Source organism: Ambystoma mexicanum, chromosome 8, assembly GCF_040938575.1.
Source record: "Ambystoma mexicanum isolate Mex_15411 chromosome 8, UKY_AmexF1_1, whole genome shotgun sequence".
Lineage (NCBI taxonomy): Eukaryota > Metazoa > Chordata > Amphibia > Caudata > Ambystomatidae > Ambystoma > Ambystoma mexicanum.
The window spans coordinates 789,143,548-789,287,726 of record NC_090929.1 but is presented as its reverse complement, the minus strand read 5'-3'; positions in this window follow the sequence as shown (position 1 = coordinate 789,287,726).

Here is a 144,179-nt window from a genome sequence, read left to right as displayed (position 1 = left end):
ATGGTAGGCTGTAGAGAACTTGTAAGTGACACCACACATTTTCCTCATGGCTTACATGTAGTGGGACCTAAAATTGGATCCCCTGTCGGATATCACTTCCTTAGGAAAACCTACTCTGGTAAAAATATCAAGTAGAACCTTAGCCACAGCCTGAGCCATAACAGTTCTCTTAGGTATGGCTTCAGGGTATCTTGTAGCATGGTCTACTACAACCATAATAAATCTGTTCCCTGAAGATGTGGGAGGGTCAAGGGGACCGACAATGTCAATGCCCAGCCTTTCAAAAGGAACTCCCACCACTGGGAGAGGCACCAGGGGTGCCACATTCTTGGTTCCACTTCATAACCCATTTTAGGCCAGTAGAAGTAGAGAGATAGCCTTTCCTTGGTCTTCTTGAAATTCAAGTGACCAGCCAAAGGTATCTCGTAGGCTAACTGTAGGAACTGGAGTCTGTTAGCAAGGGGCACTACAATTCTTTTGCAGTCCCCAGGGGTCGACTCAGTTGGTTCACTGTAGAAGAGGCCATCGTCCCAGCTCAAACTGTGCTTTCCAACCTCTTGCCCATCAAGTTGGTTAGCAGCCTGCTGTCAAAGACTTTCAAGAGTAGAACACTCTCTCTGTCCTTTGCTAAAGTTTGCCCTGTTGGGTCCACTTTCTGCCAGTAAAAACTGCAGCTCAGGATGTTCCACATTGTCAAGATCTCCGACTAAGGCAGTTTCTTCCTCCAGATCTGACTCTTCAGATGCTGGTTCAACCACACAAGGTTGCACCTCACACTCTGCCTCAGCAGGTGGAGTTGTCACAGGAGTGACTTTGGCCAATCTTGGTGATGTCCTTGTTGGTAGCAAGGGGTGCTGTCTGACTTTTTGCTGGAGGTCTTGGGTTTACCCTTTGCCTCTTTTTTCTAGAAATAGCAGTGAGCAACTCCTGTGGAGTGGCAGTGATATTTTTTTCCATCATCTCCTCTGGAGAGCCTCTTAAGGTTCTCTCCCTTGCACACCTTGTGAGCTCCTGTTTCCTTCTAGTGGGAGGCCTGGGGGTGCTTGACACAAGACCAAGTGTTTTAAGGTCATTACCCAACAGGACTCTCCCAGGCACTTCACTCCGCACACTAACAGGTATCTTGACAGTCATATCATTACACTGGATGAGAGCTGGTAACTGGGGAAGCATTTGCACAGGGCCTCCAACTAACTTGGTGAGGCGTTTGGGAGCCTTAGTAACATCCTCCACCTTGAAAAATGATTCATCCACCACAGCTATGCTGGCTCCAGTGTCTCTGTTGGCAGGGGTTTCCTGACCATTCACAAGAACACTATCTTTATAATACTCTTTAGTATTATCTGGGATAGAATTATAGACATCTAAATTCTGTTGTTCCCACAAGCCCAGGGACAATACAGAAACACTGGCTGAGACTCTCATGGGTTCATCAGCCAGTAGGTGAAAGTTTCCACTTGCCATAGGTACTTCTTCCTCTGGGAGAAGGCTAAGGAGACAGTGTGGAGCCCAGAAGGTTTACCCTTGGATCTGGGATCCCCTTTCACATGGCCAGTTGACCCACATACTTAACATTTCTCAACTGTTTTGATGAATTGGGGTTGGTTCTGACCTCCATCTGGTTTGGGTCCAGATGGTGCACTATCCTGGTTTGGTTTCCCTGGTGGTCTACCCTTATGTTGCTGTTTGTGGCCCTCTTTTGGATTGGAGGTATTAGAATTCTCTGTGTTGTCTTTCTTTGGTTGTTTCCTCTCATCCTTTTCCTGAGTAGCCCCAGAATCCTTGTGAGTAGCCCTGTTGGTCACCCACAAGTCAGCAGCCTTAGCTAGCTTCTTTGGCTCTATCTCCTTAGAATCAGCCAAGTGCTGTCTGAGCTCAGGAGAACAGATATCAAAAATAGACTCCAACATAACAAGATTTCTCATACCTTCATAAGTGTTTACTCTGTTACCCTTAATCCAACCATCTACGTTTTTCAAACATTCACATACCCAGTTAGCCCAAGGGGTACCATCATGCTTTTTGAGGGCCCTAAACCTCTTAAGGTACTGGGAAGGGCTCTTCCCGAATCTAGCAATTAAAGCTGGCTTCACACACTCATAATCCATCCTATCCACCTCCCCCAACTCCATCACAACATCAGGTGCAACAGTGGGTAGCCTAAAGAAGAACCAGGGAAGCAATTGATTCCCCGTGAGACCTTGAATATCATGGTTATATTCAAACATTGCCAACCAATCTAAAATATCAAGCTTAACCTCAAACATACCCAAAATTTCTTTAGGCATATGGGGTCTCTTAGGACTGGAAGACCTAGAAGACTGTTCGAGAGAAGCATTTTCGAGAGACAATCTTTTCATTTCAAGTTCATGATTCAATTCCATTTCTCTGAGCTTAAGTTCTTGGTGGTTTTGTTCAGTTTGCGCATTTAAACATTTGAATTCCAGTTCAAGCCTCATTTTCTCTAGAGCAATGAATTCAGGACTCAGTGTAGGACCTGTGGGGGTATCAGTGGACAAGGGTTGAGGTTGCTGAGCAGGTAAGGAGCCAGGGAGGCCTACATTAATAGACACATCTTCCTCTTCCAGCTCATCATTAATAGACATAGTATCATCCTCAATAGTTCCCACATTTGCTAGAGGGTCCGGTATTTCAGACCCACTCCCTAGACTTTGGTTCTTTAACAACTTTTCAACTAATTCAATCTTTCTGCCTTTGGCAGAGAGTTTCCTTTCTGTACACATGTTTCTTAAATAATCATCAGTGTAACTCAGGAGGGTCTCCTGACTGTGGCTTTCCATAACAGACATGATTATTGTTGCTTTTTAATGATGTTATCTAACATTGAGGAACTTTTTTGAGATATCATAGGCCTGTAACTTCGCGACCAAATCGGGGTTACTTGGTGATTATTAGCCTTTTTAGGGTTTTTGTCTTTTGTGGTTGGTTCTTTGTCGCATGAGTGTAGTTCACTACGGAGACCCTGAGTTCCTCTACTCCGTTTGTAAACTGTAGGAAAAGTTGCAACTGTGCCTGCACTTATTTGCGCCATGATAAATTACTGGTGTATTTCCTTTTGCTATGAATGACAAATCCAAAAGTTATGTTGTATTTGTTGTATTTGATACATTTTTTTATTTTGAATTTTCAGCCCCTCTTACATGTACAAGAACATTATTCTTTGTGTGAACCGTAATGACACATTAAAGGCCCGGATTTGAAAAAGGCGCAGGTTGTACGCCGAAACACGTGTCATCCAAGAGGGGCTGAAAATTCAAAATAAAAAACGTTATCAAATACAACAGAACTTTTGGATTTGTCATTCATAGCAAAAGGAAATACACCAGTAATTTATCTTGGCGCAAATAAGTGCAGGCACAGTTGCAACTTTTAATGATGTTAGTCTTGTGGTTAGTTGATCCAAGGTAATAGCAGCACTCTAAGTGTAATTACTATACTTTTTATCCTCACTGCTGAACACGAGTGTTAGGCAGACTTATATGCAGTACCCTTTGGGACCACTACACACAATTAAAACTACAAGTGACAGTACAATTTCACCTTTGGTCCAAGCCTGTACTGCACAGTTATAGTGGTAGCAGTAGCGGAGCAGCCAGACTTATCTCAAGAGTAAGTGAGCAGTACAAATATTTACACAAATGACAGCAATTACTATGATTCAGGCAAACACTGACTCAAGGTTTCTAAGTAAAAGAATATATATTTATTTACTCAACAGTGTATAACATTCCACTATTCTAGCAAGGTCAAAATCACAATCATAAATACACCACACCACTTCCCTTAAATTCCAGACAAGTTAAGCTCACAGTATGAAGTGGGAGCAAAATGGCACTCCAGCAATTTAAAAGGGAGGGAAAGACAAAGTTGCATGTCAGACACTGACAAATGGCAAAACCCAACTAATGACAACCATTATCACCTCTCCAGGGTACAGTGCCTAGCCTCTGAGCACCGACATGATGACGCCAATACGGAACCCCACCACACCACCCGAGGTAAGATACAACACAGCCCATATTGCAACCCGGGGAATAGTGGAGCGCACATTCAGAGTGCTGAAGTTACGTTTTCGCTCCCTTGACCGCTCTGGTGGCCAGCTGCTATATGCGCCCCCAGTAGTGTGCAGGATCATAGTGGCAGCATGTGTCCTGCACAACGTTTTGTTTTCCTGGAAGTGCTACATTGTGTGCATTCCTAACTACTTAAACAGACCCAATGATGTGTCAGTAAAAGGCACACATTCATGCAGCATGAAGGATTACCCCCTTGCAAAACAGTACACCCAAATAGTGGTATGTCACCCAACCCCTCCCAAACCCCATCTCAGCTGCCCAACACAGCATGGCATGGCATGCAATGTCAAACCAACCAAATGTATGCACAACACATGACACAAGTGTCACAAAGTGCACCGTCCCAAAGGGAAACAGGCCACAGACAATTCCCTCTCACCAATGAAAAAGAAACAGCACACATGAACAAATACTTACCAGCAACACAAAACATTAATACAGGACCCAACAGTGGCAACGTATGACAGTAAGCAATCACAATAGTGCAAGTGTCACAACCTGACAAAGGCAGCACATCGACCCCTTCCATCTCCAGTGTGTTGCTGGTAGGTAAATGTGGCAGTGTACTGCATACAACATGAACTGCATCTGCAATGGAGACAGGTAAGTTAAGACATGAAGAAGCTACATGCAAATGTACATAATGGGCAGTATGGAATACAATATACAAATCAACCATGCAGTGGAGAAATCATCAGCAATCCCCACTAGGGGTGTTTACACAATTTGTACTACAGACTGCCCACACAACTTATGGAAGCCCAATCCCTCTGTGTAAGTTATTGTCACACAGTGAAACCCTTGCGAGCCCATGGAAAGGGGAAGTAGGAGTGGCATATGTGTCAGGAACCCAAGTTTCAAACACAGGACAAGCCTGCATGGGCCCAGCTGGAACACACAGTGGATGCCTACGGATGCCACAAAAAGGAAAAACAATGTACAATGAAAAGATATACACATTTAGATACAAAGCATCCAGACCAAAAAAAACAATTGGACAGAATCTGGAAAAAACTTTATCAACAAAAAATGAAAATAAAAATAACAAATGAAAATGAAAAATGAAAATAAAATGAAAATGAAAAGTAAAACTAAAAAATTCAAATGAAAAATAGTAATTCAAATCAAAAAATGAAAATGAAAAAAGAAAAAATCAAATGAAAAATGAAAATGAAAAATGAAAATTAAATATTAAAAGAAAATGAAAATGAATCAACTCAAAAATGAAAAAGAAAAATCAAAAATGAAAAATAAAATGAAAAAGAAAAATGAAAAAAAAATCAAAAATGCCCATGGGTCGACCGGGGGGGGGGGCACCCAGGAGGGAGGTGGTACAGGGTGTGCCCCAACACCCAAATGCATGGATGTTGAGAAAATAAACCCTCCATGGGCTCATGGCCTCCACGGCTACCCGATAGTGGGAGAACTGCGTCGCTGTTATCACCCTCTGGTGGTACATTAGATATGATATGATATGATATAGATATGATATGAAATGATATGGCATTCATAACGTGCCTATACACAAGTGTTTCAAGGCACGACGAGGCAGGGGGGAACAAGGGGAGACAGACAAACGATCCTACTAGGCCAGGTGTCATTCAGATCGCGCAAGTGCAGGGTGGGGGGAAGGGAAAAGTGCAAGGGGGGAAAGGGAGAGGAGAAGTGCAGTACAGGTTTAGTAGAACAAGATAAATAATAAGGGCCAGCTGGTGGGAAGTGCAAGATAAGTGCAGACAAGTGCTGGGAGGAGGGGCTGTAGGGATACAGAGACAGTCCCACAGTGCAGGGGTTGCCAGGTCGGCAGTGCAGGGGAGAGTGACAGGGCCACGGACCGGGGTAGGTGAGTGGCCCCGTTGCAGATTCAGTGCAGTTTCAGTAATATTAACAAGGGGGAGGGGGAGAGAAAGCAGAGGCAAAGAGGAAGGTTTTGAGGTGCTTCCGGAACCGGAGATGGTTCTCTTCAAGTTTCAGGGAGGCAGGAAGGCTGTTCCAGAGGGAGGCCCCTGCAGCGGAGAGAGATCTACCCCCAACTCGTTGCTTGGAGAAGCGGCAGACCCGGAGGGAGTTGGAGGTGGATGAGCTAAGAGCTCGAGAAGGAAGATATTTAGGAAGAGAGAGTTGAAGGTATTTTGGCCCGAGGCCCCAGAAGGCCTGTGGACAATGCAGAGGGTTTTGAACTTAATCCTCGCAGCCATTGGGAACCAGTGTAGCAATTTCAGTCCTGGAGAGATACGGTCCCTGGGCTTGAGGGACAAGTCTCGCATTCCTGTTCTGGATGAGTTGCAAAGGGCAGAGACATGTGTGTGGTATGGGAGGCAGACCACGCAAAGCCCTGGCATGCTCCTCCATGGCAGCAAGCATGCGTGTCTGAAAGGTTTGGTTCTGCAGGATGGATGATGGTCCGAAGATCCCATGCAGCACCTCACGGGTAGCTCAGACTTCTGCCTGCAAGGCCTCATGTGATGCCCGGATCTCCTCACAGGTTGCCTGGAGCTCAGCAGGTTGTGTGTTAGCTGATCCAGCTGCTGTTCTGACCTTGTACTCTGGGACACCTCAAGTGCACCCAGAGTATCTCTGGGGGACCTGTGTTCTAACCTCAGGGCTTCCCTGTGGGCCTGTGACTCTGCCGATATGGCTGTGCGCAGAGTCTCCAGTTCAGCCCGTCGGTCCCTGTTGGACGCCAACATGTCCTCCCTATGTGAGCAGCATGTGGACTCCGTTGCCTGCTGCTGGAGCTCCACCTGCCTTTAAGGGTGAGAATGAAAGTGGCCACCCTATCCACGGCCTGAGCCATCATCTCACAAGATGCCTCCTGTTGTGCTGCAATAGTATAAATGGAGTTCTCCCACACAGTATTGCCTGGTGGCGCATGGCCACTGCGTTGGCGGACACCACACCTGTTTGGGCCAAGGTGATGTGCACCTTGCTGTGCTGGCACTGCCTGAGGCTGCTGGACTGCATTCCTCCTTTGATCTGCTGGCCCAGGAACAGGAGCAAATATAGTGAAGTGTGACCCTGCATCCATAACCGCCACAGGCGGACATTCCAACACGGAAAGGCCCATTGAGGGGTCTACCCCCAGTGCAGGTGCGTTGGACAGAACAGTATCCCTGCCAGAAACACTCACCTGCTACGGGACATTTGTCTCAATGTCTGATTCAGCACCTGAGCCATAGAGGTCATCGGAGGTGTACCCAGAGACACCCGTGGACTGGATGGTCTGTAGAACTAATGGATTTTCCTGCACCACCATCCCACGTCCTCCACTGGTGCCTGGTTGGTACTCTGAGTACTCCTGCCCCTGCGCCATCTCCTCCTCCTCAACAGCATCTAGTGCCTCATCACCTGCACAAAAATAATACAAAAGTAATGAAGACAGGAATGAACAGCATAGCCGACACACACAGGCATCCATCACAACCTACACATCGAATATATTAATGAGACATGTCACACATGACACTAACTCTGGCATGCATGCACTGGCAATGAAGTGGAATGGGACCCTAAAAGCAGACACTGAGGACTCCAAAATGGAAAAGCAACACATGTGCTGCATGGTGTATAACACCTGCATCACACATTAGCCTGTGAGTGGCATAGACAATCCACAAACATGACACATGCCAGACACAAATGGCAAATAGCATAGCCATGGCAGAATTGACAAGGACACCCAGATGGTAGTAAATCAGTGCTGTCCCCCATCCATGTGAGACGCACATCATGAAATAGAACATGCAAAAGAGTGTACCAAAACACATATGTGTCACACACAGCAACGAAACCAGTGTTTACTAATACAGTGATGGGAGGCACATGGATACATCAATGGTAGGTCACTTGGACATGACACAAGTCAATTGTCATGTTGAACATTCAAACAGGGCTCCGAAGTGATCGTGTGCAGTGCATGCGTAGGTGCACAAAAGTCAATCAGCCTGATAGTGAATTTGGGGCAGAACGGCACAAAAATGTGTGTTTTTCATGCAAATGATTCCATAAATCAGGCAGAATGAAAAGAAAAACAGTATTAAGAATGTTGTGGCATGGTGCCAGTTGAAGGGCAAGTGCAGTCATATGATATGATATGATATGGCATTTGTAACGCGCCTATACACAAGTGTTTCAAGACATGACGAGGCAGGGCGGAACAAGGGAAGAACAGACAACGATCCTACTAGGCCAGTTGTCATTCAGATCGCGCAAGTGCAAGGGTAGGGGGACTGGGAAAAGTGCAAGGGGAAGGAGAGAGGGGAAGTGCAGTACATGGTTAGTAGAATACAAGATAAGTAATAGGGCCAGCTGGTGGCAAGTGCAAGGAGAGTGCAGTACATGGTTAGTAGAATACAAGATAAATAATAGGGCCAGCTGGTGGCAAGTGCAAGGTAGGTTCCGGGAGACTGGGCTGTAGGATACAGAGACAATCCCGTAGTGCAGGTAGGCAGTGCAGGGAAGAGTGGCTGGGGCAAGGACCGAGATCGGTGAGTGGCCAGTTGCAGATTCAGTGCAGGTTCAGTGATTTTAGCAGGGGAGAGAGGGAGAGAAAGCGGAGGCAAAGAGGAAGGTTTTGAGGTGCTTCCGGAACCGGAGATGGTTCTCCTCAAGTTTCAGGGAGGCAGGAAGGCTGTTCCAGAGGGAGGCCCCTGCTGCGGAGAGAGATCTACCCCCAGCTTGTTGCTTGGAGAAGCAGCTGACCCTGAGGTAGTTGGAGGTGGATGAGCGAAGAGCTCGAGAAGGAAGATATTTAGGAAGAGAGAGTTGAAGGTATTTTGGCCCAAGGCCCGAGAAGGCCTTGTGGACAATGCAGAGGGTTTTGAACTTAATCCTCGCAGCCACTGGGAGCCAGTGTAGCGATTTCAGTCCTGGAGAGATACGGTCCCTGGGCTTGAGGCCAAGGACAAGTCTCACAGTCCTGTTCTGGATGAGTCATCAGGTGCCAAATGTTTTCTGCGGTCAGTAGGGATACTGTGAAACCCAATCCCAAGGGCGGGGGTGGTTTGGAGGCACCACATGGGTCACATATAGCAGCCACGACTACACAGCATGACCTGGCACTCAATCAGAACACATCACCCAAGCAACATACACATGGTCTGCACATACACGCATGGCCACTCACCGGACATTGCCTCAAGATCTGGTAGGTCTCCCACGCCTTGGATCTGATCCTCTGCGATGAACCCTCCAGCGATTGCCTCATGTTCTGTGAGTTCATCCTCCTCTGGTGGAGACCCACTGCCAGTCACCAGAGTAGAGGCATACTTGGAAGCAAGCTTGTTTTTTGCTCGGCGTTTGAGGTCATTCCACCGCTTTGAGCAATCCCCAGTTGTGCGCTTCACAAATCCAAGGGAACTAATCTGGTCCGCGATGCACTGCCAGTGGGCCCTATGTTGAGCAATCATAGTCTTGCACCCTGCAGTCACCAGCATGTTGCAGCCATGTGCCGACACGTAGCCCACAAGTGCCTCTAGTTCCACATCATTGAAACTCTGCATCCTTGACGTGCTGGAGGGGCAAGCCGTGCCTGTGGTCCCAGCCTGTTCTACAAGAGCACGCTTCTTCCTCTTGAGAGGTGGTGCGGACCCTGAGTGGCTTACGCCACTCTGGTCGGTAGGGGCTGACGCGCAGGTGGACTGGCCACTGGAAGCAGGCAATGGCACGATGACCAAATGTCTCACTGCAGGCACTGGCTGCTGGTTGCTGTTGCCAGGACCAAGCAGCACAACTGCCTTGGTGTGATGGTCTGGGACCAACACTGCCCCTTTTTTGTGGACTCAGAGCTGGGGTGGATTCAGCTGAAGATGCCCCTGCAGCCTCCTCACCCTGATTACTTTGGGCAGCAGATGGCATTGCTGCCCCTGATCCACGTGGCCTGGTGACAGCAACTTTCACTGCCACACGTGGCTTTGACTTCGTGACACAGAAGTCAGCCTGTGAGTCATCCCTACCAGTTCCGTGACCAATCTGGGCCGGGTTAACAGGGCCCGAGCTGGGATGGTGTTGGCTGCATCTCCCCGACCCATTGGGGGGGGCATAGGTGTCCCTGACTGTTCCTCCACACACTGGCCTCTTGGGCTACCCTGCCCACGTTGGCCACCACTGCCACCTTGGTCACCCTGCTCATCCTGGCCACGTCCCCTACCGCAGAGACCTCTTGGAGGTCAGCCACCTTTGCCTCCCTTAGCACTTGGTTGCCTCCCAACCATGGCACTGATGTTCTTGTGCGAATGGGAGGTGCAGTAAACAATTATCCTGGGCAATTGAGGTGAAGGGGGCAGGGTACTAGATGGAATACGTACCCCTGTGTTCTAGCAAGGCTGTCTGTGACCCCTGGGGGAAGATGACGGGTCACGCAAAGCTCAGGCACCCCGAAAACAAAATTTAACATGCACGCAACACCTCAGTAGCCCACGTGCGTGGAATTAAGGACCAGCAGTACGCTGTGGCACCCAGAAACACAAAAAAGCGTACGCGTGTTAAAAGCTGGCTACAATGACCTCTGAATGGGTATGCGTCACATGGGGGGAAACCAGAGTGGAAAAATATGTGCGCGACTCACCTTCTGCCTTCAAAAAGAACGGGAAAAAGACACACATGGGAGCGTTGGCAACACCCCCGCCAAAAGAAGAATTGAACACTGTCTCAGTAAACAAGGAGTACGCACTGCAACCGTTGTGAAGAACTGACAAGAAGTACAAGAATCACCCGCTCGCTCTACACAAAAAGCACATACAAGAAAATGGCGTCCTACGTGGACCTTTAAACCCTGCCCACAGAAATGTGTGCACACATCACGTCACTTACGCGCTTACGCGCTAAGGGCCTTTCCTCGAATTACACGCTGACGTGCTGTTGTTTCATGTGCCAAATCATTCCGTATCAAGCTGGCCACACGACAACACATGGAAGACCACGCTCCTGCCCAGAAGGCCATTTTCCTGCCCGTCCAGAGCCCTGAGCTGCCTTCAACGAGCCACTTGCTGCTGCCTGCCTGCCTGCTGGCCACGTCCCCTGCTATTTGATGTCTGCACGTCAGCCATCTGCATGGGTCCAGTTGCTGTGACCACCCCTGCTGGAACAGAAGACTCCCAACTGCAGTTCCATCGCTCCACACCTGCCTCGGGGGTTGCCATGTCGGAACAACATCCATCTGGGACCAGTGGCGACCCCCTGGCAGAGAGGCAGAGGGCTGCCAGCTTCACTGCAGGAGAAGTTGGCATCCTGGTGGAGCAAGTCCTGGTGCATTAAGATGCCATCATCGGAAGAACACACGCCGACAAGGATGGACGGAAGAGGATCTGGATGGACATCGTGGTTGCCATCAATGCGGAGGCGGTGGCAACCCGAGACCTACCACACGTTCATAAGCGCTGGGAGGACTTCAGGTCCAGGACCCTCAGGAAGGCCCCGCGCCTCTTGGACGCAGCGGTTGCAGTGAGATGCCGGGTCCGCCTTACCACCGATCAGATGAGGGTCCTGAAATGCATTAGCCCAGTGCTTCACCTCCAGGTCCTCGAGAGGCAGACCCGTCCGAAGTCGAGCGGTAAGTGTCCATGCGTACTTATTGGAAGCAGTGCATGTTGAGGTGTGCCAGGAGTGTGCAGCTTGGACATATGTCTGAAAAGGCCCATATATGGATGTGTATGTGCAGGGACATGACCGTCATGCATCTGAGTCCAGTCATGTGTGATGCACATCTATGGTGTATGTGTTCCAAAGCATGATGCACAACTGCATGTGGAGATGCGCACATGTTTGCATTTCTGTGTATGTACTATGCCATGGTTGGGTGTGACACATAGATGCTGGTTCCACCTTCATATACGTGCATGGCATACATGTGCGTGTGTTTGTTTGACATGTGTGTGTCTGTGATACACCATGGATGCATGTGACACAGACATGTAGGAACCCGATCGGCAGATGTGACATAGTTGCAGATGATTGCACTGTGACAGGTGGAGGAGATGTACAGATGCATGTCTGTCTGGTGGCGTGTGTGCATGTGCTTCCCATGTTGCTTGTGACATCATGCCAAGCTTTGGATGTTTATGCTGTTGTGTGTGTATGGATGCTGCTGCCTGCTGCATGATTCCTGTTAATGTGTGCATGTGTGTGGGTTCAAATGATATGAGTGTTGGGGAGTGTGATGCCATCTGTGAAGTTTGACACTGCCACCCATGTGCAACTGTCATTTGTGTATCCGCCCATTGTACTGTGCCCTGATGCCTGTGTTCTGTCTCTTCCTGTCTGCAGCGTCGACTGAAGAAGAGGGCAGAGATGGTGCTGATGAGCACAGCGGCAGGGATCCCACCGCCAGCTGGAGACACCACGCCCAGCTCCCCTCCCACGTAATATCTTCCGCGAGTGAGAAGACTTGTGCCGCGTCCATGGCCGCAGCTGCCGAGGGAAGGTCCAAGAGGCAGAGTTTGGCACGGAGTCATCTAGTTTGGTGGGGGGTTTGGTTGAGGAGGAGGCCGTGGAAGCCCCACGCACGGGGCCTCGAAAGGAGGATTCCACTGGTGCTAGTGGTGCAGTCCAGGGGCAGGGACAGGAGGCTGCACAGACCACCGCAGATGTTCCTCTGTGTAATCCTGTCCCCGATCCTGTGACTGCATCATCCAGCACCAGCAGGGATGCCTCCGTCCAGACCCGTTTTCAGGGAGAGGATGCGCAAACAACAACTGGCCTTCCTCTCCCTGTGGACGTTACAATCCGTGACCGGATTGAGCCTGTCCTAGCTGGGGTGGCGTTGCGCCAACGTGGTATTCGGGATGACGTGCTGGGTTCTCGTCTGGACAATGCACGTCATTTCGAACACCTCTTTGGCCGCGTCGACCTACTAGGACAGGTCATTGGCACTGGGTTAATCCTTGTGCTGGATCTTCTTGCGACCCCCTCCTCAACTGAACCCCCTATGCGCCAGTCATCCTTTGTGCCATCTTCCCACCCAATTATCACCTGGGACCCCTGTGGAGCTGCCCCCGGGCCAGCGGCCAGGCTGGTAGCGGACACATCCCTGCCACAGTCGGGAGTCGGAGGTCCGGCAGGGGTGGCCACCCCACCAACTGGACCCCAGCAAGAGGAGGACGTGCAAGCATCAACAGGCAGGGCACATGCACTGCAGGAGCAGGCTCAGGGTGGGACATATGGGACTCGGGCCATCAACATCACAGGGGCAGGCATCGGCTTGCGGACAGGAGGACCCAGGATTGGGAGTGTCTTCCGTGTGGCAGCGGTTGGGCCAGCAAATAGATGCGGAGCGGCGGCGGGCAGAGAGGGCATGGCTCTCAATTGTCAGGGCGGAGAACTCCATGCACCGGGCGTTGAGGCAGGCTGAGTGCCTCGAGGCAACTCGCAGAGAGTTGGAGGAGGCCATGGCTGCATCCCTGCGAGACCTCGGGGCCAGGGAAGAGGCCCGCCTCCGGGACATTGAAGTGGAGTTCGATGATGCCCTGGCCCGGGACATCAATGAGTGAGCCGTCAGACTAGCCTGCCGCCTTTGCATATAGTAATTTAGGTTCAGGTTTCATTTGGTTTTTATTATGATTTGGAGTCCACAGACTTTGCTCCACTTTTTGCATATACATGCATTTTAGATAGGGTTTTAGGTAGGTTTCCTTTTGTTTTGGGATCATGGACCCTTCAGACTTTCATTGTAAATAGTTCCGGACATGTAAATACTATCTTTTTTTTGTCATCCCATGTAGTAATGGTTTTTGATGCTTTTCATTTTTGGATTAATTTCTATGGACTTTGGCAATAGACCACTTTTTCAAGTCTTGGATTTTCATTTTTCCTTGGATTTTAATTTCTTTTTCAGATTGCATTCATTATTTCTTCTTTTGCATGTGTGGTTTTCTTTTTGTCATTTTGTTTTATTTTCAATACTTTCCATTATTCTACATTATCGGTGTGGTGTACTATGATTTATTTTGCGCATGTCTCCATGAGCATTGGCTCAGTCATGTGTTGCCACTGTGTGGCTCTGTAGGACATTTGTTGATGGGCATGCTGGTTCTTTTCAGACTATCATGCAATGGGTAATTTAGTAGGTAGTGGATGCAGTGGATCATTGGGTGTTTGCACTGGGGGGTGCGGGGAGTGTTTTGGGTTGGCATTAGGGCCATGGGTCTGTATAGTTATGACGTGGTGTTTCAGAGGACATGAGTCAGGGCCTGCTGCCAGGTTGCCGTCACTGGGGGTGGGGGACATGAGTCGGAGCCTGCTGGCAGGTGCCCATCACTGGGGGTGGGGGCCATGTGTCGGGCCTGCTGGCAGGTTGCCGTCACTGGGCGTGGGGTGGGGGACATGAGTCGGGGCCTGCTGGCAGGTGCCTGTCACTTGGGGTGGGGTGGGGACATGAGTCGGGCCTGCTGGCAGATTGCTGTCAATGGGGGTGGGGTGGGGGGACATGTGTCAGGGCTCCCAAGTGCATAGTGCCACCCCTGGGCCCTGCAGGCAGCCCATCCACCCTGACCATGACCCACAGGCAGCCCATCCACCCTGACCATGCCCCGCAGGAAGCCCACACCACAGGGGACCACCCTACACCCTTGGGCATGCCCCGCAGGCAGCCATCCACCCTGACCATGCCCCGCAGGCAGCCCATCCACTCTGACCATGCCCCGCAGGCTGCCCACAACACAGGGGACCACCCTACACCACTGGGCATGACCCGCAGGCAGCCCATCCACCCTGACCATGCCCCACTGGCAGCCCATCAGCCCCTGACCGTGCCCTGCAGGCAGCCCACACCACAGGGGATCACCCTACACCCCTGGGCATGCCCCGCAGGCAGCCCATCACCCCAGACCATGACCCGCAGGCAGCCCATCATCCCTGACCATGACCTGCAGGCAGCCCACACCACAGTGGGGACATTTATCAGGCAGACAGGCAGAGTACGCGTATTCAAGGGGGTGCGCGAGTTTATTTCCACACGTTTTGGCTGCAACAAGAGGGGTACGCGCATCGAAGGGGGTGCGCAGGGAGATTTTTCCAGCATTTTGGCTGCCGCGAGCAGGGTACCCATATTGAAGGGTTCCAAAAACGGTAGCAGGCGCTCCTCTCCAGAAAGAACATGGCATGATAACCTGTTCTGAGATTAGAGTTTGCAGCACATGCTTTTTGAGCGCATGCTACCTTTTTTGAAATATTTGCATGGAACTTGGGGTTGGTCACCCTGAGTTACCTGTGGGCAACCAGATGTGGACTCCCTGCTCACTGTGCTCAGAGAGGCACATCTTCACTTCACTGATGAGGCCCAACAAGGCTGAAACACGTGTATGGGGTTGTTGTTGGTACTCTTGTTCAAAGAGGAATTGCCAATGCATTTCAGTGTTGGACTGCCCATGTGGGCGGGACAAAGACTGATATGCAAATGGGTATTTTCCATCTGTGAAAGGTACAGTGAGCAAAAAATGTGTGCTGCAAACTCACATCTCAGAACAGGTTATCATGCCATGTTCTTTCTGGAGAGGAGCGCCTGCTACCTTTTTTGAAATTCCCGTATTGAAGGGGGTGCGCAAGTACATTTTCACACGTTTTGGCTGCCACGAGCGGGGTACCCGTATTGAAGGGGGTGTGCGATTACATTTTCACGCGTTTTGACTGCCGTGAGTGGGGTAAGTGTAGTTTCTCACACGGTTACAGTGTAGCGGGCCTGTAAGCTGGTCCAGGGTTAGCGTGGCCCTTTGCGCTGTATTGGGGATATCGATGGCTTTTCCTTGCACAAGTGGTGTTCTTGGGGGCGTAACTGGTGCTGCGGGATGTTCGCTGCGCCACGGCTCAAAATGGCTTTGAAAATCCATGAATACGCAGTGCGCCAGAATGCTGGTTAGCGCACACGGCTGGCGCACGCTCCATCTTTGCGCTGCCCGCGTGCACTGCTTCTGCGCTGAATTCTATGAATTACCCCCTTAAGCGTGATGAGGCTAATGAATGGAACCTATTAAAAACAGTAATACTATTGTAGAGAGATTCCAAAATGTCAGATTCAAAGGCAAAGAGTTTGAGAAGGAAAACATACTCGTTTTACACACCCTCCCTGAGGAGTAATGCTTTTCACATGTACAGTAGTCTTAATGTCTCAATGTTATAACCAGACCTAAGTTTTTTCAACTACAGCATGTACTAGCATCTTCTGGGCAGTCACAGCCAAATAACTGCTTGCATAGTTTTAAATGCCCAGGCAAAGAAAAACACTTTAAACCAATGTGTTGGGCTAAAACATTGTCAGAGGTCGGTGCTTGTTTCCACAGTCTTCATGCTGTGCTAGGGTGCTACAATAGACCAACCAGTGTTACTTAAGCCTACTTGCATCCATATGGTGCAACCAATAAAGAAATATTCACTGGGTTTCCAAGGTACCATCTACAAATGTATCCTAGTTTTGCCCCATGTTTGACAGTGTCTTACTGGCTTGCATACAAAGTGGAAAATAAAAAGAAGTTACCACTTTTGGACTGGTGAAATTTCTACTGTTGGCTGGTCATGCCTCTTGTTCGATATCAATCCTTTCAGTTTAGACATCCAAAATCGTCATACATGAACCTGTGTCCTTACTGATTAGGGGATATAAATATTGTGTACAAATGTTGTATGTGAGAGATAGTAACAACAGGTCATCTTCTGGTACTGCCAATATAGTTGCCTCGAAGGTCCCAGGCTCAAAGTAGACCAAAGTGTGTAATAAATTATGTCCGTATGTTCTGACCACCATTTTCCAGGTTGAGAATCTTTAGATACTTGAGGTTCCATGTTTTTATTTGTGTGGTATTTGAGAGGTCAAATTTCAGTACCAATCGCGGATCGGTGATGCATCAAGTGCCCGTCCTGTACCAAGTGTTGACAACTGGTGTTTCTGTTTTATGGTTCAAGATGTGTCTGTGCAGGTTCATTCTTTGGCGTAGTTCCTTGCAAGTCTCACCAACATACCTTCCTTGTGGAGATTCCCTGCACTGGATGAAGTATACCACATTGGATGATTTTTCAATTGGATGTTTCTTGTATCTGCAATGCTTGGTTCTGTGACGTTTTTACAGCTGATTCGATGCAGATATGCTGTCAGGTTTTGCATCTCCTTAAATTGAATGAGAATATTCCCTGACTTATTTGATCTTGATCTGGTAGAAATGTGCTTCCTGTGAGGACTGTGCTTGATGTTTCCGTTGTTGTATGCAATTAAAGGGGTTTCCTTGAAGCTGTCCCTCAGCTCATTATCTCTGTTAATTATTGTAGCTCCTTAACAATTATGTTCACTTGTGTTAGTGCTGGATGATACATGACGACCAAGGGTATTTTTTCTGTGGTTTTACTGCCTCTGTATTGAAGCAAGCCACTTCTTGGTATTGTCAATGCCTGATCAAATTCCATGTCAGTTTGCCCGACTGAGCAGCACTTTTGCAAGAAGAATGTAAGAAGTGTGGCACAATGGTTGTCCTCTGTCTTCCTGTTGAAGCATATGCATTGGTATCGGATGGCCTGGCTGTAGATCATAGATCATTTTGTGTGGATTGGATGGAAACATGTAATGTGAAGGTATTTGGTCCTTTCTGTTGGGTTCCTTTATACAGCTCTTTCTAGGTGGCTGCTTTTTCAAACAGAAATGGTGGTGTGCAGGAAGTATAATTTCACTTTAGAGTACTCCAATGAGTACTTACGCAGAGGTGGAAGCTATCTAGGGATTCATAGAATTGTTTCAGTGAATTTTCATTTTCTGTCCAAATCAATAAACTGCCATCAATCTAGCACAAGTATGTAAGTGGTTTCTTTGTTGTTGTAAAAACAGCTGCTCAAGGTGTGCCATAGAAAGGTTTGCATATTATTATTGTGCCCACGGCCGTTCCAGTATTTCGAGGCAATATCTTCCATTGAAGCAGAAACTGTTGTGTGTGATTAATCAGATCTGTTTTAGCTCTAATTGGGGTGTCTGTCTTGGTATTTGTGTTTTGCAGGAAACTCTGGCATGCAGCTATTTCCTCCTCATGTGTAATGTTGGAATAATGTGAGGTGACATTCAATGTGGCCAGTAGTGCATTCGGTTGTACACAATCTACCCATTGATCTTCCTGAGGAAATGTGTTGTATCATATAAAAATCGGTGTGTGTCCATCACCAAAGATTTTAGGATGGATTAAATATATTCAGATATGGCTGTGGTCAATGTGTTGACCCCAGAGATGATCGGGTGGCCCAGATTTCCTGGTTTGTGGATCTTGGCGATCAGTGATAACCTGTGTATCACCGATCAGGCGAGGCTTGGCTGACCTCCTTCCTCTCCGATCGACCCTCCAGGGTCCAACTTAGGTCCCTCCTCTCCTCTGTCTTTATGTCTATGTCTACATGTGGTGTTCCCCAGGGATCTAACCTCTCTCCCAGGCTGTTCAACCAATACCTGGCACTTCTTGCCCACCGCATTGCCGCTCTCTGCCCCAACTTTCAGTGCTATGCGGATGACACTCAACTCATTTTCAGGCTCCCTTCTGCCACCTCCTCTCCGTCACTCATCTCTGACTGTCTGTCCCCCATCAGGAGTGGTGTGCCGCAAATGATCTCTGCCTTAATGTCAGTAAGACTGAGATTCTACTCATCGGCACACCTGATCCCTCCTTTCCTATCACTCTCTGGACGACCTCTCTTCACCATCTTCCTGCTCCCACCTGTGAGGCTAAAAACCTCTGGGTCATCTTCGACTCGATTCCATGTCATTTCATCACAGGATGTTTTTTCGCTGGGTTTTATAACGCAATTTTTTTTTACGAAAAAACCCATCTAATTTTTTTTAAATTATTTTTGGGGGGTTACCCCCCAAAACCGCCATTCCATTTAATGTTTATATATTCCCAAACACCCACACCCCATATATATAATTTACTAACCCCACCTAAAAAAATTCGATTGGTTTTTGCATTAAAAAATTGTGGTAAAAAACCCAGCGAAAAAACATCCCGCGATGAAAGGACGTCATACCCTTCGACTCCACTATTTCCTTCTCTCCTTATATCTCTGACGTCTCTAAGAAGTCACACTACCAGCTGCACCTCCTCAGAAGTATTCTTCCTTTCCGCTCCTTCCCCCAGAAGCTCACTTTCTCCAGAGCTCTGGTTCTCTCTAGGCTGGGCTACTGCAATAGCCTCTTTCTAAATCTGCTTGCCTCTACTCTTCACCCTCTGCAAATCATCCAAAACAGGACTGCAAGACTTGTCCTTGGCCTCAAGCCCAGGGATCGTATTCCTCCCGGGCTGAAATCTATTCAGTGGCTCCCAGTGGCGGCGAGGATTAAGTTCAAATCCCTCTGCATTGTACACAAGGCCTTCTGGGGCCTCAATACCTTCAACTCTCTCTTCCTAAATATCTTCCTTCTCAAGCTCTTCGCTCATCCGCCTCCAACTCCCTCAGAGTTAGTCGCTTCTCCAAGCAGCGAGTTGGTGGTAGATCTCTTTATTCTGCTGGGGCCTCCCTCTGGAACAGCCTCCCTGACTCTCTGAAACTTGACGAGAACCATCTCCGGTTCCAGAAGCAACTCAAGACCTTCCTCTTTGCTTCTGCTTTCTATCCTCCTCTCCCCTGCTGATCTCCTGGCTGATTCTGAAACTGCAGTGGTTACCTTGTTACCCTCTGATCTCTGGCCCGGGTCTCCTCCCCGCAAGTTGCACACCTGCACTGCCCCCCTGGCAACGCTTGCACTAAGGGACTGTTTCTGTATCCCTGCAGCACCTTCTAGCACTTGGCATCTGATGTCTGCACTTACCCTTGCACTTGCCACCAGCTGGCCGCACTTTTATTATTTATTATTTATTGTCTTTATTTTACTGTTATCCCATGTACTGCACTGCCAACCTCCCCTGCACTTGCACGATCTGAATGTCACTAGAAGGATTGCTGTCTCTGTCTTCCCTCTGTTTCCCCTCCCTTGCCTTGTCATGCCTTGAAACACTTGTGTACAGGCACGCTATAAATGCTGTATCATATCATTTAGAGTGTCACAAATTTTGGAGTGTTTGGTATCAGATTTTCAGGCATTTCTCCACACTGTTTGGAATACACTTGACTTATTCCAGAGTTGTTGTTATACTCCAGCGGATGGTCATCACTCAGTTGCTTGTAATACTCAAGGTCAAGAAGTTCTCTGTATGCTTCTACTTTATATTTCTAGATATTCATGACCACCACAGCTCAAGCATGTCTACAGGTTACATTATGATTTCCTTATTTGTTTGGAGTGTTCTAATTGCGCTCCTTTCTAGGGAGGTAAGGTTCTGTTTAGTTGTATTTTGTTTTATGAGTATGTTAGTGTTAGGGAGAATTCTCCTTTATGGCTAATTTCCCTCACCTAGTGAGTCCCCCAGCAGCTTTGCTGGACTTCTGGAGTTTATTTTTTTCCACTTGGTAAGAGTGTGAGCTTTTCCCCCACTCTTACCTATGTTTTGCCATGTGTATTTCTCTGTTTTTATAGTTGTGGACTCTGAAGTACATCACTTCAGCAGCCCCCTTCTTTCTGTGTGTCACACAGCACCTTCTGTGCCGCTGCACAGTGTTGTCTTTGAGACTTCCCCTGACTCCATTTCTGAGGCTGACTACAGTCCCCCAGAAAAGGGTAAAGTTGCCATTAACTTTACTTAGTCAATCTACCACAGATCCGGTACACCCCATCTTCCATGGAGTACTGGGAAGGGTTAATTCGTACCCCTTTTTATCTGTACCTTGTAGAGCATTGTTTTGCTCTTTTAACATTTAGACTTGGCTGGTGGCAGTGGTATCTACCCTACCTTTTTTACCGCGATTATATTAGATAAACATGGTATTGTTCTTGGCTATTATATTAGCCTCGAACATAAACCCGCTTTCCAAATCGTCTTTCTTTTGGCTCCGGTTGGGTTTATTCGCCATTTCTTTTTGTAAAAGTCCTTCTTGTGTTTTACTTTGCGCGGCAAACTAGGTTTGCCTTCTTTGTTCACCGTCTTTTGGCGGGCTTCTGCTCAGAAGCCCTCCACCAGGTGCCTGGGTGTCTAGGTGGGCTGAATGTGAGGGAGGGGTGTAGTCACCCCCTTCACAGGGTATCCTAGGAAACCCAAGTCGCACTTTGCCATGATTGGCTGAAGTGGTTGTCCGGGCTGGACAACCCCTCTGCTGCGTGAGGGACAGCCAGGCTGTGTGATTAGGGGTTTTGCGCATAAAAGGCAGGTCTCTTGGGCTAGAAGTCAGAGTCACCACTGGAACTACAAGGAACCGAAGAGAAGCAGAGAGAACGACGGCTGCTGCAACTACCCCATCCCGGTGAAGCCCTGCTGCAGTCCCGAGCTATCGACCCTTCAACGACTAAGAGAAGATCAGTCCGGAGTCTTCTTCCCGTGAGCCTGGTGGGGATAACCATCTCATCTTCCACAGCCAGAGGATCCTCTTCCTTGGTCGAAATTGCTGCACACAGCTGTAGTGGTCCGGATAGCAATTTCAAGAGCCTCTCCTGTTTTTAAGGAGCGCACCTTTTATTTGTGTCGCTGCTGCCGGCTTCATCCCTGTGTGGCACAGACCCCCTTCAGACATCCTCCTTCACAGCGAAGCTCCAGGAATCGTGGGTCTGCGGGAAACCAACAGGAACAACTGCCAGGCCACCAGCTGCAACCTCAGAATAAGGTGCTGTGTTCTGCTTGAGGAAACTGGGTCAATCCCTTTTTTTCATTTCCAAGGCTTGCCCTTGTCTTCCCTCCTTCTTATAACTTTTGCTTCCGAACATTGACAATGTCAAAGTACTCTTGGCTACGTTGAATCGAGAACTATCTGACTGTGTGATCTTCGGCAACAGGCCTCCGGTGATACTTGACCCTGGCTTCGGCCCTTTGACTTTTGAACTCCTGTCTCTGAGTGTTTCTCGATTCTGTCTGCCTAGCCAAAATATTGCCTGTGATTTTTGCCTCCAACTCCCTCTGGGTATCTCAGGTGCTAAATGTGTTTTTGCCCCGGTAGCATTTCATGTCACGGATACGCATTTATTTAGTAGACCGAACTTCAAAAAGTGATCGCAATCGTATTCGCGGTAGCGTGTTTTGTTCATAACACCGGTTCATTCAAACACAGGGTACTTACCTTGAGACATACTGTACAAAGTGAATTGGTTAGTTTAGTATATTTAACGTGTGGTTTTGTTTAAAGTTTAATAGAAGTGTTGTGGTTATAATGAATGGTTTAAAAATAAATGTACTTATATTTTTCTACCTGAAACCTTGAGTCAGTGTTTGCTTAAGTCACAGTAATTGTGGTCCCTTTGTGTAATCTCTGCGATAAGCCTGGCTGCTCCACCACTGCTACCACTCTGACAGAGTAGTACAGGCGTGTACCAAAGGTAAAACTTGTATTGCCACCTGTAGTCTTAATCTTGTGTAGTGGTCTCTAAGGGCACTGCCCAGTATTCTGCCTAACTGGCGTACAGCGGTGAGGATTTGGAAGTAGAGTGATTACACTTAGAGTGCTGCTGTTGCTTGGGTTCAACTAACCACAAGGCTAACACCACTAATTCTATTTAAATGAGAAATCATGTCAAATATGGAAATCTACACTGAAGAGAGTCTTTTCCTCTATACTGCTGAGGTTCTTAGAACCATGTGTAGGGACAAGAGTCTCTCTGGTAAAGGAAAGAAATTTGAACTGGTTGCAAAGTTAATGGGAAAAAGTCTAGAGAGTGGGTCAGAAGGGCCTACCACTCCAGCAAATGTGGATTTTGATGTTTCTGACTCTGAGAGTGTTAATTTAGAAGAAGTATATGAGTCCTTGTTAGGAAACCCTACAACTCCTTTGCCTGCTCAGAATGCACAACCTCTGTCCACAGGGACCCCCACAGATCCTACACTTACTCCTGAATGTATTGCACTTGAGAAAATTAGACTTGAATTAGAAGTGAAACATATTGATGCACAAACTGCCATGAAACATCCAAAGTTAAGGCTCTGAGAAATGGAGCTAAATCATGAACTAGAAATGAAAAAACTGTCTCTAGAAAATGCTTCTCTCCCAGAGTCTTCTAGGTCTTCCAGCCCTAAGAGACCCTGTCTGCAAAAGGGAATGATTGGTATGTATGAGACTAAACTTGATGTTTTGGATTGGTTAGCAATGTTTGAGTACAATCATGGGATTCAAGGTATCTCAGGGAATCCGTTGATTCCTTGGCTTTTCTCTAGGGTTCCCCCTGTTGCAAGTGATGCTGTAATGGAGTTGGAGGAGGAGGATAAGCAGGATTATGAGTGTGTGAAACTAGCATTAATAGCTAGGTTTGGGAAGACCCCTTCCCAGTATCTTAAGAGGTTTAGAACCCTCAAAAAGCATGATGGTACCCCTTGGGCTACCTGGGTTTGTGAATGATTGAAAAACGTAGATGGTTGGCTTAAGGGTTACAAAGTGAACACTTATGAAGGTTTGAGGAATCTTGTAATGTTGGAGTCTATTTTTGATGTCTGCTCTCCTGAGCTTAGACATCACTCGGCTGATTCAAAGGAGATAGATCCTAAAAAGCTAGCTAAGGCTGCTGACTTGTGGGTTGCCAACAGGGCTACTCACAAGGATTCTGGGGCTACTCAGAAGAAGGATGAGGGGAACCAGCCAAAGAAAGACAACAAAGAGAATTCCAATAATTCCAATCCAAAAGAGTGCCCCAAACATAACCAGGGTAAACCACAAGGTAAACCAAATCAGGCTAGTGCACCACCTGGTACCACACCAGATGGAGGTCAGGGCAAGCCCCCATTCCAGTGAGCATTTGGGAAATGCTTTGTTCGTGGGTTGCCTGGCCATGTGAAAGGAGATCCCAAGTGTAAGGGTAAACCTTCAGGGATCAACACTGTCTCATTAGCCTTCTCCCAGGTGGATGAAGTACCTATGACCAGTGGAAACTTTCAGCTACTAGCTGATGAGCCCATGAGAGTCTCAGCTAGTGTTTCTTTAGTGTCCTTGGGTCTTTGGGAACAACAGAATTTAGATGTCTATAACTCAATCCCAGATAATACTAAAGAGTATTACAAAGATAGTGTTCTTGAAATGGTCAGGAGACCCCTGCCATCAGAGACACTGGAGCCAGCATAACTGTGGTTGATGAATGTTTCTTTCAAGGTGGAGGATGTTGCTAAGGCACCCAAACACCTAACCAAGTAAGCTGGAGGCCCTGTTCAAATGGTTCCCCAGTTACCAGCTCTCATCCAGTGTAATGACATGACTGTCAGGATACCTGTAAGTGTGCAAAATAACATACTTGGGAGGGTCCTGCTGGGTAATGACCTTAAAACTCTTGGAGTTGTGTCTAGTACCCCCAGATCCCCCAGTAGAAGGAAGCAGGAGCTCACAAGGTCTGCAAGGGAGAGAACCTTAAGAGGCTCTCCTGGGGACATGATAGAGGAAACTATCACCCCAAGTCCACAGGACGTACTTACTGCCATTGCAGGGCAAGAAAAGACAAAGGGGAAATCTAAGTCTGCCAGCAAGAAACCAGCAAGCACTCATGTGCCCAGAAGGACATCTCTGAGACTGTCCAAAGTCACACCTCTGACTCCCACACCAGCTGAGGCTGAGTGTGAGGTTCAACCCTGTATGGTCAAACTAGACAATGAGGAATCAGATCTAGAAGAGGATCTTACCTTGGTAGGAGATCTTGACCCCGTTGACCATCCTGAGCTGCAGTCTTTACTGGCAGAAGGTGGACCCCACAGAGTGGATTTCAGCAAGGGACAAAGAGAGTGTCCTACCTTGGAAGGCCTTCGCCAACAGGCCACTTCTCGGCTCAATGGGACTGAGCCTGGGAAGTATAGGTTGCATTGGGAAGATGGCCTCTTCTACAGTGAACCAACTGAGTCAACCCCTGGAGACTACAAAAGACCTGTAGTACCTCTAGTGAACCGACTCCAGTTTCTGCAGTTAGCCCATGAGGTACCTTTGGCTGGTCACTTAAGTTTTAAGAAGACCAAAGAAAGGCTATCTCTGCACTTCTACTGGCCTAAGATGGGTGCAGAAGTAGACACATTCTGCAGAAGCTGCCACACTTGCCAAACCTCTGGCAAGAGTGGGACCAAGAATGTGGCACCCTTAGTGCCTCCTCCAGTGGTGGGAATTCCTTTTGAGAGGGTGGGGATTGACATTGTTGGTCCTCTTGACCCTCCCACATCTTCAGGCAACAGGTTCATCCTGGTTGTAGTGGGCCATGCCACTAGATTTCTTGAAGCCATACCTATGAGGACTGTTATGGCTCTGGCTGTGGCTAAGGCCCTACTTGGTATTTTTACCAGAGTAGGTTTTCCTAAGGAGGTGATATCTGACAGGGGATCACATTTTATGTCCCACTACATGCAAACCATGTGGTAAACCTGTGGAGTTACCTACAAGTTCTCAACTGCCTACCACCCCCAAACCAATGGGCTGTTAGAAATGTTTAACTGAACTATGAAGAGCATGATAGGTGCTTTAGAAGAACCCCTTAGAAGAAAGTGGGAACTTCTACTGCCATGCCTTCTCTTTGCTCATAGAGAATTCCCTCAGGAGGGAGTAGGATTCAGTCCCTTCGAAATTCTCTATGGCCATCCAGTTAGAGGTTCATTGGCCCTGATTAAGGAGGGGTTGGAGAGTGTTCCTTCCCCCAAGCCAGTCAGAGTGACTGACTATGTGATAGGTCTCCGGAGGAGAATGTCATACATGATGGCAGAGGCATGTGATAACTTGAGGGCTGGTCAAGCTCTGGTCAAGCATTGGCATGACCAGAAGGCTAACATGGTTGAGTTTAATCAAGACCAACTTGTTCTTGTTATGGTCGCCACAAGGCAGAGGGCCTTGCAGGACAAATGGATAGGACCCTTCAAGGTTGTGGGTAAACATGGAGAGGTGAACTATCTGGTGAACATAGGCAATCCTAAGGAGGCTCCCAGAGTCTTTCACCACCAACCGTTTAAAGGCTTATGTCTCTAGACCTGACATAGGAGCTCTGCTTCTAGCTTCAGCTCAGGAGGAGGAGGAGAGTGAACCTCTGTCTGACCTCCTCAGAGGCTTACCTTTAGATGAGCAAGTGGAAGGAGTCAATCTCTCTTCCAGTCTCACATCTGACCACCAGGACAAGTGCAAGTTACTGTTAAATCAGTTTGCCTCCCTGTTCTCACTTTCACCAGGCTTGACCCCTTGGGGCCAGCATGACATACACACTGGTGACTGTTTGCCTGTCAAAAGCAGGGGGTACAGAATGTCAGACAATATCAGATCCCACATAAGGAATTAGGTCAACAAGATGCTTGAACTCAGGGTTATAGAGCCCTCTACTAGGCCATGGTCTAGCCCAGTTGTGCTTGTACCAAAGGCAGGATCCAAGGAATTGAGATTCTACGTGGACTATAGAGCTCTAAATTCAGTCACCAAGACTGATGCCCATCCTTTGCCTAGGTAGATGAGCTGGTGGACAAACTTGGTTCAGCCAAGTACCTCAGCACATTTGACCTAACGTCAGGCTATTGGCAAATAGCCCTGACAGACCATGCCAAGGAGAAAACTGCATTCTCCACTCCAGCTGGCCTCTACCAATTCAAGGTAATGCCTTTTGGATTAAAGAATGCACCTGCTACATTTCAGAGGATGGTCAATCAAGTTCTGAATGGGATGGAGGTCTTTTGCATGGCATACTTGGATGACATTGCAGTGTTCAGCCCTACATGGAAAGAACATATTGAACACCTAGGTTATGTATTGCAGGCTCTGGAAAAGGCCCATCTGACCGTAAAGGCAAGCAAATGTCAAATTGGTCGGAGTTCAGTGGTCTACCTTGGACATGAGGTAGGAGGAGGTGAAATAAGGCCACTGCCTAGCAAAGTACAGTCTGTACAAAACTGGGCCACCCCTACTACTCAAACCCAAGTAAGAGCCTTCCTAGGTCTTTCTGGGTACTATAGGAACTTCATAGAGAATTATGGGACCATAGATTCTCCCTTGAATGTCATCTCCTCTCCCAAATTTCCTAAAAAGGGCAGGTGGAATGAGGAGTGCAATCTAGCCTTTGAAGGTCTGAAGAAAGCCCTTTGTCAAGCTCCAGTCCTAAGAGCTCCTGACTACCACTAACCCTTCATTGTACAAACTGATGCTTGAAATGTAGGTATAGGTGCAGTCCTTAGTCAACTGGATGAGAAAGATAGGGCACACCCCATTTATTTAATCAGCAGGAAGTTAAAGGATCCTGAAACAAGGTGGGCAACAATAGAAAGAGAATGCTTTGCTATTGAGTGGTCACTGAAGAGGTTTAGACCATACTTGTATGGATCTACCTTCATCATTCAGAGTGACCACCAACGCTTGAGATGGCTGATGCATATGAAAGGGGAAAACCCAAAATTACTCAGATGGTCAATCTGCCTGCAAGGATTCGATTTTTCCATTGGGCACAGAGCAGGAAGTCACCACCAAAATGCTGATGGTCTCTCTAGGATGTTTGTAACCGACTAGAGGTATGAGGTCCATCCAGGAGTGGATGAAATCCTCCTGTCCCTTAGTCTGGGGGGGGGGGGCGAGTGTTAGGAAGAATTCTCCTTTATGGCTTATTTCCATCACCTATTGAGTCCCCCAGCAGCTTTGCTGGACTTCTGGAGTTTATTTTATTCCTCTTGGTAAGAGTGTGAGCTTTTCCCGCACTCTTACCTATGGTTTGCCATGTGTATTTCTCTGCTTTTATAGTTGTGGACTCTGAAGTACACCACTTCAGCAGCCCCCTTCTTTCTGTGTGTCACACAGCGCCTTCCGTGCCGTGGCACAGGGTTGTCTTTGAGACTTCCCCTGACTCCATTTCTGAGGCTGACTACAGTCCCCCAGAAAAGGGTAAAGTTGCCATTAACTTTACTTAGTCAATCTAACACAGATCCAGTACACCCATCGTCCATGGAGTACTGGGAAGGGTTAATTCATACCCCTTTTATCTGTACCTCCTAGAGCACTGTTTCGCTCTTTTAACATTTAGACTTGGCTGGTGGCAGTGGTATCTACCCTAACTTTTCTACCGCGATTATATTAGATAAACAAGGTATTGTTCTTGGCTATTACATTAGCCTCGAACAAAAACCTGCTTGACCAAATCGTCTTTCTTCTGGCTCCGTTTGGGTTTATTCGCCATTTCTTTTTGTTAAAGTCCTTCTTGTGTTTTACTTTGCGCGGCAAACTAGGTTTGCCTTCTTTGTTCACCGTTTTTTAGCGGACTTCTGCTCAGAAGTCCTCCACCAGGCGCCTGGGTGTCTAGGTGGGCTGAATGTGAGGGAGGGGTGTAGTCACCACCTACACAGGGTATCCTAGGAAACCCAAGTCGCACTTTGCCATGATTGGCTGAGGTGGTTGTCCGGGCTGGACAACCCCCCTGCTGCGTGAGTGACAGCCAGGCTGTGTGAATGGGGGTTTTGCACATAAAAGGCAGGTCTCTTGGGCTAGAAGTCAGAGTCACCACTGGAACTACAAGGAACCGAAGAGAAGCGGAGAGAACGACGGCTGCTGCAACTACCCCGTCCCGGTGAAGCCCTGCTGCAGTCCTGAGCTATCTACCCTTCAACGACTAAGAGAAGATCCAGTCGGGAGTCTTCTTACCGTGAGCCTGGTGGGGATAACCAGCTCATCTTCCACAGCCAGAGGATCCTCTTCCTTGGTCGAAATCGCTACACAGAGCTGTAGTGGTCCGGATAGCCATTTGAAGAGCCTCTCCTGTTTTTAAGGAGCGCACCTTTTATTCGTGTCACTGCTGCCGGCTTCATCCCTGTGGGGTGCAGACCCCCTTCAGACGTCCTCCTTCACAGCGAAGCTCCAGGAATCATGGGTCTGCGGGAATCCAACAGGAACAACTGCCAGGGCACCAGCTGCAACCTCAGAATAATGTACTGTGTTCTGCTTGAGGAAACTGGGTGAATCCCTTTTCTTCATTTCCAAGGCTTGCCCTTGTCTTCCCTCCTTCTTATAACTTTTGCTTCCGAACATTGACAATATCAAAGTACTCTTGGCTACGTTGAATCGTGAACTATCTGACTGTGTGATCTTCGGGAACAGGCCTCCGGTGTCACTTGACCCTGGCTCCGGCCCTTTGACTTTTGAACTCCTGTCTCTGAGTGTTTCTCGATTCTGTCTGCCTAATCAAAATATTGCCTGTGATTTTTTCCTCCAACTCCCTCTGGGTATCTCAGGTGCTAAGTTTGGTTTTGCCCCTGTAGCATTTCATGTCACGGATACGTGTTTATTTAGTAGACCAAACTGCCAAAAAGTGATCGCAATCGTATTCGCAGTAACGTGTTTTGTTCATGACACCGGTTCATTCAAACACAGGGTACTTACCTTGAGACATACTGTACAAAGTGAATTGGTTAGTTGTAGTATATTTAACGTGTGGTTTTGTTTAAAGTTTAATAGAAGTGGTGTGGTTATAATGAATGGTTTAAAAATAAATGTACTTATATTTTTGTACCTGAAACCTTGAGTCAGTGTTTGCTTGAGTCACAGTAATTGTGGTCCCTTTGTGTAATCTCTGCTACTGCTCATATACTCTTGAGATAAGCCTGGATGCTCCACCACTGCTACCACTCTGACAGAGTAGTACAGGCTTGTACCAAAGGTAAAACTTGTATTGCCACCTGTAGTCTTAATCTTGTGTAGTGGTCCCTAAGGGCTCTGCCCAGGATTCTGCCTAACAGTTAGCTCTTACACGTTTTCTGAAACGGCAATATATATCTTGAGTTTCAGGCTGCGGCCATATGGAGATATTTAATTTGAGCGTTTTGTTATGCCATCATACTCTAGCCAGCCCTTTGTTCAGTATTCTGCCCATGGAAATATTCCTTGAGACATAAGCGTTGCACGTAGTCTTTGAATTCCTCACATAGGTGAATTTTGTCAAGTTCCTAGCTGGGGCAGAATGTCAGTCCCTTGGAGAGTACAGATTCTTCAGCATGTGTACGTTTGTACTCAGAGAGGTTAACTGATAGTTGATTTGTAGTAGGTACCTCCTAGCAAGAAATCTCCTAGATAGAAGTTCACATTCTGATTCAAAAGACAAGGTATTGGTGCAGTTTCTTTTGGCCCTGACAAATTCACCTTTGGAAATATTCCTGATGACAGGTTTATAGTGGTAGCTGGTAGCGTAAAGAGTTGAATTCACTTCCGTTTATTTCCTGTAGGTCTTAGTCAGTAGTTTGTTTCCGGAAACGAAAATTGTAAGGTCTAGAAAATTGATCTGAGAATCACTGGTGATTCCTGTAAATTGTAAGCCAAAGGTGTTGTTGTTTGCTTGTTCCAAGAAGTCCATAAGAGCAGTTTGAGTTCTGTTCCATATCAAAAACACGTCATATATGTATATCGCGTCCATTTCACAATATTGTTATTTAATTCTGGTAGTTGATAGATGAAGAGATCTTTGAACATCCCCATTACTAAATTAGCAAGGGCAAGGGCAAATTTAACGCCCATTGCAACTCCACATGTTTGTTTGTAAAAGCAGTTGTCAAAAATGAAAATGTTGTTTTCCAAGGTAGTTAGTAGCATTTCCTTGAGCATACAGACATAGCCAAAGTGTGATGAAGTTGTTTGTTTCTTTTGTGTCATGTCTGTCTAGCCTGGATTTGATAAAAGCTATCTTTGCCGAAAGACGTGTCATCCTTAAAGGCATTAAACTCAAAATAAAAAGAACACATTTTTTATATTGAAAATATCTTTTCATCTCTTTATTTTACAGCTCACTGACAGTTGTAAGCTCACCCAAACCAGAATCTGGTATGTAGATGATGTTGCTTTCTTGAATAACTTGTCAGATGATTTCCGCTTGTTAGGATCAGTATTGCTGAACATGTTTACCTTTGGTGATAAAATGCCACCCAGTGGATTCATAATGCCTGTATGGGCTGCATATACACTGTAAGAAGCATGGACCTCTTGACTGCGTCCCAGCTGACTCATCATGTCATTTGTGACTTTCCATATCATGTTGAACAGAGTTTCGCAGAATGCATTGCTGTAAGGCGTTAACAGAATATACTTTGATAGAACGCACAGCACCTGGAAGCGAAGAGAGTCATTTGCAGGAACCTTTCTTTTTGATAGATCGTCTCAAAACTGATAAATTCTTGTAATTTCATCTTGCCTGGTTGGCAAAAGGGTGATAGCCTGATAGTCGAAGAATTCTCAAGAAAGCTGCTCCATATCTTCTTCAGGAGCAACATCAGGAAAACTATTACACAACTACTCATGCACAGGTGTGGTGATAGCAATGTGGCATTCCTTACCACAAGATCATACAGGGGAAACTTGTTTTTGATGTATGTTAGTACCTTAATATAACATTCTCTCATTGGTTTCCTAAATGCTCCAACTGTAGGTGTTCCCTCAATATCAGAATGCCTTTAACTCCTTTTGCACCCCACAGCCAATGAACAAATCAGAATCACTTTTATGATTGCCCAGGTCATTAAAAGGTACTTCTAAAATATCATTCTTATGCTGCTCAACGATCTATGGCTTTACCAGGCATGATAGAATTGACTCATATAGTTTGATCTGTGATTGATGTTAAGATGGAGTTCCAAACTCTGGCCTGAGTTTAGGAGACCACCCTAGTTACAGTGAGCAGGGTCATTCTGGGAGTTTAGCCAAACCAATCGAGGTGGGCATGGAGAGTGGTGAAGGCTAAGTGTCATGGCCACTGGTCATGGGCGAGGTACTTCATATCTTGCAGGGTCCCAATGGACCCAGTCTTGGCGCCTATGGCACCAAGCACATTACAAAGTGTGCTCTGCACACGGATTGGGGAAAGCACATGCATCTAGCCTGGGCGGGGCCTACCAATGCATGGAAGGCACGTGCAGCAGACAGGAGGAGTGGCAAGATGGGGCCACAAGGCGGGGCCTAAGCGGAGTGGCTGGGGCCAGGCTATATAAGCCGGCCCCACCCGCATGCTGGCGCTTCACGTTAGTCTGCTAGAGCAGCGCAACGCTTTCCGCTGTTCAGAAGATTCTTACCTGCTTCAATACGAGCATCTTCAGTCTCCGGAACCCTCAAGCACCTTACCTGAATTCAACCACGCCATTGCTGGAAGCATTTCTATCTGCTTCCTGTCTGCAGTTAGCGCACGCATCTTACCTTGAGGTCAGACACACCATCGTTGGAAGTTCAGCTACCAGCTTCTACCTCTGAAGTCTACGCGCGCATCTCACCTGAGTCAGCCACACCATCGCTTGAAGAACTGCTATTCGCTTCCGACCCTGCAGCAGCCGCACGCACCTTACCTGTTTCCTCGAGTCCTCCGCGGGTGCCGCCTAGCATCCTTACCAGTCCCGAACTCCCATCAACACGGGACCTTCTTCCGTCGCAGCATCCTCACGGATCTTCATCTCCGGCAGCCTGCAGGAGTTCGGAAACCGCTCACCAGCAAACACCGACCAGCTGCAGCTGCAAAGGGAAAGGGAAACACAAGGTTAGCAATTACATAGAGATTAACACGCTAAGCAGCGCAACTCACAAACGGGGGGTGTAACTTCTGGAAAGTCTACTTACCACTAGTAGGTCCTCCAGAATAGACTTTTTTATCATCACGCGCTCCTGGGTCATATTCATACCTGAAAGAGAGAAAGGACAATAATCACTGGGGAAAATTATCGCAAAGAATCCGGACACATCAGATTAAATAACCGTACTATAAAACACTAACTAAAACCAACCCCTGTGGAAAGAACACAAAATATGAAGAATGTAAGTGATGCAAGTACTCTGGGGTGAAAGGACATTTACCACCAACAATGTTAACAAGAGGATATGTCTGGGTTGAAAAAGGTTCCAATAGATGGCTTAGCATTCTCTAGCGTCCCAAATGTGGACAAAGAGGCTGGAGCCATGAAAAAATACCCTTCTCAGTTCAAGACCCTCTGCATTTTCCACAAGGCTGTCTGGGGCTGGAGGGGGGGCACACTACATCCAACTCTCTCTTCCTAAACACCTTCCTTCTCAAACCCTTTGCTCTGCTACCTCTAACTCTCCGACAGTCAGATGCTTCTCCAGGCAGAGAGTTGGAGGTAGATCTCTCTCCTATGGAGGGGCCACCCTCTGGAATAGCCTCCCTGCCCATCTCAAACTCAAGCAGGACCACCTCAGGTTCCCGAAGCAGCTCAAGACCTTCCATTTTGCTCTCTCTTGCTCTCCCTTGCTGATCACTGTCTGCTACGCTAGCTGGTCGTCTGGCTACCCGGTGAATTCAAAGGGCACCAGGCTTCATATACAACCTGCAAGAACCTGCACTACCTCTGCACACTTAGGGGCTGTATCTCTAACCCTACAGGACCCCCCTCCCCGGCATCCCCCCTTTTTGCTCTTCCTAAGCTGGCTACCCTGGCTGCACTTACTCAGAGCAATTGCTGTCCTGACCGTACTTCCCTTGTCCTTCCCCCTGGCACTTCTCCCCACCCCTACACTTGCACAATCTGAATGACACAAGGCCTAGTAAGATTGTTTGTTTTGTCCTCCCTATATCTCTATCTTGTCTTGTTGCGCCTAGAAATACTTGCATACAGGCACGTTATAAATGACTCATCATATCATATCATTCTAGTTTTCCAAGGAACATGATTGGCCCATACAACACCCTTTCCCAACGCAGAAGTCTAAATCACACACAGCTGAGATGCGAGAGAGAAGGAGTCAAGCCAAGCTGTGGCCAGCTGCACGCGAGCTACCTGGATGGAAGCTGAGAGCAGAGGAAGAGGAGAAGGTGTGCAGCATCGCAGAGAAGAAGCAGACATCCGGGAAGTTGCTGCCGGCTGCAACAAAGTCCTGAACGTGACCAGAGTCTCCAGAGAAGCTGTCACCTCTCTGGAAACGCTGGTAACTTCCACTTGAAAGCAAACAGGTATGCAGGTTACTTGAGTGGTGCAGGAGGTCCGGGGAAACAAAGGGGTGAAGGCAGAGGCCACAAAAAGGGGGTGTCGGACCCTGGGAACCAAAGGCAAGTCTGGGACTTAGAATCATTGGAAATACAAAACCAAAAGCCAATACGAACTTTGCGAGTCTGAAATTCACACCAATATGAGAATTTGAAACGAAAGCAAACCGAACATTGCAAGACTGGGATCCACAACCAAAGAGAGAAAGCATATATTGATAGTGTTAATTGGCAGGAGAGTAAACTAAGTAACTGTGAACATTATGAATCTGGGACTCACACCCATAGCAGGACAATCCATGAGAGGAATAAGGCTTGGCAGGACAGTGTACCAAGCCTGGGACCCTCACCCAAAATAAAAAAAGGATAACTACATGGCAGGAGAGTGAACCAATAAGTTGCATTGCAAGTATGGAACCGCACCCAAAACAAGAGAAAAAAGCACAGTACAACAAAAAGGGAACGTGCCAAGTTGACAAGATTAATAGGAAAAGCATAACAGGGATATTCTTGTGAACTGCCTATTGACATTTGTGAAAGTGAGTACAGCCCTGAGGGGCCTTGTAAAGAGAGAAACATTATGAGAAGAATCCTAGGGGAAAGGGCCATGACCCTAATCATTGGAATCTTACAGTTTTTGAACATTGCTGCCTGATCCTGCCGAGGGCAGGAGCCCTCTCCAGTTGCTGATCCACACCGATGCCATCCTCGGCCACGTGCGACCTGCACCTGTGAAACAGCCATCCACTCTCTCCCAGCCTTGCAACACCATCTTAGCATTTGTCCTGAAATTTGCCTGCCTCAACAATGGCCGCTGTGCATTTCTCGGCACGAGAGTGAGGCCGATAGCACGTTGCTAAGCAATGCCCCTCTACATCACCCAGAACACACCGCCGGAAGGCGGAAGCCGGCCCGCTCCTGCAAAGGCCCGCGTTGAAAAGGCCCTGTTTGCGCCTGTTCACGTCGTGGAGCGCGAGGGAGCGATCCTATCTGATCCCCAATATCAGGAAGTAGGTACTACCTACAATCATTGTGAACCCTTGCCAAAACGAACTTTGATGACTTGTATTGCCAATTCTGTTACCTACACCTGGCCCAGACTCACAATATCATGTCTACTACCTTCTGACACACTTACTGCCTACCCATTTGCACGCATTGTTATTGTATCCTCGTTTCCTCTCTAATACAAACCATATATGCCCTATGTATGCCGTAACGGAAGACCTTATTAAGATGTCTGTAGCGCATCAAATCATATACTAATGTTGCATACTCTGCACTGTAAGGGCCTACCATAGGTCGGCCATAGCCCTATGCCACCACCTATTCTCTTAATTAGCCTTGTGTCTTTTAGCTGCCCATTGTTATGTATGAACCAGCCCTATGCTACCTTCAGCTGCTTGCCATAACTTACTATTGACACACTTGTCCACGCCCATATCAAAACTAGTCTAATGCGATACATGATTTCTCTTGATACTAGCCATCTACTGCTGTTTTGGCCTGCTTAGATAAAATCAGACTTGCCTACTGTGATTTTATGACACACTGCCTATTCTGCCCACTGTGTTTCTAGGCCTGATTAGCTAAAATTGAATTTGCCTACTGTGATCCTATGACACACTGCCCATTCTGCCCACTGTGTTTCTAGGCATGCTTAGCTAAAATAGAATTTGCCTACTGTGATTCTATGACACACTGCCTATTCTGCCCACTGTGTTTCTAGGCCTGATTAGCTAAAATTGAATTTGCCTACTGTGATTTTATGACACACTGCCCATTCTGCCCACTGTGCTTCTAGGCCTGCTGTCGTTAACAGACCACTTTGATTGTGTTGCGCCTTATGATCGTTAATAGACCATGCATATGTGCAGAAACCTGACCGCCCTGACCCTCCTAACTACAATCATGGCCTTTGCTACCTACAGCTCTATCCCCCCCACAGACAGAAACTTGAGACTTAGGGCAAGACTACCTTGCATATACGAACCCAAAAGAAACAGCACAAACCATACTGTTAGACCCCCAACTCTACAGATGCACTTGGATAAGCAAACTCAAGCCACTACACCTGTAACCCTGACCCTAAATCCCACTCATTTTCACAAAAAGAATCACCCTAGCCAAAATAAGCACATAGGTAAATTTGCAAGCCATCCTATTCCTAAGAATACCTTATCACTTACTGGATCCCTTATCAATGCCAGATCCATGGTAGCCCATGCAACTGAAATTGCTGACATACTAAACAACAGCAGCATTGACCTCCTTGCCGTAACAGAAACCTGGCTTCACGAGGCAGCAGGACCCTCCTTGATGTTAGCCGTACCTGACAACTACCAGATCCATAGAGTAGACAGACCTAATGCCAAAGGCGGTGGCCTAGCCATCATCGCCAAAACTACTTTACCTATCAGACTCACCACCTCACCTCCCTGTGCTTCCTGCGAAGTACTCTCAGCAAAATTGCAACTCTCCAATAACCGCACGCTAACCATTCACTTGATCTATAGGCCCCCAGGTCCCTTGGGAACCTTCGAAGATGACCTCACCACCCTCATACCGAACAACACCCAAAATCATTCGCAAACGCTGTTGCTGGGCGACTTTAACATCGGCTTTAACGAGCTAGACAACAAAAATGCCCTCTCTATAACAGCCATCTTAAATGATCACGGCCTTACCCAAAACGTCCTCTCCCCCACACATGTTACAGGCAGAACCCTTGACTGGGTATCTGAACTTAACTGCAACATAGCCATTACTGACATCACCCCTCAAACATGGACCGACCACTATCTAATAAACGTTACTGCCACACTTGACCTCCTTAGCCCTAAAATTATCAAAATGATACCACCACTCCCCACCAGAAGTAAAAAAGACATCACTACAGAAAAACTCATCCCCCTCCTCCTGCCTACCATCAATGGCCTGAAGGACAATACCGACCCAGACACCCTAGTAGACACCTTTAATAAAGCTATGTCTCATGCACTAGATACTATTGCACCTCCAAAACTACGCAAAGCCAAACAAGAAGCCCACCTTAATGCTTGGTTCACCCCCCAGCTTAAGGGCCTCAGAAAGCAGAAACGAAAACTCCAAACTATCTGGCGTAATTCGCCTACCAACGACAACAAAGCCAATTTAACCCAATTCACCAAATATTACAAGTCAGAAATTATCAATACAAAAAAAAGATATATTCAATGACAGAATTACAAATGCCAAATCTAATACCAGGGAACTTTTTGCCATCCTCCGGGAAATGGAATCTCCTATCCAACCAACTGACACGGTCCCCAAGGACAAGATATAGTGCACTAATATACAGAATGCCCTATCGAATAAAATGTCCACCCTCCAACTTAACATAACTAATAAAAAGGACGCCCTCTCTCCTACTGATCAACAAGCACCGCTAGTAACTGAACCCAATACTATCCCCCCTTTTAGCTTCAAACCCATCTCCATCATCGACACTGAAAAGGTTATCCTCTCACTGAAGCCGTCCAAATGCAAAGGCGACAGTTGCCCAGCTCAAATAATAAAGGACGCAGCCAGAGATTTAGCCCCATTCATCTCAAAGCTCATTAACTCCCCCTTCAAATCTAACACAGTGCCAGCCAACCTAAAAGAATCCTGGGTCCTCCCCCTCCTTAAAAAATAAACCCTCGATCCATCCATTCCGACCAATTATAGGCCTATCACCACTGTACCTTTCCTACTAAAAATTATCGATAGAGTAACCTATCTCCAAATTCAAGACTACTTAGAAGCTAACCACCTACTATGTTTGCGCCAATCGGGCTTCCGCCCACTCCATGGCACTGAAACAGCCTTGATAGATCTTAAAACTAAAATGGAGGAATTCAAGGATGGTGGGAAAATAGCGCTGCTACTCCTACTGGACTTGTCAGCAGTTTTTGATCTGGTGGATCATGCAGTTTTATGCAACCACCTCAAGCTTGCTGCCAACTTCACAGGAGAAGCTATAGCATGGGTCCAATCCTTTCTAGCCAACCGGACCATGAGAGTGTTTTCCACCTCCACGTGTGCCGATCCCATCCAAATTACATGTGGAGTCCCACAGGGTTCCTGTGTCCCACCCACCATGTACAACATTTTCACAAAGCCATTGTTCGACAAGTTGGACAGACTGGGCGTCACCTACACCAATTACGCAGATGACACCCAGATCCTCATACCCCTTTCGGGCAACTATGGAGTGGACCTGGCTTTGGTGAATAAAATGTACATCCTCATTCAGGCATGGATGGCCACCCATGGCCTCTGCCTGAACGACGATAAAACTGAAATTCTGCTTCTCGGATCAGACCATAACCTATCTAAACTAACTCCGGACTATGCCACATTTAACATCGATAACAACACTATTAAGGTTATGCGAGAGGTTAAAACCCTAGGTTTTTACCTCGACTCAGCTCTCACCCTTAAAAAGCAAGTGAACTCCCTCGCCTCCACAACCACCTACACGTGTAAACTCATCCGTGCTGCCAGACCCTTCCTGTCCAGTGCCAGCTGCCTCACCTTGGCTAATGCCCTTGTCATGTCCAGACTGGACTACTGTAACGCCTTATACTCAGGTGCCAATAAGTCGGTCATTGATAAACTCCAGAGATTACAAAATAACACTCTTAGAGCAGCTTTGAACATCCCACGTAGAGAGCATATCTACAAACACCAGACCGAGGCCCACTGGCTAAAGATAAAGGACAGAATCCTTCTCAAAACCATTTCTCTTACATCCAAATGCCTCAACAATCTAGCACCCCCCTACCTAGCTGAAAGAAGGAACTGGAGACCCTCTAACCGACTGACGAGATCTGCCAACACCTTCTTACTTGAAGTCCCTAGATTCAAATTTACCACGGCGGGTGGATCTAGCTTCCCAGTTAGAGCTGCACAATCTTGGAACTTACTCCCACCTGACCTTAGACGCCCTCTACCCTACACTAGATTTAGATCTAACGCTCTCAAATGGCTGCACAACAACGATATGTAATGACATTCACCCTTATCTGATCACGTTATACATTTGTTAAGACGATATTCTTCTGCGCTCACCCATCTTGCTCCCATAAGTACTGTAACACCTGTACCATTTGTTGTAAATTACCACTGTTTTGTAATAGCCTATGCCAGGCACTGTAACTAAGTTTCGAGTCTACTTGTACTGTTGAGCCCATCTGCCTACGGCTTGGAGCGCATTACCAAATAAACAAACAACCAAACAAACAAACAAACAAACAAACATGTCTTTATTTCTTTCACTTGTTGCCCAATAGATTGGGAACTTTTCTTTTGTTTGGAATCAGAAGGAACATTTTTACTCTAGGAAAAGATCATCTTTGCAGAGTTGGTTTATGTTATTAGTGTTAGGGACAGGAGAAGGCTTTATGAGACGCAACAGGGACAGACCTTATGATTTGGACATTCTGACAGTTTCATTCATTTTCTTAGAGGCAGGGAAACTTCTCTTAGTTTTAGGGACAGAGAGGTATTTTTGCAGTCCTTTTCATGTAATAAAGGTTTCTGATCACAAAGATACCATCACTGTGTATGAGTCTTACTTCTGACCCCTCACAGCCCTCATGCTATTGTTGTACATTGGTTGCTGTTGATGAGGCAGTGCAATACAGGGTGAATGCAATTCCGTGCATGGGCACAGTGTGGGTTGGGCCCGTTTGTGTAGCGAAATAAAACATAGAGTACCTTGAAGTGTTCACCCCTTCTCAACTTTGGAAAGATTTGTGCTCACTGGGAAGGGGTACGGTCACTGCCACAGGCTGATGATGGATGTTTTTAGCACAGAATTGGATTGTTCATGGCCCTATGAAAGTGGCATGTATGAACTGGAGTCTAGTGAAGGCTTTCAGGCATGGAGGGAGGATGGGGGAAAGGGATTGTCGTGGGTGGATGTGTGGGAAAAGAGGGAAAATAGGCTGATGAAGTGCCAAGCTAGGCGGGATGGGACTGTTGGGGCTGTGCATGGGTCAAAGAGGTCAGTGATCACCTGTGCAATATGAGAGAAGGTAGGTCTGGGATTGAAGAAGGCATTGTTGGGATAACATCTATGAGAAGTTTGCAAGGTTTGGAGATTGTAGTGGGTAGAACCAATGCAAAAGGGACTTGGCAGGTCAGGGGGTAGATGCAAGGATCAGAGCCATGGAGTTACTAACAGTCTGGGACCTTGAGTGAAGTGGATTCAGAACCAGGTAACGGGTTATGGGGAGACCGTTTGACAGTGACCGGACAAAGGAGGGGGTACTGTGGAGAGGTTGGAGTGGGATGGCCATTTTATTTGGACCCCATGGTTCCAAACAAATCAAATATCCACTCAAATCAAATGATGGGAGGTTCAGGCTCGTGGATTCTCTTTTCCATAGAGGGAAACGAAGTATGAGACTATGCATTTGGGCTTAGAGATCATGCTGTCGTGTTTTACTGTGGTTTTGGCCGTGTCATCATCAATGCTCTCCAGCTTTCCGAACAGGCATATGTTGCATGTGTTGCCTGGTTTACATGCAACCACCACTTTGTGTACAACCTTGTGTACTGGAAGTGTGAGAGTGTTGCCTTTCCTTTTGACCTAGCAGATCCACGGACTTTGGGTAATGGGTGGGGAAGTGAATGTTTTCCCCTTGGCTATCATTTCTTTGGAGGGTTCTCAGAAGCACAAGCTCGTTATCTGAGGAACGGGTTGGTGCCATGGGTCACATGGTAAGAGTCTCTCAGTGTCTCTCTCCGTCTCTCTCCTTCTCCCTCTCTCTCTCTCTCTCTCTCTCTCTCTCTCTCTCTCTCTCTCACGGGGAGCAATATGGAAAGGGAACTAAATACATGACAAGGGCCTCTGAGTTTTTCATGCAGGCATCCAATTCCCAAATTATGCCATTTTCAGAGGGTGTTGCTCATCCGGTGTTTTCCCTTCTTAATTCCTAATGTTGGTTTCTGTTTTCACATATCAACAACTGCAATATGGGCCGTGGAACATTGCGAAATCAAGGACTGGAGTTGATGCACAAGTCTCAAAACGACCAACTTTAGTAATCCGTTTTAAACCTTTATATGTGTCATTCTTACCATACCTGTTTTGCCTGCAATCGGTCACCAATAAAAGGTTGTGTTATTTTGTATGGCAGGTTATAGCAATAGCTAACAAGAGAAACATGCTGCCATACTTCGAGTTCACTTGGACACAACTCAAGCCTTTTATGCAACCATGATCTAACACATTTCTGAATTTTGGGAAAAAACTTAAAAACAAAATCCTAGTTATGATACCTATTATGGGAATGACTCAAATATTATGCTGATATGGCAGTTTCATTAGCATTCGAAGTCCCCAGACTTCTTAATCATATGGTGGTCACATGATGAATGCGCAACAAAGAAACACACACAGATCTGGATATCACTTTTACATGGAAAAAAAGTCAAAGGATTCTCTCACTTTAAACTCCATTAGCTGCAGGAAGAAGTATACAAGGAATTCAATCCTGCAGGCTCCTTTATCGAAAGTGCCATAAAATGGAAACGAAACAGACACTTACTCAAACACTGGGAATCAGTTCTCATTGCTGAGAAATGACATGTCACGCAGGGCCACGTTGTTAAACCAATAATTTGCATGTAAAGCGTAATGGGACTAAACATTTACAGGGTAATTCATGGAATTAATGTGCGCTGAAAAGGGGAGCGCAAGAATGAAAATCGCAGCACACGTGTGCGAAAACCACACATGCATCCGTTTGTCGATTCATGGAATGAGCTGTGCGTGGCTTACCTGAGATGTGCGCTGAATCCACGTGTGGCGCACACGTCATTGCGACATCCCGAAGGCTGTGCCTGAGACGGCCAGTGAAGGCGCACACAGGGGAGCGCACACACCTAAAAAGGGGGCGGAACATGCGGAATCGGGAACAGCACGTGAAAATGTGGGCATTACGGGGGAAGTACTGCTGCTAAATCCTCGGAACGCCCACACGCGCGCTAACAACATGTATTCATGGAATCAAACAGGGGAAACCCGCGCACCACAAAAGACACGCTAATCTGGATACACGTACGCCAGCAGGAAGCAGGCGTAAGCGGCCCTGCGCAGCATAAAAGTGCGCGCAAACAACAAAGAAGCTCATACGCTACGATGAATATGCTGTTCCTCGCAGCACTGGTCGTGGGACACCGCAGGAGGAGGATAGCCAGGCCCTGCATTTTTTTACCCAGGACCAGCCTTTTTGGGATGCCTGGTGACCAGGTCTATGGGAGGTACAGGTTTCCACCCCAAATCATCCTAGAACTGGTTGCTGAGTGGGAGGATGACCTCACATCACCCAACCTGTGCTCCCAAGCACTGAGCCCCTTGGAAAAGGAGCTCAATGTACTGCAGTTCTTGGCTATTGGGTTGTTTCAGCGGACAAGTGCTATAGTTGGGGGCGTCTCACAGACCACGCAGTCACGCTGCCTACACCAAGTATTGGCGAGCATGGCTGCACGCCCCTCAGTCCGCAGGCACATATACATGCCCAGAACACCAGCAGAAAGACAGGCCGTGGTCCAGGACTTTTACGGGATGGCACACTTTCCTCAAAGTGCTAGGTGCCATTGATTGCACCCATGTGGCTCTACGTCCTCCTAGGGCAACTGAGCACATCTATCGAAACCGCAAGCACTGGCATTCCATCAACGTGCAGGTTGTATGTGATGCCAAGGGAATCATCACCTTTGTATATGCCACCTAACCGGGGTCCAATCATGATAGTTTTATATTCAGAATGTCACCCCTAAACCGGGACATGGAAGCTGGGAGGCATGGCGACACATGGCTCATTGGTGAGTAGAAATGCCTCTGCACATGCATGCATGTCAGACACTGACAAATGGCAAAACCCAACTAATGACAACCATTATCACCACTCCAGGCGACAGTGCCTAACCTCTGAGAACCTACATGATGACGCCAATACGGAACCCCACCACATCACCACCCCAGGTAAGATACAACACAGCCCATATTGCAACCCGGGGCATAGTGGAGCGCACATTCGGAGTGCTGAAGTCACGTTTTCGATCCCTTGACCGCTCTGGTGGACAGCTGCTATATGCGCCCCCAGTAGTGTGCAGGATCATAGTGGCAGCATGTGTCCTGCACAACGTTGCAACCCGGCGGGGTGTGCCGGTGGACATGGTGGTGCCCTCACATCCCCAACCACATGCACGGCTGCTGCGCATGGGAAGGGAAAGGGCACCACATGGTGAGGCAGCCCTTACCCAGCTTGTGGCAAATTGTTTCACCTAAAATCCCACCCCTTCGGAGTGCACACAGGCCTGGCACATACCAGCTGACAATTGATGATGATGACAAAATGGACAGTCAACTGTCACAACCATACCAACCTGAGATTGTTTTCCTGGAAGTGCTACATTGTGTGCATCCCTAGCTACTTAAACAGATCCAATGCTGTGTCAGTAAAAGGCACACATTCATGCAGCATGAAGGATTACCCCCTTGCAAAACAGTACACCCAAATGGTGGTATGTCACCCACCCCCTCCCAAACCTCATCTCAGCTGCCCAACACACCATGGAATGGCATGCAATGTCAAACCAACAACTGAATGCACAACACATGACACAAGTGTCACAAAGTGCACCGTCCCAAATGGAAACAGGCCAGAGACAATTCCCTCACACCAATGAAAAAGAAACAGCACACATGAACAAATACTTACCAGCAAGACAAAACATTAATACAGGACCCAACAGTGGCAACGTATGACAGTAAGCAATCACAATAGTGCAAGTGTCACAACCTGACAAAGGCAGCACATCGACCCCTTCCATCTCCAGTGTGTTGCTGGTAGGTGAATGTGGCAGTGTACTGCATACAACATGGACTGCATCTGCAATGGAAAAAGACAAGTTAAGACATGAAGAAGTTACATGCAAATATGCATAATGGGCAGTATGGAATACAATATACAAATTAACCATGCAGTGGAGTAATCATCAGCAATCCCCACTAGGGGTGTATATACAGTTTGGACTACAGATTGCCCACACAACCTATGGAAGCCCAATGCCTCTGTGTAAGTTACTGTCACACAGTGACACCCTTGTGAGCCCATGGAAAGGGGAAACAGGAGTGGCATATGTATCAGTACCCCAAGTTTCAAACACAAACACAGGGCAAGCCTGCATGTGCCCAGCTGGAACACACAGTGGATGCCTACGGGTGCCACACAAAGCATGAATGTACAATCTGAAAAAAAAGTTATCAACAAAAAAATAAAATAAAAATAAAAAATGAAAATGAAAAATGAAAATAAAAAAGAAAAAAATCAAATGAAAAATGAAAATGAAAAATTCAAATGAAATATGAAAATAAAATGAAAATGAATCAACTCAAAAATCAAAAATAAAAATAAAAAATAAAATTAAAAATAAAAATTAAAAAATAAAAAATGCCCATGGTCGACCGGGGGCGGGGGGAACACCAGGGAGGAAGGAGGTACAGGGTGCACCCCAACACCCACATGCATGGATGTTGAGAAAAAAAAAACCTCCATGGGCTCATGGCCTCCACGGACACCCGATAGTGGGATAACTGCCTTTGCTGTCATCACCCTCTGCTGGTTCATTAGAAGGTGTGTTTGGTATGGGAGGCAGACCACGCAAAGCCCTGGCATGCTCCTCCATGGCAGCAAGCATGTGGGTCTGAAAGGTTTGGTTCTGCAGGATGATAGTCTGGAGATCCCCATGCAGCACCTCACAGGTAGCACGGACTTCTGCCTGCAAGGCCTCATGTAATGCCCGTATCTCCTCACGGGTTGCCTGGAGCTCAGATGAGATTGTGTGTGTTAGCTGCTCCAGCTGCTGTTCTAACCTTGTACTCTGGGACACCTCAAGTACACCCTGAGTATCTGTGAGGGACCTGTGTTCTAACCACAGGGCATCCCTGTGGGCCTGTGACTCTGGCTGTAGGCAGAGTCTCCAGTTCAGCCTGTCGGTCCCTGTTGGACGCCAACATGTCTTCCCTTTGTGAGCGGCACGTGGACTCTGTTGCCTGCTGCTGGAGCTCCACCTGCCTTTATTGGGGGAGAATGGAAGTGGCCACCCTATCCACGGCCTGAGCCATCATCTCACAAGATGCCCCCTGTTGTGCTGCAATAGTATATATGAAATTCTCCAACACAGTATTGCCTAGTGGCGCACGGCCACCGCATTGGCAGACACCACACCTGTTTGGGCCAGGGTGATGTGCACCTTGCTGTGCTGGCACTGCCTGAGGCTGCTGGACTGCATTCCTCATTTGATCTGCTGGCCCAGGAACAGGAGCAAATATAGTGGAGTGTGACCCTGCATACGTAACCGCCACAGGCGGACATTCCAACACGGAAAGTCCCATTGAGGGGTCTACCCCCAGTGCAGGTGCGTTAGAAAGAACAGTATCCCTGCCAGAAACACTCACCTGCGACGGGACATTTGTCTCAATGTCTGATTCAGCACCTGAGCCATAGAGGTCATCGGAGGTGTACCCAGAGACATCCGTGGACTGGATGGTCTGTAGAACTAATGGATTTTCCTGCACCACCACCCCACGTCCTCCACTGGTGCCTGGTTGGTGCTCTGAGTACTCCTGCCCCTGCACCATCTCCTCCTCCTCAACAGCATCTAGTGCCTCATCACCTGCACAAAAATAATACAAAATGAATGAAGACAGGAATGAACAGCATAGCTGACACACACAGGCATCACAATCTACACATCGAATATATTAATGAGACATGTCACACATGACACTAACTCTGGCATGCATGCACTGGCAATGAAGTGGAAGGGGACCCTAAAAGCAGACACTGAGGACTCCAAAATGGAAAAGCAACACATGTGCTGCATGGTGCACAACACCTGCATCACACATTAGCCTGTGAGTGGCATAGACAATCAATCCACAAACATGACACATGCCAGCACACAAACGGCAAGTAGCATAGCCATGGCAGAATTGACAAGGACACCCAGATGGTAGTAAATCAGTACTGTCCCCCATCCATGTGAGACGCACATCATGAAATGGAACATGCAAAAGAGTGTGACAAAACAGACATGTGTCACATGCTGCAACAATACCAGTGTTTACTAATACAGTGATGGGAGGCAAATGGATACATCAATGGTAGGTCACTTGGACATGGCACAAGTCAATTGTCATGTTGAACATTCAAACAGGGCTCCAAAATGATCGTGTGCAGGACGTGTGTAGGTGCACAAAAGTCAATCAGCCTGAAGATGTCTGAAGTATGGTGAATTTGGGGCAGAACGGCACAAAAGTGTGTGTTTATCATGCTAATGATTCCATCAATCAGGCAGAATGAAAAGAAAAACAGTATTAAGAATGTTGAGGCATGATGCCAGTTGAAGGGCAAGTGCAGTCATCAGGTGAAAAGTGTTTTCTGCGGTCAGTAGGGATACTGTGAAACCCAATCCCAAGGGCGGGGGATGGTTTGGAGGCACCACATGGGTCATATATAGCAGTCATGACTACACAGCCTGACTTGGCACTCAATCAGAACACATCACCCAAGCAACATACACATGGTCTGCACACACACACATGGCCACTCACAGGACATTGCCTCAAGATATGGTAGGTCTCCCACACCTTCGATCTGATCCTCTGCGATGAACCCTCCAGCGATTGCCTCATGTTCTGTGAGTTCATCCTCCTCTGGTGGAGACCCAATGCCAGTCACCAGAGTAGAGGCATAATTGGAGGCCAGCTTGTTTGTTGCTCGGTGGTTGAGGTCATTCCACCGCTTTGAGCAATCATCAGTTGAGCCCAAATCCAAGGGACCTAATCTGGTCCGCGATGCACTGCCAGTGGGCCCTACGTTGAGCAGTCGTAGTCTTGCACACTGCAGTCACCAGCATGTCACGGCCATGTGCTGACATGTAGCCCACAAGTGCGTCTAGTTCCACATCATTGAAACTCTGCTTCCTTGAGGTGCCGGAGGGGCGAGCCGTGTCAGGGGTCCCAGCCTGTTCCGCAAGAGCACACTTCTTCCTCTTGAGAGGTGGGGCAGACCCTGAGTGGCCTACGCCACTCTGTTCGGTAGGGGCTGAAGCGCAGGTGAACTGGCCACTGGAAGCAGGCAATGGCACGATGACCAAAGGTCTCACTGCAGGCATTGGCTGCTAGGTTCTGTTATCAGGACCAAGCGGCACAACTGCCTTGGTGTGATGTTCTGGGACCAACACTGTCCCAGCTTGGTGACTCAGAGCCGGGGTGGATTCAGCTGCAGCTGCCCCTGCAGCCTTCTTACCCTGGCTACTACAGGGCAGCGGATGACATTGCTGTCACAGATCCACGTGGTCTGGTGACTACAACTTTCACTGCCACACGTGGCTTTGACTTCATGACACGGAAGTCGGCCTGTGAGTCATCCCGTGCCAGTTCCGTGACCAATCTAGGCCAGTTAACAGGGCCTGGGCTGGGATGGTGCTGGCTGCATCTCGCCAACCCATTGGGGGGCATAGGTGTCCCTGATTGGTCCTCCACGCACTGGCCTCTTGGGCCTCCCTGCCCATTTTGGCCACCACTGCCACCTTGGCCACCCTGCTCATCCTGGCCACGTCCCCTACCGCGGACACCTCTTGGAGGTCAGCCACCTTTGCCTCCCTTAGCACTTGGTTGCCTCCCAACCATGGCACTGATGTTCTTGTGCGAATGGGAGGTGCAGTAAACAATTGTCCTGGGCAATTGGGATGAAGGGGGCAGGGTAATAGATGGAATACGTACCCCTGTGCTCTAGCAAGGCTGTCTGTGACCCCTGGGGGAAGATGACGGGTCCCACAACGCAAAGGCACCCCAAAAACAAAATTTTACTTGCATGCGACCCCTCGGTAGTCCACGGGCATGGAATTAAAGACCCCAAAGTATGCTGTGGCACCCAGAAACACAAAAAAACCATACACGTGTTAAACGCAGGCTACAATGACCTCTGAATGGGTACGTGACACATGGGGGGAAACCAGAGTGGAAAAATACGTGCGCGTCTGCCTGGAAAAAGAAAATGAAAAAGACGCACGTGGGCATGAAGAATTTAACGCTGTCTCAGTAAACAAGAAGTACGCACTGCAACTGTTGTGAAGTAATCGTGTGTGAACCGACAAGAAGTACAAGAATCACCCGCTCGCTCTCCACAAAAAGCACATACAAGAAAATGGCGTCCTACGCGGACCTTTAAACCTGCCCACAGAAATGCCCGTGCACATCACATCACTTACGCGCTTAAGCGCTAAGGGTCGTTCCTCAAATTACACGCTGACGTGCTGTTTTTTTCACGTGCCAAATCACACCGTATCAAACTGGCCACGTGACAACACACAGAAGACCCCGCTCCTGGCTAGAAGGCCATTTTCCTGCCCCTCCAGAGCCCCGTACCACCTCCAACGAGCCATCTGCTGCTGCCTTCATGCCTGCTGGCCACATGCCCTGCTATTTGGTGCCTGCATGTCAGCCATCTGCAGGGATCCAGTTGCTGTGACCACCCCTGCTCGAAGAGAAGCCTCCCGACTGCAGTTCCATCACTCCACAGCCCAGCACCAGGACCCAGTTGCCCACCCACACCTGCCTCAGGGGTTGCCATGTTGGGCCAAAATCTATCTGGGACCAGTGGTGACCCCCCGGCAGAAAGGCTACGGGCTGCCAGCTTCACTGCAAGAGAAGTGGCATCCTGGTAGAGCAAGTCCTGGTGCATTATGATGCCCTCTTCGAAAGAACACACGCCGACAAGGATGGATGGAAGAGGATCTGGATGGACATCATGGTTGCCATCTATGCGGAGGCGGTGGCAACCCGCGACCTACCACACGTTCATAAGCGCTGGGAGGACTTCAGGTCCAGGACCCTCAGGAAGGCCCGGCGCCTCATGGAGTTTTACATGCGATTGGCCTGGCGCGAGCGGGATATGTGTATTCTGGGAGTGCGTGTGGAGTTCTACACGCGATTTGGCAGTGTGGGACCTCCCGGGTGTGCCCCTCTCCCTTTCCCAAGCCCCGCAGGTAGCCCACACCACAGGGGACCACCATAAACCCCTGGGCATGCCCTGCAGGCAGCCCATCACCCCAGACCATGACCCGCAGGCAGCCCATCATCCCTGACAATGACATGCAGGCAGCCCACACCACAGTGGGGACATTTTCCACGCAATTTGCCTGGGGCAGGTGGAGTATGCGTATTCAAGGGGGTGCGCAAGTTTATTTCCACACGTTTTGGCTGCAACAAGCGGGGTACTTGCATCGAAGGGGGTGTGCAGGGAGATTTTCATGCTTTTTGGCTGCCGCGAGCATGGTACCCATATTGAAGGGTTCCAAAAAAGGTAGCAGGCACTCCTCTCCAGAAGGAACATGGCATGATAACCTTTTCTGAGATGAAAGTTTGCAGCACATGCTTTTTGAGCGCCTGCTACCTTTTTTGAAATATTTGCAAGGAACTTGGGGTTGGTCACCCTGAGTTAACTGGGGGCAACCAGACGTGGACTCCCTGCTCACTGTGCTCAGAGAGGCACAGCTTCACCTCACTGATGAGACCCAACAAGGCTGAAACATGTGTATGGGGTTGCTGTTGGTACTCTTGTTCAGAGAGGAATTGCCAATGCACTTCGGTGCTGGACTACCCATGTGGGCGGGACAAAGACTGATATGCAAATGGACATTTCAAAACCGTGAAAGGTACAGTGAGCAAAAAATGTGTGCTGCAAACTCTCATCTCAGAACCGGTTATCATGCCATGTTCTTTCAGGAGAGGAGCGCCTGCTACCTTTTTTGAAATTCCCGTATTGAAGGGGTGCGCAAGTACATTTTCACGCATTTTGGCTGCCGTGAGCGGGTATGCATATCAAAGAGGGTGCGCAGGGAGATTTTCACACGTTTTGGCTGCCTCGAGCGGGGTACCCGTATTCAAGGGGGTGCGCGTGTATATTTTCACGCATTTTGGCAGCCGTGAGCGGTGTACGTGTAGTTTCTCACACGATTACAGTGTAGCAGTCCTGTTAGCTGGTTCAGGGTTAGCGCGGCCCTTTGCGCTGTATTGGGGATATCAATGGCTTTTCCTTGCACAAGTGGCGTTCTTGGGGGCGTAACTGGCGCTGCAGGATGTTTGCTGTGCCACGGCTCAAAATGGTTTGGAAAATCCATGAATATGAGGTGCGCCAGAATGCTGTTTAACGCACACGGCTGGCGCACGCGTGCGCTGCTTCTGTGCTGAAATCTATGAATTACCACCTTAAGCGTGATGAGGCTAATGAATGGAACCTATTAAAAACAGTAATACTATTTTAGAGAGATTGCAAAATGCCAGATTCAAAGGCACAGAGTTTGAGAAGGAATGCCTACTCTTTTTACACACCCTTCCTGAGGAGTAAGGCTGTTCACATGTCCAGTAGTCTTAATTCCTCAATGTTATAACCAGACCTAAGTTTTTTCAGCTACAACGTGTACTAGCATCTTCTTGGCAGTCACAGCCAAATAACTGCTTGCATGGTTTTAAATGCCCAAAGAAAAACACTTTAAACCAATGTGTTGGGCTAAAATATTGTCTGAGGTTGGTGCTTGTTTCCACAGTCTTCATGCTGTGCTAGGGTGCTACAATAGACCAACCAGTGATACTTAAGCCTACTTGCATGCATATGGTGCAACCAATAAAGAAATATTCACTGGGTTTCCAGGGTGCCAGCTACAAATGTATCCTAGTTTTGCCCCATGTTTTGACAGTGTCTTACTGGCTTGCATACAAAGTGGAAAATAAAAAGAAGTTACCACTTTTGGACTGGTGAAATTTCTACTGTTGGCTGGTCATGCCTCTTGTTCGATATCAATCCTTTCTGTTTAGACATACAAAATCATCATACATTAACCTGTGTCCTTACTGATTAGGGGATATAAACATTGTGTACAAAAGTTCTATGTGAGAGATAGTAACAACAGGTCATCTTCTGGTTTTGCCAATGTGGTTGCCTCAAAGGTCCCAGGCTCAAAGTAGACCAAAGTGTGCAATAAATTATGTCCTTATGTTCTGACCACCATTTTCCAGGTTGAGAATCTTTAGATACTTGAGGTTCCATGTTCTTATTTGTGTGGTATTCGAGAGGTCAATCACGGATCGGTGATGCATCATGTGTCCATCCTGTGTGAAGTGTTGACAACTGGTGTTTCTGTTTTGTGGTTCAAGATGTGTCTGTGCAGGTTCATTCTTTGGCGTAGTTCCTTGCAAGTCTCACCAACATACCTTCCTTGTGGACATTCCCTGCACTGGATGAAGTATACCACATTGGATGATTTTTCAATTGGATGTCTCTTGTATCTGCAATGCTTCGTTCTGTGACATTTTTACAGCTGATTCGATTCAGATATGTTGTCAGGTTGTGCATCTCCTTAAATTGTATGAGAATGTTCCCTGTCTTATTTGATCTTGACCTCGTAGAAATGTGCTTCCTGTGAGGACTGTGCTTGATGTTTCGGTTGTTGTATGCAATTAAAGGGGTTTCCTTGAAGCTGTCCCTCAGCTCCTTATCTCTGTTAATTATTGTAGCTTCTTAACAATTCTGTTCACTTGTGTTAGTGCTGCATGATACATGACGACCAAGGATATTTTTTCTGTGGTTTTACTGCCTCTGAATTGAAGCAAGCCACTTCTTGGTATTGTCAATGCCCGATCTAATTCCATGTCAGTTTGCCCGACTGAGCAGGCCTTTTGCAAGAAGAATGTAAGAAGTGTGGCACGATGGTTGTCCTCTGTCTTCCTGTTGGAGCATATGCATTGGTATCAGATGGCCTGGCTGTAGATGATAGATCATTTTGTGTGGATTGGATGGAAATATGTAATGTGAAGGTATTTGTTCCTTTCTGTTGGGTTCCTGTATACAGCTCTTTCTAGGTGGCTGCTGTTTCCAACAGAAATGGTGGTGTGCAGGAAGTATATTTTCACTTTAGATTACTCCAATGAGTACTTACGCAGACGTGAAACTATTTCGGGATTCATAGAATTGTTTCAGTGAATCTTCATTTTCTGTCCAAATAAATAAAATGCCATCAATTTAGTACAAGTATGTAAGTCGTTTCTTTGTTGTTGTAAAAACATCTGCTCAAGGTGTGCCATAGGAAGGTTTGCATATTATTTGTAAGAGGATTCAATTCAACACTACAGCTAAGTCAACGCCTAGTCTAGAATACTGAATGAAAACCCTTATTGATATATCCTTATGTCCAGTTCATGCGTTCTGGATGACTACCCCTATATAACACCCCTCTCTTGGAATCCCCCTGACCCCGCTGAGCCAAGAAGTAGTTCTGTTTTGCAAGTTTAAAAGGTTTATTTGATAATTTAAACAATAGATATATATATCACACTTTATAATAAATTAATAATTGAATATCACACTTAATCTGAGCAGTAATCAATAATGGATAGTCCGGCACTAGCACACTTCTTTATAATCAATAATGAGTGGTTATAGGATGGATAAGATAGCAACAATACTTTGATGGTTTCAAATGGATGCAATGTGGAATGAAATGCAGTACAGAAAATAACTTGATAGGATTTCAGCAAAAGACAATGTAGTCACTTTCTTGGACAATTCACCCCCCCTTTTATGCAATGCAAGGAAATGGAAGGAAAGCACACAGTTCTCAGAAATACAATCAAATGTAATTCAGTTCACCCCAGCAAGCTTAGACTACAGAAGTTTGAAACACAGGCCCAAAATGCTTTTATATGTGCTGGCAACGAAGTGAAAAATATGCTAAAATGCTTTTAATTCCCTCTAGAGGTTCAGGGTGAGTGGTATTAGTCCAGGCTCACTCTAGCAATGATTCAGGGATGGTTCTTAAGAGGCAAACGAATTTTTAGCAAGGAAAGCAAGGAAGCTGCTGTTTTCCCACGTGGAGAAATTTGCAAATCGCGGCAAATTCGCGAGTGCGTTTTTCGCGATTGCGGCAAAAGTGTAAGGAATAGGAATGCGGTTCTAGGTTCGTTGAAAAGCCAAGATTCCCAGCTTTCAGAGGAAAGTTACTGCAAGTTCCTAGCACAAACGGTTACGGAGTTATGAACGATTTTGTGAAGGTTGTTTTTCGGATTTGAAATTTTAAAAGTTCAAAGTGACAAGTGACAGCTAGCAGCTAGAAATGACAGGTGACAGCTTTACAAAATGACAGGTGACAGGAGGCAGTTCTACTTAGATTAAAATAGATTTAATTATATTATTTTAACTAAGAGATTGGTTCTGCACAGTTCTGCTAGGTACTCACAATATATTTTTGAAATAAATGGGCCTCGCCACGGATCTGGTCAACAGGTTTTCTTCACCCGCCACGGACGGTCTCTGCACACAGCGTCGGGGTCAGCTCTACTCTGCTGGTCTGGTCTGGGTCTCTGGTTCTGATCAGGTCTGTGGGTCCGGATACAGCGGTCTCCGGTTCAGCTGGTCTCTCTCTGGATACAACACTGCTCTCTGGCAAATGGCAAGAGTTCTTGCAAAGAATTCAAACAGCTCGCCTGGCTGTGATAATGGCAATGATTTGAGGCCTGCTAAAGAGGGATTTAGCTTGTAGTTGACCTCTCTGCTACAATTCTGAAGTAAAGTCTTGGTCTCTGAAGGTGGATAGATTGAAGTCTCTATGTTGGCTCTCTGGAGGTTGATGGAGGTAAAGTATGGATTTTCCCGGCAGAGCGTCCCGCAGCAGATGGAATAGAATCTTCCTATCTGTCCTGACTGTCTGCTTTTATGTGTTTTGAACGTGGGTGTGTGTGCAGCATCACTAGCCAGCCCCTCTCTCAACTGCCCATTGGCCCAATTCTCCCCTCTCCCATGATTGGGGAGGGAACTGTGAGTCAGAGTGATGCTGTAGGTTTTATGGGTCAGAGGATCCTTCCCTGGTCAGTTTGCCCACAAAATCTATATTTGATCAAAATGCACACTTCATAGATACACAGTGGTTTGATATTGCATGTACATATTACCTATCACATGAGGTATACCCTGTCCAAATCTGCTCTTCCTGAGAGCTTGCATTGAGAAATGGCAACATATTTCACTTTTTGGTCGGCTTACCAATATCAGATTATTACTCAAATTTACCCAAATGTGTGCAAGGCATGCAGACATTAATCGATGAATTATCAGACTTTTCACATGCAGACATTTTAAGTAATACCCTCTTAACTGCTAGTTTGCCCCCAGATCATGCCACCGGTTCTAAAAACCTCTTAAAATGTGGGCAGAAAAATCACAAGAATTATGGTATCATTTAAATAATTATGACAAGTCTGTACTATGAGTTATTCATCTTTTTCTAAAACCATATTCTGGCTACAGGGGAGTGTCTTTTCAGGTCACATGGTACAGAAACCAGTCTTTCCACTTTCTTCAAGCTCAGCCTCTGTCTCCAGTTTCTCCCCCTCCCAGTTTCTGCCAAGAGGAAGTCATTTTTATGACCCCTGCAATAAACCATCTGCCTGGGCCCTGGAAGGCCCATTGTTCAAGAGGAAGCCATTTATGGCCACTTCAATAAACCCTCTGCCTGGGTCCTATGTTTAGTCTCTAGCAGTCCCTTGGTAATTCAATCAGAGAAGTGTCATATCCCTTTTGGTGGGAACAGCAAAAGGCAGCTAGGCCTGGGAACTGCTGTGGATCCAGTTTCACTCCAATTGGGGGGAAGTTGTCAAGCAGAATCCAGTTCCTTAAGCCAGGCCCCAGCTAATGTCACTTTTAGTTACCCAGTTTTCTGCATTCAAATAAAACTAACCATTTTTACATATGCAGCTAGAATGCTGATTCTAAGTTTAAAACTATGACATTTAAACAATTGCAACCTATGTGACACTCAAAAGTAGGTCACTCATTTCTTTTAAACATTTAGGTTTTTAGTGTCTTTCAGTCCAAATTTACTTAAACTGCTGAAATCCACAGCTCAGCCAGTCTTGTTATAAACCTTCAAGTCACTTCAGAATATAACTTTACATTGTATCCACCCCTCAGTAAGTCTTTCTTTGGCCTGCTTTGGGTTCATTTATTCAGTTTTACACAAAAGAGTCTGGTGTTGTTTTAAACCGCCGGCTTTCTGATAGTGGTGAGTACTGGTAATGCACCCATTTTTGGGATTTAAGAAAATGAATTCCCCACAATTCTAGGTTGCTTTTGGCAATCAGCATTGCCTTTCCCAATGGTTTCAGACTACTGTGTGGGTAGTCCAATGGTGGTTTTAGGCAGTGCCCTTCTGTGCCCATAACATCGGCAAAAATGAGTGGCAGCCTATTCTTCATGCATTTCCCTGTGCATTTTCTGGGAAGCTCTGGCCATCATGATGTTTTCCATGTCGGTACTGCACAGTTTTTTGAGGTAGGGCTCGGATGCATGGGTAAAAACATCCCACAAGCCCCCCTCTTGCGATGGCCATTCTGTTTCACTGATGGAACTCGCAAGACCTGGGATGTTTCCTCATCTTCTTCCAATAGATGGCACAGTTCAGCATCTTTTCCTCCATCCGGTACTGATCGATCGGTTCTCCTCGCCGGTCCTGATGGGAATATTGGGCGGTACACCGGGCCCCTTGCGTCTCTGCTCCCGGTCTCCGGATCGTCCTCCTTGGCCCGTCTCCAGGTTTTCTTTCTCCTAGGACGACAAAGGAAGAGCGGCAATACCTATTCATGGACATTTCTCCCCCACCATTGATATAGTGGGGTGGCATATAAATTTATAGTCAAAACATATGAACATGCACATTTCTCTTTGCATTCAAAAACAAAAACACCCACATTGAGAAACTCAGAATTTGATAGGCGATATGTAGGATATTTTAAGTTAGAACTGAATTAATCTGAGACAGTACCCTCTAGGATTCCAGAGGATTCCTCCAGTTGTTGCAGAGCGTGCCTGGGATGGCAACACTTCAACTGGTTAATGTGGACCCACTTGTCTTCCCCCTCTGCCAAACCGCCTTTGGGGATGCGGATCTTGTAGGCCACAGGGGAGATTTTGTCTATAATCTCAAAGGGTCCCTTCCATGTAGGCAAACATTTTCGCTGTTTGGCCTGGTTCCTTTGGAAATTGTATAGATTGACCCGGTCCCCCACCTGATATTCCTTCCTGGAAGTCTTCAGGTCATAGTGGGTCTTCATGCTATCAGCTGATCTTTCTAGATTCCGCTGAGCATAAGCAAAAGCATGTTGAAGGTGTTTCCTTAAATTCTCCACATACTCATGAGTTGTGGAGGCATTTATCAGTGTCTGCTCTTGGGTCCTGTAGAGCAAATGCTGAGGAAGCACCATCTTGCGCCCAGTCATCAACTCAAATGGTGACATTTTGGTTGCAGATGAAGGGGTAGATCTGATGGCCATTAGGACCAGAGGTAATCGGATATCCCAACTTGGCCCAGAATCTGCCACAAACTTCTTTAATATGCTCACAATGGTTCGGTTATATCTCTCTACTGCCCCAGAAGAAGATGGCCGGTAAGCAATATGCAACTTCCTTTTGACCCCCAGTATCTCCCACATCTTTTTCATCACTTCACTGGTGAAGTGGCTACCTCTGTCTGACTCAATCCTTTGAGGTAGACCAAAACGGGAAAAGATGTGGTTAATCATCAAGGCGGCTGCCGTTTCTGCCTTGCAGTTTGGGGCTGGGAGACATTCCACCCACTTGGTAAACAAGCATGTCATAGTCAACATGTACTTATTCCCCCTAGCAGAGCGAATCACGGGGCCTACAAAGTCGATTTGTAAATCTGACCATGGCAGTGTCATCCCCCTCTTTTGGAGAGGCGCACGGTGCGTGAGGGATGATGGCTGAAATTGTGCACACACAAGACACCCCTTCAAGTATTGGTCGAGGTCCTGCCCCATGTGTGGCCAGTATGCAACCTCTCTTAAGATTTCCAATGTTGTGTGAAACCCCCTATGACTGGCGGTGGCCGCATCATGGGCGTGACTTAACATCAGGCTTCGGAATGAGGTAGGAACCACCCACTGATCGTGGCCAGCTTTGGATTTCCTTACCAGCAAACCGTCTTGGATCCGGAACATTTTTGGACATTCCATCAACACCCTTAGGTCCTCTTTCCCAATGTAATCGGCATCCGTCAGGGGAAAGTTCTCAGGGTCCTCAAGGTGCTGGTAAAATTGACCAATTATTGGATCCCCCTTCTGAGCGGTAATCAAATCAGCATCAGGGGTCTCCTTACTCCATTGTGCAATTGAAAGGTCGTTGTGAGCATTTGTCTGGGACCTAGTGATAGCAGTGACCTGGATTTCCCCCAACAAGGACTCAATCTCAATTAGATCCCCTTGGATGGCCCCGGTTTTGGCCAGCCGATCAGCTAAGTCATTTCCACTTTTGTCTGGTCCCTCTACTTTGGAATGACCCTTGATCTTTTTCCAATAGATGGTCATCTCATTCGAGGTGACCAGATCATCAATGTTTTGGATCAACTTCCCATGTTTCAAGGGTTTGTTGTTAGCACATAACATGCCTCTGGTTTTCCAATTAACCAGGTGCTCCACGAACCCGTTCCGTACATAATCCGAATCTGTGATTATGACCAGTTTGTGGAGTTGATGCTGGACAGCAGTGAGGACGGCCTGATGCACAGCCATCAATTCTGCCACCTGACTACTTGGGGGACCAATTTTGTATCCAGCGGAGGGTTCTGGGAACTCCTTCACCCATGCATTCCCTACGCCAGCCACCATTTCTTTCTCCCCGTCGTTGTCAATATGGTAAGAGCATCCATCCACATAGACAGTGGGCATTCCCTCACACTTGTCCTCTTCAAAAACTTTGTGTGGGGAATTAAGGTATGCCTCCGTGTTGTCCTTTATCTTTAGACTTTCGTCCTCGAGACAGTTTTCTCTGGCACAATCATGCAAGTAAGCCAGACCTTGCGCGAGGGGACTCTTCTTGTTTTGGCCATATCGGACCTCCACAGGAAAGCCTTGCATTGACAGAATCCAGGAAGTAATTCGGGAATTACTCACATTTCCGGCCCGGATTCTGTCACTTTGGAGATATTGCAGAGGCTGGTGTGGAGTCTCCACTATGATGTGTTCCCCCTGGATAAACGGGCGGTAATTCTTCAATGCCCACACCGTTGCCAGGAGTGCCTTCTCACAATCGTTGAATTTTTCCTCCACAGAGGATAAAGTTTTGCTCGCATAGGAGATTACTTTATTGACCTTGTCATGCTTTTGGTATAATACTGCCGTCAAGCACATATTAGAGAACCCCGTCTCCAGGAAGAACTCCTCGTTTCTGACAGGGTAAGCTAGGCAAGGCGCTTGGGAGAGGCTTCTCTTGAGTTGTTTTACTGCCTCGGCTTGTTCTGGACCCCATTCCCACTTGACCCCCCCCTTCAGGAGATGAATCAGGGGTCTGGTGACCTCTGCGTAGCCCTCAATGAACTTTCTGCTGTAATTAGTCAGTCCAAGGAGGCTCCTTAGTTCCCGCAGAGTTGTGGGGTCTTTCAGTTTCTGAAGTGCTTCCACTTTCTTTTCCTGGGGACAGAGACCCTGAGGAGTAATCTCATGCCCCAAGAAATTAACACGGGTTCTACACCACTGTGCTTTCTGAAAGGAAAGTTTTGCTCCGGCGGCCCTCAACTGGGTCAGAACATAACGGATCTCCGCTATGTGTTCCTCCACAGATGAACTTTTGATGAGGACATCATCTACATAAGCCAGGTTACCCCTCGCACCCAGGTCGGGCATGGCCTTATGTAGGAAAATGTTGAATTCATTGCCGGAGTTGAGGTATCCGAAGGGAGTCCGGGTCCATGTGTATTGCTGTCCCCCAAAGGTAAAAGCCAGCTTGTATTGGTCCTCCCTACTGACAGGCACAGTCCAGTATCCATTGGTCAGGTCTATTGCAGTGAATACCTGTGACCCCTGGATCTGGGCCAGCCCTTGGTCAATGTAGGGCAGAGGCCATCGGGAAGTATGGACCTGTTTGTTGAGCTCCCTGAGGTCGGCGCAGAGTCTCCACTGGCCGTTTGGCTTCAATATTCCCAGCACCGGATTATTGAAGGTGCTGTGGACTGGACGGATTATTCCCTGGGACTCAAGGTTGTTAATTATTTCCGTAAGGGACTCCATTGATGCGAGAGGCAAGCGATATTGCTTCACAAACACAGGAGTCATTCCAGGGTCCGTGGGGATTGTTGTTGTGTGGATGTCAGTGCGACCACAGTCATATGAGTCTATCGCAAAGAGATCTTGGAAATCCAAGAAAACTTGTTTCAACTTTTGCTTTTGTTCCAGAGTCACACAGGCATCAGCTAGGTTGACTCTCTCTTCCACCATCTGCCTGAAGCCTGGAAAGACTTCTGGTTTGGCTATTTCAGCGGCCTCCTCCAGCTGGGTGGAGAAGTCCCTGGTCAGAGTGCTGATTTGGACTGGGGGCTTCAGGTGGGAAAGGCAGCCCTCATGGACTTGGAAAATCACCTCATCCCTCCTGAAGTCACAAGTCACATCTTCCTTACCATAAGGGCAAGAAGTGTACACCAGGAAGTTCCCCCCATGCCGAATAAAAATCCTGTCTGGTGTTGTATTGTCATCACTGTCACTGTCAAAGCAGTCCTTGGGGATTGGCCCTAACAGTTAATTACCTAAATCAATGGAAAAATGTCGGTCATCAACCGCCATTCCAATAATGGTGCCTGCGGCTAGAGTAATACTCTTCAAGTCGCTGTTATCCACCTCTATTAGAATGGTGTCATGTTCTATGTTGACTAATGGAGTTGGGTTTACCCCCAACCCTTGCTGTTGGAGAGAAGCGTTTAGATGTATGTAAGCATCAGGGTTTTGCAAATATTGTCCTCTTTTAACTTTCACTTCCAGGGAGCATTGTCGGGTCCTTTCTGGGATGGTGACTTCCTCTTTAATCTGAATTTCAACTGCATAAGGTAGCAATTGAGCTGACCTAAATGCTTTTTCTGGATCATCAAAGACCGTGGGTTTATCCGCTAATCGGGACCAAGCTTTGAAGTTTATTAGGTCCAAACTAATGGCAAAGCGATTGAGAATGTCACTGCCTAAGTAAAAAGCGGCAGTGACGTCTCGCACGACCCAACAATTGTGGACTATGCTCTTGTTGCCAATGGAGATTTTGAGCATACACCTGCTTGGCAGGAGATGTTTGGAATTAGGTGCTTCCAGGTCCATTTCCCATTTGTCTATCAGTTTGAAGGTGGGAATGGCTGGATCTTTTGGGAGTTGGCGAAACATGGCTTCGCTGATGAAGCTCTTACCGTTGTTCACACACACTCGAGCGAGAACAGAGTCCTTCCCATCATTTAACTGAACAGGGATGAACAACTGCTCTCCAATTTGCTGATTCTCAGCCAGGCTCTGAGCTGATTTCACATCTTTCTGGACTATAGGAGTGGGAGTTTCTGCTTGTGGATTAGTAAAGAATTTCAGAGTGTTTCCTTCCAGCGTGGAATACCACTTTAGACTGGTAGGAAGGTTGATTTTCAGAAATAGAGAGGACCCCCATCACCAGTCTGTTGTCCTACTGCTATTACTGTCACGTCTGGAATTTGGTTGTTCTGGAAGTGAAATTCTACTTGGTCAGATTTTTGTTCAACCATGTGGCATGTGCCGTTTAAACTAACATGGTTGACACTCTGTTTTAATTTTATGGGTCGGCTAGTCTGGGTCCAGAGGACCTTGATTACGCAATCTATTAGGGGTGACAACCTTCTCAGGAGGTCATTCCCTAGTAAACAAGGGGTGCCCTCTGCAGTCACAACTATGACCGGGTGTTTCAACTTGTGTCGCCCAATTTTAATGTCCAAGTCTGCAGTCCCCTCAACGGGAATTTCCTTCCCGTCAAAGTTCTGCAGTTGTCCAGGAAGAGAGGTGAGAGGAATTTGGTAATTCTCTCCCCCTTCCTGCATTCAGTTCGTCAAAGGCCCTTCTGGACAGAAGGGTAGCTTGAGATCCAGTGTCCACCAGTGCCAAAATTGTACCCTGCCCCTGTACTTGTACCGGGGCATAGTATCTTCCCTCCTTCTCCTCAAGGGGGCACAGATAATGCACATTTTTGGACAACTGGTGGGCTAACTTTCTGGTTTTGGACATTGCAAGAGAAGAAATTTGGGCAGAATTCTGTGGAGAGCCTTGGGAATCTGAAAGAAAAAGTTGGCAACTGGAGATCAGAGCCTTTGTGGGTTCCCCTGGTTCCGGTTCTGGGCCACCCCCCCCTTTTTGGAGGCAGTCACCAGGATGGGTTTGAACCAGGGGAATTTCTTGCTGTTGGTTCTGGGATGAGATGGTGGGCGGCGGTAGCTCAGTCTCCACATCTCCCCAGTCTGGATTTGCATCCCTAGGGACCCATTTTTCTTTGGGAGGAGTTCCCCCCTCTCTGAAGCAGAAGATCCTTTTCCCAGGATCCTCTGAGGATCCCTCTCCCTCAAATTGGAAGATCTGTACTTCCTCCTCAAACTGAGTCTGTTTGGGTCTTTTGTTTCTCCTACCCCCCTCTGCTCCTTAGGAGGCAGACTTTCAGGGGCAAGAGATTTTGTTTCCGGTTCCTGGGTTTCCAGGGGCTGTTTACAAGTGAGGAGGGAAGCTTCCTCCAAGGCTTTACACCCCCCTTCCCCTTGTGCCTCCTCCCTGGGAACCGGTGAGTTACCGGGGTGCTGCCCCCGTCATTGTTCTGGGGCACCAGGTCCAGAGTTGGGTGCGTTCTGTGCCGGCATGCCGATCTGAGGGTTCTGCTGAGCCCTCAGTATGTGACCCAGATCCCACGCCATGTTTTGAACCTGGCGCTCTAACTGGGAAACCCGCTCAGGCTGATACGGGGCCCTGTTTTCTCCCCTGGGCTGATCCCGGGAAGGGTAGCTATCCCTTCTCTGGTAGTACCCCTGGTTGGGAAGATTTTGGTACCCCTCCACCCTTGGCCTCCCCTCTCCCGGATTAGGTTGTCTGGGCTCAGGGAATTGGGGAAAGAAGGATGGATGATTTTGGGACTGGAAGTTGGGTGGATACCTGGGGAAAAAGTTCTGCCCAGGATTTGGAGAATTTCTGCCCTCCTGTGGGAAGTTGGGAGGGAAGTTCCCTGGGTTAGGTGCTTGGCTGGATCCCCCCCTTGGGCTGGAGGAGTCCACACATAACCCAGGATGGGTCGATTTCCCTTGTAACGGGGACTTACATAGTCAGGAGAGCGAGGGACCCCATTTGTGGGACTACCTCCTTGACTCCCTGTTTGTGACTGGCCCGAGGACCTTCTGGGCCTAGCATTATTAGGTGCAGGTAGGTTTTTAGGCCCCTCCATCTCCAACTCTAGAACGGGGGTGACCTTTACCTCTGCCACCTTGGCAGCAGCAGGGGTGTTGTTGGCTTTGGGGTTTTTGGGCGCATTATTTTTATTTTCTATTGGCTTCTGCACCTCATAGATCCGGGTCGCCTGTTCAATGGCCCAGTCTAAAGATCTTTTCTCGTGAAAATCCCTCACGAGCTGGGTCATTATGTATTTGGGCAAGGCATGGAAAAATGTATTGACGAATTCTCTGCTGTCTGTGCGCACGCTCCTGGTGGTCTGCGCAAAGGCTGTTTCAGTTCTTGCACGAATTCTTGTGGGGCCTGATCCTCCCCACATTGCAAATTGTAGGCTGCCTTGCGAGCCTCTTGAGGATTTCTGTGAACAGAAAAATGTTTCAAGATGGCCGCCTTATAGGTGGACCACCTTAAATGATTTTGGTCCTCCAGCCCCGCAAAGAAACTGGAGTATTCCGGGGAGAAGGTCCACTTTACATATTGAATACAGCTTTGGCTGTCCTTCAAATGGAAAGTCTCCATCATTTGCTCAAACAACTCTAAGTGCTCCCAAACAGAATACTTGGCGTTCTTATGATAAGGCGTGATGACGCTCCTGATTGCCTTAATCTGCTTTAAGGGGTCCTTAAGCAAGGCCCTTTTTGTTTTATTGGCCCTTTTGGTCCGGGTAACCCTGGTCCATTCATCTTCTGACTCAGAGGCACTGCTCCCAGAGGTTCCCGTCTGTTCTTCCAGGTTTTCCCGGATTCTGCGAGCCTGGGAATGGCTGGCAGAATGTGGGGACCTGGTCTCCTGTGTCCTGTACCGTTCAGAGGAGACTTCAGATTCCTCTTTGCTACCAGGATTTGATGGGTACCCCCCCCACTGACCTAACTGGGCAGAGGTTTTCAGGATGCCCTTAATGGGCCTACTCTCCTGGGGTTCCCCACTAAATTGCACTGTGCTTGGGTGCCCATACCCGGATGCCCGCCCATCCATTCCTGGGAGGTACTGGCCTATGGGCCCCATGCTTCTGGCTGGATAGTAATCTGCCATCCCTGTGGCCCGGTGCTCATGTGCGCCAGGGGACATGGGGGTGGCAGAGTCCAGGGACTGAGAGAGATAAAGGCCTCTGGTACTAGGGCTCCTGAGGTTATGCTCAGGAGTTTCCCTTTCCCAGCGAACTTGGTCTCTATCCGCCCCTGCTCCCTGTTGCAATGCAAGAGCTTGCGCCTTCAGTTCCTCAGTTAAGGCCTTACTAGACTCTATCAGTCTCTCCTGCATCGCTACCTGTTGTTGGAGCCTATCATTGTGCTGGCAGAGAGCCTCGTTTTCTCTCTGTGCCTCCTGATTGGTCCTGGAGCACTGGGCCAGTCTTTGCTGCAGGAGGGTTACCTCCTGAGCGGTGTCCCTATTGGCCTGCTCCTTTCTTGCCAGAGCATCCTCCACCCTCCTGGTGTGTTCTAACAAGTTCTGGCGTTCTTTTTGGAGGTCACCCAGCCCCTGGAGGGCCAAGTGATTTTCTTCTGTTTTTCTTTTTAAATGGCAGACTTCCTGGCCTAAGGCATCTCTTTCCTGGCTAAGAGCCTGCATTTGTGCCGCCAGGTCGTCCCTCTGCCTTTGAAAGGCACCAGCTTTCTGGCGTTCTTCATCAAACTCTGCCTGGGTATCCAGGTCTTTCAAAATCAGCTTGTTGCTCTCTGCCTTCACTCTATCTAGATGACTTTGCAGGATGGCTACCTGCTCCGTGCATGCCCTGTTAAAGTCTAATTGTTGCTCCAGCTTTTTCTGGCTCTGCAGTAGGGAGTCCAAACCTTCTTGGTACTCCTTCTGCAAGGCCAGAAATCTGGTATCCTAGTCAGCCTTTTCCTGTTGCAGGATGTCCATATCCCTCTTTATTTTAATGATGTGCTGTCTACTCTCATTTTCTGACTCCTGGCTCCCCTGCAGCCTCTGCTCAGAAGAGACCAGGTCAGATTGGACCTTCTCTAACGCCATCTGTCGCTTATTCGCCAGATCTTGGCTTTCAGTACATTTATCCTGCATGTCTCCCATATATAGGTACAGGTATCCCGCCTCCTAACCATCTTGTCTTGTTCATCCTTAGCTTTAGGAGCCATGTATAGTTCACTCAGGGCCACATGTAAGGGACCCTGATCTCTCCATATATCTGACCCTGTTTCCGTGACCTGTTGCGTGATGGCCTGCAACCAGACCATGCGGTCCTGGTGAGTCCACTCACCTCTCACAAATAACTTATGTAAAAAGTGCTCTCTGGCTATTTTCATGTCTACTAAGGTCGTCATTCTGGAATTTGAGTTCCTTCATGACTTACAGAAGTTTGTATTTTATTTTTGCAAAACAGACCTTTTCCTTAGAGCGTTCCTTTGAGGAGTGCATTACAGCGTAACACAGCGTGGTGATCCGACCGGATATGTGTATCTGGTCAGCTGGCACACTGTATTAATCTGCACAAGTGATAGATCTAATCCGGAATCCCCGGCTACGAGCCCCCAATTTGTAAGAGGATTCAATTCAACACTACAGCTAAGTCAACGCCTAGTCTAGAATACTGAATGAAAACCCGTGTTGATATATCCTTATGTCCAGTTCATGCGTTCTGGATGACTACCTATATAACACCCCTCTCTTGGAATCCCCCTGACCCCGCTGAGCCAAGAAGTAGTTCTGTTTTGCAAGTTTAAAAGGTTTATTTGATAATTTAAACAATAGATATATATATCACACTTTATAATAAATTAATAATTGAATATCACACTTAATCTGAGCAGTAATCAATAATGGATAGTCCGGCACTAGCACACTTCTTTATAATCAATGATGAGTGGTTATAGGATGGATAAGATAGCAACAATACTTTGATGGTTTCAAATGGATGCAATGTGGAATGAAATGCAGTACAGAAAATAACTTGATAGGATTTCAGCAAAAGACAATGTAGTCACTTTCTTGGACAATTCACCCCCCCTTTTATGCAATGCAAGGAAATGGAAGGAAAGCACACAGTTCTCAGAAATGCAATCAAATGTAATTCAGTTCACCCCAGCAAGCTTAGACTACAGAAGTTTGAAACACAGGCCCAAAATGCTTTTATATGTGCTGGCAACGAAGTGAAAAATATGCTAAAATGCTTTTAATTCCCTCTAGAGGTTCAGGGTGAGTGGTATTAGTCCAGGCTCACTCTAGCAATGATTCAGGGATGGTTCTTAAGAGGCAAATGAATTTTTAGCAAGGAAAGCAAGGAAGCTGCTGTTTTCCCACGTGGAGAAATTTGCAAATCGCGGCAAATTCGCGAGTGCGTTTTTCACGATTGCGGCAAAAGTGTATGGAATAGGAATGCGGTTCTAGGTTCGTTGAAAGGCCAAGATTCCCAGCTTTCAGAGGAAAGTTACTGCAAGTTCCTAGCACAAACGGTTACAGAGTTATGAACGATTTTGTGAAGGTTGTTTTTCGGATTTGAAATTTTTAAAGTTCAAAGTGACAAGTGACAGCTAGCAGCTAGAAATGACAGGTGACAGCTTTACAAAATGACAGGTGACAGTTAGGAGGCAGTTCTACTTAGATTAAAATAGATCGAATTATATTATTTTAACTAAGAGATTGGTTCTGCACAGTTCTGCGAGGTACTCACAATATATTTTTGAAATAAATGGGCCTCGCCACGGATCTGGTCAACAGGTTTTCTTCACTCGCCACGGACGGTCTCTGCACACAGCGTCGGGGTCAGCTCTACTCTGCTGGTCTGGTCTGGGTCTCTGGTTCTGATCAGGTCTGTGGGTCCGGATACAGCGGTCTCCGGTCCAGCTGGTCTCTCTCTGGATACAACACTGCTCTATGTCAAATGGCAAGAGTTCTTGCAAAGAATTCAAACAGCTCGCCTGGCTGTGATAATGGCAATGATTTGAGGCCTGCTAAAGAGGGATTTAGCTTGTAGTTGACCTCTCTGCTACAATTCTGAAGTAAAGTCTAGGTCTCTGAAGGTGGATAGATTGAAGTCTCTATGTTGGCTCTCTGGAGGTTGATGGAGGTAAAGTATGGATTTTCCCGGCAGAGCGTCCCGCAGCAGATGGAATAGAATCTTCCTATCTGTCCTGACTGTCTGCTTTTATGTGTTTTGAAAGTGGGTGTGTGTGCAGCATCACTAGCCAGCCCCTCTCTCAACTGCCCATTGGCCCAATTCTCCCCTCTCCCATGATTGGGGAGGGAACTGTGAGTCAGAGTGATGCTGTAGGTTTTATGGGTCAGAGGATCCTCCCCTGGTCAGTTTGCCCACAAAATCTATATTTGATCAAAATGCACACTTCATAGATACACAGTGGTTTGAAATTGCATGTACATATTACCTATCACATGAGGTATACCCTGTCCAAATCTGCTCTTCCTGAGAGCTTGCATTGAGAAATGGCAACATATTTCACTTTTTGGTCAGGTTACCAATATCAGATTCTTACTCAAATTTACCCAAATCTGTGCAAGGCATGCAGGCATTAATCGATGAAGTATCAGACTTTTCACATGCAGACATTTTAAGTAATACCCTCCTAACTGCTAGTTTGCCCCCAGATCATGTCACCGGTTCTAAAAACCTCTTAAAATGTGGGCAGAAAAATCACAAGAATTATGGTATCATTTAAATAATTATGACACGTCCGTACTATGAGTTATTCATCTTTTTCTAAAACCATATTCTGGCTACAGGGGTGTGTCTTTTCAGGTCACATGGTACAGAAACCAGTCTTTCCACTTTCTTCAAGCTCAGCCTCTGTCTCCAGTTTCTCCCCCTCCCAGGTTCTGCCAAGAGGAAGCCATTTTTATGACCCCTGCAATAAACCATCTGCCTGGGCCCTGGAAGGCCCATTGTTCAAGAGGAAGCCATTTATGGCCACTTCAATAAACCCTCTGCCTGGGTCCTATGTTTAGTCTCTAGCAGTCCCTTGGTAATTCAATCAGAGAAGTGTCATATCCCTTTTGGTGGGAACAGCAAAAGGCAGCTAGGCCTGGGAACTGCTGTGGATCCAGTTTCACTCCAATTGGGGGGAAGTTGTCAAGCAGAATCCAGTTCCTTAAGCCAGGCCCCAGCTAATGTCACTTTTAGTTACCCAGTTTTCTGCATTCAAATAAAACTAACCATTTTTACATATGCAGCTAGAATGCTGATTCTAAGTTTAAAACTATGACATTTAAACAATTGTAACCTATGTGACACTCAAAAGTAGGTCACTCATTTCTTTTAAACATTTAGGTTTTTAGTGTCTTTCAGTCCAAATTTACTTAAACTGCTGAAATCCACAGCTCAGCCAGTCTTGTTATAAACCTTCAAGTCACTTCAGAATATAACTTTACATTGTATCCACCCCTCAGTAAGTCTTTCTTTGGCCTGCTTTGGGTTCATTTATTCAATTTTACACAAAAGAGTCTGGTGTTGTTTTAAACCGTCGGCTTTCTGATAGTGGTGAGTACTGGTAATGCACCCATTTTTGGGATTTAAGAAAATGAATTCCCCACAATTCTAGGTTGCTTTTGGCAATCAGCATTGCCTTTCCCAATGGTTTCAGACTACTGTGTGGGTAGTCCAATGGTGGTTTTAGGCAGTGCCCTTCTGTGCCCATAACATCGGCAAAAATGAGTGGCAGCCTATTCTTCATGCATTTCCCTGAGCATTTTCTGGGAAGCTCTGGCCATCATGATGTTTTCCATGTCAGTACTGCACAGTTTTTTGAGGTAGGGCTCGGATGCATGGGTAAAAACATCCCACATATTATTGTGCCCATGGTGTTACAGTATTTTGTAGGTAATATCTTCCATTGAAGCAGAAACTGTTGTGTGTGATTAATCAGATCTGTTATAGCTCTCATTGGGGTGTCTGTCTTGGCATTTGTGTTTTGCGGAAACTCTAGTATGCAGCTATTTCCTCCTCATGTGTAATGTTGGAATAATGTGAGGTGACATTCAATGTGGCCAGTAGTGCATTTGGTTGTGCACAATCTACCCATTGAATCTTCCTGAGGAAATGTGTTGTATCATATACAAATCTGTGTGTGTCCATCACCAAAGATTTTAGGATGGATTAAATATATTCAGATATAGCTTTGGTCAATGTGTTGACCCCAGAGATTATCGGGTGGTCCAGATTTCCTGGTTTGTGGATCTTGGCGATCAGTGACAACCTGTGTATCACTAATCAGGCCCTGGCTTGGCTGACCTCCTTCCACTCCTCTGTCTTCATCTCTACCTGTGGTGTTCCCCAGGGGTCTAACCTCTCTCCCTGGCTGTTCAACCAATACCTGGCTCTTCTTGCCCACCGTATTGCCACTCTCTGCCCCAACTTTCAGTGCTATGCGGAAGACACGCAACTCATTTTCAGGATCCCTTCTGCCACCTCCTCTCCGCCACTCATCTCTGACTGTCTGTCCGCTATCAGGAGTGGTGTGCCGCAAATAATCTCTGCCTTAATGCCAGTAAGACTGAGATTCTACTCATCGGCACACCTGCTCCCTCCTTTCCTGTCACTCTCTGGCAGGCCTCTCTTCGACCTCTTCCTGCTCCCAACTATGAGGCTAAAAACCTTTGGGTCATCTTCGACTCGGTGCTATGTCATTTCATCACAGAATGTTTTTTCGCAGGGTTTTATACCGCAATTTTCTTTAACGGAACAACCCATTTAATTTATTCTTAAATTATTTTTGGGGGTTACCCCCCGAACCCACCATTCCATTTAATGTTTTATATATTCCCTAACACAATGTGAAGGTGGGCACCACAATGGTTGGGACTTTTTATATAAATAAAGTTCATTTAGAGAAAATGTGTGATGTTTTAACCTGGAGCTACCAGTCTATAAGTGATCCTGTGGCATCCGGATCGCTCTAAATACAATTGCAAGAAAAAGTAAGGTAAAAATACCGTACTTAAGACTGGTGCTTCTCAGTTGACCTTAAATAAGGTTGCTCAATCATATAAAGTTCTTGCGTGAAATAATTAAATGTCAAACAAAATATACTTCCAAATGATACAACGTTTTCCAAGAAAAATGTTTAATTCACATTCCTTGGTTTTATATTTCTGATATTACGAGGCAACTCAAAATCCATAGGTCAATTATTCACAATAGTACATATGCCAATGCATTTCGGTCTGAGACCATCTTCAGGGCTGTACTGAAGTGAGTGCAGAATCTGCATAATGTAAACATTAAACATTCATCGCAATACACATAGATATAGATACAATCGAAAATTCAAAATAAAGCAAAACACATACCCCAAATAGATCCAAAAAGATGTTGAACATGTAGGGAAAAAATATAATGATAATAAATTTAGAAATATGTCAACACACGTCATATCTCTAATCAATCATAGTGTTTTAACATCTTTGTATCCCGTGCACTGTACCTGCTAATTGTGAGTTGTCCTCCCCTGTGAAATGCGTTCGTAGAACGTCTCCAATATTCCTGTTAATTATCAGAGGGGTAATAAGTATTACTATTACTATCGCTATATCCAAGAATATAACTATTTGAGCCAGAGAGGTTCTTACCTGCTCACGTATGTTTCGCGCGCAGGACCGATCGCGCTCGCTGTGAAGGCGAAAGTGAACTGCGCGCGGCCAATAATGCTTTTAAGGGTAGTCATGGGAACCTAGGCGGGGCGTCGGGCAACAGAACGTACGCCCGTACGCCTCGGGACCCACCGCCCTACGAAGGCGCAGGGGGGCGGGACTGTTCCCATGGCTACAAGGTGTGTGTATGTGGTGTGTTACTAATGATGGAATTAACTTGTGTGGAATGGGGAGGAGAAAGTCTAAGCAATTAGTGAAACAATACACGTGACTTCATTCTATAACCATGCACCTGTTCTGTAAATGTCAACACATATAAGTATTCAATTAGGTTAGAACCTGGTTATATGGAGTGGATCATGTGACCCATACACGTATTTTTATATATTCATTTGATAATGTGCAATTAGTGCATGTTTATGTAAAATACAGAAAACAAAACAAAAATCCGTCATCAAGCTCAATCACATATTTGCCATGTGTCCTCAGTTGTGTCTAAATATCAGTTCATAGCGCTTCTCCATCCGAAGAAACCATGAATCTAACTTTTTTAGAGAAAACACATATAATTAATCTCTTCGTTGATTCCCTTTGGTGTGAGGGAACTTAGTCTGTCTATCCAGAACGTTTCTCGTTGATCAATTCTTTTCTGTAGATCCTCATGTCTTTCTCTTCTTTGGACTCTTTCCAGGACTACAAATTTGATCTGTGCCAGATTGTGTTGTTTACTCTGCCAGTGTCTTGCTACTGCAGAGCTTGCAGTCTTGTTCCTGATGCAAGATCTGTGTTCGTTCCACCTGATCTTTGCTGTACGTTGTGTTTGTCCGACGTAGTATAAACCACAGGGACATTTAATTCCATATATAATTCCTGCCGTGTCACATGTGGCATAGCATTTCAGTTTAATTTTTTCTCCAGTATATGGATGATTTATGGTTTGTCCTTTCATGATATATCCACAGTTGCTGCAGTTGAGGCATGGAAATGTACCTATGCGGTCTGTGCTTCTCTTCTTTTGTGGGGGTCTAGTGTGGACTAATCTATCTTTCAAATTGGAACTTCTCTGGTAAGCAAATGTTGGGGGTTCTTTAAACAGGTGTTCTACCCTCTTGTCGCATGTTACAGTGTTCCAATTTTTCTTTATGATTGACTTAATCCGATTACTTTGGCGTGAATATTTCGATACAAACACCAGTGGAGGACAGATATCTTGTTTGTGTATTTTGGGTTTGAGTAGCTCTTCTCTATCCTGTGAAACCGTGCGTATTTCTGCTGATGTAACTTCCTCTGTTGAATAGCCGCGGGCCAGAAATTTCTTACCCATCTCTTTTACAGCTCTTTCGTATTCACTCTGGTTACTCACAATCCTTTTCACTCGAAGCAATTGACTGTAAGGTAAGTTCTTGATCAGACTCGGTTGATGAAAACTTAGTCTGTGTAGCAGACTGTTCCTATCTGTACTTTTCCGATAGATAGTAGTTTGATATTCTGTTTCTGTGACAGTGATCTCAACGTCTAGAAAGTGAATGGATTCACGTGAATATTCGTATGTGAACTGTATCCGCGGGTCTATGTTATTGATATATCCAAAAAATTCTAATAGTTGTGATTCTGTGCTCTTCCAGATGCCAAAAATATCATCTATGTACCGGATCCAAATGATGAGATCTTGATTCCATAAGTTGTTTGTCAGGACATGATCTGTTTCGAACTTGTGCATGAAGGAATTTGCATATGAAGGGGCCATGGTTGCTCCCATGGCAGTGCCTGCAACCTGTAGGTAAAATTCGTCTTTGAATTGGAAGTATGAATTGTTACTAATGAATTCCAACAGTCCCATGATGAACTCTTTTTGTGCAGCTATTTCTCCTTCCCTCAGGAGCATCCACTCCACCGCTTCTCTGCCCAAGTCATGGGGAATCGATGTATATAAGCTTTTGACGTCTATTGTGAAGCAGATATTGTTGTTGTTGAATGGAACAGTTCTTAGGTATTGTAGGAAATGAGTAGAATCTTTAATATAGGAACTTGTTTTTTGAATCAAAGGTTGTAAAAAATAATCGATGTATTTACCGAGTGGTTCGAGGATGCTGTTAATTCCGGCTACTATAGGTCTTCCCGGGGGTTTCTGTGTATCCTTATGTATCTTCGGAAGAGTATAAAAATGTGGTATTTTCGGATGAGTATTTGTCAGAAATTTCTTTGTATTATGATTTATCCATTCCAATTCTTCTGCTCTTTCCAAAAGTTTGTCCAAATTGCCCCGAATCTCCTCTGTAGGATCTGTGTCTAATAACGCATAGGTGTTGATGTCCCCAAGCTGTCTATAACATTCTTCTTCATAATCGCTGGTATTGAGTAGAACTAAGCCTCCTCCTTTATCAGCAGACCGTATTGTTATCTTGTCGTCTCCATATAAGTTTTTAATGAGTTCTAACTCATGAGGTTTCATGTTCTGATTTCTCGAGTGTCTGAATTTGATTTTCTCAAGGTCTCTTGTGACCTGTTTCTGGAAGATGTCCACCGAGGGGACTGTTATTGGAGGGATAAAGTTGCTCTTTCCTCGGAATTCTTTGAAATCTGAATCTTCTATGTCTCTAGGATTCTCTTCTTCTAATTCACTAAAGAAGACTTTCAGTTTCATTTTTCGCACCAATTTATATAGTTCAATCTTAGAATCAAATAGGGTGCTGTCGTATGTAGGCACAAAACTGAGTCCCTTTTGTAATGTTTTGATTTCAGACAGGGTTAGATTTCTGGAGGACAAATTAATCACTATGTTCTCCTCTGTTGTTGTCTCGTATTCGGCTTTTGCCTTCCTTTTCCCCCTTCTTGTTCTCTTCTTCCTGATCCTAAAAAAGGCTCCCTTTCTCTATTTAATGTTTCCGTTGTGCCTGCTGTACTTGATGTTCCTGGTGTAGCTTCTTCTTCTTGATTCTGTGTTTCTCTCTCAGTATCAGTTCCAGAACTAGATGTCTCACTTGTGAAGTTTTGTTTTGGTTGCCTTAGTGGAGGACCATATTTATCCATCCATGTATAAACTTCATCTTTTAGATAATCGTAAGTATCCCGTTTGAATTTTCGGATTTTTTTGGCTTCTAAATCCGTCTTGTACCCAGATAATTTTTTGTTGATATCCTCCAAGATGGAATCTACTTCTTCTCTATTTAGTGTAGCTACTAAAGAAATAAAGAAATATAAAACCAAGGAATGTGAATTAAACATTTTTCTTGGAAAACGTTGTATCATTTGGAAGTATATTTTGTTTGACATTTAATTATTTCACGCAAGAACTTTATATGATTGAGCAACCTTATTTAAGGTCAACTGAGAAGCACCAGTCTTAAGTACGGTATTTTTACCTTACTTTTTCTTGCAAATATATTCCCTAACACCCACATTCCATATATATAATTTACTAACCCCCCCTAAAGAAATTCGATAGGTTTTTCCGTTAAAAAATTAGCGGGAAAAAAACCAGCGAAAAAACCTCTTGCGATAAAAGGACTTTATACCCTTCGACTCCACTCTTTCCTTCTCTCCTTATATCTCTGACGTCTCTAAGAAGTCACACTACCAGCTGCACCTCCTCAGAGGTATTCTTCCTTTCCTCTGCTTCCCCCAGAAGCTCACTTTCTCCAGAGCTCTGGTTCTCTCTAGGCTGGACTACTGCAACCGCCTCTTTCTAAATCTGCCTGCCTCTACTCTTCACCCTCTGCAACTCATCCAAAACAGGACTGTGAGACTTGTCCTTGGCCTCAAGCCCAGGGATCGTATCTTTCCAGGGCTGAAATCTCTTCACTGGCTCCCAGTGGCTGTGCGGATTAAGTTCAAAACCCTCTGCATTGTCCAGAAGGCCTTCTGGGGCCTGGGGCCTCAATACCTTCAACTCTCTCTTCCTAAATATCTTCCTTCTCAAGCTCTTCGCTCATCCGCCTCCAACCCCCTCAGAGTTAGTCGCTTCTCCAAGCAGCAAGTTAGTGTTAGATCTCTTTCTTCTGCTTGGGCCTTCCTCTGGAACGGCCTCCCTGCCTCTCTGAAACTTGATGAGAACCATCTCCGGTTCCGGAAGCAACTCAAGAACCTTCCTCTTTGCTTCTGCTTTCTATCCTCCTCTCCCCTGCTTATCTCCTGGCTGATTCTGAAACTGCACTGGTTACCTTGCTACCTTCTGATCTCTGGCCCAGGTCCCCTCCCCGCAGGTTGCACACCTGCACTGCCCCCCCTGGCAACCCTTGCACTAAGGGACTGTTTCTGTATCCCTACAGCCTCTTCTAGCACTTGGCATCTGATGTCTGCACTTACCCTTGCACTTGCCACCAGCTGGCTGCACTTTTATTATTTATTATTTATTGGGCCTCATTACACGGTAGGCGGTGGACCAAGGTGCTATTAGCACCTTGGTCCATGCTGGTAAAATACCGGCACCGCCTTGGGGATAAGGGGAATTACCGCCCTATTCCAAGGTTGGCGGGGCGGTAATTCCCCCTTCCCTCATTGCCCTTCCCCATTCCCATTTTTGCCCATAGGGCTCTATGGGAATGGAGAAGGTGCTAATTACGGTGCCGCAAATTGTGGTACCGTAATTAGCACCCTGGTCCCTTTGCGGGTTGGTTTTTAACGCCTGCTAAAAAGCAGACGTTAAAGTACCAACCCGCAAAGGGACCTCGTAGTAAGGCGGTAAGGGTTTACCGGTATCGGTGCCCTTACCGGTACCGGTAAACCCTTACCTCACTACGTGTAATGAGGCCCATTGTCTTTATTTTACTGTTATCCCATGTACTGCACTGCCAACCTCCCCTGCACTTGCACGGTCTGAATGTCACTAGTAGGATTGCTGTCTATGTCTTCCCTTTATTTCCCCTCCCTTGCCTTGTCATGCCTTGAAACACTTGTTTATAGGCGCGTTATAAATGCCATATCATATCATTTAGAGTGTCACAGATTTTGGAGTGTTTGGTATCAGATGTTCAGGCATTCCTCCACACTGCTTGGAATACACTTGACTTGTTCCAGAGTTTTTGTTATCCTCCAGCGGATGGTCATCACTCAGTTGCTGGTAATACTCAAGGTCAAGAAGTTCTCTGTATGCCTCTACTTTATATTTCTAGATATTCATGACCACCGCAGCTCAAGCATGTCTACAGGTTATATTATGAATTCCTTATTTGTTTGGAGTGTTCTAATTGCGCTCCTTTCTTGGGAGGTAATGTTCTGTTTAGTTGTATTTTGTTTTATGAGTATGTTAGCTCTTACACGTTTTCCGAAACAGTCAATATATTTCTTAAGTTTCAGGCTGTGGCCGTTTGGAGATATTTAATTTGAGCGTTTTGTTATGCCATCATACTCTAGCCAGCCCTTTGTTCAGTATTCTTCCCATGGAAATATTCCTTGAGACATAAGCGTTGTACGTAGTCTTTGAATTCCTCACAAAGGTGAATGTTGTCAAGTTCCTAGCTGGGGCAGAATGTCAGTCCCTTGGAGAGTACAGATTCTTCAGCATGTGTACTTTTGTACTCAGAGAGGTTAACTGATAGTTGATTTGTAGTAGGATCGCTCCTCTGATTCGGTTCGTAGTGCGGATCACTCTTTCAGGGAGTGTCTCAAACCTTCCTTGTCCCTTAAAAGGACTTTACACCATTCCTTGCAAATCATGGAGTTTCCTATTTTCACAAATTAATAAAGCATTCAGTGTTTTTTGATAATTCATTTTCAATTTATAGTCAAGATGGGGTGCTCGGCCGTTTATTTGCTCTCACAGCTCTGTTGTGAGGTTGTTTATCTCATTCATCAGTCTGGTTCTCTTGGAGTAGAGCTGGTATATGAGTTGATTCCTTTTTCCTGATGCTTTTCTGCATATCTGTTCAGCGTGTGCTGTGCTCTGGATTGTTCTCAGTGGGTTCAAGATCCTGAGTCCTTTTGGTATCAGATTCAGTTTCTTGCAAGCAGTCCTAAAGTAAATGTCACTATGTAATTATCCCTCTTTCCTCCTCATTAGGCAGATGTTCCATTGTGTTCAGCATATGTTGGCATACATTATAGTGTGCAGAGAAAGGGTTTGGTGCTGTTTTAGTCCTTATTTAAAATGAAACAAAATCCAAGTTGTGGTACATTTTATTGTATCACTGAAATTATTATGCTGAGATGGTAATCAGGGATAAGCGGCAGGATACCACATAGTTCCATTAGCTTTCAAAGTCCTAGATACTTCTTAATCATATGGTTTTCATACGATAAATGAGCAACAAGGAAAAGCACACACAGAGCTGGTCATCACTTTTACATACAAAAAAGAAAAGGGATTATCCCACTTTAAACTCCATTTGATGCAGGAAGAAGTATGCAAGGAAAACCCATGAGCTCAGAACCCACAGCATTGACCCCCTGCCTTCTTCCTTGCTGCACTTGCACCTTCTGAATACTCAAAAGGCTTAGTAGGTTCGTCGTTTTTTTCCTCTTCCCCCCCAACTGCGCTTATTTTTTTGTGTTTTAATATATTAATGTATTTCCCACCCCTGCTCCCTCCCTTGCCCTGTTGGTGCTTTGGAACAGTATTTTCTTATCGTATAAGCGCCTAAAAAGTACACCATAAAATCAAAATAAATAAAATAATGAGAAATGTGTCCAATCGTCTAATAAGTGGAATCCAGCATAACAAAAAAACAGTAATGCTATTGAAAAGAGATTCCAAAATGTTAGATTCAGAGGTGCACAGTTTGAGAAGGAGAGTTTATTCTTTTTCACACGTTCCCTCTGCAGTAAGGCTTTTCACATTTACAGTGTTCTGCATTTCCAATGTTATAACCAGGCTCATGTTTTTCCAACTACAATGTGTATTAGCATTTTCCTGGCAGCCACATAACTGCTTGAAGTGATTGTTATACCCAATTGGACTAAGAAAAACACTGTTGTCAAAACATTGTCAGAGGTTAATTGCCCACCTTAGCCACCTGGTCAGTGATGCTACTCGAGTGCTCCCAAGACAAGGTAAGACATCAACTTGCTGTCCATGTTAAATAACCTTCGAATTTCTATTCACTCATTTAATTGTTGAGGTGTTGAGGTGTTGGTCAAGATCTTTTTTGGAATAATTTCTATTTGATGCTCATTTGTATGCCTTTGCCAGATTTTAAGCTGCTTTGTTTGGTCCCTGATGCAATATGGCAATGAGTTTCTGGAATTGTAATTACGTCCATTGGGAGGAATTGCTGCCAGGCAGGAGTTACAGCTCGGACATTCGCAAATTGTCTTGTTGAGGAGGGGAATAATGGAGATGTGGTGGCATTACATGCTGCTACCACTGGGACTCTGGGTGCACAACTCTAGTCGTGGAGCACAGCATTTATTTATGGACACCCACGGGATTGGGATATGTGTGGTGCTCCATTGGCCTGACATATTAGGTACTGATGATGATGGTAATCGAGTTTGACCGTAATTCCACAAATGTACTGCCAAATTATCACCAAACTAATAATGAGGCCCATAGTGCCCTTCATAAGGACATTCCAGCACTACACACCCTTGAGGGCTCTTAGCTCCAGTAATGTCGCCCTTGTTAATACTAGGGCAACCTTACTGGAGCTAAGAGCCCTCAATGATGTGTAGTGTTGAAATGTCCTATCTTAATCAGGAAAAGGCAGTGAGGATTCTCATTCTCGGTACTGCCCATCAAACTTTGGATACTCACTATTCAAGCAACCTTGCATGGAAGTGGTCCACCAGAACTCAAGAAACAACTTTCAAAGTGGCTCTTCAATAAACGGCTATAATCGCCTAGCCAAAGCAGCGCAAGAAGTTGGTCTGCTATACATCCCACCTGGCGACCACAACACGTGTACCTTTATCTGAATGCTTGTCTCCTCCAACCTTACTGCAATCCCTAAAACCAAGGAAAGACTCCACTTCTGCATTTGAGGACGTTTTCCTTCGCAGTTGTTTCCTTTCCTCCTTCCCACGTTTTCCTGCCTTGCTAAAATTACTCAATGTTACCTCACCTCACCAAAACAGATTAGTGGTATTTAAATTAACAGTGTAGAGTAGCTTGCCATGCCAGAAAAGCTGTTATCCTTGAGAATTGTGCAAGTTTCCTACGATGCAAAAAGGCCAAGAGGTAATTATGGTTTCATTTAGAGGGCTGATATGTTGTTTTATACAGAGACCCGTTCCACTGTTTCCAAGTGCTAACCTGAGAACAATGGGCTGATTAGGAGGGTTTGGATTCGAACCTCTGATCTACTGACTGAACACAAATGTTAGTGGGATGCACTTAATTCGCTGAGCTACTTTCATGGAATGAGTGTGCTGCTCTAAATAAATGCACAAATTACCTAGAGAGCGCTGCACATGTTATGCTTAGTACGGATCAGACTTTAATAATAATGGGGTCACAAATGTCAGCTTTTCAAAAGACTTCCTTATAGGAAAACATCTTACCAGACAGTCCTAATGCCAACATCCCCGACCCATCTCCATCCCAAATGCTGATGCTCTGATTTCATTGGGATAATCCGTTTCTCATAGCTCTCAACCTTTTATGGTGCCAAGGTGGGATAAAAAACCCATATTGTTTGGGCGGGTGAGCGCCCATTGAAGTGCATGGGTGTATAGGAGTCTTAGCAGGTGAGTCAGCTGATTGCAAGTCGGTTGACACCCGCCAAAAGCGTGCAAGTTGAGAGCTACGCTTTCAAACATGCCACCATTTTGTTTCCAAAAATCTGTAGGAATCTTAACGGTTCAAAAATAGTATTTAGCATAATGATGAGATCATTGGAAATTATTTCTCATCAAACTGACCCGATGAAATGACGATATGACATCATAGGAAATTATGTCATGTGAACTTTGACCTTATGACATCACAGAAATGACCTCAGTTGACATATGGCCTTTAAGAGATCACAGGAAAGGACTTTCTATCCCATATCCTCTGACCCATCACGAGAAAGATATTTACCAAATGATTGACCTGTGAGCACCGTGACCAGCCTCTTCCTCACTAAAACAATTTTCCTCTTCAAATATAACAGTAACAATTATATAATTCTCCATTAACTCGGGATTTTTAGAAGTAGATTGACAACATATTAGATTACATTGATTACGTCTAATATGTTGTCAACCAGGTTGACAACATATTAGATTACACAAAGTGTACCACTTCTTTAGGAATAAAACATCATGATATTTGTTTTTAAAACAAACATCTCTCCAAGTTAAGACAAGCAAATATATAAAGTGAATATTCAATAACTTTTCAATGAGATTATCTTTGGCAGAGGCCTCACAAAGCCTCAGTTTATAACAAAAGGCAGATATAAATGGTGTTTGAAAAGCTACCTTTATATTTAAATGAATAAGCATCAGAGAATTAGGGTTAAAATATGTTAAAACAACATACAATACTTATTGTATATTACAGTAGAGCACATACTGGCAGTACCAAGTGGGAATTCTGAACATGTTGGAATCTGCTCTACTATGTACTTGTACTTTCTGATAATGTTTGATATATTTCTTCTCCTTTTGGGGCTATTTTTTCTTGAACGTCTGTCTAAAAATTAGACAGATGCTCCTGAACTTGGGCCTGCTGTAGGGCTACAGAACTCGCTCCTAGCCAAAGTTTGGTATGTAGATGATGATTCTTTCTTGAATAACTTGTCAGATGATTTTCACTTGTTAGGATCAGTATTGCTAAACATGTTTACCTTTGGTGATAAAATGCCACCAAGTGGATTCATAATGCTTGTATGGGCTGCATATACACTGTCAGAAGCATGGCCCTCTTGACTCTGTTCCCGCTGACTCATCATACCATTTGTGACTTTCCATATCATGTTGAACATAGTTTCGCAAAATGCATTGCTGTGAGGTGTTAACAGAATATACTTTGATAGAACGCACAGCACCTAGAAGCGAAGAGAGTCATCTGCAGGAACCTTTCTTTTTGATAGATCTTCTCAAAACGGATACATTCTTGTAATTCCATCTTGCCTGGTTGGCAAAAGGGTGATAGCCTGATAGTCTAAGAATTCTCAAGAAAGCTGCTGCATATCTTCTTCAGGAACAACATCAGGAAAACTATTACACAACTACTCATGCGCAGGTGTGGTGACAGCAAAGTGGCATTCCTTACAACAAGATCATACAGGGGAAACTTGTTTTTGATGTATGTTAGTACCTTAATAGAACATTCTCTCATTGGTTTCCTAAATGCTCCAACTGTAGGTGTTCCCTCAATATCAGAATGCCTTTAACCCATTTTGTATCCCACAGCCAATGAACAAATCAGAATCACTTTGATGATTGCCCAGGTCATTAAAAGCAACTTCTAAAATATCATTCTTATGCTGCTCAATGATCTATGGCTTTACCAGGCATGATAAAATTGACTCATATAGTTTGATCTGTGATTGATGTTAAAATGGAGTTCCAAACTCTGGCCTGAGTTTAGGAGGTCACCCTAGTTACAGTGAACAGGGTAATTCTGTGAGTTTAGCCAAACCAATCGAGGTGAGTGTGGAGAGTGGTGAAAGCTAAGTGTCATGGCCACTGGTCATGGGCCAGGTACTTCGCATCTTGCAGGGTCCCAATGGACCTAGTCTTGGCGCCTATGGCACCAAGCTCATTACAAAGTGTGCTGGATTGGGGAAAGCACGTGCATCTAGCCTGGGCGGGGCCCTACCAATGCATGGAAGACACGTGCAGAAGACAGGAGGAGTGGCAAGGTGGGGCCACAAGGCGGGGCCTAAGGGGAGTGGCTGGGACAGGCTATATAAGCCAGCCCCACCCACATGCTGGTGCTTCGCGTTAGTCTGCTAGAGTAGTGTAACGCTTACCGCTGTTCATAAGACTCTTACCTGCTTCAGCAGGAGCATCTTCAGTCTCCGGAACCCTCCAGCACCTTAACTGAATTCAACCACACCATCGCTGGAAGCATTGCTATCTGCTTCCCCTCTGCAGCAACCGCGCGCATCTTACGTTGAGGTCAGCAACACCATCGCTGGAAGTTCAGCTACCTGCTTCTAACTCTGAAGTCTACCCGTGCATCTTACCTGAGTCAGCCACTCCATCGCTTGAAGAACTGCTATTCGCTTCCGACCCTGTAGCAGCAGCACGCATCTTACCTGTTTCCTCGAGTCCTCCGCGGGTGCCGCCTAGCATCCTTACCACTCCCGAACTCCCATCAACACGGGACCTTCTTCCGTCGCAGCATCCTTGCAGATCTTCATCTCCGGCAGCCTGCAGGAGTTTGGAAACCGCTCACCAGCAAACACCGACCAGCTGCACCTGCAAAGGAAAAGGGAAACACAAGGTTAGCAATTGCATAGACTTTAACACGCTAAGCAGCGCAACTCACGAATGGGGGGTGTAACTTCTGGAATGTCTACTTACCACTAGTAGGTCCTCCGAAATAGACTTTTTTATCATCACGCGCTCCTGAGTCATCTTCATACCTGAAAGAGAGAAAGGACAATATAAGGTTACGGACAATAATCATTGGGGAAAATTATCACGAATAATACGGACAACAATCATAGTTATAAAAACCCACCTTCAAGACGGAATGGTCGCAGTAGGTCTGGACCTCCACGTTGAGGACCAGTGATGCAACTAGGTCCATCCACAGTGTCCCTGCTGAAGAAAGCAGGACGGAGAGCTCATCCTTACATCAAAACAGGTGAGCTTGCATGGGAAAACTCTTGCTCACTACTTTCTGGCACGAAAGGGTTGAGGGGAATCCCGACGCCACCACACAATTCTCACAGTCTCTAATCTTCTCTCAGGCACAGTGCCAGCATCCAGGGTCGTCGATAACACAATGGCTGGGGGAGAAAGTCGATCCAAGGGAGCCAGGTCCTGGGAGTTCTCCAACCATGCCCCAACATCCCCGCAGAGACCAGGTGAGCGTAACAGAACCCAAAGCCTCTCTGAATCTCTGCCTGGGCGTTATGAATACCTCTGAGACTGACCAGTTGGCCCAATTGCTGGGGGAACTACGAGCTGAAGTGCATGCCTCAAGACAAGAGACAAATGCATTAAGAAGGGATCTCATTGTTGCTCAAGAACGAACCAACAAACTGTCAAGGCTGGTGCTTCAAACTCATGCGGGGCAAGTCCAGTTACCTGGAATCGCACCAACCGCTTTGCCACCATCATCCACCAGTTCAAGTGGTACTCCCAGGGGCTGTACCATTGGCTCCACCGGAACGGTTTACCGGCGACCCCAACAAATATGCAATATTTATGAATCAGTGTCGCCTGCACTTTTTGTGCCATCCAGGAGCATTCCAGAATGACAGTTCCAGGGTGGCTTTTGTACTTTCGTATTTAGGAGGCAGCGCAGCAGACTGGTCAATACCATTGGTCAATCAGGATGACCCAGTACTTCACAATTTTGGGGAGTTTCAACGTGAATTGGAGAAGTTGTTTGTGAGACACTTCCAGGGACAGGCTCTGGATAACGAACTGTTGTCCCTTAGACAGGGAATTCATGATCTATTGACGTATATAGCCCCCTTTAATTGCCTCTTTGCACAAAGCAACTGGCATGAAGAAAAAAGGAGCACATTATTCTACCGAGGACTGCGTGGGCAACTCAAGGACGTGCTAGCCCAAGTGGTCAATCCTCCTGAATGTTCTGCAGAGTGCATTAACCTGATGCTGCAACTGGATCATAGGTTACAAGACCGAAATTTGGATCGCACAAGAACTGAAGGGAGGTCAGTCTATATGCGACCCAGGGACAATCAAGTCATGGCCCATGAAACAACTGAACCCATGCAGATCGGGGGGTTACGGGCCCCTATATATAAGGCAGAGAGAGAAAAAAGGAGGCTACAACAACTTTGTTTGTATTGTGGCAAGGCTGGATATATTCTTCGAGATTACCCAACAAAACCACCCAAGAAAACTGTAGGTGCAACAGACAATAACGATAACGAACAAGACCAGGCCCTGGAAAACTCCAGCACCCGGCAAGGGTAGGGGTCCCCTTGTCGAGCGAAATTAAGAAAGTAGTTCAGACCTCACATCTGGTCATTCCTGTACTTATAGATCACCACCAGCAACCATTAAGGGTACACGCCTTGGAGGCGTATATCGACAATGGAGCAATAGGTAACTATATCGATCAGGATCTAGCCACACGAATAGGCCTCCCTCTTCGGCATAAATCACAGGCGAAAACGTAACTGCAGTGGATGGCTCTCAATTAGCCTCTGGACCAGTAACGCAACACACCGAAAAAGTTATGCTGATATGTCAGGACGGTCATCAAGAAGACATCTCTTTTGATCTTATTGGAGCACCACAGTTCCAGATGATCCTAGGAATGCTGTGGCTGGAGACCCATAATCCCTGAATAGACTGGAAAACACGAGTGCTGACCTTTCTGCAAGAATGCGCCAAAACATGTTATCATAAGAACTTGCAGAAACCCAAAATCTAGGCAAAAGCACTTCTGGCTCTTGCGGGTACCTTACCCCTGGAATATTTAGACTATCAAGACGTATTCCAAAAAGAACAAGCAATTACTTTGCCTCCACATAGACCCTACGACTGCCAGATCGACCTGATACCCGGGGCTCAAATCCTGTGCAGTCGAATACATGCTTTGACGGAGCAAGAAAATCAACACCTACAAACCTATCTAGATCAGTACCTAGCGAACCGATTAATTTGTCCGTCTAAGTCCCCTGCGTCCTCAGCGCTCTTCTTCATACCCAAGAAGGAAGGTGACCTCAGAACGTGCATCGATTACAGGGCATTGAATCAAATTACAGTTAAGAATAGATACCCTCTGCCACTCATCCCAGAATTACTCGATCAGGTAAAGAGCGTTCAAATCTACACGAAACTCGACCTCCGGGGGGCCTATCACCTCGTACGTGTTAAAAGAGGCGACAAATGGAAAACAGCATTCCTGACCAAATACAGACTTTTCGAGTACCAGGTGATGCCCTTTGGATTATGCAATGCACCAACGGCATTCTAGTTATTTTTGAACGATGTACTCCATGAACTATTGGATGTCTATGTTCTCATTTACATTGATGATATCCTGATCTATTCCAAGTCCTGGGAAGATCATGTTGGCCATGTAAGAGCAGTGTTGGAAAAGCTCAGTCAGGACCGATTGTTTGCCAAACTAGGGAAATGCTCCTTCCACGTCACGGAGGTTGAATTTTTGGGCTTCATGCTTACTCCACAAGGAGTTCACATGGACACACGCAAGGTTGAAGCTATCCTCAAATGGTCATCCCCAACATTTACCAAAGGGGTACAAAATGTACTGGGATTTGCTCATTTATATAGACGATTTATACCACAATTCTCACAGATCGTCCATCTGATCACATCCCTTTTTAAAGAAGAATAAAAAATTATTTTGGTGCGTCGAGGCTGAGAGCGCCTTTCAGGAATTAAAATAACCCTTCACCTCAGCACCCATACTTCGACATCCTCGGACGGATCTACCCTATGTGGTTGAAACGGATGCCTCCACTATTGCCATTGGAGCTGTGTTATTGCAAAGGGACCCTGCGACGGGGCAGCTCCATCCCATAGCATTCTGGTCCCGCAAGGTTTCTGCACCTGAAAAGAATTATGCAATTATCGACAAAGAGCTCCTGGCAATCAAAGGAGCCTTCAAGACCTGGAGACACTACCTTTTAGGGGCAAAACACACAGTTACTGTTATTACTGATCACCGTAATCTGCAATATTTGAAAACAGCCAAGGCTCAATCCTCGCGTCAACTCTGTTGGGCTTTATTCTTTGCTGGGTACGATTTTGTAATAACCTACCGACCAGGAGTGTGTAATGGAAAGCCAGATGCCCTATCAAGAATGGCAGAGGACAAGGACGCCTTCAATCCATCCAACCCCATAGCCATTATTCCTGAAGAACAGATTCAACATTAGATAGCCGTAACTACCTGCTGGGAAGACTTAAAGACTGATCTCCAAACTCACATGGACCTGACCGCCCAAAAGGAATGGTTGAGTAAGGGGGATCAATACTCCATCAGAGATCATCTGCCTTACTTTCAGGGAAGGCTATATGTTCAAGATAAAGAAATATGCACTAAAATAATAGCAAACTACCACGAGTCATTGGTGGAAGGACACCCTGGGATCGCTAAGACTAGAGCCAAAATCCATAACAACTATTGGTGGCCCTCATGGAGGAAGGATGTGGCCCAGTTCATTACCACTTGCAGTGTTTGTGCACAAAACAAATCCCAAAAATTAAACCCTGCAGAGCTGTTGAGACCATTAGGAGTACCGCCAACACCATGGAATACATTGTCAATGGACTTCATCACTGATCTGCCACTCTGTGATGGGTTTAATATAATACTGGTCATGGTAGACCTATTCTCCAAAATAGCACATTTTATCCCACTGAAGGGACTTGCCACTGCTGCTACTCTGGCCACAGTATTCCTGGAACAGATTGTCCGACTACATGGTTTTCCATCCGTATTGGTTTCTGACCGGGTAACTCAGTTTGTTTCGGCCTTCTGGAAAAGATGTTGTAAACTAGCCCAAATTGACCTCCGTCTTTCCGCTAGTCATCATCCCCAAACCGATGGTCAAACGGAAAGGACGAACCAGACGCTAGAACAATACCTGAGATGTATGTTGCAACAAACAGGAGAGTCCTGGAAAAACATCCTCTGGTTAAGTGAATTCACATACAACAACTCTATTCATACCAGCACCGGACAGACCCCATTTTACACGATGAATGGTCGACACCCAAGAACATCTTCCTTTGATCCCCTTGATGAGTTGGAGATGCCAGCTGTTAAATCATTGCATAAAGTAATCACTCAGTCTCTTAAAGAAGCTACTGAAAACTTGAACCGCGCGAAGGAGCAACAAAAGAAATTCGCAGACCGACATAGGAGAGGGTCTCCACAATATCACGTCGGGGATAAAGTGTGGTTGGCATCCAAAAACATTCCATTAAAAGGACCTCGTGCCTTTCGGCCATGATACCTGGGACCATACCCAATTAATGGCATCATAAACCTGCAGCCATGAAATTGGATTTACCAGCCAACATGCAAATTCACCCAGTTTTTCATGTCTCTCTTCTAAAACCAGTGAAACCAGACACTGGAATTTCAACACCACGAGAACCGGAGATCATCGCTGATGAACTTGAGTATGAGGTAAAGAACATCCTGGACTCCAAGAAAGTACGCTCAAAACTTTATTATCTCATTGATTGGGAGTGCTACGGGCCCCAGGACTGTACTTGGGAACCAGCCGAATTTGTCCATGCTCCACGACTCATCAAACAATTTCACCGGAACAACCCCACCAAACCGGGACCAAGGGAAGGACAACCATGAGAGGGGCCTTGAGGGGGAGTGCTGTCATGGCCACTGGTCATGGGCCAGGTACTTCACATCTTGCAGGGTCCCAATGGACCCAGTCTTGGCGCCTATGGCACCAAGCTCATTACAAAGTGTGCTCTGCACACGGATTGGGGAAAGCATGTGCATCCAGCCTGGGCTGGGCCCTACCAATGCATGGAAGGCACATGCAGAAGACAGGAGGAGTGGCAAGGTGGGGCCACAAGGTGGGCCTAAGGGGAGTGGCTGGGGCCAGGCTATATAAGCCGGCCCCACCCGCATGCTGGCGCTTCGCGTTAGTCTGCTAGAGCAGCGTAACCCTTACCGCCATTCAGAAGACTCTTACCTGCTTCAACACGAGCATCTTCACTCTCCAGAACCCTCCAGCGCCTTACCTGAATTTAACCACACCATCGCTGGAAGCATTGCTATCTGCTTCCCCTCTGCAGCTACAGCGCGCCTCTTACGTTGAGGTCAGCCACATCATCGCTGGAAGTTCAGCTACCTGCTTCTAACTCTGAAGTCTACGCGCACATCTTACCTGAGTCAGCCACACCATCACTTCAAGAACTGCTATTCGCTTTTGACCCTGCAACATCCACACGCATCTTACCTTTTTCCTCGAGTCCTCTGCGGGTGCCTGTTAAGACGGATTTCTGAACTCTGTCCTGGAGGGGCAGAGGTTCAGAAGGCCAGCCTAGTTTCTTGGAACAGGGTAACCTCTGGACAAGCCAGACCAATCAGGGTAGCGATCGCGGCGGTCAAGACTAGGTCTCAAGAGGGGTGAGGGTGACTGAAAGCCCGCAATGAGCACACAAAGCAAGGACACTTACAAATTACTCCAAACGGGTGTTATATTAAAAATATATACACATTTATTCCAAGGCCTTTGCAACAATGACCGTAGCGAGAAATCACGATAAAACTCTGGTAAACCAGCACATACCAAACCAATACAATATATATACAAATACAAACGAGTCTAAAGTGTTAGATGCACAAAATGTGTAGTCCACCTAGAAGGGGAGGTAAACAGGCAGTGCGAAATAATGATTAGACCCAGTCCGCCTTCAGAGGCACCTAACTAAAAGGAAGTCCAAGCCCTACGAAGAGAGGAGCCTTGTGCTCAAAATTACCTGCACAAGCTGGTGCCAACGGGCAAAAAGGGGAGTCTCTTCGAGGGAATCAGGCAGTTCAGTTTGGTGCACAAATGAAGAAGAACATAGTTCCGCGACTCAAGCGCAGCCTCCACTGTGGGCAGAAGCAGAGCGCGAGTACGGAAAGGCGTGCTGTTTGACACAGCGGGGAAAAGCTATGGGCTCCTGCAGGAGGGCTACCAGTTCCTAGCTATGCTACTCACCGGTCCCTGATGCAAGCAGACCCAGGCTTCTCCGCGTCAGTTTCAGTGCTGGCAGGTTCAGGAGAGCAGGGGACGTCTCATCGTCGTGTAGATTCTGCAGCAGCAGAGTTGAGTTAAAGATGTCCCAAACGAAGTGAACCCGCACAGTTTGTTACCACAGCAGGGCAACGGAGCGGCCGCGTGTATCTCAGCCAAATGTACACTACTCACTTCAGACCTGGGAATGCCAAGTGTACGAATCGTGTGAGAGTGACAAGGACTCGAAATACAACACAACCTGGCGGCGGTTACAGAGCAAGACTCCTGGGTAGGCTGGTCAGTCTCCTGGATGGCCCAAAGACACTTCCGAAGGCTTACGTGCAGGAGATGGTGAAGATGCCGAGAATAGCTGTTCCCGCTATTCCAAGCGTCGAAGTACCAGTACAGGCCTTCTGGTACGGTCAGAGGTAGAAAGGGTTTCACAAGGCGATAGCAGTGCATAGGAGCAGTCCTTCAGCGGGTCACCAGCGATTCCTCGGTTCAGCCTCGTGGTTGCAGGGTACTTGGCTCCTGTATTCCTTTGTTCGTGAGAACTCAGGAGATCGACATGGTAGTGGCGTTTCCAGCCCCCTCTTATCCACGGTTCCCTTCGTGCCAAAACAGAGGGGACCCAATGGGAGATCCGCTCATCAAACACTCACACCATACGTGGACCTATCACGGACCACGGTGGTCCCAGGCATTCATACCACACTAGACTCTCTGGCACCCAGGATGTGTATTGGGACCAGACATCCCAGCCCACATCCTGGAGGCACACACAAGGCTTGTAGAAGCCTGCGAAAGCATCTGTGTTTCGCGGGAAAGTACATGCCCAAATAAGGAAGGCCCCGGGTCGGCTCGACCTGGGGAAGGTGAAGGGGGCAAGACGGTCAGCGGACAGGACAAAGGAGCCTTGTGGTCTGGCCATTTTGGGAGCCAGGCCACCATTTTGGGCTAAGCGCGAGAAGCGCGCTTAAAATGCCAAAAGGAGCTCAAAAATACAAGAAACTATCGCTGCCACCATTCCCGTCCCTGATTCACTTGCACCGATCAGTTACAATCCAAACAGAGTATCTAGGGCCTGTAGAAGGCTAGAGACCCAAGAGAGCAGTAACTTAGCTTACAGTGCCCTCTTGTGTCATGTTGCACGAAAGCTGCAACATGATAAAGGAAACTACGTAAAACAGCGTTTCCCGGTACTGACTGTCTTAAGGGCATGTCAGTTTCCCCGTAAGAATGGATCGAAAGCCCAGAGGAGTGCGGCAGAAGGCTGCACTTCTCTGGCAAAGTCTAGATCATGGTGAAAACAACAGCAAAAAGTTTAGGGGTTGCCACATGGAAGGAAAATTACCCACAATTAAGAAATCTTTCCTAACAGTGCCGCCTAGCATCCTTACCAGTCCCGAACTCCCAACAACACGGGACCTTCTTCCGTTGCAGCATCCTCACGGATCTTCATCTCTGGCAGCCTGCAGGAGTTCGGAAACCGCTCACCAGGAACACCAACCAGCTGCTCCTGCAAAGGGAAAGGGAAAAGCAAGGTTAGCAATTGCATAGACTTTAACACGCTAAGCAGCGCAACTCACGAATGGGGGGTGTAACTTCTGGAAAGTCTACTTACCACTAGTAGGTCCTCCGGAATAGACTTTTTTATCATCACGCACTCCTGGGTCATTTTCATACCTGAAAGAGAGAAAGGACAATATAAGGTTACGGACAATAATCAATGGGGAAAATTATCACGAAGAATACGGACAACAATCATAGTTATAAAAACCCACCTTCAAGACGGAATGGTCGCAGCCGGTCTAGACCTCCACGTTAAGGACCAGTGACGCAACTAGGTCCGTCCACAACGCCCCTGCTGAAGAAAGCAGGATGGAGAGCTCATCCTTATATCAAAACAGGTGAGCTTGCATGGTCAAACTCTTGCTCACTACTTTCTGGCACGAAAGGGTTGAGGGGAATCCCGACGCCACCACACCATTCTCACAGTCTCTAATCTTCTCTCGGGAACAGTGCCAGCATCCTGGGTCCTCGATAACACAGCGGCTGGGGGAGAAAGTCGATCCAAAGGAGCAAGGTCCTGGGAGGGCTCCATCCATGCCCCAATGTCCCCGCAGAGACCAGGTGAGCGTAACACTAAGTTTCAGGAGAGGTGAGTGGGTGAGGGGTTGCACAATGAGTCCACAGTGACATACACAATGATAACACTTAGACAGTAAGTATAACAATGCTATATTTCTTTTTAGGCCCAAAAGCACACTATGAAAAATTAATCAATCAGGGAATGCTATCACCCAACACTCTCAATATAAAAAAATGTATGCTGTCACAGTTAGTCAATACAGTGCATATAAATCACCTGAATACCTGCAAGGAAATGGTAAGTAATTAGGCATTTGTATCAGTAGTCCTCAGGAATGGGAGCCCTAACTTTATAAGTCCAACCCTAAATTGAATGTGGCCTTGTGTCCAAAAGTTCACAAAGTGCCTTTAAAGTTGGAATACAGTTAGGAAATGTTCCTGTGGGTGTGAAGATTGGCACATAAGTCTTTCAAAGGGATGTACAGGTAAGTAAGTTACTTTTCCTAGCTTCTAGAGCACTTTTCTCAAAAGATGTTTGAAAAGCAAAGGAATGGAATAATAAATCAAAGTTCTTCACAAACTTTAGAATGGAGGAGATAGCGACAACGGTAAGTATTGCAACTACTCACTGGCCTTACTCTGATTTCCCCAAAAGACTTGGCAGGTCAAATGGGGGTCACTGGAGGTAGGTTTTGCTAATGTTGGATCTAGTAGCAGATGTCAAAGAGCTGCGGTGCAAGCAATGTTCGGCTCGGGTTCAGGAGCTGAGTGCAACGCTTTCCAGTGGAGAAATACAGCAGGCACTGTTAGGGAGAATTCTCCAAATGTGCTAATTTCCCTTACCTTTTGAGACCCCCAGCAACTTTGCTGGATTTCTTGGATTTAATTTTTTACCTGGGAAGAGTGTGAGCTTTTCTTTCCTACTCTTCGATGTATTTTGTGTGTGTTTTACTTTTGTGTTCTTTGGTTATGGAGTTTTAAACAACTCTCCTATGGCATCATCTTTTTCTGTGTGTCACACAGCACCTTCAGTGCAGTGACGCAGGGGTATCTTTTTAGACTCCCCAAAGGTTTAAATACCTTCCCTGACAATGACTACTGTCTCTCAGGACCTGTAAAGTTAAATTGACTTTACTAGTCTCTTTAAATTTACTGACCGAGCACACCCTATCTTACTATATAGTGCTGGAGAGGTTGCTTAGCTTCCCCTAAGTCAAAACACTCATGTAACAGTAAAATGTAATCTTTCCCTATTTTAAATGGCTGGTGGCAGTGGTTTGGATCAACTACTGTGATTTTTCGTGACCGCTTACAACGGTGGCCCAAAATCAAGGGTAGCCATGTTTTTCAATATGGCGCCCTGACCTATCTGTTTTAACAGACTCCGGCCAACTTTTTTCGCCATTTATTTTAGCAAAAGTCCTTCTTGTGTTTAACTCTGCATGTCAAACCAGGTTTGGTCCCTTTGTTCATGCCCTTTGGCGGGCTTCTGTGCTGCCAGAGTGTCTGGGGTGGACAGGATGTGAGGGTGGTGCCCGAAACTCCCTGTGCTTAGTCTCCTAGGAGACCTGAATGCACTCTGGTGTGATTGGCTGGTTGACTGTCCGGCAAGGACAGCCACCCTGCTGGGTGAGTGACAGCCAGGCTGAATTAATGGGGGAAAACTGTTTAAAAGCAGGTCTCTGGGACTTGGAAAGCAGAGTCGACCAGTGGAACGAAAGAACCGAAGAGGAGAGGAAGGAAGAGGACTGCTGCAACTCCTGGACGACCCATGAAGTCCTGCTGCAGGTCTGAATTGCCTGAAACTCCAATGACAGAGAAGCCCTTCAAGGTTAACTTCTTCCCTTGAGTTTGGTGGGAACAACCCACTCGCAAGCCACCTGGACACCGTCCTATTCTGGTCGAATTTTCATCAGAGTGTTTTTGAAAACCGGATAGCTAGAGGGAAGGAAACCAAGGGGACTTTAAGGCACTCCAACCTTAAAACCGACTTCTTGCTACAGCTTTTGGCCTCTTCCCTGCACAGTGCTGGAACCTCCCAACTTCCTCCTTCTTGTCCCCACGACTGAAGCTCAGGAACTGCGAGACCTGCTCGACCTGCAGGAACAACTGCCTCAGCTACAGCTTTCTTCATTTAAAAAGGTACTGTGCAAACGCGGTCCCGAAATCTTTTCGGCCATCGAGAAAGTGCGTGAAACATTCCTCAAATACGAAGGCTTGTCCTTACCCAAACATTTGTCAAACTTTTAACCTAGCCAAATACTTTAAAAATCTGTGGCAAAGACTTAACCGTTACTTACCAGAACTGTGCTATCCTATACAAAATACTCTGAACCATTGACTTTGGCCCAGGCCTGTTGAGAAGAATTGCTGGTTGTATTTAACTGAAACCCTTTGCCCTGCCTATTAATGTATTTGGGCTGTCTAGTCTTATAACCTTGTCCTTTCCTCCCTTTTCTAAGTATCTGAAATGCCATTTTGCTCCTACTTCATTTTTGAGCTAAACTTGTTCATTTACTTACGGTTGGATTTTTGTGGTGTATTGGTGTGTGATATTGAGCTGCTTATGCTAGTGTAATGTTTTATAAACGAATGAGTAAATAAATGTATATTCTTTTACCAAGAAACCTTGAGTAAGTGTTTATTTGAATCACTGTGTTATTGGTCCTTTGTGTATCTTGTTCTACTGCTCACTTAAACTCTTGAGATAAGTCTGGCTGCTCAGCCATCGCTACCACTTTACTGTGTAGTACAGGCTTGTAGCAAAGGTGAAATTGTGCTTACACTTGTAGTCCTAATTGCCTGCAGCGTTCCCAAAGGATACTGCAGGTGATTCTGCCTAACAGGCACCAATGCAGGGCTCTTCAGGACACTACCAGACGGAGATGGCTAGTTCCAGCGACAGTCACCACACACAGGCATACAGCAGGTGTCGCAGTAGTCGAGAACAAAGGAAGCCTTCCCAAACAGCACCCATTGGGATGCTGAAACTTGGAAGGAAAGCTACTTGCAGGACTAGCTGGAGACCCCTGAAGTTTGGTCCAAAACGCAGAATGGTGACGCTTCTAGCACAGAAGCCCAAAATGGTGCTGGTCAGTCCACGTGGTGGTCTGGGGACACTTCTGAAGGCTCCAAGCTATTGAGAGAAAGCATAGAGACTGGTCAAAGCACCAGCAAGGGCCTTCTGAGATCAGGTAGTCCAGCCAGTAGTCTTGCTTCACCCGGACTGCAGCAAGAATGGTCACCAAGCCTCTTCAGGATTCTTCCTCGGGTCTTCCGTAATCTTTACAGCTACACAAGATACTTTGGTTCCTCTTCTGATCTGCTTGAAAGGCTGCTGGACCCCTCTTCTTATTCTAAATTCAGGTGCGTGATCAAACTCAACCCACCTATAGTAAGATCTGCATCAGTTATCATGCACACCAGAAGTGGTCCAATCATGGACCATTGTGTGCTTGACTCATGCATGTACACTAGACAAACTGATGCCAGCATGTGGATTGGGACCAGACATTCTCAGCCCACTATCTGAGCCCATACACACATGGCATGCACAAGCCCGCGAAAACAGGAGCCTTCCTGGGGAAATTAATGACCATAAAAGAGACATCCACACTTGAAAGGGCAAGAAGAAGGACAAAGTTGCCTAAAAGAGAACAGCTGGTGGCTCAACACATGCATAACAGGAACTTCTGTCATTAAACTTATCGAAATTGGGCATGATGTCATGGAGAAACAGACCATAGCACTTCAGTAGAGGGTCTTTGAAAATGTTTACTAGCCATTCCCTCTCTCCACCTTTTAGATTTTTCCAACGTTTTTTTTTGCTGGCTCCTCACTTGGGTCGACATCCTTGTAGTTTGTAAGAAAGTACGATTTTCAAATCATACCACAATTCCAGAGCTCTTTCAAGACATTTACTGCAGCTCAGCCATCTTGTACTTAAACATTTGAGCATGTTACGAATTTCCTAATCACAAGAAAGTAGGGATTACCTCAATTTAGATTTTCTTTTTGCACTTTTTTAAAGTGGTAAAACAAGTCAATAGCAAATTCTTCTGGAATGAGAGGTGTCACCCCATTTTCTGCAGCTAGATGAGAAAGGTGGCATGGGATCACCATCAAATACCTATCTGCCCTATCTTTTATTAGAGACCCCAGAACTCCCTGCCTTTCCCAGTCATAACAGAGGCTTTGTCACAAGACAATGAGACACACTGTGCCAGACTAAGATTTTCCTCTTCCAATGATCTTTTCACATAAATATAAATATTTTCACCTGTCGCTTCATCAACAGCTGGCATCTCCAGAAAAGAATGTTTTGTCCTCATGACTTGTAAAAAAGTATCCTCCTCATCTGAAAAGCGGTTGCAAGCAAGAGAATACCACTTTTTATTGACAAGGCACCCTTTTAAATACTGTATGGAGTCAACAGCAATTGCATTGATGATATGGCTTCATTTGGTTTGGCCACATGAACATGAGTGAGCAATTTCGCTATCTGGAAACATGACTGAAGCCATCTTTGAAAATTCATCATTTACACTAATTGGCAAATTACACTTGACAATTAGCCCTTGGAAAATAACTTCTGATTTTATGATATTGTGGGAGAGTTGTGAGGGTGCCAGGGGCCGGAAGAATTTGCAAGTTTGGTGGCAGCCTGCCGGTTTTACCGGCAAGGCTACCCCCAAACTTGTAATGAGGCCCACTGTACCTTAAACTGGAAAAAAACACACTGTGTAAGAAGATGTGGTTAGCTTAGGCAGCAACAATAGGGGGAAAGAGAGTATGGATGAGATTAGGGGATAGGAGGAAGGGCACAAAGTAGAGGCATCACACACTCACATTTTAGCACTGGAGCCTCCCTGTGAAAGCTGCATTTAGGCTAACATACCATATCACTCAGTTTCTTAGACAGCCAGTCAAACCTCACAAGATAAAGGTACAATGTTGGGGGGCTGTGAAAGGGCTTGACCGGTAGCACACAAAGGCCTGGGTAAGCTGGGGTAAAAGAGTATCTCATGAAACCATTTATAGGAGAACATGGGTATATTTTACTTTTTGCAAAGTTCAAATGCCAACAACATATATTGTGGTTTTCACAGAAGTCCTTTGTAAAGTCTAGCACCCTGATCTTTTATTGCAAGTACTGCACTAATCCTCTGATTACTTATTGCTAAACTTAATTACTCCTAGTCCAACTCTTCTATGTTACAGTACTTATTGAAACCGACCTGTCTTCCAATAGGACCCTCATCCCCATTTGTTTTCATAGCCACAGCCCCTCACATCCCTGGATATAAAAAACCTGATGTGTCCAATAATCTGCCTGTCTACACCAAAGGAAAAGTGACAATCACACCCTTGGTGTAGTGGGGGGGTTAGGACTGGTGTCAGTACTGTGATGAGGAAGAGAGGAGTAATCAGAGCATTACATCCACATCCCTCTTCTTCATCACAGTGCTTATTAATTGAAGTGTACCAAAATGCCAAGACTGGACTGGTGCATACTTGGAATGAAAAGAAATTACCTTTCCCTGCACAACGGGAGCATTGGCCATCCCATGGAGAATCAAAAGCAACCCCGAAGGCCCAGTTGAAGATGTGTGGCGACCCACCTCAACATGATGGTTGGGTGCCCCCCCCTTGCTTAACAGTCTAAGGCACCTGTGTGGTGCATACATTATAAGGGAGACAAAGGAATACAGCTGGGGGTTCATAGCCACTGATTATCACAAGACGGCGAGACAGCAGGAGGCTGAAATACGAAATCCACACTGAAAAGCTATAAATCATTCTTTGTCAGCAAGTGTCTGCTGTGGAGGGACCGGTGTTTTAAGGCAACGAGGTAATAACACTTCTGTATACCCCGGGGGAAGTGACAGTTACAAGGGCCCTAGCAAATGCAGCTTGTAAGGCAAGCACTGCAAAGTGCACATTTAAAGCTGCAGAACGAAAGTAATATATAGAGAAATATATTGACATGTAATAAGACTGCTGACTGGCAACATGGAGTAGTTGCTGGGGGCCCTTGTAAGACTTGTGGCCCCTTTCTAATGAAAAGGTTGAAAGGACCTAACGCTGTCCCTTCTCTTGACACATCAATTGTAAGATTACAAAATGTAACTAAAAGTTACTGCTGTACAATTGCAGTTAATTCCGCCAAAGGAATTACAGCTGGCAGAATTACTGCCGGTGGAAACAGCGTCATCGTCAGAATGGGAAGCACGACAGCAGCCATCTTTCAAGACACAACCCTTTGAAAATATCCTAAAACGGAGTGCCATTCACCCCCAGAAGACATCCAGACCATTTAAGGAGGCAACGGTAAGGGGAATGCCCCTTGACATGCACCAAACGAAAACCAAAGTTCACAGACCAGGAGCTCACTGTTCTTGCAGAGAAGGTGGTGGCCCATGCACAGGAGCTGTACAGGTCACAACACAGCAAGGCATGCCGTCAGCGCAAGAACACCATCTGGGTGGAGATCAGGGACAAGGTGGTGGCTGTTGGACATGTCCCATGGGACAGTGAGGATATGTGGAAGTAGTGGAGCAATCTGAAAGCATGAGTCCGCACCCTCATCGTCAACCACTGTCTGTTGGAAATCAGCAGCCACAGGTGTGGAACAGTTGACCCTCTGCAGCTGGCACATGGGAAGAGACGGTGAGCAGCATCCTGCTTAACCAGAAAATTCACAACAGCTACAGACGCTCGCAACAACCAAGGTGCAGCAACGGATAGCAGTGCTGGGAGCCCTGTTGAACCACAAACAGCATCTGGACCAGGGTAGTACAGGTGTTTTTTTTAGGACTGAGAGACCAGCAAAAAGAAAAACAAGGCGAGGGGAAAAAAACCCAAAAAAGAAACAACAAATAAGTGAGAAGCTTGTCATTAATATCTCCAGTAAAAATCTCACAAGTGTGCAATTGAGTATATTAAATCAAGGACTCTCATTTGTTTGAACCTGCAATACGTCATTGTTTGAGTAGAAAATCTGCCTCCACAGACTCCTCAGAAAATTACGATTGAAAATCTTCTTTTAGACCGAGGGTGACATGAAGTCCACAGATCCTGAAGATGAAAGATTAGAGCTACGTCCCAAGAGTGATTTTGACCCTCACATACTGAATTCAATTTTGAGCTTATTTGAGAAGAATGTGTTGTCCGATCTTAACAGGATCAACTACCAGAGAACTATACCTCTGAACATCAAGGATTGCCAGCCGGAGCATATTGAAACACTAGCTAAGGATGAGGAGCATTCGGTCAAACCGGCTGACAAGGGAGGAGCTATCATCAAGATGGACACCTTATATTATACTAAAAAATGCCTGGAACTATTGAATCATGAAACCACCTACATCAGGTTGGATAGTGATCTTCTACACAGGATTAAGATCCTGATAGAGGAAACTGTTGACAAAGCCCGTGACAATGAATGGATTAGCGAAAAGACATGGCAATATTTGCTCAATCAACATCCAATAACACCTGTATTCTATGGTCTACCTAAGATACATAAGGACCGTACTAACCCCCCATTAAGACCAATAGTGGCCAGGTAAGACAATGTTTTCGACCCACTCGCCATCTACGTGGATCGATTATTGCAACTGTTGATACAAAAAATACCCACGTATCTGAAAGACACAACTGACTTTTTGAATTGCCTCAAAGATATTTCAGCTTTGAGCCCAGATTGCATTCTATTTGGCAGGGATGTCTGTAGTCTCTATACTTCCTTCCCGCATGATGAAATATCGAATCAGTGGAATGGCTCCTTCTCAATTCATCAGAACTAAGGGGAAACCCACAGTTTTTCTTGGAATTAATCAACCTGATACTGTATAATAACTATCCGAATTCAAAGTAAATACCCTATACAAGCATCGGCCATGTCCATGGGGTCAGCAATTGCCCACTATACGCCAACACTTTCATGTACAGGTTTGAGCAACAATTTGTACTTGACCACCCTATATGTTCATCCAAAATCTTGATTTGTAAACGATTTCTAGAAGATATCTTTGGTATCTGTTGTGGTTCCACAGAGGACCTGACATTATTCCTAATCCATCTCAATCCAGTAGACCACAGAATCAAATTCACCATGGAAATTGGATTTCCAACACTACACTTCCTGGACGTCAGCCTCGAAATCAAAGAGGGTAACATTGGAACCACCATTTACCACACACCTACTGATGCTAACAATCTCATTCATTATACCAGTTTCCATCCTAAAGTACTGCTCAGAAGCTTACCATATAACCAGATTTTGAGATTGAAAAGAATTATTTCTGATCTGGCAGGACTTGACACGGAATGTTCTACGCTGGAAGGTTAATTTGAATCAATGGGATACCTGGAAGAATAATTCAATGATGCTAAACTTAGATCCAATTACATCAGCAAGGACCGATTATTGATACTAAGAGTTAAGAACAAGGAAACTCTACTCCTCTACATATCAACATTTTCCCATCAAAGCTTCCAAATTAGTAAAACCATCAGAAAGCATTGGGGGATCCTCCACAATGACCCCACTTTACACAAATTGTTCCCAAGGGCGCCAATGATGGCCTTCAAAATATGACGCAATCTGAGAGACACACTAGTAAGGGCTGAGAGACCATTCAAAGAGAAGCAACTCTTCTTGAAGACAAGGAAAAGGGCACATTTCCGTGCCTAAGCTGTACACACTGCAATAATGACGGTAAAAGAGATACCATCTCCCATCCTCATAGAGGTTAAAAAATCAAGTTGAGAGACTTTGCAACCTGCCTCACCTCAGGGGTAATTTATTCCATCAAATGCCCTTGTGGGGAATTATATGTAGGTCAAACCACAAGACCCGTCAAGGACAGATGGACGGAGCACAAATCATCAGTTTTCAGTTAGATCACCTATAGCAAGGCACTTCGCTGAACATCATCACACCATAGGCCAACTTAAATTCCAGGTCATAGAAGTTGTCAAACGACCATAGAGGGACAGGGACTACCAGTCCCTCCTGTCACAAAGAGAGAAATATTGGATCCACCACTTAGATACTGTACACCCCAGGGGCCTGAATGAGGAATTCTCTCTGAACTGTTTTGTCTAGAGACCTACACCATGTATGATTTATTTAACTTATGTTTCCACTAAATGGGATGCAATACTGAGGGGTTAACTGCTCCATCATGATGTAACATGGATCATCCAATTTTATGTACAGTCTAGTTCTGCTGTCTATTTTTATAATGACTGTTTCATGGATAATATCGGTTAAGCAATCATGATAAGTTAATGTCTGTATCCGCTACTTAGATGGAACACTTGGTTAGTCACATAGGTATTGTTCTGTAACTATAATAATGATCAAATTGTTCCTCTATTAGATAGAGGTGATTCCCCTATCCACACATGCAGAACAACTCTTGAGGAATCATTTGTATGTCACATTATGAGGGTCAGATGAAGAAGTGCTGGCATGTTTTTTTCCATGTATAAATGATTCATAATAAGAACATGACATTGTTAATCACATCGCACATTGTTTATACTCATGTCAGGCCCCACACCATCAATACCGGCACTCCCTTCAGAGTGAGTCCGTGGCATCACACATAGACCGCAATTTTTGAAATCAGTCAGACTACCTAGGTTCTTTTGAACATATATGAATTGGTGTCATGATCAATAGGGCCTGATTTTGCACCTCATCGAAGACAAAACCTGTATTACGGGTTTGCACTAGGATAAACATATTATAGGTACCTCAATACCATTATAATAATTACGTGCCTGATGATTGCACAATAGGACTCACTTCCACAGGTTCCACTCTTGACAGGGGCATCATATTAATTAAGGAATATGGCCATGTTGAAACAATGATGTATGTGCCTAACTGAGCCGATTGTTTTCAGTTCACAACATTTTTGACTTTTCCATGAATGCATATCTTCATGAACCATCATGTTACACCATCATGTTACAACATGTAAGAATAGTAAGGATGTGAATAGATCACAATCATGATACACTGGTCTATTTTATTGTCTGAATTATTAAATAACGCACCGTTTACAACTTCATTACATTTAATGAAGAAACACATGGTCCTGGGAGTGTGTATTAACATACCCTGTGCTGGCTGACTTCATTCTAAGATGGATGCCAACCAACACAGACTCATAGTTGTCCCTTTTCGTGAGACTGACCGTTTGGAAGTCTTTAAGACTTACGCAAGATGGCACACCTCATCGTTTTGCATCGCAGCCATCAGTGTGGCAACCGACGCCAACACTGTAGCGGATCTAGGAGCAGACAGCAGTCATCCCGTCTTTCAGGTAGGCTGCAGCTCTCCACATCCAAATGTCAACCTGTTACATAGGGGTCCCAAAGAACAGCTAGCTTGATTTAATGTATATAATTACTCTAGTTTGAACACGCATCAGGCCACGTCTTCACGCACCACCACAAGTGCGGGTTTGAATTGTTGCAGGCTCCACTCCAAGAAGCGCATGACAGCTAACCTTGAAGTGTAATAGTTCATCCATTTGGGTGAGTGACTGTTTGGATTTTTGGCTACATATAGTACAGTGCTTTATTTGTCCCTGGCATAGAGCATAGGGAACTGTTATTTTACAGTGATCTGTATACTGCATTGATATCCATTTAAGATCACGGATGCCACACAGCGCATTAATTAACCCAAGAGTGCATAACCCAAGGATCTATAGAACAACCGCTGGCTTTGCAAATTGATGGTGGCACCGCACCTGCAGTGAGTGTAATCTTTTATCTTTTAGTCTCTCAGACCTCAAAAACGATCACCCACTAGGGTTAACCCATATAAGATATGGGTTGAGATAACTAGGTGGTGTCTCTTTTTCCCTAGATGGTGACGAACAACAGCTTTAATTTCTGAATGGTGATGCTAGACAAGCATAGCAACTGTTAATGATGAAAGGATTATATCAACCGCCAGGAGAGGTACTTTCCTTGATTAATGTGGCTTATCGAAATTTTATTAGCATATTTATACTACCCTTTAGTGCAAGGTATCGCCATAGCGAATGACAATGTTGAAGGTCTCACTGGGGTGAGCCATGTATCGTCTGTGATACTCGGGAAATCAGGTTATATGATGGGTCGGTTCACATCCATTTGGCCCATTATTTCATCTAAGTTGGGAACAATGTTTTGATGTACAGATTTGACTCTAGTCATGTTAATCTCAAATGATTGACATAATGTAAGACTTGTATTGGATAACAAGGCTGGCAACATACTTATAGCATATTTGTATGTGATATTTCTCTGCAGTCCAATTAGGCTCATGAAGAAGAGGATTTTCCCTCGAAACGCGTCAGCCATTCACATTGGACACATGGATACCTTTGCTGAAAATATTTTCATTAATTAATAAATTGCTATGTTTACCTAAATAGTTGCTTGAATGTACTTTGTTGGAATTGATAACGGAAGCATGTACTACTTATGTATTCTAAACTAAATCCTTAACTGTCTTTTGACTGTATCATATAGTGTGCAGGGAACGGGAGGTTTCCAATCTTGGATCCTCACCTCTTTCTTCTTCCGCATCCTGCACACGGCAGGCCTGGAGGGTGTGGGTTTGGCAGAAGGTGGAGCCAGCAGCCAGAAAGAGCACTGTAAGTACATGAGTGAATGATGGGCCCATTGTACAGCAACCAAAATAGCATGTTAACATACACACACTTCCATGCATCCAGACGGGAGTAATCCAGACAATGCATGAGCCATCAATGTGACACCGCAGATCAGTACATCTTGAATGATGGAAATGGAAGGCATAAACCCCCTAAAACACCCACCAAGTAGGATGACGATGGAATGATATAGGAGACAGCTACGATGGAAAGCAAGTAACAAGGAATGTAACCCATTTTTATGACACATCACCACCACCCCCTTTCAGCACACCGAACACCCATATACAGACACATCACCTAAACTGGTGCTATACAAGTAATGCATGTCAAGCAATGAAAACCATTAGACGTGTACCTCAAATTAACAACCAGTGCAACAGACCAGTAGCTGCAAAGCCGCAATGAAGACTATGTCCCACCAAATGTCACTATCACACCACCATAGCTAGCAGGGCACCCCTCAGCTGAGAGTACAACAGGATACTCAAGCCACATTGGTCCTTCCCTACATGGGCACACATGACTCTTTACAACAATGAAGCACATGAATCCACTCTCTAAGCAAGGCACTCCTTCCAGACTGACCATATGCATGCACAAACATCAAGGCAGTAAACCACTGTATTGTCTGCCACAAGCAGTAAGACCCCCATGGAGCCCTAGCACCCTGTGACACCGTAGTACATACAACACTACATGACAGAACACCCTATAGAAGTCCATCAAGGTACTGATGTACTCTTTCATGACTCCTAACAGGCACACAAGACACTCAGGACCCCTCAAAATGTGTGAGTACCTCCGGGACACCTGCCCCAGCAAGTGGGTAAAAGACCATTGGACATAATGTACCCAGGAAAGGGAGTGGCCACAATGCATTGAAAACACCCCTGTTCAAGGGCACTGCTTCAGCCACCTCTGTGGGCACTAGCATACCGGCCATGATCGGATCACCAACTTCAGTCATGATGTAGGATACTGGACCACGCATGCTGAGCCACCTACCACCACTGCTGAGGAGTCAGGGAACCAACCCACCCACCCAAGTGCCGATGACATGCAAACACGGACCCAACTCATTTAACCCACTGCCACTGCTCAATTACTGCAGATTGCCCTGCGAGGCAGTTGTCCACTGATTCCTCCCCCCCTGCACAGCATATAACCCATGCAGTCCTCCCCCTTGTCATTTCACTGTGCCTTCCATTTTGACCATCTTGAGGACATGGATTCCCATGAACATGATGATGGGGATCAAGCAGGCAATACATCCGGCATTGAGAGAATGAGCCCCTATCCATCTCCTGGGCCAATGCAGGACCCCACATGTATGCCACCTGGGAGCACCTCACCCAAATCGAGCAACGGCAGCAGGCAATGTATTAGATCTCCCAGGAGCAATTGGGACACAAGCGCCTCGAGGTGGGTGTGCCAGCGTGCTTTCGAATCCAGTGCCAGTAACGGCCTAATCAGTCAGAGGGTGAGTGTGCTGGCTGAGCCAATCTCAGCCTCACATGAGACCATGGACAGGACCATCAACATGACAATGCAGCACATCTGGAGCAGTGAAACTGCTAGTTCTGTGTCAGCACCCCTACCTAGGAGTCAGTGGCCAGCATGAGACCAAGGCACTCCCAGCACCATGCAAGTCGTGCTCCCATACCCACACAAAAAGAGGACAAGAGGAAGAGGTAGTGGACTGTTACATGGCACAGCATGGAGACCATACTGGTGTGGATAGGATGATGGTCTTGGGGATGATGGTGTGTGGAGGGTGATGTGTTGGGGATATTGGGATGGAGGTGGTGTTGGGGATGAGGGTGTGGGGAGGCTGAAGGCGTTGGCGGTTGTGGGTGTGGGAAGGGTAATGGTGTTGGGGAAGAGGGTGTTGGGAGAGGGATGTTGTTGGGGATGAGGCTGTGGGTAGGGTGATAGTGTTGGGGATGTAGGTGTTTACATATGGATTCAATCACTGTGGAGTCAAGTCAATGTTTACAGTGTTTATTCAATGGAAGTGATGTATGTGCATTCAGTGAAAGATCAGAGTAGTGTGAGAGGTGCATATGCGTGTAATCAAAAATAGTCATACATGATGTCCAGGCAGACAGTGTTTCTTCTCTCACCTCCCCACGTATGTCCTGAGGTGCCCTGTTGTCACCTGCAACATCTTCTTCATCAGTGCCAGGGGGGAATAGTCCTCATCTGGAGGCCTTTGAATGTTCCATTGTGTGCACATGTTGTGCAGCATTGAGCATATCATGACGATTTTTCCAACTTTCACAGGGCTGTCTGGTGGATGCACCGTAATCTTGCCTTTAGCAGTCCGAATGTATGTTCAATGCATGTCCTGATGGTCATGTGTGACTCATTATAGGCTATCTCTGTGGTGTACCAGGGTTCCTCACAGGTGGCATCAACCAGGGTGACTGCAGATAGCCTTAGTCAACTACAACAACTATGACGTGCAATGTTACACATGCCCATTTATCTGTCAAGGTACATGTAAATTGTCCTATTGCACAGGTGGCCTATGTGTGCTCATCAGTGCATGGGGATGACACACCATGCATTCATTGGGTGGAAGAGGCTTTGGTCTACATAGTGCACTTGCAGCCATTCACAGTGAGTCCAGCATTGTTAGGAAAGATTTCTTAATTGTGGGTAATTTTCCTTCCATGTGGCAACCCCTAAACTTTTTGCTGTTGTTTTCACCATGATCTAGACTTTGCCAGGGAAGTACAGCCTTCTGCCGCACTCCTCTGGGCTTTCGCTCCATTCTTACGGGGAAACTGACATGCCCTTAAGACAGTCAGTACCGGGAAACGCTGTTTTCCGCAGTTTCTTTATCATGTTGCAGCTTTCGTGCAACATGACACAAGAGGGCACTGTAAGCTAAGTTACTGCTCTCTTGGGTCTCTAGCCTTCTACAGGCCCTAGATACTCTTTTTGGATTGCAACTGATCGGTGCAAGTGAATCACGGACGGGAATGGTGACAGCGATCGTTTCTTGGGTTTTTGAGCTCCTTTTGGCGTTTTAAGCGTGTTTCTCGCGCTTAGCCCAAAATGGTGGCCTGGCTCCCAAAATGGCCAGACCACGAGGCTCCTTTGTCCTGTCCGCTGACCGTCTTGCCCCCTTCACCTTCCCCAGGTCGAGCCGACCCGGGGCCTTCCTTATTTGGGCATGTACTTTCCCGCGAAACACAGATGCTTTTGCGGGCTTCTACAGGCCTTGTGTGTGCCTCCAGGATGTGGGCTGGGATGTCTGGTCCCAATACACATCCTGGGTGCCAGAGAGTCTAGGGTGGTGTGAATGCCTGGGACCACCGTGGTCCGTGATAGGTCCACGTATGGTGTGAGTGTTTGATGAGCGGATCTCCCATTGGGTCCCCTCTGTTTTGGCGCGAAGGGAACAGTGGATGAGAGGGGGCTGGAAACGCCACTACCATGTCGATCTCCTGAGTTCTCACGAACAAAGGAATACAGGAGCCAAGTATCCTGCAACCACGAGGCTGAACCGAGGAATCGCTGGTGACCCGCTGAAGGACTGCTCCTCTGCACTGCTGTCGCTTTGTGAAACCCGTTCTACCTCTGATCGAACCAGAAGGCCTGTACTGGTACTTCGACCCTTGGAAAAGCGGGGACAGCTATTCTCGGCATCTTCACCATCTCCTGCACGTAAGCCTTCGGAAGTGTCTCTGGGCCATCCAGCAGACTGACCAGCCTACCCAGGAGTCTTGCTCTGTAACCGCCGCCAGGTTGTGTTGTATTTCGAGTCCTTGTCACCCTCACACGATTCGTACACTTGGCATTCCCAGGTCTGAAGTGAGTAGTGTACATTTAGGCTGAGATACACACGGCCGCTCCGTTGCCCTGCTGTGGTAACAAACTGTGCGGGTTCACTTCGTTTGGGACATCTTTAACTGAACTCTGCTGCTGCAGAATCTACACGACGACGAGACGTCCCCTGCTCCCCTGAACCTGCCAGCACTGAAACTGACGCGGAGAAGCCTGGGTCTGCTTGCATCGGGGACCGGTGAGTAGCATAGCTAGGAACTGGTAGCCCTCCTGCAGGAGCCCATAGCTTTTCCCCGCTGTGTCAAACAGCACGCCTTTCCGTACTCGCGCTCTGCTTCTGCCCACAGTGGAGGCTGCGCTTGAGTCGCGGAACTCTGTTCTTCTTCATTTGTGCACCAAACTGAACTGCCTGATTCCCTCAAAGAGACTCCCCTTTTTGCCCGTTGGCGCCAGCGTGTGCAGGTACTTTTGAGCACAAGGCTCCACTCTTCATAGGGCTTGGACTTCCTTTTAGTTAGGTGCCTCTGAAGGCAGACTGGGTCTAATCATTATTTCGCACTGCCTGTTTTCCTCCCCTTCTAGGTGGACTACACATTTCATGCATCTAACGCTTTAGACTTGTTTGTATTTGTATATATATTGTATTGGTTTGGTATGTGTTGGTTTACTAGAGTTTTATTGTGATTTCTCGCTACAGTCATTGTTGCAAAGGCCTTGGAATAAATGTGTATATATTTTTAATATAACACCTGTTTGGAGTAATTTGTAAGTGTCCTTGCTTTGTGTGCTCATTGCGGGCTTTCAGTCACCCTCACCCCTCTTGAGACCTAGTTTTGACCGCCGCGATCGCTACCCTGATTGGTCTGGCTTGTCCAGAGGTTACGCTGTTCCAAGTAATTAGGTTGGCCTTCTGAACCTCTACGCCTCCAGGACAGAGATCAGAAATTCGTCTTAACAAATTGGTGTACAGCGGTGGGATACGACTGAAGGTATCCAGTGTTGCGCACGAACTAAGGCATTTCAAGTTATTCCTACCAGGACACTTAGTGAATTGTCATAGTATAACTTTAAAAAGGCCATAGTCCTATCTAACAGTATGAAAACAAATACCTTGTTAACTTTAAATGCTTCCAAATCCGAAACATTGAAAAAGATGTGTGCGGAGAGAGGTGTTTCGTCTCAAGGCACCAAATTGGATATGATCCAAAGAATCGTGGCGTGGCAAGAAGCGCAGCTTGATGCTATAACTTCTGAGGACAGTGCGGAAGGAGGTGGGGCTGCTCTCACTGGTAGAACCGACGGTTCTGCCGCTGCACTGATCCACCGCGACCACGAGGCAGGGAGGATGAGATGTCTAATGTTTCCTCTGCCAGTGTTGATGGGGAGGCTATGCTTGAATTCAAGAAGCAAGAGCTGCGGTTTAGGCAGAAGGAGCTTGAGTTCAGCATAGCCAAACTACAAATCGAACAGGCAGAAAAACAGAAAGACAGGGATCACCAGTTGGAACTGGCCAAGCTTCAGGTTGCAAATGGGTCGAAGGGGCCTGGACATGGGTCTGGGGCCTCCTCTCATCCACGGTTTCCGAAACATCTGCTCAGTGTGTATGAGGAAAGGAATGACATCAAGTACTGGGTGAATACGTTTGAGTATGCATGTGAAGTTCAACAAGTTGACAATGCTGATACGATTGCCTGGTTACTCAGCAGACTGCCCCATTCTGGCTGTAGTGCCATTATGGAAATGTCGAAGGCTGAGCGAGCTGATTTCGCAATGTTAAAGCAAACTCTCATTTTAAAGTTTGGAAAGACTCCGGCCCAATATTTAAAATGATTCCGAGAGTACAAGAAAAAAGAAGGTGGTACTTGGGTATCTTATGTAACCAAATCCTTAAAAAACTTAACTGGCTGGGTCGAAGGTTACAAGGTTTCTACCTTTGAAGGCATGATAAATCTTGTCATGCTGGAACACATTTTTGCATCTTCTTCCCCGGAGTTTAAGCAGCATTTGGCCGATTCGAAGGAGATAGATCCTAAGAAGTTGGCCATTGCAGCAGACTTATGGGTGTCACATTGAGTGTCCCATAAGGACAAAACTCATCCTGGTAAGCAGGAGGAAGGGAAAAAGTCCAAAGATAAGGAGGGTGGTGAATCTGATAAATCTTCTCCTCAAAAGGGCCACAAAAAGAAAAATAAGGGTAAGACACAAGAGAACTCACAGGGTAGTGGAGGTCAGCCTCCGAAACAGAACTCTGGTTACAATAAGCCTCCCTATGTAAACAGACCCAATGGATCTTGTTTTGCTTGTGGAGCAACTGACCACGTGAACGGGGATCCCCGGTGTAAGGTTAAACCTTTGGGGGTCCACTCCGCTAATCTGGCCTTCTCCTCCTATGAGGAAGAAGAGATTACAGGAGCATCCTTCTCCTCAGACTCCGTCCCCAGTGGGATAGAAGCTGAGGTAGTTTTAGTTTCCCTGGGTTCCTGGGAGCCTAAAGTCGCAGAGGCTTATGCTAGGATTCCAGATAATACCAAGCACTACTTTAAAGACAGTGTGCTGATCAATGGAGTGGATACTCCAGCTCTTAGGGATAGTGGGTGCAGTCGAACTGTAGTGGATTCTACATTGGTAGACTCATAGGTAGTTGCCAGAGCTACTCTGATGCCCACTAAGTTGGCTGACGGCCCACCTCGCATGTTTCCAGTAATACCTGTAAATCTTACTTTGAATGGTACAGCAGTCAGGATTCCAGTAAGCATTCAGAGAAACGTCCCAGGAAAGGTCTTGTTAGGCAATGATCTCAGAGCTTTAGGGCTCGTAGGAGGCACTGCCGACAGACCCTGCACACGGTCTCAAACACGGGCAGCATTGACCAAGACCAATACGCCGCCCAGCCGAAGGGGAAACCCAAGGGGAAAGGAGTAAACAAGACAAGACGAGGGAAAGAGAACATTCCCCCAAACTCGCCTACCACTGCGGTGGAGGAAGTTGGTCAATCGCCCGGGCCTGACGAGGAGGTGGCGATGCCTGAAGTATTTGACCCCAACGACCATCCTGAACTAAAAGACTTGTTAGTAGAAGGTGGTCCTGATAGGGAAGAATTCAGTAAAGGCCAACGTGAGTGCCCATCTCTGGAAGGCCTAAGGAGACAGACCTGCTCCCAGCTTGAGGGTGAATCTCCTGGGACGCATCGGATTTATTGGGAAGGTGGACTCCTGTATAGTGAGCCCACAGAGTGTACAGAAGGAGACCATAGGAGGTTGGTGGTTCCCCTGGCTGTTAGACCCTTCCTCCTGCAGTTGGCGCATGAGGTGCCCCTTGCTGGTCACCTTGGTAATAAGAGGACCAAGCAAAGGTTATCCATGCACTTCTACTGGCCCAAGATGGGGGTGCAAGTAGAAAGTCACTGCAGGAGTTGTGCCTCCTGCCAGTTATCTGGTAAGGTTGGCTCGACAATCCAAGCTCCATTGGTACCACTCCCAGCTGTGGGAATACCATTCGAAAGGGTAGGGATCGACATCGTTGGTCCCCTTGACCCGCCAACATCCTCAGGCAATACGTTTATCCTGGTGCTGGTCGACCATGCAACCAGATATCCTGAGGCCATCCCATTGAAAACTGTAACTGCCAAGTCAGTTGCAAAAGCGTTTCTTGGCATATTTACTAGGGTTGGCTTCCCTAAAGAAGTTGTGTCGGATCGTGGCAGCAACTTTATGTCGAAGTATATGCAGGCTATGTGGAAAGAATGTGGGGTCACCTACAAGTTCTCTTCTGCATACCACCCCCAGACCAATGGTCTGGTGGAACGTTTCAACAGAACGTTAAAGAGCATGATTGGGGCTCTGGAAGAACCTCAGAGAAGAAAATGGGATCTTCTTTTACCATGCTTACTGTTTGCCTACCGAGAGGTACCACAGGAGGGGGTTGGCTTCAGCCCCTTCGAACATCTGTTCGGTCATCCTGTACGGGGACCCTTAGCCATAGTCAAAGAGGGATGGGAGAGGCCCACTCCCCCTGTTACTACCAACGTAGTAGATTATGTGCTGGGGCTCAGAAAACGGATGGTACTTCTGATGGGCTTGGCTAGTGATAAATTGAAGGCAGGACAAGCGCTGGTGAAACATTGGTACGACCAGAAAGCTTCCCTCATCAACTTTACACCTGGTCAGCAAGTCCTGATCATGAATCCTATAAAGCCTCGAGCTTTACAGGACAAATGGTCAGGCCCTTACACAGTGGTGGAGCCCCTGGGTGAGGTTAACTATTTAGTGGACCTTGGAAGGCCTGGACAGGCTCCAAAAGTGTTTCACGTAAATAGGCTGAAGGCTTTCGTCCCAAGAGTCGAAATCGCAGCACTGCTACTGGCTTCAGATGTTGAGGAAGAGGAGTCTGAACCTCTCCCCGACCTGTTCCAAAGCGGTCCTTCAGATAGCTCCTTTGAGGGTGTCCGAGTGGCCCCTCACCTGACTTCTAATTAGCAGGCTGAGGTGAAAAGTTTGCTTAGGCAGTTTTCCCCCCTGGTTTCACAGTCGCCTGGTTTGACACCTTGGTGCAAACATAACATAGACACAGGAGACAGTGTACCTACCAAAAGTAGGGGATACAGGATGTCAGACAAAGTACGGTCTTATAAAGACTGAGGTCAACAAGATGTTAGACCTTGGGGTGATTGAACCCTCTAGTAGTCCTTGGTCCAGCCCTGTGGTTTTGGTTCCAAAGGCAGGCACTTCTGAATTGAGGTTCTGTGTGGATTACAGGGCTCTGAATGCTGTCACCAAGACAGATGCACACCCCTTGCCTCGAACAGATGAGCTGGTGGATACTTTGGGTGCCTCCAAGTACCTCAGCATGTTTGACCTCACTGCTGGCTATTGGCAAATAGCTTTAGCCGAACATGCCCAGGAGAAGACAGCGTTTTCTACTCCAGACGGCCTCTACCAATTCAGGGTAATGCCGTTCAGGTTGAAAAATGCACCTGCCACTTTCCAGAGGCTTGTGAATCATGTGTTGAATGGGTTAGACGAATTCTGTCTTGCATATCTGGACGATATAGCAGTTTTCAGTGCCACCTGGGAAGACCATGTGAAACACCTCGGGATTGTGCTCCAGGCTCTTCAGAAAGCACACTTGACCATAAAGGCTAGTAAATGCCAGATTGGACAAGGCTCAGTGGTTTACCTTGGAATGAAGTAGGTGGAGGGAGGATACAGCCTCTTCCCAGTAAAGTACAAGCAGTACAAGACTGGCCTACCCCCACTACACAGACCCAAGTGAGAGCCTTCTTAGGACTCACGGGGTATTACCGCAACTTCGTGGCAGACTATGGCACCATAGCTGCCCCTCTGACTGCCCTCACCACTCCGAAGAAACCCAAGAAAGTAACTTGGACCGACGAGTGTGAGAAGGCCTTCAATGGCTTAAAAGACTCCTTGTGCCAGGCCTCTGTCCTCAGGGCCCCTGATTATCAAAGACCTTTTATTGTGCAGACGGACGCCTCTGACACTGGGATAGGAGCTGTACTATCGCAAGTAGATCAGAAGGGTAAGGAACACCCTATTGGTTTTATTAGTCGCCAGCTTAAGGACAGAGAGCTCAGATGGTCCACAGTGGAGAAAGAATGTTTCTCTGTTGTGTGGGCCCTACGGAAGCTGAGGCCCTACCTCTATGGGACCCACTTCACTGTGCAAACTGACCATAAGCCCTTAAAGTGGCTAATGAACATGAAGGCAGAAAATCCAAAGTTGCTTAGGTGGTCCATAAGTCTACAAGGCTTCGACTTCACTATTGAGCATAGGCCAGGTGTCCAACATAGCAATGCTGATGGGTTGTCCAGAATGTTTAACCGACCTGAACAAGAGACTCATCCAGGGGTGGATTAGTTCCCCCTGTCCATAGTCTGGGAGGGGCGAGTGTTAGGAAAGATTTCTTAATTGTGGGTAATTTTCCTTGCATGTGGCAACCCCTAAACTTTTTGCTGTTGTTTTCACCATGATCTAGACTTTGCCAGGGAAGTGCAGCCTTCTGCCGCACTCCTCTGAGCTTTCACTCCATTCTTACGGGGAAACTGACATGCCCTTAAGACAGTCAGTACCGGGAAACGCTGTTTTCCGTCGTTTCTTTATCATGTTGCAGCTTTCGTGCAACATGACACAAGAGGGCACTGTAAGCTAAGTTACTGCTCTCTTGGGTCTCTAGCCTTCTACAGGCCCTAGTCTTTTTGGATTGTAACTGATCGGTGCAAGTGAATCACGGACGGGAATGGTGGCAGCGATCGTTTCTTGTGTTTTTGAGCTCCTTTTGGCGTTTTAAGCGCGTTTCTCGCGCTTAGCCCAAAATGGTGGCCTGGCTCCTAAAATGGCCAGACCACGAGGCTCCTTTGTCCTGTCCGCTGACCGTCTTGCCCCCTTCACCTTCCCCAGGTCGAGCCGACCCGGGGCCTTCCTTATTCGGGCATGTACTTTCCCGCGAAACACAGATGCTTTCGCAGGCTTCTACAGGCCTTGTGTGTGCCTCCAGGATGTGGGCTGGGATGTCTGGTCCCAATACACATCCTGGGTGCCAGAGAGTCTAGGGTGGTGTGAATGCCTGGGACCACCGTGGTCCGTGATAGGTCCACGTATGGTGTGAGTGTTTGATGAGCGGATATCCCATTGGGTCCCCTCCGTTTTGGCGCGAAGGGAACCGTGGATAAGAGGGGGCTGGAAACGCCACTACCATGTCGATCTCCTGAGTTCTCACGAACAAAGGAATACAGGAGCCAAGTATCCTGCAACCACGAGGCTGAACCGAGGAATCGCTGGTGACCCGCTGAAGGACTGCTCCTCTGCACTGCTGTCGCTTTGTGAAACCCGTTCTACCTCTGATCGAACCAGATGGCCTGTACTGGTACTTCGACCCTTGGAATAGCGGGGACAGCTATTCTCGGCATCTTCACCATCTCCTGCCAGTAAGCCTTCGGAAGCGTCTCTGGGCCATCCAGCTGGCTGACCAGCTTACACGGGAGTCTTGCTCTGTAACCGCCGCCAGGTTGTGTAGTATTTCGAGTCCTTGTCACTCTCACACGCTTCGTACACTTGGCGTTCCCAAGTCTGAAGTGAGTAGTGTACATTTGTCTCAGATACACACGGCCGCTCCGTTGCCCTGCTGTGGTAACAAACTGTGCGGGTTTCTTCGATTGGGACGGCTTTTTACTCAACACGACGACGAGGCGTTCCCTGCTCTTCTGAACCTGCCAGCTGCTGAAACTGACGCGGAGAAGCCTGGGTCTGCTTGCATCGGGGACCGGTGAGTAGCATAGCTAGGATCTGGTCGCCCTCCTGCAGGAGCCCATTGCTTTTCCCCGCTGTGTAAAACAGCATCCTTTTCCGTACTCGCGCTCTGCTTCTGCCCACTGTGGAGGCTGCGCTTGAGTCGCAGAACTTGTTCTTCTTCTTTTGTGAACTAAACTGAACTGCCTGATTTCCCTCGAAGAGCTTCTCCTTTTGCCCGTTGGCACCAGCGCGTGCAGGTACTTTTGAGCACAAGGCTCTACTCTTCACAGGGATCGGACTTCCATCTAGTTAGGTGCCTCTGAAGGTGAACTGCTTCTAAGCATTATTTCGCACTGCCTGTTTTCCCTCCCTTTTAGGTGGACTACACATTTCGTACATATAACGCTTGCGACTGTCGTATTTGTATATATATTGTGTTGATATGGTATGTGTTGGTTTAATATTGTGATATTGTGATTTTCTCGCTACGGTCATTGTTTTAAAGGCCTTGAAATAAATGTATATATATTTTTTTATATAACAACTGTTTGGAGTAGTTTGTAAGTGATCTTGCTTTGTGTGCTCATTGCGGGCTTTCAGTCACCCTCACCCCTCTTGAGACCTAGTCTTGACCGCCGTGATCGCTACCTTGATTGGTCTGGCTCGTCCAGAGGTTACCCTGTTCCAAGTAATTAGGTTGGCCTTCTGAACTTCTGCGCCACCAGGACAGAGTTCAGAAATCCGTCTTAACACTATGGTAAGGGTCTCAGGTTTGGTATTAGAAGCATTGAGATATCACATCTCATCCTATTTGAAGGGTCTCAGTTTTGGTATTAGAAGCTTTGAGATATCACATCTCATTCTAAAGAAAGGGTCTCAAGTTTCGAATGGGAAGGTGCCAGATATCACATCTCATGCTACAGGAAGGGTCTTAGTTTTCGAATGGGAAGGAGTTGGATATCACATCTCATGCTACAGGAAGGCTCACAGGATTGGAATGGGAAGGATTTGGATATAACATCTCACGATATTGAAAGGGCCTCGGGTTTGGAATGGGAAGGAGTTGGATATCACATCTCATGCTACAGGAAGAGTTTCAGGATTGGAATGGAAAGGTTTTGGATATCACATCTCATGCTCTAGGAAGGGTCTCGGGTTTGGTATTAGAAGGATTGAATATCACTTCTCATACTATAGGAAGGGTCTCAGGATTGGAACGGGAAAGAATTGGGTATCACATCTTATGCTATAGGAAGGGTCTCAGGTTTGGTATTAGAAGCATTGAGCTATAGGAAGGGTCTCAGGTTTGGAACAGGAAGGAGTTGGATATCACATCTCATGCTACAGGAAGGGTCTCGGGTTTGGTATTAGAAGCAGTGTGATATTGCATCTCATGCTATAGGAAGGGTGTCAGGTTTGGAATGGCAAGGAGTTGGATATCACATCTCATGCTATAGGAAGGTTCTCAGGTTTGGTATTAGAAGCATTGAGATATCACATCTCATGCTATAGGAAGGGTCTCATGGTTGGAACAGGAAGGAGTTGGATATCACATCTCATGCTACAGGAAGGGTCTCTGGTTTGGAATGGAAGGAGTTATATATCACATCTCATGCTACCGGAAGGGTCTCAGGTTTGGAATGGGAAGGAGTTGGATATCACATCTCATGCTATAGGAAGGGTCTCATGTTTGGTATTTGAAGCTTTGAGATATCACATCTCATCCTATATGAAGGGTCTCGGGTTTGGCATTGGAAGGAGTGAGATATCGCATCTCATCTTATGGGAAGAGTTTCAGATTTGGAACAGGAAGGAGTTGGATATCACATCTCATGCTATAGGAAGGGTCTCTGGTTTGGTATTGGAAGGAGTGAGATATCAAATCTCATCCTATAGGAAGGGTCCTGGGTTTAGTATTAGAAGCATTGATATATCACAACTCATTCTATAGGAAGGGTCTCAAGTTTGGTATTGGAAGGAGTGAGATAACAAATCTCATCCCATTTGAAGGGTCTCAGGTTTGCTATTGGGAGGATTTGGATATCACATACCTTCCTATAGTAAGGGTCTCATGATTGGAATGGGAAGGAGTTGGATATCATATCCCATCCTTTAGGAAGGGTCACAGGATTGGACTAGGAAGGAATCAGATTTCACATCTCATGATATAGGAAGGGTTTCAGGATTGCAACAGGAAGGAGTTTGATATCACATCTCACGCTACAGGAAGGCTCTCAGGTTTGGAATGGGAATGAGTTGGATATCACATCTCATGCAACCGGAAGGGTCTTAGGTTTGGAATGGGAAGGAGTTGGATATCACATCTCATGCTACAGGAAGGCTCACAGGATTGGAATGGAAAGGATTTGGATATAACATCTCACGATATTGGAAGGGCCTCGGGTTTGGAATGGGAAGGAGTTGGATATCACATCTCATGCTACAGGAAGAGTCTCAGGATTGGAATGGAAAGGTTTTGGATATCACATCTCATGCTCTAGGAAGGGTCTCGGGTTTGGTATTAGAAGGATTGAATATCACATCTCATACTATAGGAAGGGTCTCAGGATTGGAACGGGAAAGAATTGGGTATCACATCTTATGCTATAGGAAGGGTCTCAGGTTTGGTGTTAGAAGCATTGAGCTATAGGAAGGGTCTCAGAGTTGGAACAGGAAGGAGTTGGATATCACATCTCATGCTATAGGAAGCATCTCGGGTTTGGTATTAGAAGCATTGAGATATCACATCTCATGCTATAGGAAGGGTCTCAGGTTTGGAATAGCAAGGAGTTGGATAACACATCTCATGCTATAGGAAGGGTCTCAGGGTTGGAACAGGAAGGAGTTGGATATCACATCTCATGCTACAGGGAGGATCTCTGGTTTGGAATCGGAATGAGTTATAGTTCACATCTCTTGCTATAGGAAGGTTCTCAGGTTTGGAATGGGAAGGAGTTGGATATCACATCTCATGCTACCGGAAGGGTCTCAGGTTTGGTATTAGAAGCATTGAGATATTACATCTCATCCTATATGAAGGGTCTCGGGTTTGGCATTAGAAGCTTTGAGATATCACATCTCATTCTATAGAAAGGGTCTCTGGTTTTGAATGGGAAGGTGCCAGATATCACATCTCATGCTAGAGGAAGGGTCTCAGGTTTTGATTGGGAAGGAGTTGGATATCACATCTCATGCTACAGGAAGGGACTCAGGATTGGAATGGGAAGGATTTGGATATCTCATCTCATGCTATAGGAAGGGCTTCAGGATTGGAATGGGAAGGAGATGGGTATCCCATCTTATGCTATAGGAAGAATCTCAGGTGTGGCATTAAAAACATTGAGCTATAGGAAGGGTCTCAGGGTTGGAACAGGAAGGAGTTGGATATCACATCTAATGCTACATGAAGGGTCTCTGGTTTGGAATGGGAAGGAGTTGGAAATCACATCTCTTGCTATAGGAAGGCTCTCAGGTTTAGAATGGGAAGGAGTTGGATATAACATCTCATGCTATATGAAGGGTCTCGGGTTTTGTGTTATAAGCATTGAGATATAATATCTCATGCTATAGGAAGGGTCTCAGGTTTGGAATGGCAAGGAGTTGGATATCGCATCTCATGCTATAGGAAGGGTGCCAGTGTTGATGGGGAGGCTATGCTTGAATTCAAGAAGCAAGAGCTGCGGTTTAGGCAGAAGGAGCTTGAGTTCAGCATAGCCAAACTACAAATCGAACAGGCAGAAAAACAGAAAGACAGGGATCACCAGTTGGAACTGGCCAAGCTTCAGGTTGCAAATGGGTCCAAGGGGCCTGGACATGGGTCTGGGGCCTCCTCTCATCCACGGTTTCCGAAACATCTGCTCAGTGTGTATGAGGAAAGGAATGACATCAAGTACTGGGTGAATACGTTTGAGTATGCATGTGAAGTTCAACAAGTTGACAATGCTGATACGATTGCCTGGTTACTCAGCAGACTGCCCCATTCTGGCTGTAGTGCCATTATGGAAATGTCGAAGGCTGAGCGAGCTGATTTCGCAATGTTAAAGCAAACTCTCATTTTAAAGTTTGGAAAGACTCCGGCCCAATATTTAAAATGATTCCGAGAGTACAAGAAAAAAGAAGGTGGTACTTGGGTATCTTATGTAACCAAATCCTTAAAAAACTTAACTGGCTGGGTCGAAGGTTACAAGGTTTCTACCTTTGAAGGCATGATAAATCTTGTCATGCTGGAACACATTTTTGCATCTTCTTCCCCGGAGTTTAAGCAGCATTTTGCCGATTCGAAGGAGATAGATCCTAAGAAGTTAGCCATTGCAGCAGACTTATGGGTGTCACATCGAGTGTCCCATAAGGACAAAACTCATCCTGGTAAGCAGGAGGAAGGGAAAAAGTCCAAAGATAAGGAGGGTGGTGAATCTGATAAATCTTCTCCTCAAAAGGGCCACAAAAAGAAAAATAAGGGTAAGACACAAGAGAACTCACAGGGTAGTGGAGGTCAGCCTCCGAAACAGAACTCTGGTTACAATAAGCCTCCCTATGTAAACAGACCCAATGGATCTTGTTTTGCTTGTGGAGCAACTGACCACGTGAACGGGGATCCCCGGTGTAAGGTTAAACCTTTGGGGGTCCACTCCGCTAATCTGGCCTTCTCCTCCTATGAGGAAGAAGAGATTACAGGAGCATCCTTCTCCTCAGACTCCGTCCCCAGTGGGATAGAAGCTGAGGTAGTTTTAGTTTCCCTGGGTTCCTGGGAGCCTAAAGTCGCAGAGGCTTATGCTAGGATTCCAGATAATACCAAGCACTACTTTAAAGACAGTGTGCTGATCAATGGAGTGGATACTCCAGCTCTTAGGGATAGTGGGTGCAGTCGAACTGTAGTGGATTCTACATTGGTAGACTCAGAGGTAGTTGCCAGAGCTACTCTGATGCCCACTAAGTTGGCTGACGGCCCACCTCGCATGTTTCCAGTAATACCTGTAAATCTTACTTTGAATGGTACAGCAGTCAGGATTCCAGTAAGCATTCAGAGAAACGTCCCAGGAAAGGTCTTGTTAGGCAATGATCTCAGAGCTTTAGGGCTCGTAGGAGGCACTGCCGACAGACCCTGCACACGGTCTCAAACACGGGCAGCATTGACCAAGACCAATACGCCGCCCAGCCGAAGGGGAAACCCAAGGGGAAAGGAGTAAACAAGACAAGACGAGGGAAAGAGAACATTCCCCCAAACTCGCCTACCACTGCGGTGGAGGAAGTTGGTCAATCGCCCGGGCCTGACGAGGAGGTGGCGATGCCTGAAGTATTTGACCCCAACGACCATCCTGAACTAAAAGACTTGTTAGTAGAAGGTGGTCCTGATAGGGAAGAATTCAGTAAAGGCCAACGTGAGTGCCCATCTCTGGAAGGCCTAAGGAGACAGACCTGCTCCCAGCTTGAGGGTGAATCTCCTGGGACGCATCGGATTTATTGGGAAGGTGGACTCCTGTATAGTGAGCCCACAGAGTCTACAGAAGGAGACCATAGGAGGTTGGTGGTTCCCCTGGCTGTTAGACCCTTCCTCCTGCAGTTGGCGCATGAGGTGCCCCTTGCTGGTCACCTTGGTAATAAGAGGACCAAGCAAAGGTTATCCATGCACTTCTACTGGCCCAAGATGGGGGTGCAAGTAGAAAGTCACTGCAGGAGTTGTGCCTCCTGCCAGTTATCTGGTAAGGTTGGCTCGACAATCCAAGCTCCATTGTTACCACTCCCAGCTGTGGGAATACCATTCGAAAGGGTAGGGATCGACATCGTTGGTCCCCTTGACCCGCCAACATCCTCAGGCAATACGTTTATCCTGGTGCTGGTCGACCATGCAACCAGATATCCTGAGGCCATCCCATTGAAAACTGTAACTGCCAAGTCAGTTGCAAAAGCGTTTCTTGGCATATTTACTAGGGTTGGCTTCCCTAAAGAAGTTGTGTCGGATCGTGGCAGCAACTTTATGTCGAAGTATATGCAGGCTATGTGGAAAGAATGTGGGGTCACCTACAAGTTCTCTTCTGCATACCACCCCCAGACCAATGGTCTGGTGGAACGTTTCAACAGAACGTTAAAGAGCATGATTGGGGCTCTGGAAGAACCTCAGAGAAGAAAATGGGATCTTCTTTTACCATGCTTACTGTTTGCCTACCGAGAGGTACCACAGGAGGGGGTTGGCTTCAGCCCCTTCGAACATCTGTTCGGTCATCCTGTACGGGGACCCTTAGCCATAGTCAAAGAGGGATGGGAGAGGCCCACTCCCCCTGTTACTACCAACGTAGTAGATTATGTGCTGGGGCTCAGAAAACGGATGGTACTTCTGATGGGCTTGGCTAGTGATAAATTGAAGGCAGGACAAGCGCTGGTGAAACATTGGTACGACCAGAAAGCTTCCCTCATCAACTTTACACCTGGTCAGCAAGTCCTGATCATGAATCCTATAAAGCCTCGAGCTTTACAGGACAAATGGTCAGGCCCTTACACAGTGGTGGAGCCCCTGGGTGAGGTTAACTATTTAGTGGACCTTGGAAGGCCTGGACAGGCTCCAAAAGTGTTTCACGTAAATAGGCTGAAGGCTTTCGTCCCAAGAGTCGAAATTGCAGCACTGCTACTGGCTTCAGATGTTGAGGAAGAGGAGTCTGAACCTCTCCCCGACCTGTTCCAAAGCGGTCCTTCAGATAGCTCCTTTGAGGGTGTCCGAGTGGCCCCTCACCTGACTTCTAATTAGCAGGCTGAGGTGAAAAGTTTGCTTAGGCAGTTTTCCCCCCTGGTTTCACAGTCGCCTGGTTTGACACCTTGGTGCAAACATAACATAGACACAGGAGACAGTGTACCTACCAAAAGTAGGGGATACAGGATGTCAGACAAAGTACGGTCTTATAAAGACTGAGGTCAACAAGATGTTAGACCTTGGGGTGATTGACCCCTCTAGTAGTCCTTGGTCCAGCCCTGTGGTTTTGGTTCCAAAGGCAGGCACTTCTGAATTGAGGTTCTGTGTGGATTACAGGGCTCTGAATGCTGTCACCAAGACAGATGCACACCCCTTGCCTCGAACAGATGAGCTGGTGGATACTTTGGGTGCCTCCAAGTACCTCAGCATGTTTGACCTCACTGCTGGCTATTGGCAAATAGCTTTAGCCGAACATGCCCAGGAGAAGACAGCGTTTTCTACTCCAGACGGCCTCTACCAATTCAGGGTAATGCCGTTCAGGTTGAAAAATGCACCTGCCACTTTCCAGAGGCTTGTGAATCATGTGTTGAATGGGTTAGACGAATTCTGTCTTGCATATCTGGACGATATAGCAGTTTTCAGTGCCACCTGGGAAGACCATGTGAAACACCTCGGGATTGTGCTCCAGGCTCTTCAGAAAGCACACTTGACCATAAAGGCTAGTAAATGCCAGATTGGACAAGGCTCAGTGGTTTACCTTGGAATGAAGTAGGTGGAGGGAGGATACAGCCTCTTCCCAGTAAAGTACAAGCAGTACAAGACTGGCCTACCCCCACTACACAGACCCAAGTGAGAGCCTTCTTAGGACTCACGGGGTATTACCGCAACTTCGTGGCAGACTATGGCACCATAGCTGCCCCTCTGACTGCCCTCACCACTCCGAAGAAACCCAAGAAAGTAACTTGGACCGACGAGTGTGAGAAGGCCTTCAATGGCTTAAAAGACTCCTTGTGCCAGGCCTCTGTCCTCAGGGCCCCTGATTATCAAAGACCTTTTATTTTGCAGACAGACGCCTCTGACACTGGGATAGGAGCTGTACTATCGCAAGTAGATCAGAAGGGTAAGGAACACCCTATTGGTTTTATTAGTCGCCAGCTTAAGGACAGAGAGCTCAGATGGTCCACAGTGGAGAAAGAATGTTTCTCTGTTGTGTGGGCCCTACGGAAGCTGAGGCCCTACCTCTATGGGACCCACTTCACTGTGCAAACTGACCATAAGCCCTTAAAGTGGCTAATGAACATGAAGGCAGAAAATCCAAAGTTGCTTAGGTGGTCCATAAGTCTACAAGGCTTCGACTTCACTATTGAGCATAGGCCAGGTGTCCAACATAGCAATGCTGATGGGTTGTCCAGAATGTTTAACCGACCTGAACAAGAGACTCATCCAGGGGTGGATTAGTTCCCCCTGTCCATAGTCTGGGAGGGGCGAGTGTTAGGAAAGATTTCTTAATTGTGGGTAATTTTCCTTGCATGTGGCAACCCCTAAACTTTTTGCTGTTGTTTTCACCATGATCTAGACTTTGCCAGGGAAGTGCAGCCTTCTGCCGCACTCCTCTGAGCTTTCACTCCATTCTTACGGGGAAACTGACATGCCCTTAAGACAGTCAGTACCGGGAAACGCTGTTTTCCGTCGTTTCTTTATCATGTTGCAGCTTTCGTGCAACATGACACAAGAGGGCACTGTAAGCTAAGTTACTGCTCTCTTGGGTCTCTAGCCTTCTACAGGCCCTAGTCTTTTTGGATTGTAACTGATCGGTGCAAGTGAATCACGGACGGGAATGGTGGCAGCGATCGTTTCTTGTGTTTTTGAGCTCCTTTTGGCGTTTTAAGCGCGTTTCTCGCGCTTAGCCCAAAATGGTGGCCTGGCTCCTAAAATGGCCAGACCACGAGGCTCCTTTGTCCTGTCCGCTGACCGTCTTGCCCCCTTCACCTTCCCCAGGTCGAGCCGACCCGGGGCCTTCCTTATTCGGGCATGTACTTTCCCGCGAAACACAGATGCTTTCGCAGGCTTCTACAGGCCTTGTGTGTGCCTCCAGGATGTGGGCTGGGATGTCTGGTCCCAATACACATCCTGGGTGCCAGAGAGTCTAGGGTGGTGTGAATGCCTGGGACCACCGTGGTCCGTGATAGGTCCACGTATGGTGTGAGTGTTTGATGAGCGGATATCCCATTGGGTCCCCTCCGTTTTGGCGCGAAGGGAACCGTGGATAAGAGGGGGCTGGAAACGCCACTACCATGTCGATCTCCTGAGTTCTCACGAACAAAGGAATACAGGAGCCAAGTATCCTGCAACCACGAGGCTGAACCGAGGAATCGCTGGTGACCCGCTGAAGGACTGCTCCTCTGCACTGCTGTCGCTTTGTGAAACCCGTTCTACCTCTGATCGAACCAGATGGCCTGTACTGGTACTTCGACCCTTGGAATAGCGGGGACAGCTATTCTCGGCATCTTCACCATCTCCTGCCAGTAAGCCTTCGGAAGCGTCTCTGGGCCATCCAGCTGGCTGACCAGCTTACACGGGAGTCTTGCTCTGTAACCGCCGCCAGGTTGTGTAGTATTTCGAGTCCTTGTCACTCTCACACGCTTCGTACACTTGGCGTTCCCAAGTCTGAAGTGAGTAGTGTACATTTGTCTCAGATACACACGGCCGCTCCGTTGCCCTGCTGTGGTAACAAACTGTGCGGGTTTCTTCGATTGGGACGTCTTTTTACTCAACACGACGACGAGGCGTTCCCTGCTCTTCTGAACCTGCCAGCTGCTGAAACTGACGCGGAGAAGCCTGGGTCTGCTTGCATCGGGGACCGGTGAGTAGCATAGCTAGGATCTGGTCGCCCTCCTGCAGGAGCCCATTGCTTTTCCCCGCTGTGTAAAACAGCATCCTTTTCCGTACTCGCGCTCTGCTTCTGCCCACTGTGGAGGCTGCGCTTGAGTCGCAGAACTTGTTCTTCTTCTTTTGTGAACTAAACTGAACTGCCTGATTTCCCTCGAAGAGCTTCTCCTTTTGCCCGTTGGCACCAGCGCGTGCAGGTACTTTTGAGCACAAGGCTCTACTCTTCACAGGGATCGGACTTCCATCTAGTTAGGTGCCTCTGAAGGTGAACTGGTTCTAAGCATTATTTCGCACTGCCTGTTTTCCCTCCCTTTTAGGTGGACTACACATTTCGTACATATAACGCTTGCGACTGTCGTATTTGTATATATATTGTGTTGATATGGTATGTGTTGGTTTAATATTGTGATATTGTGATTTTCTCGCTACGGTCATTGTTTTAAAGGCCTTGAAATAAATGTGTATATATTTTTTTATATAACAACTGTTTGGAGTAGTTTGTAAGTGATCTTGCTTTGTGTGCTCATTGCGGGCTTTCAGTCACCCTCACCCCTCTTGAGACCTAGTCTTGACCGCCGTGATCGCTACCTTGATTGGTCTGGCTCGTCCAGAGGTTACCCTGTTCCAAGTAATTAGGTTGGCCTTCTGAACTTCTGCGCCACCAGGACAGAGTTCAGAAATCCGTCTTAACACTATGGTAAGGGTCTCAGGTTTGGTATTAGAAGCATTGAGATATCACATCTCATCCTATTTGAAGGGTCTCAGTTTTGGTATTAGAAGCTTTGAGATATCACATCTCATTCTAAAGAAAGGGTCTCAAGTTTCGAATGGGAAGGTGCCAGATATCACATCTCATGCTACAGGAAGGGTCTTAGTTTTCGAATGGGAAGGAGTTGGATATCACATCTCATGCTACAGGAAGGCTCACAGGATTGGAATGGGAAGGATTTGGATATAACATCTCACGATATTGAAAGGGCCTCGGGTTTGGAATGGGAAGGAGTTGGATATCACATCTCATGCTACAGGAAGAGTTTCAGGATTGGAATGGAAAGGTTTTGGATATCACATCTCATGCTCTAGGAAGGGTCTCGGGTTTGGTATTAGAAGGATTGAATATCACTTCTCATACTATAGGAAGGGTCTCAGGATTGGAACGGGAAAGAATTGGGTATCACATCTTATGCTATAGGAAGGGTCTCAGGTTTGGTATTAGAAGCATTGAGCTATAGGAAGGGTCTCAGGTTTGGAACAGGAAGGAGTTGGATATCACATCTCATGCTACAGGAAGGGTCTCGGGTTTGGTATTAGAAGCAGTGTGATATTGCATCTCATGCTATAGGAAGGGTGTCAGGTTTGGAATGGCAAGGAGTTGGATATCACATCTCATGCTATAGGAAGGTTCTCAGGTTTGGTATTAGAAGCATTGAGATATCACATCTCATGCTATAGGAAGGGTCTCATGGTTGGAACAGGAAGGAGTTGGATATCACATCTCATGCTACAGGAAGGGTCTCTGGTTTGGAATGGAAGGAGTTATATATCACATCTCATGCTACCGGAAGGGTCTCAGGTTTGGAATGGGAAGGAGTTGGATATCACATCTCATGCTATAGGAAGGGTCTCATGTTTGGTATTTGAAGCTTTGAGATATCACATCTCATCCTATATGAAGGGTCTCGGGTTTGGCATTGGAAGGAGTGAGATATCGCATCTCATCTTATGGGAAGAGTTTCAGATTTGGAACAGTGAAAGGAAGCGCCCCCAATTTCAGCACGATCCTCCCCGCAATGAGAGACAATAAGGGACTCTCCCGTAGTGGGAATAAGGCCAAGACAGAGTGCGGGTGAGCGTAAGTGGGAGTTTATCCAAAGAATAGGGCATGCAAAGAACTCTGCAACCTCCGAGAGCGCTCTGTCTGACAATAGCAAAGACAGGCGTATTTCTAATACAAAAAACGTCATCAGAACCTACACACTATAGGGGGCACAAGTTAATTGGGATTGGGTGGCGTCGACTAACTATAGGTGTTGCTGCAGCGCGGTTGGTCTTTGGCGTGAGGACGTCACTGGTCAGCCTCGTGGGTTGGGTTGGGCCTGGCAGGCCAGCTTGAGGTCATCCGAGCGGTGTTGGTATGCTGGGGCAGCCTGTGACAAAGATGAATACCTCTCCTGACTCGTTTGCCCTAGGCCATGCACACTGCAGTTATTCAAGAAACGACATCTAAGTTCATCAATAAATCGCTCAGCAGTTTGTCTTATACAATAAACGCAACGCATGAGGAATGCACCTCTTGAGAGGTCCGGTGATTGTCGGTTAGGGTGAGATTTACCTGTGTCCTATTGACCGGTATTCTAGGTCGAGGGGCTGAGTTTTGGGGCCTGAGACGACTGGTACATGCCTGTCTGCCGCGTTAGAAGTTATTATACAAATGGGTCTCTGTGTCTTGTCCCAGTGATGGGGGTCGTTCTTGGGGTGGTCTAGGGGGGAGGGTTGTGGATTTTACGAGAGGGTGCTGGTAGATCAGAGGATTCAAAACGTGGGTTTATTACCGTGCTGTAAATAACCCAGGTGGTGGGCTGTGGCCTTGGGTGCGGTACCGGGGCCTCTGACTCTCTGAAGCGGCTCCAGCTTGGTTGGGGGAGGTGAGGGAGCGCGGCACAGGCCTTAGCTTCCTTATCTGGCAGGCTTGGCAGGGTGGGAGGGAGAATGGCCTTGCATATACTCACAAAGGTTTTTTCCTCGTGCGTTGCTAACTTTTAAATGCAGAACTTTTATACTGTTCCGCCTTATTTTGATGTCATTTAAACACACATATATATTTCCATTTCGTTACACATTTCTTTAATACAGTCGGTCCGAGTACCTTTTCGTTACCTAACATTATATTTACTACATGATGTGATTATTTTATGTACATTATACGTTACACGAGGTCGTTCTAGGTTATGGCCTACAGAAATTGATGCTCGTTGCGTTAGGTGATTAAGGAAACATATATGAGTAAGTAAAGGCTATACATTTGGCCGACATCTTTCTCTGTGGTTGTAGCAGCACTAGTCCAGACCTAGGGTGGTATCATGTAACGTTACATCTTTATGGTTTATTCACAGTTTACATGATCTGTTTAACCCGAGGTAGTTTGTTGAATGCCAATACTTGAATTATTTTCTACTTTCTTCAGATAGTGATGCTTCAGCTTTTTTCCCGTCACCCCGGCCTCGCGGACCAGGTCATGCAGGGTGCGATATTACATTGTGGATGAGAATAATGTTACAATGTTAGCATCTCGGGTTAGTTCATATCCGACTTTCTCATGGGAACGCGCTCGCAGCGGATCTACCAAGGCTACTGCGGCGGCAGAGATGCATGAAAGGTCCTCCAAAGGTGGGGGCCTCGTTACAGTGTGCTGAACTCACGCCATGTTTGCTAAACAAGATGGCTTCTAGGCCTAACTGAATTTGGGTATATGCAGGGAACGGATAGGTGTGGGCAATGTCGTCGGCGGGTGACCCCTCCTCCACCTGGGCCCGGGTGGCATGAGGGGACGGCCACCGAGTCATGGTCCTCACCTGGGGAGAAGGCTGCAGGTGAGGAGGGCCTCGCGGCCAGTCCTCCCCTACATTTCCCCCCTTTCGTTACTAAAGTAACGAATTCTTTAGCTCTTCTAATCTTCTGCATTCCTGCTCCTCTATCACTGCGTCATCCCATGCAGGTGTTCCTTTTCTAGGCATCCAGGCTCTGCATACCCCCCTCAAGCTCTCACCTCTTCTAGCATACTCATCTGGGGTACAGGTTAAATATATACAGTCACCCGTCTCTTCCAAGTCCACCCAGACCTCCTCATACCATTCCAGTTCCACATCTCGGGGTTCTTTGATAGTGGTGTGCCATAGTTTGTCTACTATGTACTTATCACGGCACATAGGCACTAACTGGTATCTGGGAGTATTATCCGGTCCTGTCTGTACATGTACTTCTTGTGTCGCCTTAATTGTACCACCTGAGTTGCCCATTGTCACCATCATCATCGCACCGTTAGGGACTGCGTTAGCACAACATCGAAGGCCCACCTGGCACAGGCAGAACACCACGAGGAGGACCACCGCAACCGGTATCAATAATTTCATCGTCATTCCAAGCCAGGAGGGAACCCAGGAGAAGATATTGTCGAACCATGAGCTGTCTTTAGCCCCACCTTCCAGCTTCATTTTCTCTCCCAGGTTATGGACTGCTTCAATGACGTGGGACAGGGACCCATTTTCTGCGTCTTCAGAAGGTACGAACGTGCAGCACGCACTTCCTATTTTTCGGCAAACACCTCCATCGATTGCTGTTAGCAGGTCCAGAACATACCTGTTCTGCATGGTCATTAGTCGCAGAGCTCGTAATTCCACCTTTATTATGTTGAATCCTTCTTCAGTGTCATTGGCCAGCTGAATTAATTCCCACCGTGTGATCTGAAGCCATTTTGCATTTGCTCTTGCTTGGACACTTGAAACCAGTGAGGCAAAAAATGTTTCCACGGAGCTGAACAGGCGATACCTGTCTGGGATCTGTGCCAATAAATCGGATGACGCTTGTGATATATAGTTTGATGCTCGCTTGTTCCGTGATAGCTCCTCTTCTTTCCCTCCGGAGGACAGGACATAGAGGTGTGCTTCTGCAGTGGGAGACGTCTCGTCCTTGTTCATGTTTCCTTGCGTCTTTTTATTTTTGTCAACGTGGCTTTCTGGAATCACCATTAGGGCCGAATGCAAAGTGGCCATTGAGCAGCTGCCACTCCATGCCTGGGGAAGGTGCAAGTAAGCCTGATTCCCGCACACCCAGTATGTGTCCATTAGTGCTGCTGTTCCTTTTTTCATGTCTGGGATGGTGAGAGTTTTGTTACAGTTTTTGTTCGTTCCCATTGCCACTTTTCCTTCTCCCTTGAAACATAGTTCGTTTTGTATTTCACTTTGTAGCTTGAAGGGTTTCTCCATCGCTGTTACCCATGTTAGTTTAGAGATGTATTCTTTCCATATTGGTAAGCACGTTTTTTCCATCCATCGCAGCTTGTCTGGTTGGACACCTCTCAGTGCTTCCGCTTTGCACAGTACTTCTTCATCTTTCCATTTGTTTTCTGAAAACAGCGTCCCTTGTATTGCAAAGAAAGGTTCTTTAGGACAGACCACTCCAGACGCTTTTGAATAGCACGTTTTGTTGTCCTGTATTATTTTGAAAGAGACATCGTGTGCTTGAAAGGTGTTCTTTATTCTACACAGTGTGAGATGAAGGAGACATTGGGCATCCACAATGGGCAATTCTCTTGGCAACAACACTTTGGGTGTACCTGATGCATGGGGGATGAGCGAACAGACATAGCAGCTTTCATTAGTTGTCTGTTTAGCTGTTGTACTCATATCTGCATACCATTTATTTGCTTGGTGGGGGTGTCGTGGGTCTTCCATCTTGTCTAATCCTAACCCATAATACTCATCATACCCCCTCCTGCTTGTCTCTCTTCTTCGCCTACTTTTCTCCCCCCTCCTATACCTTATAGTTCCGATAGATGTAAGAATAGGCCCCCCTTTCTCATTCCCTCCCCCCTTTTCCAATTCTTCATGTAGGGACTTGTGTTCTGTCATTGTAATTACTTTTCCATTTTCCTCAATAAACAACAAGTCGCTGTTTTGTATCGGGGCGGGAAGGGTAGTGGGGCTGTTATATATTTCAGGTAGGGACATTGTGTCATTTTTCATACCTTTGTCTTTTGATCGTGACGGGGCAGCAGTGGGTGGTGCAGTGTAGTAACCCCATACAAGGCGGGATCCATCCCAGATCAAAAAATCACCTTCTTTAATATTCATATTTGTAATTGAATTCGTGCCAGGGGCAAGGGTGGTGTTACTCCCCCCTCCCCCCTCGTTCATCTCAGTAGAGATGAACGCTATGACCCAATGTGTCATTAGGCAGAATATTGAGATGAAGAACACAATAACACACATTGATAAACCACATTCGTATGAATATGTCAATCTATCTACTAACATTTCTCTAAATCTAACAAATCTATTAGTTGCAGGCTGCCCATCCGATGCCATAGTAAATCCTGTTTGAGACATAAAAGTGCATTAAGTACACGCATGTAAACATTTAGAACGTTGTGAAATTTTTTCGGCAAAGTATGGGAGTGGGTGAAGGAGGGGGTATGTCCACAGACAAGGTAACTTTACAAATATTACTATCAGTACATTATTTCATACATAAAGAGAAAAGTCGAGAGAGAGAGAGAGAGAGAGAGAGAGAGAGAGAAAAGAAAACTTCTCCAAAACCCAAAAAGGACCAGACAAAAATCTTCAAAAGTTGTAAAAAATTATATATATATATATATGTATATACACATGTTCATTTCAGTACGCATGTCGTGCGCCATTCGTGTTCAGTGTTCAACACTTAATGCACACAAAATTCCCATCATCCATTCTGCACAATTTCATTGTCCGCAGTTGTCTGTGCCTCGTCCTGTACCTCACCTTCCGCGGCGTTATAAGCTCTGCGTACGTCTGTCAAATGCACCCAGTATCGTAGGCCCTTTACCTTTACTGCTGTCGGTGTGCAAAACACTACCTCATAAGGGCCATGGAAACGTGGTGCATTCCACCTTCGCACAAAACTTCGGACATATATAAGGTCACCAGGCATTAGTTGTAATGGTTTTTCAGGCATTGTCTCTGTTTCTGTTGTGTTCCCCTCCTCTCTTGTAGAGGGGGGGGCTAGTTGCTTTGCAATTACGCGCGCTGCCCGTGTCAGTTTTCTCAAGTACTCTGTGAACTCCTCTCCTAATATCGCTGCGCTTCTGTGTGCATCAGAACGTTCACGGAGAGGTGAATGCGCTGTGTGCATCCTCCTTCCCGTGACGATCTCATGCGGGGACAAGTGGTGGTCTTTACTTGGCTGATTTCGTAACTCGAACAAGGCCAAAGGCAGGCAGTACATCCAGGTCTTTTTAAGGGAAAAACACAGTTTTGACAATCTGCTTTTTAACAGACCGTTCATTTTTTCCACTACGCCATTACTTTGAGGATGATAAATTGAACATAATTTGTGCTTTATTCCCAATAGGGTAGTCACTTCCTTGAATAGTTCATTAACAAAATGCGTGCCGTTATCTGAGCGAATAACTTCGCAAATCCCCCAGCGCGGGAACACTTCCCGCACTAGGAACTTCGCGGCGCCCTTCGCATCAGGGCGCGCACAGGGGCCTGCCTCCACCCATCTCGAAAATGGACATACAACCACAATCATGTAGCGAGCCCCGTTACATCTTTCTCCCATGTCTACATAATCAATGTGGAGCTCTCTGAATGGGCCATTTGGTTTGGGTATCGTTCCTCTCAGTGTGCGCAATGTCATGCCTGAGTTGTAAATCTGACATGTCGTGCATTCTAAAGCCAGTCTTGTGACATGTTCATGGAGGCAAGGTGCAAACCAATCTTCTTGTATCTCTGCCATTATGTGTTGCTTTGCGTTATGTGCGGGAAAGTGTAGTTGTTGAAATGCTATTTCTAACAATGTGACTGGCATTACCGCTTTTCCTGAACTTTTTTGTCGCCATAACAAATCAGTCGGCGATTTGCTGCATCCCCTTTTAGTCCACAGCAATTTTTCTTCTGCACTAGCTCCCTCTTGCAGCTCTATTATTTCCTGTGTGGGCATCATGTTGTATCCTGTGGGGACCTCTTGGCTTGCTGTGTGGTGCAACATGTATTCTCCTACTACACCTTTCTGTAAATACGAAGCTTCTTTGGCAGCGGCGTCTGCTGCCGCGTTCCCCAAAGATATAAAATCTGTATTTGTGGTGTGGGCTTGGCATTTTACGATGGCCACTGCCGTGGGGTCTTGCAGAGCCTCAATCAGTTCTTTCAATAGTTCTGCATGCTGAACTTGTGTTCCATCTGCTCGTCGGAACCCTCTCCGCCCCCACCGTGCCAACCCGCCGTGTACTGTCGTTGTCATGTATGCTGAGTCGGTATATATTGTCACTGCGCACCCCTTGGCGGCATGCAATGCTTCTATTAGCGCAATTAGTTCTGCTGCTTGGGCTGAATAGTGGGATGGGAGGCGGTGTTGCACTAGTGTCTCGTATTCATCTTCCTCTAATCGTACAACTGCCATACCCACATGTTTCTCTCCTGTCTCCATATCTATTGATGCTGACCCGTCTACGAAATACACCTCTCCCTCGTTCAGGGCATTCTCAAAAATCACTTGATCCTGACCTTCGTCACCTGTGAACGTAGCGCAGTTGTGGTTTTGCATATCCTCTACGGTGCATGCCTCTGTGATGAATGTGGCTGGGTTCACTGTTTTACATCTTACTATGTGGATGTTTGCGCTGGACAGTATTATTTCGTATGCTGTGGCGCGTTGTGTCGTCAATGTGCTCTTTGATCGCTCTAATATTGCAAAGAGTGAGTGTTCCACAAACAGTGTCACAGGACAGCCCATCACTATCGTGGCACTTTTCTCAATCGCGAACGCGGCTGCAGCTAGAGATTGCTCGCACGCGAAATGACCTTGCATTACTGCGTCTAGGGTGCCACTATAGTAAGCCAGTGGTTTGTGCCCTAACGATGTCTTTTGTGTCAATACTGCTGTCATCAGTGTTCCTTTGCAGTGTGAAAATAAGAAGAATTCGCGTCCATAGTCTGGATTTGCCAGTACTGGAGCGCTTGATATCAGCTCTTTTAGTGAGTCAAATGCTGTGTTCATCTCTTCTGTCCATTCTAGGTGTTTGTTTTCCTGCTGTGCCTCTTTTAGTGCCTGTAACAAGGGCCTTGTGTATGCTGCATAATCCAATATCCATGCTCGGCAATAGTTGCACATACCCAGAAATTTCTGCATCTCTTTTACTGTTTTGGGCTCCCCAACTGCTCTAATCGCCTGTGCCCTGTCGGGTATGATCCGCTTGCCGTCCTTTGATATCAGCTGTCCCAAGTATAGGACCTCGGTCAGACAGTATTGTAACTTCCCCTTGTCCACCTTGTACCCTTTATTGGCCAATAATGTCAGGAGTGTTATTGAGTCCTTTCTACACTCTTCCTCAGTTTGTGCACAGATCAATAAATCATCAACGTACTGAATCACTGTGCTTTCTACACACAAATTCCCCAGATCTTCATGTAGTACCCTGTTGAATATGCTTGGGCTCTCGCAATACCCTTGAGGTAGTCTGCAGTGTTCGAACCTCCTCCCCCCTAGTGTAAACGCTGTTAAGTACCTGCTCTCCTCTGCTAAGGGAATCGAGAAAAATGCATTTTTTAAGTCAATAACTGTGAAGTGGGATGCCGTTTTTGGAATGTTGCACAGTATTGTTGATGGGTTCGGGACTAAAGGGAACTCCTTCTGAATCACATCATTGAGTGGGCGTAAATCCTGTATCATCCTCCATGAACCTCCCTTCGCCTTTTTAATCGGGTAAATACATGTGTTGCATGGGGAGTTTGAGGGCACTATTATTCCTTGTGCTAGCAGTGCATCTAGTGTCTCTCTGATCCCTTCTTCTGCTTCGCGTGACAATGGATATTGTTTTACCCGGGGTATAATTGCTCCCGGTTTCAGTTTTATTACCACAGGCTGAACCTCATGTAATAACCCCACGTCATGGGGGCCATTTGTCCATATGTTATCGGGTACTAACCGCATGTCGTCATCAAAAAATGCATGTGGTGCTCCTACCACTGCCATTAATTCAACTTGAGTTTTTCTGGCTGTAACTACAATGTCACACGGCATTGCTAGTTCCATCACTATTTCGCCATCTGTCTCAGTGTCTGAAAATAGCTCCTCGTCCGAGAGCTCCCTCAGTGGGATATTTGCATTTGTACACAGTACTGTCCGCCACTCACATCCTTCCATGTCAACGCCAATCACACATATTCTGTTTGCTGACACGTGTACTGCGTGTAAATCCAACGATACCACTGACCCTAGAGCAGTGTCGGGGCTTGCTATGGGGCGGAAGAGGAATTCGGCTGGAATCCTCCAATCCATCCTTTTTAGTTCTGGTACTATGAGAGCCAATGCTCTCATGCCCTCAACAAACATCTCCTCGTTTCTTGGTAACCCTCTGATCTCTTGCATAATTGTGTGGCCGTGTATTACTGCTAATATGCGGAGAGGACATATGCCTGGCGTCGAACATACGATACCGCTCCCTGTGAATGATATTGTCATGTTTAGTTTGCTCAAGAGATCTCTCCCCAGCAAATTAATGGGAGAGTGTTCATAGTACAGTAAGGGTGCTTTCACTGTTTTACCCCCCACTGTCACATCCAATGCTTCTGTGTAAGGAACTTCAATTACAGCCCCAGAGAACCCCTGCGTCTCTAACGTTCTATTAGATAACGGGAACCGGCCCTCTCTAATGCATGATTTCTCCGCTCCCGAATCCACCATGAATATGAACTGCTTGTCTCCTATCTGCGCTCCTATCAATGGTTCCTCTGATGCATTGTGGGTCGTAGATAGTACTGGACACGCAAGTGCTCTCTGTGGGCTGTCCTATGCGGGGTGTCTCATTGCCCCCCCTTGATCAAAAATGTTCCCCGAAACTACTGACACTCCGCTGTAAGGTGCAGGAGCAGGTGCTCCGTTAGCTACTGTGGCGAAAGTGTTACCTGGCGTGTATTGCATGTTGTCATTATTCTGTGGGTGGTTTTGTGTCCTGTACTGATGTCCGTGTAGCTGTGCGTTACTTCTTTGTCCTACATTTTCTGGTTGTTGATATTGTCCCATGGGGAGGCCGTAGGGGCTTCCTGGGTGGGGGTGACCGTACTGTCCTGTCTCCTGGAACCCGTTGTTTTGTCTGCTCCTGCACTCTCTTGAGTAGTGCCCCCATCTCCCACAATTCCAGCAGCTCCCCTGTGGACCTCTGGGACCCTGCCACCCATTACCTCCCATTCCTCCATACCCTTGTCCTCCTCTTCGGCCCCGGTACCCACCTCTTCCCCCTCTTGGGGCCCACTCTTGCCACATTGGACCTCCGTTCTGCTCCTGCTCAGTCCACTGTCGTTGTCCTTGTCCTGCCCAATTTGCTGCTATTCTTCCTTGTATTGCTATTTGCCCCTCCTCTCCTTCCTCTCCCTCCCTCATGAGTGGGAGTCCTGCTACCGCTGCTGCAACCTTCACTAGTTTTGATTGTACCAACTTTGCCTCGTCTGCCAACCTTTTCTGTGCTACTTCCCTCTCTCTCTCTTTGATCCTTTTGCAATGGTGCACTATTATACTTTGGATCTCTGGCCACCCCTTCGCCTCAACGCCCGCTATCTTATCGAGTGCCTTCTGCACCTCTTTTGGGAGCCCTCTCTTAATGATGAAATAAAATAGAGATGTGGATTGGTGCCAGGGCGTGCCCGTTTCCGCTCTCCACATCTCCTGCACCCGGAGAATGTAATCCATAGCATCCTCCCCGTCGTTCATTGTACATTGCATTACTGACTGTAAATCAGGGGTATCTGGGAATGTCTCCCGCAGCGCGTCCCACACCCTTGCTCGTACTGTATTAAAGGAAGCTCCATCATGACGATCATAATCTAACGTCACGGCCGGGAAACCAGCCTTAGCCCATACTCTGTCCGCTTGATCTCCTACTGCGGTGACTAGTAGGCTTTTCACATCGCCTACTGCCAACGGTATGCCGGCGGTATGTTTCTCAAATGCATATATCCACTTGCTCGCCCCTCCTGACAGCTGGGGCAATAATTTCATTAAATTAGCCTTATCCATCTGAGCCCATGGTATATAGTTTGGTCTCCCCCCCCCTCTGTGTATCAATGGAAGTTGTAACTTCCCTTTTGCAGTTGCACCCTCCCTTTCCTTAGTCGCTGCTGACTCCAATGACGCCATCTTCCCCACCCTATTTCTTAGTCGTCCCATCCATTCGTCGTCTATAGTCCCTAGTGAACATGCACCGTCCACTTCCTCGCTTTCCCCTCCCACTGCCATACTCAACCTATCACTGTCATCCAATCCTCCTCTGACATCACATAACAAGTCCTCTCTGATCCCTCTCTCTCGTGATACATCACCAATGCTCCCTTCTACTGCTCCTACCTCTATTATTCGTGTCGGCTCCTCCTCAATCCTGAACAGTATTTCCCCCTTTTTCCATCCTTCCTCTATCTGTCTACCTTCGCTCGACGCTCTAGACGTGCGTCCTGATTGTGTGGGGGCACACGCTGTGCGCTCACATATGTCTTTTATCCTTGAGAGTTCATCCCTTGCCACAGTAAGCCTCGACTCTAAGTCACTCGTTAATTTCTCTATATCCACCCTCTGTGTGCTTCCCTGGGCTCGCTCTCTGGTGCTTTCGTATGGCGGGGGGGCTGTTGGTCTTTGTGGTGTACCAATGGTGGGGGGAGGCACATACGTAGGGTCGCTGTATCCTGCTGCGGGGGCTGGTTTAGGTAATATCGGGTACAAACTAATCACCTCCGCAGGTTGTGCTGTACTTAGCTGTTCCTTGTCCTCTCTTGGAATCATCAATGGATTATCTGTGGTGGAAGGTAGATCAATATTTGGTGCCGGAGCTTTGGGTGGGGGTACCTCCTCAAACAATCTCCAGAGGTCTAATATCTCCTTCCTATTTTGCCATTGTTTCCCCTTATACTTGAGGCTAATGCATGTTCGTACCATATCAAGAACGCTTTTGTCAAAAGACCCTCCCTCGGGCCAAATCTGGGGCAGACCCTCCCCCTTCAATTCTGTTACCCATTGATCGTGATATTTATTTATTCGTTCAGCGTATCCCGGTAAGCTCTTACAAATATGTGACAAGGGAGTTTCGGCCCCCATCTTCTAAATCACTCTCACAGCCGTGTCCACCTTCTTTACGTTTAGTTAGGTGTAGATCTATGTATGTATACCTTTATGGCACAGACAAGAGCGGACGTCTCAAATTTTATCACCCAAGTTTATTTACTGCACAAATCCTTTCGCACTTACCATAGCTCATTTCCTTTCCATTCCCATACACTCTCATGTGATTCCGCTCACAACTGATCAAGTACTAGTTATGGTCAACACTCTCTGGCGCCACCTCGCGGTCAACCGATCGTCTCCAACACTCACACGGTGCGCGCACCCATCACAATGCCTTTCCACTCACACTTCTTCTTATTTCCTCCCTTTCCTCCCTGGCCAGCTGTCCCTATTTTTCTGCTAAGGTTGCTATGTTCACGTCTGTACGTGCCACTACTTAGCCCCCACTCGTCAAAATGTGCTCCCTATTTTATAGCCCTTCTACAAGTATATTTATCTTATACCCTTTTCGCTTTCTTCCCCTGCCCCGTGGATTGGAAAAAAGAAATAGAGAGAGTAGCAATCACTAAAAAATATTCCCGGTGTCTCCTTTTGCCAGACACCAATAACTTATTTCTTACTTCTTCATATATTCCCAGTACTAGTTTAGATAGCACTATGCGGCGCCGCCTTCCACCCCCTTTCGGAGCTAGGTTTCCGTCACTTCTACCACTTCACTTATTTCTTACTCCTAATGGCCATATGCAAAGAAAAGATAAAGAAAGTTTCAAGACCCGTCTTTAGTAGACCCCCGTTATTCTTCTCCTCTACCTGTCCCCGTTCTCCTGTTCACCGTTTCCCCTCCCTTCCCCTTTACGATCGCTCGCACTCAGTACTCACGTGCCCGTCTTGAACCGATAGTCTCCGAAACTGGGTCCGTCCAGGCGGTGTCACCGGTAACTCAACGGTCAGCCCCTGGCTCCGGCGAGCGGCACTCAAAGGGGATTTTTTTCCAATCGGGATCCCGTACCCTTTCTCATTGAGTGCGCACTTCTTATTGTGCCGGTCGCCGTTGGCGGGCGGCCTCCCGGAGCCGGCTCACCGTGCGTATCCCTTCTCGACCGGAGATTCTCGTGCCACAAGGGGGTCGTTAGAAAGGAGTTAGGAAAAATAATTTGGAGATATCACGCTATCGGGGTCACCACTGAAAGGAAGCGCCCCCAATTTCAGCACGATCCTCCCCGCAATGAGAGACAATAAGGGACTCTCCCGTAGTGGGAATAAGGCCAAGACAGAGTGCGGGTGAGCGTAAGTGGGAGTTTATCCAAAGAATAGGGCATGCAAAGAACTCTGCAACCTCCGAGAGCGCTCTGTCTGACAATAGCAAAGACAGGCGTATTTCTAATACAAAAAACGTCATCAGAACCTACACACTATAGGGGGCACAAGTTAATTGGGATTGGGTGGCGTCGACTAACTATAGGTGTTGCTGCAGCGCGGTTGGTCTTTGGCGTGAGGACGTCACTGGTCAGCCTCGTGGGTTGGGTTGGGCCTGGCAGGCCAGCTTGAGGTCATCCGAGCGGTGTTGGTATGCTGGGGCAGCCTGTGACAAAGATGAATACCTCTCCTGACTCGTTTGCCCTAGGCCATGCACACTGCAGTTATTCAAGAAACGACATCTAAGTTCATCAATAAATCGCTCAGCAGTTTGTCTTATACAATAAACGCAACGCATGAGGAATGCACCTCTTGAGAGGTCCGGTGATTGTCGGTTAGGGTGAGATTTACCTGTGTCCTATTGACCGGTATTCTAGGTCGAGGGGCTGAGTTTTGGGGCCTGAGACGACTGGTACATGCCTGTCTGCCGCGTTAGAAGTTATTATACAAATGGGTCTCTGTGTCTTGTCCCAGTGATGGGGGTCGTTCTTGGGGTGGTCTAGGGGGGAGGGTTGTGGATTTTACGAGAGGGTGCTGGTAGATCAGAGGATTCAAAACGTGGGTTTATTACCGTGCTGTAAATAACGCAGGTGGTGGGCTGTGGCCTTGGGTGCGGTACCGGGGCCTCTGACTCTCTGAAGCGGCTCCAGCTTGGTTGGGGGAGGTGAGGGAGCGCGGCACAGGCCTTAGCTTCCTTATCTGGCAGGCTTGGCAGGGTGGGAGGGAGAATGGCCTTGCATATACTCACAAAGGTTTTTTCCTCGTGCGTTGCTAACTTTTAAATGCAGAACTTTTATACTGTTCCGCCTTATTTTGATGTCATTTAAACACACATATATATTTCCATTTCGTTACACATTTCTTTAATACAGTCGGTCCGAGTACCTTTTCGTTACCTAACATTATATTTACTACATGATGTGATTATTTTATGTACATTATACGTTACACGAGGTCGTTCTAGGTTATGGCCTACAGAAATTGATGCTCGTTGCGTTAGGTGATTAAGGAAACATATATGAGTAAGTAAAGGCTATACATTTGGCCGACATCTTTCTCTGTGGTTGTAGCAGCACTAGTCCAGACCTAGGGTGGTATCATGTAACGTTACATCTTTATGGTTTATTCACAGTTTACATGATCTGTTTAACCCGAGGTAGTTTGTTGAATGCCAATACTTGAATTATTTTCTACTTTCTTCAGATAGTGATGCTTCAGCTTTTTTCCCGTCACCCCGGCCTCGCGGACCAGGTCATGCAGGGTGCGATATTACATTGTGGATGAGAATAATGTTACAATGTTAGCATCTCGGGTTAGTTCATATCCGACTTTCTCATGGGAACGCGCTCGCAGCGGATCTACCAAGGCTACTGCGGCGGCAGAGATGCATGAAAGGTCCTCCAAAGGTGGGGGCCTCGTTACAGTGTGCTGAACTCACGCCATGTTTGCTAAACAAGATGGCTTCTAGGCCTAACTGAATTTGGGTATATGCAGGGAACGGATAGGTGTGGGCAATGTCGTCGGCGGGTGACCCCTCCTCCACCTGGGCCCGGGTGGCATGAGGGGACGGCCACCGAGTCATGGTCCTCACCTGGGGAGAAGGCTGCAGGTGAGGAGGGCCTCGCGGCCAGTCCTCCCCTACAACAGGAAGGAGTTGGATATCACATCTCATGCTATAGGAAGGGTCTCTGGTTTGGTATTGGAAGGAGTGAGATATCAAATCTCATCCTATAGGAAGGGTCCTGGGTTTAGTATTAGAAGCATTGATATATCACAACTCATTCTATAGGAAGGGTCTCAAGTTTGGTATTGGAAGGAGTGAGATAACAAATCTCATCCCATTTGAAGGGTCTCAGGTTTGCTATTGGGAGGATTTGGATATCATATACCTTCCTATAGTAAGGGTCTCATGATTGGAATGGGAAGGAGTTGGATATCATATCCCATCCTTTAGGAAGGGTCACAGGATTGGACTAGGAAGGAATCAGATTTCACATCTCATGATATAGGAAGGGTTTCAGGATTGCAACAGGAAGGAGTTTGATATCACATCTCACGCTACAGGAAGGCTCTCAGGTTTGGAATGGGAATGAGTTGGATATCACATCTCATGCAACCGGAAGGGTCTTAGGTTTGGAATGGGAAGGAGTTGGATATCACATCTCATGCTACAGGAAGGCTCACAGGATTGGAATGGAAAGGATTTGGATATAACATCTCACGATATTGGAAGGGCCTCGGATTTGGAATGGGAAGGAGTTGGATATCACATCTCATGCTACAGGAAGAGTCTCAGGATTGGAATGGAAAGGTTTTGGATATCACATCTCATGCTCTAGGAAGGGTCTCGGGTTTGGTATTAGAAGGATTGAATATCACATCTCATACTATAGGAAGGGTCTCAGGATTGGAACGGGAAAGAATTGGGTATCACATCTTATGCTATAGGAAGGGTCTCAGGTTTGGTGTTAGAAGCATTGAGCTATAGGAAGGGTCTCAGAGTTGGAACAGGAAGGAGTTGGATATCACATCTCATGCTATAGGAAGCATCTCGGGTTTGGTATTAGAAGCATTGAGATATCACATCTCATGCTATAGGAAGGGTCTCAGGTTTGGAATAGCAAGGAGTTGGATATCACATCTCATGCTATAGGAAGGGTCTCAGGGTTGGAACAGGAAGGAGTTGGATATCACATCTCATGCTACAGGGAGGATCTCTGGTTTGGAATCGGAATGAGTTATAGTTCACATCTCTTGCTATAGGAAGGTTCTCAGGTTTGGAATGGGAAGGAGTTGGATATCACATCTCATGCTACCGGAAGGGTCTCAGGTTTGGTATTAGAAGCATTGAGATATTACATCTCATCCTATATGAAGGGTCTCGGGTTTGGCATTAGAAGCTTTGAGAAATCACATCTCATTCTATAGAAAGGGTCTCTGGTTTTGAATGGGAAGGTGCCAGATATCACATCTCATGCTAGAGGAAGGGTCTCAGGTTTTGATTGGGAAGGAGTTGGATATCACATCTCATGCTACAGGAAGGGACTCAGGATTGGAATGGGAAGGATTTGGATATCTCATCTCATGCTATAGGAAGGGCTTCAGGATTGGAATGGGAAGGAGTTGGGTATCCCATCTTATGCTATAGGAAGAATCTCAGGTGTGGCATTAAAAACATTGAGCTATAGGAAGGGTCTCAGGGTTGGAACAGGAAGGAGTTGGATATCACATCTAATGCTACATGAAGGGTCTCTGGTTTGGAATGGGAAGGAGTTGGAAATCACATCTCTTGCTATAGGAAGGCTCTCAGGTTTAGAATGGGAAGGAGTTGGATATAACATCTCATGCTATATGAAGGGTCTCGGGTTTTGTGTTATAAGCATTGAGATATAATATCTCATGCTATAGGAAGGGTCTCAGGTTTGGAATGGCAAGGAGTTGGATATCACATCTCATGCTATAGGAAGGGTCTCAGATTTGGAATGGGAAGGAGTTGGATATCACATCTCATGCTATAGGAAGGGTCTCAGGTTTGGTATTAGAAGCATTGAGATATCACATCTCATGCTACAGGGAGGGTCTCAGGGTTGGAAAGGGAAGGAGTTGGATATCACATCTCATGCTACAGGAATGGTCTCTGGTTTGGTATTAGAAGCATTGAGATATCACATCTCATGCTACAGGGAGGGTCTCAGGGTTGGAATGGGAAGGAGTTGGATATCTCATCTCATGCTATAGGAAGGGTCTCAGGATTGGAATGGGAAGGAGTTGGATATCACATCTCATGCTATAGGAAGGGTCTCAGGTTTGTTATTGGAAGGAGTGAGATATCAAATCTCATCCTATAGGAAGGGTCTTGGGTTTGGTATTAGAAGCATTGATATATCACAACTCATTCTGTAGTAAGGGTCTCAAGTTTGGTATTGGAAGGAGTGAGATAACAAATCTCAACCCATTTGAAGGGTCTCAGGTTTGCTATTCGAAGGATTTGGATATCACATCCCTTCCTATAGTAAGGGTCTCATGATTGGAATGGGAAGGAGTTAGATATCATATCCCATCCTTTAGGAAGGGTCACAGGATTGGACTAGGAAGGAATCAGATTTCACATCTCATGATATAGGAAGTGTCTCAGGATGGCAACGGGAAGGGGTTTGATATCACATCTCACGCTACAGGAAGGCTCTCAGTTTTGGAAGGGGAATGAGTTGGATATCACATCTCATGCAACCGGAAGGGTCTTAGGTTTGGAATGGGTTGGAGTTGGATATCACATCTCGTGCTATGGTAAGGGTCTCAGGTTTGGTATTAGAAGCATTGAGATATCACATCTCATCCTATTTGAAAGGTCTCAGGTTTGGTATTAGAAGCTTTGAGATATCACATCTCATTCTAAAGAAAGGGTCTCAAGTTTCGAATGGGAAGGTGCCAGATATCACATCTCATGCTACAGGAAGGGTCTTAGTTTTCGAATGGGAAGGAGTTGGATATCACATCTCATGCTACAGGAAGGCTCACAGGATTGGAATGGGAAGGATTTGGATATAACATCTCACGATATTGGAAGGGCCTCGGGTTTGGAATGGGAAGGAGTTGGATATCACATCTCATGCTACAGGAAGAGTCTCAGGATTGGAATGGAAAGGTTTTGGATATCACATCTCATGCTCTAGGAAGGGTCTCGGGTTTGGTATTAGAAGGATTGAATATCACATCTCATACTATAGGAAGGGTCTCAGGATTGGAACGGGAAAGAATTGGGTATCACATCTTATGCTATAAGAAGGGTCTCAGGTTTGGTGTTAGAAGCATTGAGCTATAGGAAGGGTCTCAGAGTTGGAACAGGAAGGAGTTGGATATCACATCTCATGCTATAGGAAGCATCTCGGGTTTGGTATTAGAAGCATTGAGATATCACATCTCATGCTATAGGAAGGGTCTCAGGTTTGGAATAGCAAGGAGTTGGATATCACATCTCATGCTATAGGAAGGGTCTCAGGGTTGGAACAGGAAGGAGTTGGATATCACACCTCATGCTGCAGGGAGGATCTCTGGTTTGGAATCGGAATGAGTTATAGATCACATCTCTTGCTATAGGAAGGTTCTCAGGTTTGGAATGGGAAGGAGTTGGATATCACATCTCATGCTACCGGAAGGGTCTCAGGTTTGGTATTAGAAGCATTGAGATATTACATCTCATCCTATATGAAGGGTCTCGGGTTTGGCATTAGAAGCTTTGAGATATCACATCTCATTCTATAGAAAGGGTCTCTGGTTTCGAATGGGAAGGTGCCAGATATCACATCTCATGCTAGAGGAAGGGTCTCAGGTTTTGATTGGGAAGGAGTTGGATATCACATCTCATGCTACAGGAAGGGACTCAGGATTGGAATGGGAAGGATTTGGATATCTCATCTCATGCTATAGGAAGGGTCTCAGGATTGGAATGGGAAGGAGTTGGATATCACATCTCATGCTATAGGAAGGGTCTCAGGATTGGAATGGGAAGGAGTGAGATATTAAATCTCATCCTATTGGAAGGGTCTCAAGTTTGGTATTGGAAGGATTTGGATATCTCATCTCATGCTATAGGAAGGGTCTCAGGATTGGAATGGGAAGGAGTTGGATATCACATCTCATGCTATAGGAAGGGTCACAGGATTGGACTAGGAAGGAATGAGATTTCACATCTCATGATATAGGAAGGGTCTCAGGATTGCAATGGGAAGGAGTTTGATATCACATCTCATGCTACAGGAAGGCTCTCAGGTTTGGAATGGGAATGAGTTGGATATCATATCTCATGCTACAGGAAGGGTCTTAGGTTTGGAATGGGTTGGAGTTGGATATCACATCTCATGCTATGGGAAGGGTCTCAGGTTTGTTATTAGAAGCATTGAGATATCACATCTCATCCTATATGAAGGGTCTCGGGTTTGGTATTAGAAGCTTTGAGATATCACATCTCATTCTAAAGAAAGGGTCTCAAGTTTCAAATGGGATGGTGCCAGATATCACATCTCATGCTACAAGAAGGGTCTTAGTTTTCAAATGGGAAGGAGTTGGATATCACATCACATGCTACAGGAAGGCTCTCAGGATTGGAATGGGAAGGATTTGGATATCCCATCTCATGCTCTAGGAAGTGTCTCAGATTTGGTATTAGAAGTATTGAGACATCACATCTCATTCTAAAGAAAGGGTCTCAAGTTTCGAATGGGAAGGTGCCAGATATCACATCTCATGCTACAGGAAGGGTCTTAGTTTTCGAATGGGAAGTGTTAGGAAAGATTTCTTAATTATGGGTAATTTTCCTTCCATGTGGCAACCCCTAAACTTTTTGCTGTTGTTTTCACCATGATCTAGACTTTGCCATAGAAGTGCAGCCTTCTGCCGCACTCCTCAAGGCTTTCGCTCCATTCTTACGGGGAAACTGACATGCCCTTAAGACAGTCAGTACCGGGAAACGTTGTTTTCCGTAGTTTCTTTATCATGTTGCAGCTTTCGCGCAACATGGCACAAGAGGGCACTGTAAGCTAAGTTACTGCTCTCTTGGGTCTCTAGTCTTCTACAGGCCCTAGATACTCTCTTTGGATTGTAAATGAACGGTGCAAGTGAATCACGGACGGGATTGGTGGCAGCGATCGTTTCTTGTGTTTTTGAGCTCCTTTTGGCATTTTAAGCACGTTTTTCGCGCTTAGCCCAAAATGGTGGCCTGGCTCCCAAAATGGCCAGACCACGAGGCTCTTTGTCCTGTCCGCTGACCGTCTTGCCCCCTTCACCTCCCCAGGTCGCGCCGACCCGGGGCCTTCCTTATTTGGGCATGTACTTTCCCGCGAAACACAGATGCTTTCGCGGGCTTCTACAGGCCTTGTGTGTGCCTCCAGGATGGGGGCTGGGATGTCTGGTCCAAATACACATCCAGGGCGCCTGAGAGTCTAGGGTGCTGTGAATGCCTGGGACCCCCGTGGTCCGTGATAGGTCCACATATGGTGTGAGTGTTTTATGTGTGGATCTCCCATTGGGTCCCCTCCGTTTTGGCGCGAGGGGAACCGTGGATAAGAGGGGGCTGGAAACACCACTACTAGGTCGATCTCCTGAGTTCTCACGAACAAAGGAATACAGGAGCCAAGTATCCTGCAACCACGAGGCTGAATCGAGGAATCGCTGGTGTCCCGCTGAAGGACTGCTCCTCTGCACTGCTGTTGCTTTGTGAAACCCTTTCTACCTCGGATCGAACGAGAAGGCCTGTACTGGTACTTTGACCCTTGGAATAGTGGGAACAACTATTCTCGGCATCTTCACCATCTCCTGCACGTAAGCCTTCGGAAGTATCACTGGTTCATCCAGCAGACTGACCAGCCTACCCAAGAGTCTTGCTCTGTAACCGCCGTCAGGTTGTGTTGTATTACGAGTCCTTGTCACTCTCACACGATTCGTACACTTGGCATTCCCAGGTCTGAAGTGAGTAGTGTACATTTGGCTGAAATACACCCGGCCGCTCCGTTGCCCTGCTGTGGTAACAAACTGTGCAGGTTCACTGCGTTTGGGACATCCTCAACTCAACTTCTGCTGCTGCGGAATCTACACGACGCCGAGACGTCCCCTGCTCGTATCTGAACCTGCCAGCACTGAAACTGACGCGGAGAAGCCTGGGTCTGCTTGCATCGGGGACCGGTGAGTAGCATCGCTAGGAACTGATTGCCTTCCTGCAGGAGCCCATAGCTTTTCCCCGCTGTGTCTAACAGCACGCTTTCCCGTACTCGCGCTCTGCTTCTGCCCACAGTGGAGGCTGCGCTTGAGGCGCGGAGCTCTGTTCATCTTCATTTGTTCACCGAACTAAACTGCCTGATTCCCTCCAAGAGACTCCCCTTTTTGCCCGTTGGCACCAGCGTG